At 36.5% G+C, this 121,896-nt stretch overlaps 2 protein-coding genes, 1 long non-coding RNA gene, 1 other non-coding gene and 1 pseudogene across 6 annotated transcripts; 2 read left to right on the forward strand and 3 right to left on the reverse strand.

The window, feature by feature from the left end:
- Window positions 1–21,897: 21,897 nt before the first annotated feature.
- IL2 (interleukin 2) lies at window positions 21,898–27,001 on the forward strand. The gene is made up of 4 exons (XM_061384262.1): window positions 21,898–22,494; window positions 22,587–22,649; window positions 25,352–25,498; window positions 26,705–27,001. Exons 1-4 carry the CDS (start codon window positions 22,348–22,350, stop codon window positions 26,813–26,815), a joined length of 468 nt encoding a protein of 155 aa, XP_061240246.1. The 5' UTR covers window positions 21,898–22,347; the 3' UTR covers window positions 26,816–27,001.
- On the reverse strand, window positions 26,288–112,121 carry ADAD1 (adenosine deaminase domain containing 1). Of its 3 annotated transcripts, XM_061384259.1 has the most exons (13): window positions 111,882–112,121; window positions 111,318–111,497; window positions 110,387–110,575; window positions 107,860–108,027; window positions 103,549–103,617; window positions 99,622–99,747; window positions 88,789–88,912; window positions 86,980–87,150; window positions 85,802–86,031; window positions 81,854–82,091; window positions 76,846–76,978; window positions 63,501–63,606; window positions 26,288–26,436 (listed from the first exon to the last, which is right to left on the reverse strand). In XM_061384259.1, the coding sequence occupies exons 2-13, from the start codon at window positions 111,487–111,489 to the stop codon at window positions 26,429–26,431; spliced, it is 1,734 nt and encodes a 577-aa protein (XP_061240243.1). In that variant the 5' UTR covers window positions 111,490–111,497; window positions 111,882–112,121; the 3' UTR covers window positions 26,288–26,428. The 3 variants fall into 3 exon arrangements, with proteins under 3 accessions (XP_061240243.1, XP_061240245.1, XP_061240244.1); XM_061384261.1 differs by lacking the exon at window positions 111,882–112,121 and having other exon boundaries at window positions 111,394–111,478; XM_061384260.1 differs by lacking the exon at window positions 26,288–26,436 and having other exon boundaries at window positions 63,493–63,606.
- On the reverse strand, window positions 70,398–70,511 carry LOC133229323 (U6 spliceosomal RNA; annotated as a pseudogene).
- TRNAW-CCA (transfer RNA tryptophan (anticodon CCA)) lies at window positions 72,262–72,333 on the reverse strand. The gene has a single exon. It is a non-coding gene; the product is annotated as a tRNA-Trp (tRNA).
- Window positions 79,733–101,319, forward strand: LOC133228653 (uncharacterized). Its single transcript, XR_009730322.1, has 3 exons — window positions 79,733–79,822; window positions 99,752–99,845; window positions 101,174–101,319. It is a non-coding gene; the product is annotated as an uncharacterized LOC133228653 (long non-coding RNA).
- Window positions 112,122–121,896: the final 9,775 nt, after the last annotated feature.

The following is a 121,896-nucleotide window of genomic DNA, read 5'->3' on the forward strand; positions in this document are numbered from 1 at the left end:
GACTGTGAAGAAGGCTGAGCGCTGAAGAATTGATGCTTTTGAACTGTGGTGTTGGAGAAGACTCTTGAGAGTCCCTTGGACTGCAAGGAGATCCAACCAGTCCATTCTGAAGATCAGCCCTGGGATTTCTTTGGAGGGAATGATGCTAAAGCTGAAACCCCAGTACTTTGGCCACCTCATGCGAAGAGTTGACTCATTGGAAAAGACTCTGATGCTGGGATGGATTGGGGGCAGGAGGAGTAGGGGACGACAGAGGATGAGATGGCTGGATGGCATCACTGACTTGATGGACGTGAGTCTGAGTGAACTCTGGGAGTTGGTGATGGACAGGGAGGCCTGGCGTGCTGCAATTCATGGGGTTGCAAGGAGTCGGACACGACTGAGTAACTGAACTGAACTGAACTGAAACACTCTACAAAATAACTGTTAGAACTAATGAATTCATGAAATTTGCAGGATACAAAATCAGCCTACAAAAATCAGTTCCATTTCTATACACTATTAGTGAGCTATTTGAAAGAGAAAGTAAGAAAACAATCCCATTAACAACAGCATTGAAAAGAACAAAATACTTGGAGATACACTACAGAGATGAAAGACTTGCAAACTGAAAACTGGCAAAATAAATAGAACACTGGTAAAATAAAGACAAATAAATGAAAAGGCATACTATTTTCATGGACTAGAAGACTTAATATTATTTAATGTTCATACTACTCAAAATGATACTATAGATTCAATGTTATCCCCATCAAAATCCCACTGGCATTTTTATGTAAACAGAAAAAAAAAATCTTAAAATTCATTTGAAACCATAAAAGTCCCTGAATAGTCAAAGCAATCTTGAGAAAGAAGAACAAAGCTGGAGCCATCACACTTCCTGACTTCAAAATATATTATATAGCTACAGTAATTAAAACAGTATGATATTGGTATAAAGATAGACATATAAACCAATGGAACAGAACAGAGAGCTCAGAAATAAACCCATGCAAACACAATCAATTATTTTTCAGCAAAGTTAAAAGGTGCCAATAATATACAATGGAGAAGAATAATCTCATCAACAAATTATGTACAGAAAACTGAACATTCACATACAAAAGAATGAAACTGGACCTTTATCTTAAACCATATGCAAAAATCAACTCAATATGGATTAAAGACTTAAATGTAAGACCTGAAACTGTAAAACTCCTAGAAGAAAACTTGGAGAGAAAGCTTCTTGACGTGACACCAATAAGCACAGGTAACAAAAGCAAAAATTGACAAGTGAGACTACGCCAAAACTAAAAAGCTTTTTCAGAGAAAAGAACAATCAGCAGAATGAAAGGCAACCTATAGCATTAGAGAAAATACCTTTAAACCATCTCTCTGATAAGAGGTTAGTATCCAAAACATGTAAGGAACTCCTATAATTCAATAGTAAAACAAAATATATAACCCAATTAAAACGCAAGCAAAAAAACTTGAATAGACATTTCTTCAGAGAAGACCATACAGATGGCCAACATATATGTAAAAAGAATCTCAAATCACTATTAGAGAACTGCAAATTAAAATCACAATTAGATATCGCCTCACACCTGTTAGGATTGTTGTTTAAAAAGAAATCAACAAAAGATAATAAATGTTGGTAAGAATGTGTATAAATTGAAACCCCTGTGCACTATTGATGGAAAAAAATGGCGTATTTGCTATAGAAAACAGTATGGTGGTTCCTCAAAAAATTGAAAATAAACTATCATATCATCCAGTAGTTCCATTTCTGGGTACATGCGAAAGAACTGAAATTAGGATCTTGGAAAAATATCTGCATTCTCATGTTCACTGCAGCATTATTTAGAATAACTGAGATACAAAAAGAAACCTAAATATCCATCAACAAATGAATAGATAAATAAAATGTGGTATATATACACAGGGGAGTATTATATAGCCTTAAAAAGAAGGAAAACCTGCCATATGCAATAGCATTGATGAATCTGGAGGATATTATACTAAGTGAAATAACCTAGTTACAGAGGGATAAATACTGTATTATTCCACTTATATGAGGCATCTGAAATAGTTAAACTCACAGGAACAGTAGAATGGTTGTTGCCAGGGGCTGGAGCGAGGGGGAAATGAGGAGCTACTCAGTGGGTATAAAGTTTAATTTGTGCAAGATAGTTAAGTTCTAGAGATTTGTTGTGCAACACAGTGCCTACTGTTAACAATAATAAATTGTGTGCTTAAAATTTTGTTAACAGGGTAGTCAAATGTTATTACCACCAAAAGAAGGGTATGTTTGTTACCTTGATTGTAATGATTGTTTCATAAGTATGCCTATATCTAAACTCATCAAATTGTATACACTAAATACATCCATTTTCTTTTGTACATCAATTATGCCTCAATAAAGCTATAAAAAATAAGTTAGTAATGCCTAGCACTTGTATTATTTGAAATTAGGTTCAGATATGGTTGAACTATTTCTTTAACATAGTCAACTATAAACTGTAAAACAAATTTTCCAGTTTAATTAAGGGTCTGGTCATAATACCCCTAGTTATGAAAGGTTTCTGCAGACGGAATTAAAAAATGATAGCTATTTCTATGATTGTTAACTCATGAAATATCTAAATATCTCTTATATGACATGGGTTTGTGGTTTTATTTTTGTTTTTCCATCTTAGATCTGACAAAATTGGGATAGTCGCTTTTTCTTAGAACATGAATCGTTCTGAGGATGAACACGTCAGTAAGGAGAATTGCATTTACTCCTAAGTCTACTAATGCCAAGTCCTCCCCAACCCCCACCCCACCTCCCCAGGCCTTCCTGTTTCTTATCTGGAGAAATAAAAGAAGTATAATTTAGATAATTTAAATTGAATAGTAAATTTTGATAAAGGAAGAGTTTAAACAGTTTCCACTGACTTAATGTAATACATTTAATGTTTTACCTACTCTGTGTAGTTACTGACTTGTTTACAACTTGGCTAGAAATTTTAAGCCCAATATACATGGCCAAACTACTGAAATCCAGTAGAATGGTTAGGGGATGGATATTTGAGGGAATGTAAAAGATTTTAGATTTTCTTGCTAAAATGCTATAAAGACTACAGATATTTATGAGTGAAAGCAGATTATAAAAGACGGGTTTGCCTCTGTTTTGATGAAATGGAGACAACATTTCAATATGGAAACACACTACTACAAAAAAGTGGGAAAGTAGTAAGTGAGATTTCTCTCTGAAGCTAATCACTCTTGTGTGTGACTAAATACTTTAGTTCATGTAACTTGAGCAATTTGAAAACAGGTATCTCTTGGCAATCTTACTTAATACAACCTTCAATTAATAAACATTATTTTCCTTTATCCATGAATTCAGTCTTATCTACTCTGGAATTAGTGTTTCAGGAAATTAAAAATATTTTCAATATTATTTAAATTGTAAACTTCATAAATTGAAAAAAGAACGCGTGTATGGGACTCCCCTGTTGGTCCAGTGGTTAAGATTTTGCACTTCCGCTGCAGGTGGTGTGGGTTCCCTCTCTGGTTGGGAAACTAAATCTCACAAGCTGCATGGTGTAATGGGAAAAATAAATAAAAAGAAAGAAAGAAAGAAAAAGCATGAAAAAATAAGCCCAAGAAGAAAGCTCACAACTGAGATGACTATTTGAGAAATTTTCTTTAGACTATTATCTGCTCAGCAGGGCAGAAACAAGTCTCTCACTCAATTATCTAAGACCACAGTTCTTTCAGTTCTTTTTGGCCAGAAAATTAGCAAGATGTAGATTAACATAAAGTACAAAGTTAGGGAATAAACTCCATATCATACTAATTGGTTATGGTAATTGTGAAACAAAAACTTTATCTACCTGAGTATAAACACATCACATTTTTCTCAAAACATGTGGCATAATTGCAATGAAAAAACCATAAAAGCATGCAATTTTAACCAGAAAGAGTAGAATCAGGATGGCGGAGTTCCATGGAAAGTCCAACTTTTCATCATTTCAGACAACACATAAACATCAAAAGAAAAACATGGGACATGCACTTGACTCCACATATTGTAAATCAAAAAAGGAGAATCTTTGCTTTTGTATTTAATACTCTCAAAACTCTCTTCAGAGGACACCTTCTTCCGCTCCCTTAGAATTCAGGCACTCATTTGAGATGTAGTAACTCTTTCCATCCAGAATATTACACAGTATCTACTGAGAGTTGCTGTTGTTGTGTTTTTTTGGCCTTCATGAGAAAAATAATAATTTCCTTGCTTATCCATGATAAAATATTTCTGTGTCAGCACTTTAGTAATCCACATTTTCTCTCTACTCCAACTTTTCCTAACAGACTTTAAACACCCAAGCTTATTCCATATTATAGCATAGCATTGCTTCATTTTAAATCTCTCAATAACAAATAGCACATGGTAAATTTACAAGCCTGATAGTGTACCTCATGCTCACAAATCAGCAAAACAATGCAGACTTTTATTTAAATAATCAAGGCATTTCCCAAGGAAATGATATTTTGTCTTCCTAAGCTATGTTCAGTCTCCCTATAGAGTGTTTCTGCAAAAGTGTTTGATATGCGATAGTCTTTTCTGTTTTATTTGTTTAGCTCTCCAAATTTTCCTCCATACTACTACTAGAGGAATCTTTATAAAATGCAAATATAAAATCTATCAATATCTTTCCAATATATGCAGAAAAATTCCTACTTTCTCAGAATGGCTTACTATACATATTTATTGAGTGACAACTATGTGTCGGACACTGTTATAGGCCTTAGCGGGTAGTAACAGGCAAAACAAACAAAAATCCCTGCCTTCACAGAGTGTATATTACAGTGGAAAAACACAGACACTTAATGATTAAGTAAGAAAATAATGTGATGTACTATAAAGTGATAATAAGCTATAGAAGGGGGGAAAGCAGGGAAGGGAGATAGTTTCTGGAGATCAATGTTAATAAGATGACCAGAGGTCTCTCGGAGAGGAAGACATATGAGAAAAGAATTGAAGAAGGTGAGGGAATTCAAGAGGATATTGGGGTAGAGAACATTTCAAGCAGAAGGAAGGGCAACTGCAGTGGCTCTAAAGTTGTCACAGGCCATTTTATTCAGGGAATAGTAAGGAGAACAATGTAACTGTAGGCAGGAGAGAAGAGTGGAAGATGATATTGCTGAGGTCAGATTAGGGGGGTCTTGTAAACCAATTAATAAATTTGGCATTTATAATACTTTCCCTAGAAGGTTCTGGTCACGATGATGTAATCTGATTCAGATTTTAGAAGGACCACTTTGTCTCTTGTGTAAAAAGAGGCTTGTGGTGGGGCAAAAATCAAAAGAAGGGACATCTGTTTGAATTACTGAAATACTTAAACAAAAGATGATAGTAAGTGGTTGAGAGAGCTGTGATTGTAAGTGGTGGACCAAGGATGAATTCTGAGGATAGAAGCAACAGGATTTTTGACAGACTGAATATGGAGTACAAGAGAAAGAGAACAAAGATGACTGCACAGTTTTTTGTTGTTATTTTGAGCAGTCATACTATGTGGAACCATTAGCATGTGGGAGGGAAAACCATGGAATCATCTTTCCTGCAACCATTGCCACATTTCTATAGTATTTGTTGGTACAGTAATTAATCTTAAAATACATTTTTCAAGCATTCAAATATAATACTGTGTTGGATGATGCCATTTTCAAATACCACTCAAATAGAAAGCATTACCACTTCTATGATGTTTGGGACTTGATTAGATTATAATTGAATGCCATGTGGCATTTTTATGTAACAATAAAGACAATTAAAAATTTAACCCAGTTCATTTTTCTTAATTGTAATAATAAAGGTTTTAAAAATATTGTTAAACATGCAATTCTTAGAGACAAATGTAGCTTCACTTGATACTATTTCAGTTTAGCCACAAACCAAAAGCATACCATGTATGTTTAACCACAATTGTAAAGCTGGCAAAACAAAACAGAAAAAAATTAACAGCTTTGAGACACTTTACATACCATAAATATACATTTCAGTGGCTTTTAGTATATTCACAAAGTAGTACAGACATCACCACTATCTAATTTTGGAACATTTTCACCACCTTAAAGAAGAAATATCATACCCCTTAGCAGTCACTCCCTATTCTACCTTTTTCCAGTCTCTAGAAATAACTAATCTACTTTCTGACATGATGGATTTGATTTTTCTGGACATTTCATTTAAATGGAATCATACAACATATGGCTTTTTGTGACCAGTTGCTTGAAATTAGGATTAACATTTTCAAGTTTCATCATGTTGTATAATGTATCAATACTTCAATATTTATCACCAAATGATGTTCCATTGTATGGGCATACCACTTCTTATTTATCCATTCACCAGATGATCGGCATTTAGGCTGTTTTCACCTTTTGGCTATTTTGATTAATGCTGCTATGAACGTTTGTATACAAGTTTTTATGTAGATATATTTTTCTTGAGTCTATACCTAGTAGAATTGTTGGGTCATAAGGTACTCTAGGAGAAAGCAGAAAAGGAAAGCTAGCTAAAGGCAAAGAAGAAAAGGAAAGATATACCCACCTGAATGCAGAGTTCCAAAGAACAGCAAGGAGAGATAAGAAAGCCTTCCTAAGTGAACTCTGCAAAGAAACAGAGGAAAACAATAGAATGGGAACGACTAGAGATCTCTTCAAGAAAATTAAGAGACACAAAGGGAAAATTTCATGCAAAGATAGGCACAATAAAGGATAGATATGGTACAGACCTAACATAAGAAGAAGATTTTAAGAAGAGGTGGCAAGAATACACAGAGGAACTATACAAAAAAGATCTTCATGACCCAGATAACCATGATGGTTTGATTATTCACCTAGAACCAAGCATCCTGGAATGTAAAGTCAAGTGGGTCTTAGGAAGCATCACTATGAACAAAGCTAGTGGAGGTAATGGAATACCAGTTGAGCTATTTCAATCCTAAAAGATGATGCTGTGAAAGTGTTGCACTCAATATGCCAGCAAATTCAAAAAACTCAGCAGTGGCCACAGGACTGGAAAAGGTCAGTTTTCATTCCAATGCCAAAGAAAGGCAATGCCAAAGAATGTTCAAACTACTGCACAATTGTACTCACCTCACATGCTAGCAAAGTAATGCTCAAAATTCTCCAAGCTAGGCTTCAACAGCTCATGAACTGTGAACTTCCAGATGTTCAAGCTGCATTCAGAAAAGGCAGAGGAACTAGAGATCAAATTGCCAACATCTGCTGGATCATTGAAAAAGCAAGAGAATTCCAGAAAATCATCTACTTCTACTTTTTGTGGTTGGTTGGTTGTGGTGGTTTAGTTGTTAAGTTGTGTCCGACCGTTGTGACCCCATGGTCTGTAGCCTGCCAGGCTCCTCTGTACATGAGATTCTCCAGGTAAGAATACTGGAGTGGGTTTCCATTTCCTTCTCCATCTGCTTTATTGACTATGCCAAAGCCTTTGACTGTGTGGATCACAATAAACTGTGGAAAATTTGGAAATAGATGGGAATACCAGATCACCTTACCTGCCTCTTGAGAAATCTGTATGCAGGTCAAGAAGTAACAGTTAGAACAGGACATGGAACAACAGACTGGTTCAAAATTGGAAAAAGAGTACATCAAGACTGTGTATCATCACCCTGCTTACTTAAATTACATGCAGAATACATCAGGCAAAATGCCTGGGCTGGATGAAGCACAAGCTGGAATCAAGATTGCCAGGAGAAATATCAATAACCTCAGATATGCAGATGACACCACCCTAATGGCAGAAAGTGAAGAAGAACTAAAGAGCCTCTTGATCAAAGTGAAAGAGGAGAGTGAAAAAGTTGGCTTAAAGCTCAACATTCAGAAACTAAGATCATGGCATCTGGTCCATCACTTCATGGCAAATAGATGGGGAAACAGTGGAAACAGTGACAGACTTTATTTTTCTGGGCTCCAAAATCACTGCAGACGGTGACTGCAGCCATGAAATCAAAAGACACTTGCTTCTTGGAAGAAAAGTTATGACAAACCTAGACAGCATATTAAAAAGCAGAGTCATTACTTTGCTGACAAAGGTCTGTCTAGTCAAAGCTATAGTTTTTCCAGTAGTTATGTATGGATGTGAGAGTTGGACCATAAAAAAGCTGAGTGCTAAAGAACTGATGCTTTTGAACTGTGGTGTTGGAGAAGACTCTTGAGAGTCCCTTGGACTGCAAGGAGATCCAACCAGTCCATCCTAAAGGAAATCAATCCTGAATATTCTTTGGAAGGACTAATGCTGAAGCTGAAATATCAATACTTTGGCCACCTGATGAGAAGAACTGACTCATTGGAAAAAACCTTGATGCTGGGAAAGATTGAAAGCAGGAGGAGAAGGGGGTGACAGAGGATGAGATGGTTGGATGGCATCATGGACTCGATGGACATGAGTCTGAGCAAGCTCTGGGAGTTGGTGATGGGCAGGCATGCTGCAGTCCATGAGGTCACAAAAAGTCAGACACAATTGAGTGACTGAACTTAACTGAAGGTACTCTAGGTTTAATCTTTTGAGGAACTGTCCAACTGTTTTTCAAATCACCTGGACCATTATTTCACATTTTCACTAGCAACGCATCATTGTTCCAATTTCTTCATATCCTTGCAAACACATTATAGAGTCTTTATTTCAGTTATACCAACTGGTATGCAGAGGAATCTCATTATGATTTTTGTTTGCTTTTCCCCAAGGATTAATGATATTGCGCATCTTTTTATGTGGCATGTATACATCTTGTTTTGGAGAAATATCAAATTATTTGGCCACTTTAAGTCTGGGTTATTTGCCCTTTGCAAGAGTTCTTTATACATTCTAGATATAAACAATTTATATGGATATATGATTTGCAAATATTTTCTCCCATTCTGTTGATCATCTTTTCACTTTCTTTATGGTGTCCTTTGAAGCACAAATGTTTTAAATTTTGGTGAGGTATATTTTATTATTTTTGTTAATTTTGCTTTTAGAGACATAGCTAAGAAATCATTATCTAATTCAAAGAATATTTTATTCAATTAGTTTCATAATTTTAGGTCTAAAATTTAGTTTCATGTCTATTTTGAGTTAATGTTTGTATATGGTATGAAGTAAAAGTGCAACTTCATTTTTTCAAATATAGATATTCAGTTGTCCCAGCACCAGCTGTTGAAAAGATTATTCTTTCTCCATTGAATTATCTTAGCATCCCTGTCAAAAATCAATTGACTAAAATTAAAAGTACATTTCTGAATTCTCAATTCTAGTCCATTGATCTCATCTATTTTTATACCAGTTCAGTTCAGTCACTCAGTCGTGTCCAACTCTTTGCGACCCCATGAATCGCAGCACACCAGGCCTCCCTGTCCATCACCAACTCCTGGAATTCACTCAAACTCATGTCCATTGAGTTGGTGATGCCATCCAGCCATCCCATCCTCTTTTGTCCCCTTCTCCTCCTGCCCCCAATCCCTCCCAGCATCAGGGTCTTTTCCAATGAGTCAACTCTTCACATGAGGTGGACAAAGTATTGGAGTTTCAGCTTCAGCATCAGTCCTTCCAAAGAACACCCAGGACTGGTCTCCTTTAGGATGGACTGGTTGGATCTCCTTGCAGTCCAAGGGCCTCTCAAGAGTCTTCTCCAACACCACAGTTCAAAAGCATCAATTCTTCAGTGCTCAGCTTTCTTCACAGTCCAACTCTCACATCCATACATGACCAGTAGAAGCCAGCAAATTTGACAGTTAGCAATTCACCAGTTACCCATCTCCAAGCATTTACTGTCTCCATGCATTTACCTACTAAAATATAAAATTCTGTAGCCTAGGGATGGCAACTTATTTTTGTACCTCATAACCCATAATGATGTTTAATCACGTACCTTGAATATTTTGCAGTCAAAATAACCAAATAGGATTGTTTAAGAAAGAACAAAGCCTAATGAACTCATATAGTACTGGGACATATAATCAGATATAATAATCAGATATATAATCATATATAACTCATATAGTTAGGGACATATAATCAGAAACCCAAAATAAAAGTATCCTAAGCATTTATGTTTACTTTGCTCTCACAAAAAGCAATTCAGGAACTTGGCAGAGTTGATTTGGTAGTTTCATAAAAGTATTGGTATCTTAGCTCTCAGCTCTTACATTCCTACAGTGTGGTACCCTGTCTTTATGTCTGAGAATCACTAGAACTCAGTTATCATATCTGCAAGGCCACACCTCATTGCAAAGAAAAACCAGGGAATGTGATTTTTACCAGGGAGCAGTACTGTATCCAGTTAAAGCTCAGAACCTCACTCTCAAAGCAAGAGGGAAGAACAGGTATTAGTAGGAAATTAGCATTCTCTACAACAGAAATAACAGGGTAACCTTTAAAAACGCTTTTGTATCTGAAGAAAATAAGGTATTCAGGAGGTTCCAAAGTAATCCAGTGTCTCATAGCTGCTCCTGAGACAGTAAAAGTGCAACTTCATTTTTTCAAATATAGATAGGGCTGGATTGAGATGAGCCTGCAATAGATTGTTTGTTCTTTCTCCTTTCAGGCCTTGAGACCCTCATGTGTTCCTACCCTCACTACTGTCATGTGGCACTTGAATTTATATTCCCTAGGAAACAGTACCATATAATTCAAACTTAAATCATCCCTAATGCTTAATCAAATTCTTATTGTTCCATTTCCCCCCAACCTACGTTAATGTAGAGAACAATGAATTAATATCTTGAAATCTAAGGGATACTAGGATTTCATTTTATTTATTCTTCTAAGTGGTAAATGAGCATGTCAATAGAACTTTCAGTGATATTATAACCACACAAAAATATTCCTAATAGCTGAAATTTTAACCACCACAGCCAACATAGAATGCTGGAGCAAAGAGTGTAATTATCTTGGATTATATAGTCTACCTACAATGTGATGTATAATAAAATTACTGTCTTTTGGATATTCAACACAGAAAACATGTTAACTTTTGCCTCACCCAAAGAATACTTTTTTGTACTTTTATGCTGCCTTTTATCATTTTATAGGTAGTTCTACATCAAATGATTTCTCACTTATAGAAGTCAAATTCTTAAGCATTATTATGTTACCAGCTGCTATTTTGAAAACATTTCACCATCAATCTGGTCTATGAAGCAGCCAATCTTCAGCTATTCTTTTAGAAACTGTACCTGCATCTTACCTGAGCGAGGATTCACCTTTGAGTATTCTTCTCGGTGTCGCTTCCCCTCAAACATACCAAAACTCGGAATAAAACAACTTTAAAGATGCCCACTATACCCACATCTAGGGTGCCTTCCAGATGGCCCATGGGTTGCACCAAGGACTCCCTCTGCTTAGGAATGAAAGGGGTGCTAGAAATAACTAGGTTTTTGGTACACTCCACATTTTAATATTAGCCCAATGGTTTTATAAGAACTGTTCTATATTGCTGACTTACAGTGTGAGAAACATGTAAAAGGTGAGACGAGGGAGGAATCTCAATTTTCCATGTTAGTTCTGCATAAGAAAAGTGTTATTAATATAAATATTTTCAATGACTGTGTACCTTCAGTATGGTTAGAAGCTTAATGACTGTCAACAAACTTACAAGATTTTCCTCCTAGGTTAAAATAACCTCATCTATTGATGGTAAGAGCCGACTCACTGGAAAAGACCCTGATGCTGGGAAAGACCAAAGGCAAAAGAAGAAGAGGGCGGCAGAGGAGATGGTTAGACAGCATCACCAACTCAATGAATTTGAGTAAACTTTGGGAGATAGTGAAGGACAGGGAAGCCTGGCGTGCTGCAGTCCGTGGGGCTGCAAAGAGTTGGACACAACTTAGCAACTGGACAACAGCAACAAATTGGTGATAATTCTGGCTCACAATTTATAAATCAAATTAAAATGAAATCAAATGAAAAACAGATTTGGCAGTGTAAGTTCCTTAATACATTCTATGGATAATTCTATGGATAATATTTGTCCAAATTCACAAAAAATAGGAATTAATTGCAGATATACCTATATGTATACACACATACAAGTACACACACAGAAATATATGTGGATTAATCTATAGACAAGTTTGGCCTAAGAGGTGAAATGAATTCTACAAGAATCCCAATATCATCCAGTGAGTGGTCCAGAATGATTTGCCTAATATTGTCAGAGGTAGATAATTAAGAATAAAGCATATAATCATACATTTAAAAAAATTATATGAGGCAAGTTTGACTAAAATCAGCCACCTATCTACTTCTAGAAGCTCTACCAAAAAAGCTGAGTAACTGTGAGGTAGTACGGAAGCTTTCCTGCTGTTCCCTGCAACAGAAGGTTACATCTTAAAGAGCCTGGATCCTCCTTCCATTCTCTATGATTTGCATGAGACAGGCCCAGTAGAGTGTTGATTTGTTTGACTCCCTCCTCTTCTCTAGCATTGCTGTCTTCAGGATTGGGAACACGTGTACACCCGTGGTGGATTCATGTTGATGTATGGCAAAACCAATACAATATTGTAAAGTAATTAGCCTCTAATTAAAATAAATAAATTTAAATTTAAAAAAATAATTATTTTTGGCTTGGTCTGCTGACATGTGAAGACATGCTCTCATTTGCTTTAGCTAAAATATCAGATTTTTTATCGTGAACATTTGTAATAGAATCTTCCCTAAAAATATTACATATAAATTGACTTCCTAAACAAAGCAGATTTTAATAAGGCAAAGCATAATTTCAATGTTTTTTGAAGAGGTAGGTCATCACTGTGAATATTAGTCATTATATTCTGCTATTATAAATGGTTACTAGGGTGCATGGGGTTACTGGAGCACATACTAAGGTTTCAGAAGAATGTGCTTTCCTTTGGTCCCCATATCTCCTTCACTTTTAAAATACTTTTAACCACTGGCAATCATTTATTCTGCAGGCAGCCCAATTCCTACAATTGCTTCTAATCTATCCTGCTCTTGAAAACAAATAACAAAGTTTGCTGGAACTTGGCCTACAGAAAGCATGAGCATAGAGCAGAACTGTTAAAAACTTGGCATGCAGGCTGTTACTCCACATCCCAGAGCCCACTGCAGACGGAATATACTTCAGTGCACTTCATATACTCATGTGCACTTCACTGAGGACAGAATTATTCTCAAAACAGCACTCCAAGCAGACACTGTTAATAATTCAGCACATCGGAGGTTATTAGTCAATGTTCAGAGTTTCGGTTGTTTCAGAGGAATGAGATTGTTCTTCAACTCAGATCAGGATAGGTCAATTTTGATGGTGAAGCGCAGCAGAATATGCCACCCCAAAATATGCTTCTTTGGCTGTAAGAATTATTTCTAGTTGATTATTTTGAGAAACTGTAGATACAGGAACATTTCTGAAAACAGTGTAAAAGTTACCCTTTTATAAAAGAAATCTGTATTTACAGGGAACATTTACTTTCCAGAGGAGTCTGTACCAGGAAGAAAGCAATTACATAACAAAGATAATTTTTTAACTCGAGAGATGTATCTGCATGGCAGAGCAACCTTTGCTTACCAAACATTTCCTCTTCTCACTTTCCCAAGAAACACCTTTCCCCTCTTTGAAGCCCCAGATCTCGAAGCCCCAGACTCCTATCCTATTTCTTAGCTTAGGATGGTATCTAAGCCTCAACCACCTGGCTGCCTTTTGAGGCTCAAATCTTTACACGGCTCCTGTAGGTACATATGTATGTACCTAAAATTGTTTATTTTTTCTCCTAGTAATCTGTCTTTTATTCTGGAGGTGGGGGGGGGGGTATGGTCTGTGTATGTGCGGGGAAGAGTCTCAGCAGAGCACATAGAAGTATAAAGGGAAAATGACTGTTCCTCCTCTACAATGGAGAGAGATCTCCTTAGATGGGACTGACATATATTACGGGATAATATCTCCATTATATTTTACCTCTAGTAACCTTATAGAATGATTAAGAATTATTTGGTTTAGTTAGACTTTACCTAAGTTTAATCTGAGCAATGCTGACATGGTAAAAATCTCCACCTATTTCTTTTTCAACCTTCATATTAGGCAAATAGGTAAACCTGGATGATATCAAAACAGCTTGCAAAGCAAATGCCATCATTAAACAAAAATATCTTAGAAAACGGAGAGGGAGCAGCGTATCAGAAACAGGTCATGGGATTACTCAGCCATCCAAAGTTATTAGATTAGTGTTTTGTGCTTTCATGTGCTATTTTATTGGTCATTCACACAAAACTCCACTTAGGTCCATACTGTCATTTTAGAAATGAAACAATAGGCTTAGGGAGAATAAGAAATTTGTTCAAGGTCACACACCCAGTGAGTGATAAAGAGGACTGGCACTCAGGTCTACTTGATTCCTAATTCCAAATATGGAACTGAATATATTAGTATAACCAGCGATCAGCATACATTTTACTATCTCTGCTTTCTCCCTCTTGCTCCACCCCTATTTGATCATATGAAAACTATGTAATTGGTACAGAAATATAGGCTTATATCACTGATACGGAGTGCTAAGTTGTTAAGAACTTTTTGAATAAGTATCAAAAGCCTTAAAACTCTTTGATCCAGTAATTCCAATTCTAGGGTTTTATCCTAAAAGGAAAACCAGAAATTTGCACAAATATTTATGTGCAAAATAGTTTAGTGAATTACAACACTATTCATAATTGTGAACATAATTAATGTAAATTCCAATAATTCCAGTCACACAACAGAATTCTATGCAACTATTAAAGAATACTTAATATGTGAGATGTTTATAACACATGACTAAGAGAAAAGCATGTAAAACCATACCAAGAAAACAGACTGGATGGACATAAATACTGCATGTGATAACAACAGTTATGTCCACCCAGTAAGATTATAGTTGATTTTAAATTTTTTCACTTTTTTCTTCCAAATTTTCTATAATATGAATTATTTTATAATTAATGTTATAATTTTTAAACAAAAAAGCAGGCTACGATCTTTAAAAAATATACTAGTGTTAAAAACAACAGGCCAAAATGGAATCACTTATGCTAAGCCCCACATCAGTAAACCAAGACTTAATTACAGTTTTGGTTCTCTCAGAAACTCCAACTGGGAACTGCCTAATCAGCATTAGTTAGGTAATCTGCTTGATACACTCCTGAAATTTTCTAAAGGAAAGTAACCTTGCAAAAACCAATCCACTTTTTTGTCTAGTATAACTTCCTTGTTCCCATTCCCTTCTTAGCTGTAAAAATCTTTCATTTTGTACAGCTCCCCAGAGTTCCCTTCTGTCCGCTAGATTGGATGATGCCTGATTCAAATTGACTTTTGCTCAAATAAAGTCTAAAAAGTTTTGGCATGCCTCAGTTTATCTTTCATTAGGAATCATGGAACAATGGACTGTTAATGATGCATCCGAAGCTTCCGTAGAAGAGGAAAGAACCAATGGTTAGTAGAGAACTTAAACATAAATAATAACTTTATTTTTACAATGATTTTAATGAAGGCATTTATTTCCACAGAGGAGAAAGCTAGTATTTATTTATAAGCTGCAAGGCTTAATTCTTAATGTATGAAGAGAATAAAGGTCTTCACGAAATACATACAGCCAGAAAATTTATTTCCTTCACTTTTTTTTTTTTTTGCTGTGAAGTGAGATAAATGGATATGAAAGTACTTTTATGAATTTGAAGTGCTTTACAGATCTATTACCATTACCATCAGAAGACTGTCATGTTCTAACTCTAGTAATTGTTCTGTGATCTGTCATCAGTTCAGTTCAGTCGCTCAGTCGTGTCTGACTCTTTGCGACCCCATGAATCGCAGCACGCCAGGTCTCCTTGTCCATCACCAACTCCCGGAGTTCACTCAGACTCATGTCCATCCAGTCAATGATGCCATCCAGCCATCTCATCCTCTGTCGTCCCCTTCTCCTCCTGCCCCCAATCCCTCCCAGCATCAGAGTCTTTTCCAATCAGTCAACTCTTCACATGAGGTGGCCAAAGTACTGGAGTTTCAGCTTTAGCATCATTCCTTCCAAAGAAATCCCAGGGCTGATCTCCTTCAGAATGGACTGGTTGGATCTCCTTGCAGTCCAAGGGACTCTCAAGAGTCTTCTCCAATACCACAGTTCAAAAGCATCAATTCTTCGGCGCTCAGCCTTCTTCACAGTCCAACTCTCACATCCATACATGACCACTGGAAAAACCATAGCCTTGACTAGACGGACCTTTGTTGGCAAAGTAATGTCTCTGCTTTTCACTATGCTATCTAGGTTGGACATAACTTTCCTTCCAAGGAGTAAGCGTCTTTTAATTTCATGGCTGCAGTCACCATCTGCAGTGATTTTGGAGCCCCAAAAATAAAGTCTGACACTGTTTCCACTGTTTCCCCATCTATTTCCCATGAAGTGATGGGACTGGATGCCATGATTTTCACTTTCTGAACGTTGAGCTTTAAGCCAACTTTTTTACTCTCCACTTTCACTTTCATCAAGAGGCTTTTTAGTTCCTCTTCACTTTCTGCCATAAGGGTGGTGTCATCTGCGTATCTGAGGCTATTGATATTTCTCCCGGCAATCTTGATTCCAGCTTGTGTTTCTTCCAGTCCAGTGTTTCTTATGATGTACTCTGCATATAAGTTAAATAAGCAGGGTGACAATATACAGCCTTGACATACTCCCTTTCCTAATTGGAACCAGTCTGTTGTTCCATGTCCAGTTCTAACTGTTGCTTCCTGACCTGCATACAGATTTCTCAAGAGGCAGGTCAGGTGGTCTGTGATTTGTCATAGGGGTTGGATAGTTACACAAAAAGGAAATTTCCAGAAAAGATTTTGAAGATACTCCTATTCTCATCGCATTTAAGTGTGAGCTGTCTCTTAGTTGACAAATGCAATTGCCTTGTGTGTCATATCTTCATATCAACCTTGGATACTGCACTCCTAAAAGGACAATGCAGCTTAAATCCACATTGGACACAATCGTTTTCTTACTTTAAACATGGGAGAAGTGTTAGGAAATAGCAAATGCTCTAGTGCTTTTAAAAGACCCCAGAAAGAGATTAAAAGATATGAGCAAAACCCAGCTTTTATAGCCACTATATGAATTCAGCTGCTCTAAATTCTTAGAAATCGTAAAGCTGCTTAGACAAGGTGTTGCTTAAATGAAGGTGGATATTGGATGATGCCTCACTTGATTCATCAGCTATTACTGAGAGAATAAGTGAGATGGAAAATGGGCAAAATTCAGCTTTTTCTATGCAGCATAATGGACCCAGAATTTGGCATCACTGTTTAACACGGGAAATGCATGACATTGGAGACAAGGAAGCCTTGACTTTTGCTCTAACTTCACCACTAATTTAAGAATGTGGTCTTGGGCAAATCAACCTCTGCTGCTACTGCTAAGTCACTTCAGTCATGTCTGACTCTGTGCGACCCCATAGACGGCAGCCCACCAGGCTGCCCCATCCCTGGGATTCTCCAGGCAAGAACACTGGAGCGGGTTGCCATTTCCTTCTCCAATGCATGAAAGTGAAAAGTGAAAGTGAAGTCGCTCAGTCATGTCCGACTCTTAGCAACCCCATGGACTGCAGCCCATCAGGCTCCTCCGTCCATGGGATTTGCCAGGCAAGAGTACTGGAGTGGGGTGCCATTGCCTTCTCCTAAGTCAACCTCTACAAATGTTAAATTTCTTTCAGCAGAATGTGACTCAATAAAATAATCAATTTGAAAATACTTTGCAAAAATAAAAGTATCAAAGAAATAATTCATCCAAAAGGTTGTGAACACCATTAAAATTTACCACTCGGAAGACCCCATGCAAATAAGACTTAATTGTGATTCACAGACATATTTACAGAAGTGGTATCACATTATGGAGGACCATAGGTCTAGTAAAGACAAAGAATGGTCACCATCCTATGCCTGAGGAAATCTGGATTTTCATAGGAAACAGAGCTCCTAGTAAAAAAATCTCTCTAGATGGTATGGAGCTTAGCCAACAATATAGTCTAACTTTAAAGGGAGAGAACTATATCTTGAAAAGTCAAGAGACCTTTAGAGAAACCAACAAGACATACATTAATACAGGCATCAAGCTCCAGACAAAATTAAAGTTTTACAAAGCTGTGAAAAAGGCTCAAAAAGAAGAAATTCTTGCACGAGACAGAGTTCTTGAAAGTCATGGCTGGACAATTATGCAACTGACTGACCAACCTCTTTGGAAGACAGCTTTAGGGACCTGGGTTACTCTGGACTCTTGAGACAGACTCACAAACAACATTAAGCAACTAAAATAGCTGCTTATTGATAGGGGAAATAGGCAACGTGACACGTGGCAGTTAGCAGCCTACTACTGATTCTATTACTGCTATAGCCAGAGAAACCAGCTGATGTGTCAGACATGTTAAAAAGTGAAAGTTTGCCACAGTGTACGTTTGCTGTAGCTTTCTCCCCAAGCTTCTATAATGATGCTTGTTACACAATAATAAGGACAAGGCAGGGGCTTAGGAATTCAATTTTCTACAGGGTCCTGTCAATTCAGCCATACACTGACCTATTCTCTAATGGAAATAGCCGGAGAAATACAAATATCAAGACTCTGAGAACATCAAAGGCCTTGCTGGAAAAGCCCCCACACAGAAAAAAAGTGTGGGTGTGAATCCTTCCACTCTGGAAGGGTAAAAGCCTGAGCTGATGATGCTGGAAGACACACTCAAAGTCTTTAAAGAAGTGAAACAAGTATAACAGAGTTGACACACAGATTACCAAATAGCCTTTCCCTTAGAACTAATGCTAAATTTGTGGTTTTGATATGAAAGGTACAGAGAGACATTACGCAGTTTTTAGTAAAAAAGAATAAAATAAAATAAGGAAAAGAGCATGATCATTTGTCTCTAATCTTTTCTAAAAGAAAAAGTTATTTGCCTATAATCTGGTTTTTTCTTTACTTTTTTTCCTCCTTAGGAACTGTAATGCTTGTTTTTACATTTTAGGAAGATGTTTCATATTCTTCAGAATATTGTCTAATGCATATCTAAAAAGTACTGAACCATTTTTCTCTGTTCTTTTTAAGTACAACTGTGTTCCTTAGAATGTATAACCTGGACTTCCCTGGTTGTCCAGTGGTTAAGACTCTGTACTTCCAGTAAGGGAGGCACTGGTTTATTCCATTATCAGGGAACTAAGATGCCACATGCCCTGTGGTGTGACCAACAAAAAAAAGTAAAAATTATGCTCACAGAATGTATAACCTTTCCTGCCTACCTACCCTCAATTTAATCTTAAATTTAAATATCTACATTTTAACCATTTTGTCAAAACTCAGTTTAAAGTCATGTTTCTTCTTCAAAATTGTTTATATCCACCCTTCTCAAGGCAGTAATCATCTTTTACCTGGCATTATACTTGTCTACCTATGAATTTTCTACTGCACATGTTTCCTTTGAGAAAGAATATAAATGATAAGAGTGTGGAGTTTGGAGTAAGAATATTCTGATTTCAAATCCTTGTTCTGTCTCAAACTGGAAGTAAGGGCTAAATAACTTGGAACAAATTATTTAACTTCTCTGACGTTCAATTTTCTACCTACAAAATGGTACCATCACTTCACAGGTAAGGCTTAAACGAAATCATGTGTCTGTGCATACTTTTTTTCTTTCTATATACCTGACAGTATCATAGGAGTTAGAGAAGTATCTGTCTACAGAATAGACAAAAATAAATAAGGTAGTAAAAATGGGGAAGTTGTAAGACATGGCTTGGAAAAGTATTTCCTCAAATTTTCCCAGTTTAAATTAGAAGTATATATCTATACCATCATTCAGGCAGTTAGTGCACTGTACTGAGTGCAAATGAACATAATCCCAAGTATCCTACCTGATCTAATGACTAAAAAATACTGATCTGGTATTATTTTATAACTATTATTGTTACACTCAGTGTCACAGGTGCTTTAGAGACTAAATCTAAATTTATTAAAGAGTGAAAACATAAAAACTAGAAACTTATGGATTGGTTTATACATGGCACTCTTTGAACGCTTTCGTGTTCAGTCACGTCTGACTCTTTTTGACCCCCATGGTATGTACCCCGCCAGGCTCCTCTGTCCATGGAATTTTTCAGGCAAGAATACTGGAGTGGGTTGACATATCCTGCTCCTGGGAGTCTTCCTGACCCATGGATTGAACCTGCATCTCCTGCACTGAAGGTGGATTCTTCACCGCTGAGCCATCAGAGAAGCCGTATACATGGCACATATAAAGTCTACTATAAAACTAGCATCGATACCCTTGAATGTAAACTCATTTCTGAGTATTTGTTAGTCACAAGTTTTTTTGTAGTATTTTATTTTTTCATAAAGGTGCTCCAAGAATTGTAATGAATATCCCTCTTAGTAACTTTTATTGCTAGAGTTCTGGTGTCTGTATTGTAAGAGTTATGCTGGAGTCAGTTCAGTTCAGTTCAGTCGCTCAGTCGTGTCCGACTCTTTGTGACCCCATGAATCACAGCATGTCAGGCCTCCCTGTCCATCACCAATTCCCGGAGTTCACTCAAACTCACGTCCATCGAGTCAGTGATGCCATCCAGCCATCTCATCCTCTGTCGTCCCCTTCTCCTCCTGCCCCCAATCCCTCTCAGCATCAGAGTCTTTTCCAATGAGTCAACTCTTCGCATGAGGTGGCCAAAGTACTGGAATTTCAGCTTTAGCATCATTCCTTCCAAAGAAATCCCAGGGCTGATCTCCTTCAGAATGGACTGGTTGGATCTCCTTGTAGTCCAAGGGACTCTCAAGAGTCTTCTCCAACACCACAGTTCAAAAGCATCAATTCTTCAGTGTTCAGCCTTCTTCACAGTCCAACTCTCACATCCATACATGACCACAGGAAAAACCATAGCCTTGACTAGATGGACCTTTGTTGGCAAAGTAATGTCTCTGCTTTTCAACATGCTATCTAGGTTGGTCATAATTTTTCTTCCCAGGAGTAAGCGTCTTTTAATTTCATGGCTGCAGTCACCATCTGTTGCAGTCACCATATGTTGGAGTAACTGAGCCCAAATACCCCTATTCTGACAATTGCTCTCAATCCACAAGACACACACACATACACGCATACACATTCCATGGCTCATCATGGCCTTCTGGACTGCTTATTACCCTGTCTTTCTCACTCCCAGCCACAATAATTAGGCCAGTACTGGTACACCTCAAGCTAGCCATATCATCTTTCTCCTAAAAAATATGCAAATGGTATCCATAAATTCCAGTTAGTAAGCTTCCTATAAACAAGCCTGGGGATTACTATTGTTATGCTAATTTTCCCCCTTAAAGAAATACAAGTAATCGTTCAACAGATAGAAAGAAATGAAATGGGCATGAAGAGGGAGAAAGACTAATATAGCTCAAATGGCCCCTGAGAGACTGAGAGGAAGAAAAAAACATCCTTGATTCTGGCAACATTCCAACTCTCATTATATTCCCTTAATGCCCATAAAAAATAATAAAGGAGCAAAAATAAATTTGTAAAAAAAATGACTAATACCCTACCCCCACACACACAGCTAGCAGTAGTAGTACTCTTGTATGCAAATCCTTTTCTGAGTATTTGTTAAACACCACACTATTAAAAAAAAGTACAACAGACATTAAGAGATGTAAACAGACACAAGAAACATTAAAATTAAAACAGCATAAAACAGTGCCCCAAACTCAGTATTTTATGTATTCTAATTTTAATACCTCTCTAGCTGATTGTGTAAGAAGTAATCTATCACATTGTATGCATTAGCTCAGTCATCGTGGAGATAAAAAGGTAAAGCCATCCTGGAACAGGAAACCAATATTCTTCCTGTTTAATCAACAAATCTAAAAATTTATTCTTTTCAACTATTTACTCTTGTTCTTGTCCACCACAACATGGTGCTCCACATGTTCCGCACAGTTTTATGACAAAGAGAAATTTTTCATGAGCCATTTTTGTATCCCCACCCCCTTAAAGAAAGAGGGAGGAAAAACTGTTTCATACAGAAGGCGTTAGTTGTATGAATTAGAACTGCCACCTAAGTGTGGGCTAATGTAACCAAGAGGGATTTCACCTAAATCCATTCAGTCAGTTTATGGGGGTTTAAAGAAATTCCAAAGAGTCATCAGAAGAGGAAAAATAAAGGTAATGCTTTTTGCCACACAGGTAGAATCTTTGAAAGTATGTGTAATATGTAAAACATTTTGACACCCCCATCATATTTTTCCAGAATTAAAAGTATAAATTGCTTCTCTTGTTCTAGAACTTCCTATCTGCCTCTCTAATCACTACTCACAGTAACCTCAACTCCTGCCACAATGTACAAGATACAACTCTTGTCTTGCATTGCACTAACTCTTGCACTCGTTGCAAACGGTGCACCTACTTCAAGCTCTACGGGGAACACAATGAAAGAAGTGAAGTCATTGCTGCTGGATTTACAGTTGCTTTTGGAGAAAGTTAAAGTAAGTTTATTTTCTTTCTTACTCAAATTATTACAGTTAATTTTTCTAACTAGAGTCTGCTTTTTAAATAACAACCTGTTATGCTTTCTCAGAATCCTGAGAACCTCAAGCTCTCCAGGATGCATACATTTGACTTTTACGTGCCCAAGGTTAACGTAAGTACAACTTTCTATGTTCAATTTTAAGAAAACTGAAAGTAATGTGAAAATTTACACACTAACTGGATTAATAGCACTTCATCTGAGGAGAAGAAATAGTAACTTCAGTATCTTTTTAAAAAGAATCTCAAGTTTGATAATGGGTTTCTGAAAAATGGCTTTGCAGTTTTTTAAAAATATATACTTATGTATATTTTGGGGTAGAGGAAATGGGAAAAAAGGAATAATATTCTCACTTTATTGCTGCATATTTAATTTAAATATTTAATTTAATATTTAAAAAGATTGTGTTGACTTACTTTTTTATTTAAAAATATAAAACTCTGGAGATACTTGAGCATATCACTTTACCATTCAAATTAGCAAAACTGATTTCAGAGGGCCCATCTGAAAAAATCCTTTATTGTTTTAGGAAGGATTCTTAAGGATCTTCCTTCAAGAGGCAGTATAGCATTAATCCATAGCACAGATCCTAGGACAGATTATTTAACCTGAAATCTCAGCTCTGCCATGTCCAAGCTTTTGTAACCTTGAGCAAGTTACCTATTCTCTTTGTGACACAGTATCTTATGTAAATGATAATTGTATATACTTCATACACTTTTGTGAGAATTAATGAATAAATGTAAAGTACTCAGAATAGTGCCTGGCATACGAGAAATGCCATATAAGGAGTAACAATTAGAAGTAATAATAAGGACAAAATTCTTCCTGGAGAGTATAGAGTAAAAACTGGGACTTACACATCTTTTATGCAAATAAACCTAGACACTTCTGGTGCTATATGACTTATATTCCAAGACTAAAAGTTCCATTTGGTTGTCTGGGGATTCAGACAGATAAGCATCATCCAAGCTCCTAGAGATACACTAGGTGTGTCAAGTTTCCTAGTTGTTATGCCAGTCAAAAGTAATGGCCAAGACTCTGATCCTAAAAAGCGCTTGTCCTTGGGTGAATAGCCCATAATAAAACTGTGTTTTAAGGGTCAACTTTGAGGACATTAGATATCAAACTACCCTTTGAGACTTCCCTGATGGCTCAGAAGGTAAAGAATCTGCCTGTAATGCAGGAGATCTAGGTTCAATCCCTGGGTCAGGAAGATCCCTTGGATAAGGGCATGGCAACCCACTCCAGTTATTCTTGCCTGGAGAATCCCATGGACACTGGGGCCTGAGGGGCTACGGTCCATGGGGTTGCAAAGAGACATGACTGAGCAACTAACACTTTCACTTTCTTCACCCTTTTTTTTCAAACTACCCTTTTAAAAGATGAAAAGGAAATACAGATGCTCCTCCAACTTAATCAGAGTCACATAACTCTTACTTCCAGTAGCATAAAGACACTAGACTATTCTGAGGGAAAGAGCTCCAAGTTCATGTCAAAAACTTAAGCCTTAAACTTGTTAATTTTTAGTAGCAAGTTGAAAGAGCATTAGATGAAAATGTCATAAGATGTACGTGGTGTATTCCTACCTCTCTCTCTAAAAGTGAGGTAACAGATTATGTGCAGGGTGGTAGAATTCTTTGAAATTTAACAGTTTCTAAATGACAACACAAAATCTATCTGAAACTAAAAGTAATGTGATAAACTCCATTCATTTCTCCATTTTACAACTATTCCATGTTTGCAAAAGAATTTAAAAGAGGTGCAAAAACATTTAATTCAAAAGTTGTTATGATAATGTTATAAAGAAAAAGAACTGACATCTAATTCGGGCTCCTGGATAATCCCACGGGCAGAGGAGCCTGGTGGGTTATGGTCCATAGGATCGCAAAGAGTCAGACGTAACTGAGCACACACACATACACACCACCTGGTCATGTGGCCTTGGGGAAGACACTTAAACTCTGAGATTTAGTTTCCTTATTTGTAACATGGTGATAACACAGTGTATTACGTATGTCAAAAGGTGGCTGCGAGACTTAAATGGACTTATTTAGGACAAAACACTTTGAAATTATAATATACCATAGAAATATGAAATATTATCATTATATATATGAGTATGTGTATGTGTGTACTTGTGTGTGTACATGTCTGAATCAGGGAGCCTATCCAAAAATCCTTCAAATACTGTAAGCTTTTATTTGATTGAGATGTTATGTTTAACAATGCATCTTACTATAATTTTTATAGAAAAATAAAAAATTAAGATGCAGTTTTATGGGCCTTGCTATATCAAGCCATTACTAAGTAGTTACAATTAACTAATCTATAAAATGTTGCGATTGTGACAGATTGCATCCAAGAGCTCCCTCTGTCCCTAACATTCTATATGATTCATAACTCTTACATTATTAAAATATTAGAATCATAGAATGTGAACCTACACTTCCAAATTATGACTACTCTTGGCTCTAATAATTTCTACACAGACTGGAAAAGAATTCAACCTATATTGGTAATTTGCATTTGGGTGCAGAAATGCTGCCTTTTTTGCAAAGCCAAATTAAGCTGAAATTAATGACTTATTATTTGTTAACTAACAGTTAATGCTAACTATGGGCAGCTAAACTCTAATTTTTCCAGTTTTATAATGTAAACTATATTGATCCATCTTTATAGTAATGCTGAGAAACAGAGAATTGGTACAAACTATATACTGTCTCTATTAATAAAATAAATTTTGATATTAATTTCTGATTCTGACCTTTAGTCAGGGAAAATTGATCTGATAATTATTTTTACTACTATTCAAGGCTACAGAATTGAAACATCTTAAGTGTTTACTAGAAGAACTCAAACTTCTAGAGGAAGTGCTAAATTTAGCTCCAAGCAAAAACCTGAACCCCAGAGAGATCAAGGATTCAATGGACAATATCAAGAGAATCGTTTTGGAACTACAGGTAAAATATTACTATATTTGTTCTCCTGGAAATAAAATAAATGGAAGGGCATTTTAACATTGTGTAACATTTGGTATTTGTGAAGTACTCATGCATTTAAATTCCATTATGAATATAAGTCATTTTTATGTTAGGTGACAAATTGTAGATCTGGGAAGTGTAAGCTAGAGGGCCTCTATCTACCATCCACTCAGGGACAAGCCCCTACCAATGCACTTTGTCACCCCTCACATTAACACAAAACTGGGATTGGGAGAAGATACTGAATTGAATTTCAAAGAAAGGAGACAGGTGTCATTATATACAGTAAGTCCTCTACATATGAATCTTTAAGTTGTGGACTTTCAAAGATGTGAATGTGCATTCACATGTCCAATCATAAAAGTTAGTGCACGTGTCTGGCATACATTGTCACTTTCCTGCATCCTCTACAAGTGATGTGCTTTGTGTACTTTATTGTGTAGTACTGTATAGAGTACAGTAGTAGTGGGTATTTTTGTTTCAAGCCCAGGATGTCTAGAAGCAAGTATAAAAGCAGCAGTATATAGCTGACTGTGTTAAGTTGGGTACCTAGGCTAACTCTGTAGGACTTACAAACAAAATTCAACTTACAAAATCCGCTTTGGGAACAGAACTCATTTGGATGTAGGGGACCTACTATATTTTTAAATTTTTTTCAGATCATCTTCCAGAATAGCTAATTCTGATTACCCAAAATACTTTTTAAATGGGGTTTTCCTATCATTTGGTAGAAGAACTAAGTGATTTGTTTAAAAAAATGGCAACCAGTAAAATGGCCAATGGACCAGATAATTAACTTTTTATTTAGAGGTAATACTCACTTTCAGGACCTTAAGAATTTTAAACACATAGGAAGCATGAAATATACAAGGAACTTGGGTGATGTGAGAGATTCATGGCTCTCTTTCCTCATCCATCTGTCAAAGTACAAAATTCATTAATTAATAGACATCCTAAAGGATAAAAAGCACAAGTTAAATTACAGCTTATATGTCACTATCTGGATATCATAACATACACTAATTTAGGCACATAATTTTGGTCATTTGAAGAAAATGTGAATGTTAATATGTTTAATATACTTGAAAATAAAGGCCATAACTCTATAAGACTTGAACTGAAAATAATTGTATATAAGGTAAACTACTTTGAACTAAAACAAAATTAAAATGTTTTCTTTTATAGGGATCTGAAACAAGATTCACATGTGAATATGATGATGCAACAGTAAACGCTGTAGAATTTCTGAACAAATGGATTACCTTTTGTCAAAGCATCTACTCAACAATGACTTGATAACTAAGTGCCTCTCATTTTAAACTATCAGGCTTTCTATTTATTTAAATATTTAAAATTTATATTTATTTTTTGATATATGTTTTCCTACCTTTTGTAACTGTTAGTCTTAAGATGATAAATATGGATCTTTTAAGATTCTTTTTGTAAGCCCTACGGGCTCTAAAAAATTCAGTTAAATTATTTATCCTGAAGTATTTATTTGTATATTGAATTTTTAAATATAATGTCTATGCAGGTCATTGACTAAAATTATTTAATAAAGTTGATGAATAAAAACAAACTCAGATATTTGTCATTCTGGGAATAGCACAGAATAAGGAAGGTCCTGTAATATGGCCACAGGTATATACTGTAAAAATTTCCCCAAGCAATTTTGGAAGAGATATTCATGTGGGAGCCCATTCACTAAAGAATGGGAATTATTGAGATATTCTGGCAAGTTATTAGATAATGACCCTAAAGGATCCTGTAATTCTGAAACTCCAATGTGAGTCATCAATCAGAATGGGGACTTAGCCTGGTGAAATATTAGCTTGAGTCCTTCTCCGAAGGGCTCAAAGGGATCACAAAGCCTCCTAGCACATCTCCATAGCACTATTCCAGGGAGCACAGTTGACTGACAGTCTCTAGCTACCGCCATTTGCATTTAAATTACATTGGCAACAGAACATCTTAACTGTCTCATCCCAGGGATCTATCAATTTTACTGCTCTCTGTCCTCATTAGTCTGGAGAGTACTTGATCATCTTACTATTTCAAAGAATACCATGCTGGTCAATGACTTTGGTGCTGTTAACTGGATTTGTTGGCAAGAAACAGGTAGGAGTAGTACACGAATAAGGCAAATGTGGGGTAGAAGAAGGGCAACAAGTTCAGGGATGTGTCACAAAAATGAAGTTTCTAAGGGTCCAGTAGTGTTTTGAACGTTAGGAGTTTCCTTTAAAGTGGAGGACAAGATTCTGTGTCTTGAAAGGCCAACTGCAAAGAAGTACAAAGCTTGGTGGGCCTCTGGAATTTGAAAGTGTGCTATATACACTATACTGACCCATTTTGAAGGGTAACTCTATAAGGCTGTCAGTTTTCAGTAAAGCCCCCAGCAACAAAGGGTTATATTGCAGGTCCAGGCCTCAATTCAAGTTCCTCAGCCACATGAGATATATGACCCAGAAGACCCAGTGGTATTCAAAGTGTTTGTGATAGAGCTGTTGTTAAAAGACTCTAGAAATTCCCTGAAAGATAATGACCACACAGTTCTATAGTTTTTAGAAAGACCACACCCTACTCTGGAGATAATTCCCCATTTAAAAGCAAAATCTTGGTAAAGACCAATGTCTGACCACAGGACACCAAAGGATTCTGCAACCTGAACTGCCCATCATGAACTACTTATTAACTGATGAACTGAAACATTTAACATTGGGCAACACAGCAGCATTTCACTATAAAATGCAAGTGAGTAGGCCTAAAGAGATCCAAGAGGGACAAGTCAACTTCATAAAGAGGCAGTTTAGATTCTCACAGTATCTGGTTTAACCCCTCTCCCTTAGCCCACTCCTGTGGCTTCTTGGGGGAGTTCTACAAGAGAGAAAAGAGGGGGAGGAGCTAAGATGGCAGAGGAGTAGGACGGGGAGAACACTTTCTCCCCCACAAATTCATCAAAAGAACATTTAAACGCCGAGTAAATTCCACAAAACAACTTCTGAATGCCGGCAGAGGACATCAAGCACCCAGAAAAGCAACCCAAGTCTTCGAAAGGAGGTAGGAAAAAATATAAAAGACAAAAAAAAGAGACAAAAGAGGGACGCAAATGCTAATAACCCAATAATAGTGGGAGACTTTAATACCCCACTCACAACTATGGATAGATCAACTAAACAGAAAATTAACAAGGAAACACAAACTTTAAACAATACAATAGATCAGTTAGACCTAATTGATATCTATAGGATATTTCATCCCAAAACAATGAATTTAACCTTTTTCTCAAGCACACACGGAATCTTCTCCAGGATAGATCACGTCCTGGGCCATAAATCTAGCCTTGGTAAATTCAAAAAAATTGAAATCTTTCCAAGCATCTTCTCTGACCACAATGTAGTAAGATTAGATCTCAATTACAGAAGAAAAACTATTAAAAATTCCAACATATGGAGGCTGAACAACACGCTGCTGAATAACCAACAAATCACAGAAGAAATCAAAAAAGAAATCAAAATTTGCATAGAAATGAATGAAAATGAAAACACAACAACCCAAAACCTGTGGGACACTGTAAAAGCAGTCCTAAGGGGAAAGTTCATAGCAATACAGGCATACCTCAAGAAACAAGAAAAAAGTCAAATAAACAACCTAACTCTACACCTAAAGCAACTAGAAAAGGAAGAAATGAAGAACCCCAGGGTTAGTAGAAGGAAAGAAATCTTAAAAATTTGGGCAGAAAAAAATGCAAAAGAAACAAAAGAGACCATAGCAAAAATCAACAAAGCCAAAAGCTGGTTCTTTGAAAGGATAAATAAAATTGACAAACCATTAGCCAGACTCATCAAGAAACAAAGGGAGAAAAATCAAATCAATAAAATTAGAAATGAAAATGGAGAGATCACAACAGACAACACAGAAATACAAAGGATCATAAGAGACTACTATCAACAATTATATGCCAATAAAATGGATAACGTGGAAGAAATGAACAAATTCTTAGAAAAGTACAACTTTCCAAAACTGGACCAGGAAGAAATAGAAGATCTTAACAGACCCATTACAAGCACGGAAATTGAAACTGTAATCAAAAATCTTCCAGCAAACAAAAGCCCAGGTCCAGACGGCTTCACAGCTGAATTCTACCAAAAATTTAGAGAAGAGCTAACACCTATCCTACTCAAACTCTTCCAGAAAATTGCAGAGGAAGGTAAACTTCCAAACTCATTCTATGAGGCCACCATCACCCTAATACCAAAACCTGACAAAGATCCCACAAAAAAAGAAAACTACAGGCCAATACCACTGATGAACATAGATGCAAAAATCCTTAACAAAATTCTAGCAATCAGAATCCAACAACACATTAAAAAGATCATACACCATGACCAAGTGGGCTTTATCCCAGGGATGCAAGGATCCTTCAATATCCACAAATCAATCAATGTAATACACCACATTAACAAACTGAAAAATAAAAACCATATGATTATCTCAATAGATGCAGAGAAAGCCTTTGACAAAATTCAACATCCATTTATGATAAAAACTCTCCAGAAAGCAGGAATAGAAGGAACATACCTCAACATAATAAAAGCTATATATGACAAACCCTCAGCAAACATTATCCTCAATGGTGAAAAATTGAAAGCGTTTCCTCTAAAGTCAGGAACAAGACAAGGGTGCCCACTTTCACCATTACTATTCAACATAGTTTTGGAAGTTTTGGCCACAGCAATCAGAGCAGAAAAAGAAATAAAAGGAATCCAGGTTGGAAAAGAAGTAAAACTCTCACTGTTTGCAGATGACATGATCCTAAAGACTCCACTAGAAAATTACTAGAACTAATCAATGATTATAGTAAAGTTGCAGGATATAAAATCAACACACAGAAATCCCTTGCATTCCTATACACTAATAATGAGAAAACAGAAAGAGAAATTAAGGAAACAATTCCATTCACCATTGCAATGGAAAGAATAAAATACTTAGGAATATATCTACCTAAAGAAACTAAAGACCTATATATAGAAAACTATAAAACACTGGTGAAAGAAATCAAAGAGGACACTAATAGATGGAGAAATATACCATGTTCATGGATTGGAAGAATCAATATAGTGAAAATGAGTATACTACCCAAAGAAATTTATAGATTCAATGCAATCCCTATCAAGCTACCAATGGTATCCTGCACAGAGCTGGAACAAATAATTTCACAATTTGTATGGAAATACAAAAACCCTCGAATAGCCAAAGCTATCTTGAGAAAGAAGAATGGAACTGGAGGAATCAACCTACCTGACTTCAGGCTCTACTACAAAGCTGCAGTCATCAAGACAGTATGGTACTGGCACAAAGACAGAAATATAGATCAATGGAACAAAACAGAAAGCCCAGAGATAAATCCACGCACCTATGGACACCTTATCTTTGACAAAGGAGGCAAGAATATACAATGGATTAAAGACAATCTCTTTAACAAGTGGTGCTGGGAAAACTAGTCAACCACTTGTAAAAGAATGAAACTAGAACACTTTCTAACACCATACACAAAAATAAACTCAAAATGGATTAAAGATCTAAACATAAGACCAGAAACTATAAAACTCCTAGAGGAGAACATAGGCAAAACACTCTCTGACATACATCACAGCAGGATCCTCTATGACCCACCTCCCAGAATATTGGAAATAAAAGAAAAAATAAACAAATGGGACCTAATTAACCTTAAAAGCTTCTGCACATCAAAGGAAACTATAAGCAAGGTGAAAAGACAGCCTTCAGAATGGGAGAAAATAATAGCAAATGAAGCAACTGACAAACAACTAATCTCAAAAATACACAAGCAACTCCTACAGCTCAATTCCAGAAAAATAAATGACCCAGTCAAAACATGGGCCAAAGAACTAAATAGACATTTCTCCAAAGAAGACATACAGATGGCTAACAAACACATGAAAAGATGCTCAACATCACTCATTATCAGAGAAATGCAAATCAAAACCACTATGAGGTACCATTTCACACCAGTCAGAATGGCTGCAATCCAAAAGTCTACAAGCAATAAATGCTGGAGAGGGTGTGGAGAAAAGGGAACCCTCTTACACTGTTGGTGGGAATGCAAACTAGTACAGCCACTATGGAGAACAGTGTGGATATTCCTTAAAAAACTGGAAATAGAACTGCCTTATGACCCAGCAATCCCACTGCTGGGCATACACACTGAGGAAACCAGAAGGGAAAGGGACACATGTACCCCAATGTTCATCGCAGCACTGTTTATAATAGCCAGGACATGGAAGCAACCTAGATGTCCATCAGCAGATGAATGGATAAGAAAGCTGTGGTACATATACACAATGGAGTATTACTCAGCCATTAAAAAGAATATATTTGAATCAGTTCTAATGAGGTAGATGAAACTGGAGCCTATTATACAGAGTGAAGTAAGCCAGAAAGAAAAACACCAATACAGTATACTAATGCATATATATGGAATTTAGAAGGATGGTAACAATAACCCTGTATATGAGATAGCAAAAGAGACACTGATGTATAGAACAGTCTTATGGACTCTGTGGGAGAGGGAGAGGGTGGGATGATTTGGGAGAATGGCATTGAAACATGTAGAATATCATGTATGAAACAAGTCGCCAGTCCAGGTTCGATGCATGATACTGGATGCTTGGGGCTGGTGCACTGGGATGACCCAGAGGGATGGTATGGGGAGGGAGGAGGGAGGAGGGTTCACAATGGGGAATACACGTATACCTGTGGTGGATTCATTACGATATTTGGCAAAACCAGTACAATATTGTAAAGTTTAAAAATAAAATAAAATTTAAAAAAAAAGAAAATTAAAAAAAGAGAGAAAGAGAAAAGAGCATGGTTCACAAACAGATCTGTACTGGATGCTGGTGTCAGCCAGAATGGATGATCCCAGAAGAATAACCCTATTCAAACTTGGTTGCCCGTTTCATGTTTAAGGAGAAATGGACAGAGGTTTGGATCTAGAATAGACTGACTTGTGGAAAGTGATGAATGAGACTGCCAGATGACTGGGGATATGAAGAAAAAATGTAAAATTAGTGACAAGAAGTTATGGAGAAGAGGTATGTAATGGCTCTCTTTGAATGGGCAGAGGATCTGAAGATATTAATGAAGGCTTTCATTATTCAGGTGGACAAGATGACCCTTTCTGAGGATGTCAGCCAGTTTCTTTCCTTGGCCAATCCAGTGCTTATTCAATGGGTCCACAAACAAAATTCTATGGTAACAAGTATGGATATAAAAAAAGAGCTCAATAACATGGTTGTTCACTTAAAAATGCTAACCTGGCTACTGTCACTGTGAATACTTAAGCTCCCCAATGCAAAGTCAATGCTGAGTTTTCAGTATAGCACCATTCCCTAAAAGAATCAGTTGGGATTGATTATACTGGACCTCTCCTACCATGGCATGAACAGTATTTTGTCATCAAAAGGACAGATTGATGTTTCAAACACAGATTTTCTTTCTTTTTTGCCTCAAGTGTTCTACAGCACCAGTGTTAGATTTACAAAATGTCTTATCCATCACAACACTACCTCCAACCAAATCATATAGTATGGCAAAAGAAGTGTGGCAATAGGATCAAGCCCATGGATTTCACTGCTCTCTCTACAGGCTCTATTATTCAGAAGCAGCTGGCTTGGTTAGACAGAGAAATGCCTTGTTGAAGATTCAGTTAGGGCATCTACTTGGAAACAATATTGTGAGGATCAAATGAAGAATGCTCTATTAGTGTTAAATCAGCAGCCAATATATTGTACAGTCTCCCCCAGAGCCAGAGAACATAGGTCTAGGAATAAAAAAGTACAAGTAAAAGCAGTCCATCTCATCATTATACTAAATGACTCACGTGAAAAAAATTTTCTTTACCTCCCATTAATGAAATCTTAGCTTAGTTGATTTTATGGTCCTACTGCTTAAAAGGGCAGGAATATTAACTTTTATCAGAAAACTGATTAAATGGGAGCTGAGGCTACCTTTTGGACATTTAGGGGCTTTTCACGCAGTTGAACCAACAGGTACATATTGTATTAGTAGAGTAACTGATTTGATGACAAGAGGAAATCAATTTCCCACTATACAACAAAGGCAGCTGCTACATAATAGGTAACACTATTTGGAACCCTGGAAGCTCAGTGGGGCAGCACTTAACTTCCTCTTCCCAATTGTACTGGTCAGTGGAAAATGGTACCGATCCCCAAAATGCAAGAATACCAAAGACTTGGATTTCACAGAATAGAGAATTTGGAGTTTACCACTAGGTAAAGAATTCTAGGACACTGACAGTGGAGAAGGACATGCACTCATCTTCTGTGAGAACTCCAAAACTGCAACTCACTGCTGAACAACCATCAACAGGAGAATGTTGGACCCCACCAAAAAAAGGTACCCCATGTCCAAGGGCAAAGGAGAAGCCCCAATAGGATTCTAAGAGGTGGAAAATCATGTTTAGAATGAAAACCCCATACCCGCCAGAGATGCTCGGAGGGCTCAAACAAAACCTTGTGCGCACCAGGACTCAGAGATCCCACAAAGGCTGAGCCAGACCTGCCTTTGAGTGTTTGAGTATCTCCTGCGGTGGCATGGATCAGCCACCAGTGGCCTGCTGCAGGGACAGGGGCTCTCTGGCTGCAGCAGACCTGGAAGGAACGCCATGTGGTCTAAAAGTCCCCTTGGAGGAGGTGGCCATTAACCCCACCATAGAGCCACTGAACAGATGACCTACAGACTGGAGAACAATTATACCAAAGAAGTTCTCACACTGTTAAGAAAGTTCTAGGAGCCACAATAGATTTCCCAACCTGGGTATCCAGCAAAGGGACTGAAAAACCCCAGGGAATTTGACTTTGGAGGCCAGTGGGATTTGATTACAGAACTTCCACGCAACTGGGGAAACAGATTTTGAAGGGTGAAAATGAAACCTTGTGTACACTAGGACCCAGGAGAAAGGAGTGGTGACCTCATAAGAGACAGAGCCAGACTTGCCTGTGAGCTTCCAGGAATCTGCAGCAGAGGCATGGATCAGTAGTGGCCTGCCACGGGGTCAGAGGCACTGAATACAACAGTGCTAGCATAAATCTTTTTGAAGGCAATCCCATAGTTTGGCTTTACCCCATCAACAAAAAATTGGATTAAAGATTTACTGAGCATGGTCCTGCCCATTAGCACAAGACCCAGATTCCTCCCATCAGGGAGCTTCCACAAGGCTCTTACCCTTATGCATCAGAGGGCAGACAGAATGAAAACCACAATCAGAGAAAACTAACCAAACTGATCACATGGATCACAGCCTTGTCTAACTTAATGAAACTATGAGCCATGCTGTGTAGGGCCACCCAAGATGGACGGGTCATGATGGAGAGTTCTGACAAAAACGTGGTCCACTGGAGAAGGGAATGGCAAATAACTTCAGTATTGTTGCCTTGAGAACCCCATGAACAGTCTGGCAAGGCAAAAAGATATGACACTAAAAGATGAACTCCCCAGGTTGGTAGATGCTCAATATACTAGAGAAGAATGAAGAAATAGCTTCAAAAAGAATGAAGAGACAGAGCCAAAGCAAAAACAACACGTAGCTGTGGAAGTGACTGGTGATGGAGGTAAAGTCTGATGCTGTAAAGAACAATAGGGCATTGGAACCTGGACTGTTAGGTCCATAAATCACGGTAAATTGGAAGTGGTCAAACAGCAGATGGCAAGAGTGAACATCAACATTTTAGGAATCAGTGAACTAAAATGGACTGGAACGGGCAAATTTAATTCAGATGATCATTATATATACTACTGTGGGCAAGAATCCCTTAGAAGAAATGGAGTAGCTCTCATAGTCAATACAAGAGTCTGAAATGCAGTATTTGGGTGCAATCTCAAAAATGACAGAATGATTTCTGTTTGTTTGCAAGGCAAACCATTCAATATCACAGTAACCCAAGTCTATGCCCCAATCACTGATGCCAAACAAGCTGAAGTTGAATGCTTTTATGATGACCTACAAGACCTTCTTGGAAGAAAAGCTATGACCAACCTAGACATATTAAAAAGCAGAGACGTTACTTTGCCGACAAAGGTCCATCTAGTCAAAGCTGTGGCTTTTCCAGTAGTCACGTACGGCTGTGAGAGTTGGACTATAAAAGCTGAGTACTGAAGAATTGATGCTTTTGAACTGTGGTGTTGGAGAAGACTCTTGAGAGTCTCTTGGACTGCAAGGAGATCCAACCAATCCATCCTAAAGGAAATCAGTCCTGAATATTCATTGGAAGGACTGATGCTGAAGCTGAAACTCCAATACTTTGGCCACCTGATGTGAAGAACTGACTCATTGGAAAAGACCCTGATGCTGGGAAAGATTGAAGGTGGGAGAAGGGGATGACAGCAGATGAGATGGTTGGATGGCATCACCGACTCGATGGATATGAGTTTGAGTAAGCTCCAGGAGTTGGTGATGGACAGGGAGGCCTGGTGTGCTGCAGTCCACGGGTCACAAAGAGTCAGACATGACTGAGCAACTGAAGTGAACAAGACCTTCTAGAACTAACACCAAAAAAAGATGTCATTTCATCATAGGCGACTGGAATGCAAAAGTAGGAAGTCAAGGGATAAGTGAAGTAACAGGCAAGTTTGGCCTTGGAGTACAAAATGAAGCAAGGCAAAGGCTAACAGAGTTGCACCAAGAGAACACACTGGTCATAGCAAACACTCTCTTCCAACAACACAAGAAATGACTCTACACATGGACATCACCAGATGGTCAATACCGAAATCAGATTGATTACATTCTTTGCAGCCAAAAATGGAGAAGCTCTACAAAGTCAGCAAAAACAAGACTGGGAGCTAACTGTGGCTCAGATCTTGACTCCTTATTGCAAAATTCAGACTTAAATTGAAGAAAGTAGGAAAAACCACTAAAACATTCAGGTATGACCTAAATCATCCCTTATGATTAAACAGTGGAAGTGACAAATAGATTCAAAGGATTAGATCTGATAGACAGAGTGCCTGAAGAACTATGGATGGAGGTTCGTGACACTGTAGAAGAGGTGGTACTCAAAACTATCCCCAAGACAAAGAAATGGAAAAAGGAAAAATGATTGTCCAAGGAGGTCTTACAAATAGCTCAGAAAAGAAAAAACGCAAAAGGCAAAGGAGAAAGGAAAGATATACCCATCAGAAAACAGAGTTTCAAAGAATAACAAGGAGAGATAAGAAAGCCTTCCTCAGTGATCAAAGGAAAGAAATAGAGGAAAACAATAGAATGGGAAAGACTAGAGATCTCTTCAAGAAAATCAGAGATACCAATGGAGTATTTCAGGCAAAGATGGGCACAATAAAGGACAGAAACAGTATGGACCTGCAGACGCAGAAGATACTAAGAAGAGGTGGCAAGAATACACAGAAGAATTATACAAAAATTGTCTTAATGACCCAGATAATCATGATGGTGAGATCACTCACCTGAAGCCAGACATTCTGGAGTATGAAGTCAAGTGGACCCTGGGAAGTATCACTACGAACAAAGTTAGTGGAGGTGAAGGAAATCCAGCTGAGTTATTTCAAATCCTAAAAGATGATGCTCTGAAAGTCTTGCACTGAATATGCAAGCAAATTTGGAAAAGTCAGCAGTGGCCACAGGACTGGAAAAGGTCAGTTTTCATTTCAATCCCAAAGAAAGGCAATGAATGCTAAAGAATGTTCAAACTACTGCACAATTGCACTCATCTCACACGCTAGCAAAGTAATGCTCAAAATTCTCCAAGCTAGGCTTCAACAGTTTGTGAACTGAAAACTTCCATATGTTCAAGCTGGATTTAGAAGAGGCAGAGGAACCAGATATCAAATTGCCAACATTTGTTGTATCATGTAAAAAGCAATAGAATTTCAGAAAAATATCTACTTTCGCTTTACTGACTATGCCAAAGTCCTGACTTGTGTGGATCACAACAAACTGTGGAAAATTCTTAAAGAGATGGGAATACCAGACTACCTTACCTGCCTCCTGAGAAATCTGTATGTAGGTCAAGAAACAACTGTTAGAACTGGACATGAAACAATGGACTAATTCCAAATTGGCAAAGGAGTACATCAAGGCTGTATACTGTTACCCTGCTTATTTAACTTATGCAGAGTACATCATGGGAAATGCTGGACTGGATGAAGCACAAGCTGCAATCAAGATTGTTGGGGAAAATATCAATAACCTGATATGCAGATGACACCACCCTTATGACAAAAAGCAAAAAGAAACTAAAGAGCCTTTTGATGAAATTAAAAGAGGAGTGTGAAAAATCTGGCTTAATACTCAACACTCAGAAAACTAAGATCATGGCATCTGGTCCCATCACTTAATGGCAAATAGATGGGGAAAAGAGTCATAGACTTTATATTCTTGGAATCCAAAATCACTGCAGATGGTGACTGCAGCCATGAATTTAAGACACCTGCTCCTTGGAAGAAAAGTTATGACAAACTTAGACAGCATATTAAAAAGCTTTGCCGACAAAGGTCCATCTAGTCAAAGCTGTGGTTTTCCAGTAGTCATGTATGGATGTGCAAGTTGGCCATAAAGAAAGCTGAGTGCTGAATAACTGATCCTTTTGAACTGTGGTGTTGGAGAAGACTCTTGAGAGTTCTTTGGACAGCAAGGAGATCAAACCAGTCAATCCTAAAGGAATATTCACTGGAAGGAGTGATGCTGAAGCTGAAGCTCCAGATGGATCTAATACCTTAGCCACCGGATATAAAGAACTCACTCATTACAAAAATTCTGATGCTGGGAAAGATTGATGGCAGGAGGAAAAGGGGATGACAGAGGATGAGATGGTTGTATGGTATCACGGACTTGATGGACATGAATTTGAGCAAGCTCTGGGAGTTGGTGATGGACAGGGAATCCTGTATGCTGCAGTCCATGAGGTTGCAAAGGGTTGGCATGACTGAGTGAGTGAACTGAACTGAAAGAATTCTATCTAGCCAGAAGAATGGTAGAGGGTAATAGTAGATGGTAGAGGATAATATTCATGCAAAGAATATTGGAAGAATGCAGCTATGATTACCAAATTCCATTACTACAAACTTTCAACTTTCTTGATTACCAACTTTGTTGGCTATTCAGCAGAGACCCAGGTAGTTATATTTATTTTACCCATTATCCTTTTTGTCTCCTGCTATGTGAAATGGGACTTCACATAGTCTGTATTTATGTGTAAAATACTGGTTGCATGCCTAGTATTTTAAGTTTCAGGAAAGTATCATTGAATGGACATCTGCCCACAATGATACCAAAACTGATGGTATTTCAAACGTCTTCTTTGTCTGGGATATAGATTTTTCTCCAAAATGAAAACAGAGAGTAAATGTTAAGGAACAAAGGGTGTCCTGTGTCAGATATTTCCATTTTCCCTCGGACAACTCAACATCCTTCTCTACTCTAAGTTGATTTATGTAAACCATGTCAATGTGCTTTCCTGTCTTGTTTTTTTCTAGTTTAATTTGTCCAAGTCTCTGGTAAGAGCTGGAAGAAGTATCACTTCAGGATGGCCTCAAGATGGCTGACCAAAGGTCATACTCCTTTCAAAACAGCCCGTTCTTTTTGACCCTGTCATTCAAATTTCTAGGACTCTCCTCCTCCCTACAAACCGAAGTGTGGCACCAGTTTCACTGCATGAAGAGAGCAACAAATGTAGGCAGGGTCTTACAAGTTATATTCCTCACAGGAAACAATGTAGATAACAGACACCCTAGCTTTTCTGTCTATGGTATTTTCCAAATTATGGTACAAGGAACTAGAACTCAAGTGGCACACCTATAAGGAAATAAAGTTAGGAGTTGAGGGTTGTCAAACTGTTTGGGATTTGAGAAGTAAAACAGAGGCAACTGTGAAGGATCCTATTCATATATTTATATACAAATTCCCTGCAAGGGCTGATCTACCACCTGCACATGCAAAAGTTAAGACACCTTCCAACCAAGAAAAGAAATGCCAGAAAAAAGCAGGTATGAGGCAAAAGAGGTTTGTGGTGGTGAAGAGACACAAATTGGAGTTTAAGTTCTGCCATGGGGGAGGGGTCTAGTAAATATATCAGGATTTAAGGTGAGAGAAAAGGGGCAAGCCTGTAGGCAAATGAGCCTTAGAATAAGAACATATGAAATATACCAGCTCTAAAAAATGCTGGAGAGGATGTGGAGAAAAGGGAACCCTCTTACACTGTTGGTGGGAATGCAAACTAGTACAACCACTATGGAGAACAGTGTGGAGATTCCTTAAAAAACTGGAAATAGAACTGCCTTATGACCCAGCAATCCCACTGCTGGGCATACACACTGAGGAAACCAGAAGGGAAAGAGACACGTGTACCCCAATGTTCATCGCAGCACTGTTTATAATAGCCAGGACATGGAAGCAACCTAGATGTCCATCAGCAGATGAATGGATAAAGAAAGCAGTGGTACATATACACAATGGAGTATTACTCAGCCATTAAAAAGAATACATTTGAATCAGTTCTAATGAGGTGGATGAAACTGGAGCCTATTATACAGAGTGAAGTAAGCCAGAAAGAAAAACACTAATACAGTATACCAATGCATATATATGGAATTTAGAAAGATGGTAATAATAACCCTGTATACGAGACAGCAAAAGAGACACTGATATATAGCACAGTCTTTTGGACTCTGTGGGAGAGGGAGAGGGTGGGATGATTTGGGAGAATGGCATTGAAACATGTACAATATCATATATGAAATGAAAAAAAAAAGCAATATGCAAACAAAAATAAAAACTTTAACTCACAAAAAAAAAATAAATAAAAAACAAAAAAAAGATAAAAAAGCCTAAAGCCAGGTTTCAACAGAATGAAGGGTAACTGCCATCCTACTTGCCTTTCAAGAAAACATAAACTACTTTAAAGATAACATCATCAAATTCACATCAGCCCCTCTATTATTTACATCCACATGTTGCACCAAAAAATTATGAAGCGTGCTAACAAACATACATACACATGTTCAAAATTATGAGGCAAATAAATATCTTAAACAAAGATCTCATATATAGTTATAAGTCACAGACTTTAAAATAACTAACATTAAAATATGTTCAAGAAAATAGAGCTCTGGTTCTAAAATACAGATGGAAATGTGAATTTCTACAGAAAATTGGAATCTATTTTTTAAAAATCTAATGAACATTCTAGAATTGATAAATATAGTATCTGAAATTAAGAAATCACTAGATTTGTTTAATGGCATACTAGACATAGCAGAAGACTAGAACAGTGATCCAAAGACAGGCTAATAAAAACTATCCAAACTGAAGACCAGATGAAAAAAGAAAGTAGGAACAAAAAGAATGTAAGAAACGAGTGGAATATATTAAAAAGATCTAACATATAGATGATTGGAATCATAGACATAAAGAGAAAGAAAGAGGAAGAAACTATATATGAAGATATAATGGCTAATAATTTTCATAAACAATTAAAAGACACTTACCTACAGATTAATGAAACTAAGGAAAGCCCAAGCAGGATGCTGCTACTGCTAAGTTGCTTCAGTCGTGTCCGACTCTGTGCAACCCCAGAGACGGCAGTCCACCAGGCTCCCCTGTCCCTGGGATTCTCCAGGCAAGAACACCAGAGTGGGTTGCCATTTCCTTCTCCAATGCATGAAAGTGAAAAGTGAAAGTGAAGTTGCTCAGTCGTGTCCGACTCCTAGTGACCCCAATGGACTGCAGCCTACCAGGCTCCTCCGTCCATGGGATTTGCCAGGCAAGAGTACTGGAGTGGGGTGCCAATGCTTTCTCCCAAGCAGGATATATACAAAATAACAAAAACCTACAGAAACCCCTCAAATCCCCACCAAAGGAAATCAGAGCAAAGCATTTGAAAGCAACGACAAAAATTCAGTGGGTAAAAAGGCAATGTCTTCAGCAGAATAATAAAATCATTGGCTAATTTTTCAACATTTATGGAAGTTGGAAGACAATGGAATGGCATATATATGATGAAACAAAACACAATTAATCTGGAATTCTTTTCAGAATTTGTTAAGAAATTTAGGCGAAATGGACGTTTCAGACAAAATGCTGAGAAAACTAGTCAAAAGCAGACCTAAACTACAAGTGCCTCTAAAGAATAACTTCAGATTCAAGAGAAAAATTCCAGATGGAAGCACAGACTACAAAAAAAGAAGTAAAGAATACCACATTGGGTAAATAGTTGCTAATTAAGGTGACAATATATTTTGTGGCATTTTGACACATGCACAAGTGAAATATTTGACAACAAAAGAACTAAGGGCAAAAGATAAATAATGGCATTAAAATGTTGTATTAAAAACTTGTATTATTTGGGAGGTGCTAAAAGAATGAAGTTTAGGTAGACTGTAGTAAATCAAGTTTGTATACTAAAATATATGGTAACCTCTAGAAGAATAGTATACTAAAAAGTAATAAAGGAGAAAGTATAATATTAAAAATATACTTTAAAAAGATAAGAAAAAAGGAATTAAGGGAAACTATAGGAACAAAGAATAAATGAGACAAATAGAAAACAAATAGCAAGAAAAAAGATTTAAATAAAATTCTATCAATTATCTCATTAAATATAAATAAACTTTGTTGATTTGATTTTTCTCCCTTTGTTTCTTGATGAGTCTGGCTAATGGTTTGTCAATTTTATTTATCCTTTCAAAGAACCAGCTTTTGGTTTTGTTGATTTTTGCTATGGTCTCTTTTGTTTCTTTTGCATTTATTTCTGCTCTAATTTTTAAGATTTCTTTCCTTCTACTAACCCTGGGGTTCTTTATTTCTTCCTTTTCTAGTTGCTTTAGGTGTAGAGTTAGGTTATTTATTTGACTTTTTTCTTGTTTCTTGAGGTGTGCCTGTATTGCTATGAATTTTCCCCTTAGGACTGCTTTTACAGTGTCCCACAGGTTTTGGGTTGTTGTGTTTTCATTTTCATTCGTTTCTATGCAAATTTTGATTTCTTTTTTGATTTCTTCTGTGATTTGTTGGTTATTCAGCAGCGTGTTGTTCAGCCTCCATATGTTGGAATTTTTAATCGTTTTTCTCCTGTAATTGAGATCTAATCTTACTGCATTGTGGCGGAAAGAATAAAATACTTAGGAATATATCTACCTAAAGAAACTAAAGACCTATATATAGAAAACTATAAAACACTGGTGAAAGAAATCAAAGAGGACACTAATAGATGGAGAAATATACCATGTTCATGGATTGGAAGAATCAATATAGTGAAAATGAGTATACTACCCAAAGCAATTTATAGATTCAACGCAATCCCTATCAAGCTACCAACAGTATTCTTCACAGAGCTAGAACAAATAATTTCACAATTTGTATGGAAATACAAAAACCCTCGAATAGCCAAAGCTATCTTGAGAAAGAAGAATGGAACTGGAGGAATCAACCTACCTGACTTCAGGCTCTACTACAAAGCCACAGTCATCAAGACAGTATGGTACTGGCACAAAGACAGAAATATAGATCAATGGAATAAAATAGAAAGCCCAGAGATAAATCCACGCACATATGGACACCTTATCTTTGACAAAGGAGGCAAGAATATACAATGGATTAAAGACAATCTCTTTAACAAGTGGTGCTGGGCAATCTGGTCAACCACTTGTAAAAGAATGAAACTAGACCACTTTCTAACACCATACACAAAAATAAACTCAAAATGGATTAAAGATCTAAACGTAAGACCAGAAACTATAAAACTCCTAGAGGAGAACATAGGCAAAACACTCTCTGACATACATCACAGCAGGATCCTCTATGACCCACCTCCCAGAATATTGGAAATAAAAGCAAAAATAAACAAATGGGACCTAATTAACCTTAAAAGCTTCTGCACATCAAAGGAAACTATTAGCAAGGTGAAAAGACAGCCTTCAGAATGGGAGAAAATAATAGCAAATGAACCAACTGACAAACAACTAATCTCAAAAATATACAAGCAACTCCTACAGCTCAATTCCAGAAAAATAAACGACCCAATCAAAAATGGGCCAAAGAACTAAATAGACATTTCTCCAAAGAAGACATACAGATGGCTAACAAACACCTGAAAAGATGCTCAACATCACTCATCATCAGAGAAATGCAAATCAAAACCACTATTAGGTACCATTTCACACCAGTCAGAATGGCTGCAATCCAAAAGTCTACAAGCAATAAATGCTGGAGAGGGTGTGGAGAAAAGGGAACCCTCTTACACTGTTGGTGGGAATGCAAACTAGTACAGCCACTATGGAGAACAGTGTGGAGATTCCTTAAAAAACTGGAAATAGAACTGCCTTATGATCCAGCAATCCCACTGCTGGGCATACACACTGAGGAAACCAGAAGGGAAAGAGACACGTGTACCCCAATGTTCATCGCAGCACTGTTTATAATAGCCAGGACATGGAAGCAACCTAGATGTCCATCAGCAGATGAATGGATAAGAAAGCAGTGGTACATATACACAATGGAGTATTACTCAGCCATTAAAAAGAATACATTTGAATCAGTTCTAATGAGGTGGATGAAACTGGAGCCTATTATACAGAGTGAAGTAAGCCAGAAGGAAAAACATAAATACAGTATACTAACGCATATATATGGAATTTAGAAAGATGGTAACAATAACCCGGTGTACGAGACAGCAAAAGAGACACTGATGTATAGAACAGTCTTATGGACTCTGTGGGAGAGGGAGAGGGTGGGATGATTTGGGAGAATGACATTGAAACATGTAAAATATCATGTAAGAAACGAGTTGCCAGTCCAGGTTCGATACACGATACTGGATGCTTGGGGCTAGTGCACTGGGATGACCCAGAGGGATGGTATGGGGAGGGAGGAGGGAGGAGGGTTCAGGATGGGGAGCATGTGTATATCTGAAATAAAAAAAAAAAAATAGAAGAAAAAAAAAATAATAAAATAAAATTAAAAAAATATATAAATAAACTAAAATCTCCAAATTTAAAAAAAAAAGATTACAATTTAAAATAAAAACCAATCCTAACAAATGTATTGGGAGTTTGGAGTTAGAAATGCAAGCTATTTTATACATAGAATCGATAACAAAGTCCTACTGTGTAGCACAGGGAACTATATTCAATATCCTATGATAAATCATAATGGAAAAGAGTATCAAAAAAAATGTAAAAAAAGTTGATCCTATTACATTTTTTAAAAAGATATAAAAGTAATCATTTTAACAAACATCTACTGACTACTTGTTTAAAACAAACCAATCCTAAATATACAGATTGGTTTAAAACAAACCAATCCCAAATATACAGTTTATTAAAAAAATACTTCAAATAAAAAGACAAAAAAAGGTTAAATGTATAAGGATGATAAGGATATATAATGCAAACACTACTCAAAAACAAATTTAAAAATCCCCTGCAATATAGAGCTAGCTTTATTAATTTTAAGAAGGGGACATTAAACAAGATTTACAATCAGAGATAAAGAGAAGAATTTCATAATGATACAAGACTTCATTCCACAAGAAGATGTAGTAATTCTAAATCTGATTCATCAGGTAATTCCACGATTTCAAAATGTATAGAAGACTTCTGCTTCCAGTCTTGACAGAGCAATTAGTACCAGACTAATCTTTCTCTTATAAATAACTATTAAAGTAGAGCATCAAAGAACAAGCAGCAGAAAATGTGATGCCTAAGAAACCAAAGTTGAGCCTTACACAGATCATAGCAGCCTCATGGAGCTAAAGAATCAGAGAATTTCAAGGTTACTGAAGCAAGTGAAATTTGTGGCACAACATACTGGAAATATAAGATAGTGGTACAGAGAAGGCGCTACAGAAGTATGTCTAGAAAATTCATTCACTCATTTGTTCATTATTTTGTTGAATACTAAGCTGTGTCTATTTTATAGTGAGAGTCCACAAGACTAGACAAAGAGAAGCTAACAAGCAAAGAATGTATACTGAAAAACTGACCTAAACAAGCACTGAAACTTCCACAGAATTAGAAGAAGCTCCATTTCCAACAAGCCAGACTAGAGAAACTTGTTGAACAACTTGGGAATTTCATAGAAGCCCTATAAAGTACCTTAGAAGTTGGACTAATTTCTAGAAGGCTTAAAAGCAAGCCTTGAAAGGTTATTCACAAATAAATTCCATTCCAAAACAAAATTAAACATTGTCTAAAATAAGCCAACAAAACACAGAAAGTCAACAATGCAGCTTCAATAATATCCAGCATAATGCAATACTGAAGGAAAACGTGACCTATAACCAAGAGAAAAATAGCTCAATAGAAGCAGGAAAAAAAAAAAATGACAGAGGTGATGGAATTAGCTATTATAAATATGTTCAAGATTTAAAAGTCAAGTTGAACACAATGAGGGGACAAATAGGGAATCCAACAAAAGCGGAAACTATAAAAATTAAAACTATTTTTTAAAAAACTGCAAAAATGAACCAAAGTCCTAAAACAGAAATGTTAGAACTGAAAAAAAACATGAAATCTAAAAATTCACCAGGTAGACTTAACAAGAAATTAGACACTGAAGAAGTTCAATGAACTTAAACACATTATCCTAGAGAAACTATCAGAAGAACAAAGAGAAAAAAGTAAACTCAATGATTCGTTGGATAGTATCAAGTGATTTAACGTATATGTAAATAGAAGTACCAGAAAAAGAGGACAGAAACATATTTTGAAGAAATAATGGTCCAAAGCAATGGAAATTGAATCTATATTGTAAACATTCCTGTAAAGATGGTACGAAATAATGGAAATTGAGTCTGTAATTTAAAACATTCTCATAAAGAAACTCCAGGCCTAAACAGCCTGTTACATTCTTTCATATATTAAAAAAAAAAATACTAACAATATTATATAAGCAATGTGAAAGTATAGAAAAAGAAGGGATGCTTAAAAAATCACTCTATTTTTGTTGTTGTTGTTGTTCAGTTGGTCAGTTCTGTCTGACTCTTCGCAACACCATGGACTGCAGCACACCAGTGCTCCCTGTCCTTTACCATCTCCCAGAGTCTGCTCAAACTCCTGTCCATCGAGTTGGTGATTCCATCCAACCGTCTCATCCTCTGTTGTCCCCTTCTTTTCCTGCCTTCAATCTTTCCCAGCATTGGGGTCTTTTCTAAAATTACTTCAAAAATCACTCTATTAAGCCAGCAAATCTTGACATCAAGCTAACATCTTAGTTCAGTTCAGTTTCAGTCTCTCAGTCATGTCCAACTCTTTGTGACCCCCATCAACTGCAGCACACCAGGCTTCCTTGTCCATCACCAACTCCTGGAGTTTACTCAAATTCATGTTCATTGAGTCGGTGAGGCCATCCAACCATCTCATCCTCTGTCATCTCCTTCTCCTCCCACCTTCAACCTTTCCCAGCATCAGGGTCTTTTCAAATGAGTTGGTTCTTCGCATCAAGTGGCCAAAGTATTGGTTTCAGCTTCAGCATCAGTCCTTCCAATGAATATTCAGGACTGATCTCCTTTAGGATGGACTGGTTGGATCTCCTTGCAGTCCAAGGGAATCTTAAGAGTCTTCTCCAACACCACAGCTCAAAAGCATCAATTCTTTGGTGCTCAGCTTTCTTTATAGTCCAACTCTCACATCCATACATGACTACTGGAACATTTTAAGAAACAGCAAACAGAAGCCAATAACTCTGCTAAACACAAATGCAAAAACTTTTAACAAAACATTAACAAAAATCAATGTTATATATAAAAGGTAATATATGTGACTACATTGGATTTATGCCAGGAATATAAAACTGATTTGATATTAAAAAATATATATATAATTCATCACATACAGAAAAAAAAGAGAAATACATATAGATTACATGAATCAATGCAATTGATGCATAAAAATCAGTTAAGGAAATCAAAATAAAAATAACAGTGCTCAGAAAACTAAGAAGATAATTTCCTTAACTGAATACCTTTGTCACAAAACTAGAGACAATATGTTAATGATGAAAAATGGACCACTTTCCTCCTAAGTTTAGGACTAAGACAAGGGTGCCCATTACTATTTCTATTCAATGGTATAGTGGCTGCTGCTGCTGCTGCTAAGTCACTTCAGTTGTGTCTGACTCTGTGCGACCCCATGGACTGCAGCCTACTAGGCTCCTTCGTCCATGGGATTTTCCAGGCAAGAGTACTGGAGTGGGTTGCCACTGCCTTCTCCAAATGGTATAGTGGAGGTTCTAATACATGTAGTAGGACAAGGAAGAGAAGTAAAAGAGAAGAAGAAGTAAAACTATCATTTTTCATAGATGTGATTGTAAAAATAGAATGTCCAAAAGGATCTGAAACTACAAATATTAGAATTAATGGGTGAACATAGTAAGATTACTAGTAACAAGCTTAGTATACAAAAATGTCAACTGTAGTGTTATATGCCAGAATCAGAGAATATTTTAAAACAGTGCCATCTGCAATAGCACCAAACAATATCAAATGACTGAGAATAAATGTTATAATATATATATATCTTGAAAAGAAATATGAGAAATTAAGACTTAGATAAATGAAAGGATCTACCGTGTTCATGAATTTAAGACTATTAATTCTTCCTAATTTGATCTTCAGAGTTAATGCAATATGTTTGTAGTGGAGGGGATGGTATGAAACCAAAAATGTAAAGCTTAAATTTACATGGAAATACAAAGAGCGTAAAATAGCCAAGACATTCTTGAAGAAAACCAAAGCTGGAGGGCTCATATTACCAAATAACAAGACATTAAAAAGCTCATAATAATTAAGTATAGTTGACATAAGGACAGAGCAGCAGAAAAGAATAATACCAACATATATAAGGTTATATCAAATGTACAACTTAATTCAGTGGGGAAAGAATAGTCTTCAACAAATGCTACTAGACTAACTGGATACATATATATTTTTAAAATCCTTAAGTATTATGTCTGAAAAAAGGGAAAATAATAAGTATTGACATAATGTGGAGAAACTGATACCCACAATTTGTGCACTGACAGGAAGAATTTGAAAAAAGATGGAGAAATGCATCTTCAAGATGGCGATGCAGGAAATTCCTGAACTTACGAATGGACAGTAAGTTCCATGGACAGTCCTAATCTACAGCTATAACGGAAAAATTTCCTCTGGAAACAAAACTAAAAATCAGCAAAACGATTTTGCCCTTCACATTAGGTAAATGAGAGGGATGTCACATCAAAGTGGGTAGGAAAAATGAAGACATAATTTTACCACAGCTCCCATCCATTGTGAGGTGATCAACAACCAGGAGGGAACTAAAAAACCTGGAGCTTCTCACTGAGCAGCAGAGGGTTCATACCTCATACTGGATGCTGCAACTTTTAAGACCAGCACCAGGGTTTTGAGTTCTTCGAATATCTGAAACAGACCTTCAAACATTTGAAAACAATGGTGCTTGTACCCATGAGACTAGAGTTGTGGCAAAATGTGGGCTTCTGTACAGATTCACCTGCTCCAAGGCCCAGTGCAGAAACAGTCCTTTGAAAAGTGCCTAGACTCTACATAAATGAGATTCATGTCCTAATTTTAAAGCATTGGTCTGAGGGGGAGGGGCCTGTTAAGATACTTTCCAGGAACAGAGCCTGGTAGGAACCATTTTCCTGCTTCCATTCTGATTTGCTAAAGCCAGAGGACACCACTCACCCTCCCTCTGCTGTGCTTCAGAATGCCAGTATCTCCTGGAGGGGAGATTCCACACACACCTGCTGCCCTGGGATTTTTTATATCTGGTGACCCAATTTTCATGGCTCCCACACAGGAGATACCCTTTGACCACCTATCTCTAGAGACTAGGCGTCTGCTTTCCTGGGTCTTATGGAACTGTACCAATCAGAGAGAGAGTTCTTTGAAGTCTATCACACAGGGCACTGGACATGTTTCAGACTGAAATAAATTCTCAGTCTTTCTGACAAAGAGGCCCATTTCCTTGTCCATGAGCTTTGGTCTCAGGGGAAGGCTTCTGGTTTGACACACTTATAAGGATCTACAGAGGTGTTCTCAGGGAACGCCAATGGATGCAATCTTCATGCTCTCCCTCTGCCTCAATTCAACTCACTCATATCTTAGAAAAGGGAGCTCATACCCTTCTCTAATGCTCTGGTTTTTGCAGCTGCCACCCTCGATTGTCTGAATGTGGGAGTGGGGTGAGATTGGAGGCAGGCTTGCATTCTTGGGTACCACAGGACTGTAACATTGGAGAGACAATTCATGGCAGCCCACTCCCAAGGCACTACACAGACAGAAGACTGAAAAATAGCCCCAGACTTCCTGTGAAAGATGCCTACTTGCTAGTCCTGGACTTTTGGCCTTAGGGGTAGGCTTTGGGTTTGGCACACATCTAGCAGGGGTCCCCAACACCCGCTTCTGCCACACCTGCTGCAGCCTGTTAGGAACTGGGTTGCATAGCAGGAGGTGAGTGGTGGGAGACTGAAGCTTCATCTTTTGCTCCCCATCACTCACATTACTGGAAGGACTGATGTTGAAGCTGAAACTCCAATACTTTGGTCACCTGATGCAAAGAGCTGCCTCATTTGAAAAGACCCTGTCGCTGGGAAAGATTGAAGGCAGGAGGAAAAGGGGACGGCAGAGGATGAGATGGTTGGATGGCATCACCAACTCAATGGACATGAGTCTGGGTAAGCTCTGGGAATTAATGATGGACAGGGAGGCCTGGCGTGCTGCGGTCCATAGGGTCGCAAAGAGTAGGACATGACTGAGTGACTGAATTGAACTGAACTGAACTCACATTATTGCCTGAACCATCTGCTTACTGCCTGAACCATCCCTCACCCCACCACCACCATCCATGGAAAAAGTGTCTTCCATGAAACCAGTTCCTAGTGCCAAAAAGGATGGGGACCACTGATCAACAGGATATGAAGGTGCTCTTAGGAAACGAAGGTCAGAGAAATTCACCTTTGTACTCTCCCACAGCCCTGTTACAGTTCAACGGTATCTCCCCAGAAAGGAGCTTATATACTCGTCTGGAGCCCTGATTTTTATTAATGCTGCCCAGGGGACATCTCCAGATTGTCTGGCCCTTGGGGGGTCAGTAGGGCTTAGGGTCCCACAGAACTATATATATTTGTATACTTTAACTGTTGCTGTTTGAGGGTTTGGATTACAATCAGCCTAGATTCTATGCCCTGAGATGTCCCACTTTGGGACACCCAATCTTGGTATACCCCCATTTACTGGGATGTATTAAAAAAGGCTTATTGGATGATCAAAACTAACATTACATAATAATATATGCAGTGCAATTTAAATTACAATTCAAAGTAATTCAAAGATCTTAAATGGCAATATCAACTTTCTAGAAGTAGTACACCTTTTTAAGCTCTACCATCATGTAACAATATAAATTATAGCTTAGAAAATAATCCAGACTTAAAATATCATAAAGGGATTCCAGGCTCAGGAGAATTTTTATCAACAGAAACATGCATGTTATTTGTAGAAACAAATACTGTTCTGGTAGTCAGGATGTTCTTTTGGTACTACTAAAACTATTAAACTAAACAAAAATATTTTTGACATCCATTATAACACAAGAAGTGACAGAGTAGAAACGTGTACTTTAAATCAACTTAATTTATAGTATGGTATCAGGGTCAAAAGATTTCTAAAGAGGAAATTCTCATGCTTCCTGTTTACTTAACAATATTCTTTCTCCTTTCTCACATCAAAGAATAGTCATCTTATCTAGGAACCATCAATTTCAGCTCATTCTCAAAGAAAATAAACTTGCGTTTGAAAGTCACAGTGATCCTTCATTAACTGTTTTTATGAAGTGAAGCTGGACAACATTCATATCCAGTGCCCATCAATATTTTTAAAGTATTTATTACCTATTACATGTACATATTATCCTAAAATTATTTTTCACAAATTTCATCTAAGGTTTTCTTAAAATAATGCTCACTTTACCTCATGTGCAAAATGAAATATAATTATCTAAAAATACTTCCCAACTAAAAAATTGTAAGTTTCTGTAACATATAATTAAATGTCTGTTCTACCTTAATAGGCAATTACTTAATATATGATCAATACTTTTTAAATTAAAATGTTCAGAATACTGCTTTTTAACTTTTTCATACCATGGCACAGATAAAAAACTGGTGTTACCGAACATGAGAGTAAGTAATGGGCTGACTAAGGACAGAGTCGACTGTCCAGGTTTCAGCTGTCTCTGGACCTGAGCTCAACTCCTCTCATGAGCACACCAAAATCATAACTATTTACACAGCAATCACTGATGAAAAAGACTGGAACCTACCAGAAAAGATCTTCTACAACTTAAGACATACAGAAGGAACAAGATGAGTAGGAGGGGAGGATTTTGAATAGAGTCAAGTCCAATGCCCCAGGTGGGGAATCCACAGATTGTTGCACAGGTTCTCCCACAGGAGTGGGAGGTCCAAGACTCACATCAAACACCCTGACCCAGGAATCCTGCACAGGAAGACGAGCCCCCAGAGGATTTGGCTTTAGTTTCAAGAGTACAAGAGGACTGGGGAAAACAGATTTCACTCTTACAGCACACAGGAAATCTCACACACTCTGGGGCCCAGGACAAAAGCAGCAATTTGACAGAAGCCTGGGTCAGACCTACCTGCTGCTCTTGGAGAGTCTGCAGAGATGCAGGAGACAAGTATGGCTCACGCTGGGGACACAGATGCTGGCAGCAGGCAAGCATAAGAGTGCCTTCTACCAAGTGGGATACTGGTGCTGACAGGTGCCATTGTGGAATCATCTCTCTAGCATATTAGCCCCAGAACCCAGCCCTGCCCTGGCCCAATATCTTGTAGGTACCAGTGCTGGCACGCTTCAGGGCTAGTCGCTAAGCGGGGAGGGATACAGCTCTACCTATCACCAAATAGGCTGCCTTAAGACCCAAAGAGCCCACAGCAGCCTCTGGTCATGGACCAGCACACAAGCCCCAAACACAGCTCCTCCTACTAGTGGGTTGGCACCAGCCCCCAAATCTCCTGGGCCCCAGTTCTGCTCCCAGGAAGCCTGCTCTAGCTTCTAGGCCAGCCTCATCTACTCAGGGGTAGACACTAGACACAATAAAACCACAATCCCACAGCCTGTGGACTCAAGTCTTCTGGACTCAGCAGGCCAGACTCTGCCCAAAAACATCATCTAGGCAACAGCCCTGCCCACTAATGGGCCAGCACAAGTTTTGGAACACCCCGGACCCCTTACCAAACTGAGTCAGGAACCAGTCACCCCAACAACAATCTAATACCTAGGTCCTGGGTCTCCTGGATCCAGGGACTCCTAGGTCCTGCAACAAGACTCCAGGGCCTAGCTTTGCATGTCAGTAGTCCTTCACTAACTTCAGAATGTGGTTTCACCCACTAGTTGGCAGGCAACAGCTTTGGAGTTTTCTGGACCCTGTCTCTGCCCACCAGGGAGCCAGCACCAGCCCCAAGGCCCCCTGGGCTTCTGGAGTCAGCCACCATGTGACCCAGCCCCACCAACCAGAAGCCAGCAGCCTGTGTACAAGGCCTGACCTGGCAATCAACTGGGATAGTGACCAATTAAGCCTACAAGACTACCCACATAGTCAGCCCACCACAACAGAAGGGCCCTGCAGCCCTCAGAGGGAAGACATAGTTCAGTTGATGAGAGGTGGTATGCTGCTGGGATGCATAGGAGGCAACTTCTCCAAAGTCAGGAAACATAACTAACCTAACAGATACATAAGTTTTTATTTGTATAAAATAAAAATGTAGGCAAAATGTGGTGACAGAGGAAGATGTTCCAGATGAAGAAACAAGCCCTAGAGGAAGAACTAAGTGAAGTGGAGTTAGGCAACCTAACTCAGGGTAGTGATCATAAAGATGATCAAAGAACTTGGGAGAAGAATGGATATGTAGAACAAGAAGTTACAAGTTTTTAAAGAGTTAGAAAATACAAAGAACCATCAAAAAGAGAATAACATAACAACTGAAATGAAAAATACACTAGAAAGAATCAATAGTAGATTAATGATACAGAGGAACAGATCAGCAAGCTAGAAGACAGCAGTAAGAAATCACTGATCATTTGATATTGAACAGAAAAAAAGAAAATAGAAGGAAAAAAATAAGGACATCTTAAGAGACCTCTGGGACAACATCAAGCACACTAATATTCACATTACAGGGGTCACAAAGGAAGAAAAAAGAGAGAACAAAGCTGAGAACATATATATAAAGACATAATAGTTGAAAACTCCCTAATCTGGGAAAGGAAACAGACATTCAAGTCCAGAAAGCATGGTGTCCCACCCCACACAGGAATAACCCAAAGATGAACACACCAAGACATATTCTGTCAATAAAATGACAAAAAATAAAGATTAAAAGCATCAAGGGAAAAGCAACAAATAACATATAAGGGAACTTCTATAAGGCTATCAGCTGACTTTTTAGCAGAAACCCTGTAGGTTGGAAGGGACTGGCACAGTATACTTAGTGATAAAAGGACAGAACCTACAACCAAGAAAACTTTACCTGGCAAAGCTCTTAGGAGATATCAAAAGTTTAACAGATAAGAAAGAGGTAAAAGGATTCACTACCACCAAACCAGCTTTACAAGAATTGTTAAAGGTATTTCTCTAAGTGAAAAGGAAAAGGAGAGCTAGAAGCATGAACGTTAAGAAACAATAAAACTCATCAGTAAAGGCAAACATATAGTAAATCTAGGAAATCACACACACAAAGCTAGCAGACAGGTTAAAAGACAAAAACAGTAAATTTATATACATCCACAATAAGCAGCTAAAGGATACACACATATTTTAGAAGTAAAATATGATATAAATATAGTAATCATAACAGGAGGTGAGTAGCAATGCAGGGCTACAAAAGTGCATTTAAAATTAAGAGACCAGCAACTTAAAACCATCATATACATGTACATAAAACTTCTATATAAAAACTTCATGGTAAGCATAAACCAAAAATCTATAATAGATACACACACAAAAAGGAAAAGGAATTCAAAAATAACACTAAAGATAGCCATCAAATCAGGAGAAAGAAAAAAAAAAAAGGAGAAAAAAAAAAAGGCCACAAACAACTAAAATAATGGCATAAAGTGAAGTGCTAGTTTCTCAGTCTTGTCTGACTCTGTGACTCCACGGACTATAGCCAGCCATAACTGGCTGGCTGGCTCCTATGTCCATGATATTCTCCAGGTAAGAATTCTAGAGTGGGTAGTTACTCCCTTCTCCAGGGGATCTTCCTGACCCAGGGACTGAACCTGGGTCTCCTGCATTGCAGGCAGATTCTTTACCACCTGAGCCACCAGGGAAATAATTACCTTAAATGTAAATAGACTAAATGCTCGATCAAGACACAGAGTGGCTGGGACTTCCCTTGTCCTGTGGTTGAGATTCTGTACTTCCAATGCAGGCGGCATAGGTTCAATCATTGATCAGGGAATTAAGATCCCACATGCTGCTAAGTATCCCACACACACCCCAAAAAAGAGTGGCTGAACAGATAAAAAAAAACAAGACCCATTTATATATTGCTTATAAAAGACTTACTTCTGATCTAAAGACACAGACGGACTGAGAGTGAGGCAATGTAAAAAGGTATTATCCTATGCAAATAATAATTAAAAAATACTTAGGGAATAATACAGGGTGGCAATACTTATATCAGACAAAACTGACTTTACAATAAAGACTACTACAAGAGACAAATAAGGACATTACATAATGATCAAAGGATCAATCCAAGAAGATGATAAAATTGTATATACATGCACTCAACATAGGAGCACCTAAATACATAAATCAAATATGAACAAGTACAAGGGAAAAAAATCAACAGGAACATAGTAATAGTAGGAGACTTCAACACCCCACTTACATCAATGGACAGATCATCCAGATAGAAAATCAGTAAGTAAACTCTGTCCTTAAATGACACATCAGACCACATGAACATTAGATATAAATAGAACTTTCCATCCAAAAGCAACAGAATACAAATTTAAAGTGCATATGGAACATTCTCCAGGAGAGATCACATACTAAGCTGCAAAAGCAGCATAGGTAAATTTAAGAAAATTGACATCATATCAAGCATCTTTTCTGACTATAATGCTATGAAACTAGAAATCAACTACAAGCAAAAAAAAAAAAAAAAAAAACTGAAAAAAACACAAAAGATATGGAGGATAAACAATATGCTACTAAATGACCAATGGATCATTGAAGAGATCAAAGAGGAAATTAAAAAATACCTAGAAGCAAATGAAAACAAAAATATGATGATCCAAAACTCATGGGACACAGCTTAAACAGTTGTAAGAGGGAAGTTTAGTGATACAAGCTTACCTCAGAGAACAACAAAAATCTCAAATAAACAACATAACCTTAAACTTAAAGGAAAAGAAGAAAAAACAAATAAAACCCAAAATCAGTAGAAGGGAAGAAGTCACAGAGTTCAGAGCAGAAATAAAAACAGAGACTAGAAAATAAAAGATCAATGAAACTAAAAGCCGGTGCTTTGAAAAGATAAATAAAATTGATAAACCTTTAGCCAGACTTACCAAGAAAAAAGGGGGAGAGAACCCAAATCAATAAAATTATAAATGAAAAGGGAAGGTTACAACCAATACCTCAGAAATACAAAAGATCATAAAAGACTACCAGGAATAACCAAGTGCTAACAAAATGGACAATCTGTAAGAAATGGGAAATTTCTTAGAAAGTTACAATCTTCCAGAACTGAACCAGGAAGAAATAGAAAATATGAATAGAATAATTACCATACTGAAACTGAATCAGCAATTTAAAAACTCCAATAAGTAAAAGTCCAGGCCCAGACGGCTTCAATTAACTTCTACCAAATATTCAGAGAGGGGTTAACACCTATCCTTCTCAAACTATTTCAAAAAACAGGAGAGGAAGGAACACTTGCTAACTCTTTCTATGAGATCATTATCACCCTGATACCAAAATCAAAGATATTACAATAGAAGAAAATTATAGGCCAATATCATTGATAAACATAGATTCTCAGCAAAATATTAGCAAACCGAATCCTTAAGCACTTTAGAAAGATCATACCACCTTGATCAAACAGAATTTTACCAGGGATGCAAAGATGGTTCAATAACGACAAATCAAACAATGTGATGCACTATATTAGTAAAATGAAGAATAAAAATCATATGATCATCTATCTCAATACTGCAAAAATCTCTTATGACAAAGCTCAGCATACATTTATAATAAGTTTTTTCAACAAAATGGTTATAAAATGCACATACTTCAACATAATAAACCCCATATAAAACAAACTGATAGCCAACATCACTATCAAGGGTGTAAAGCTGAAAGTGTTTCCTCTAAGATTAGGAACAAGACATGCATGCCCATTCCTGCCACATTTATTCAATATAGTATCAGAAATCCTAGCCACAATAATCAGAGAAGAAATAAAAATTACCCAAATTAGAAATGCAGAAGTAAAACTGTCACTGTCTTCAGATAACATGATACTATAACATGATACTTTGATAGTACATCAAAAATCCTAAAAACGCCATTAGAAAACAACTAGAGCTCATCAATGAATTTGATCAAGTTGCAGGATACAAAATTAATATATAGAAATTGGTTATATTTCTACACACAAACAAGAAACAGAAACTAAGGAAAAAATACCACTTATCAAAAAGAGTAAAATACCAAGGAATAAACCTACCTAAGGAGGAAAAAGACCTGTATGTGGCAAGCTATAAGACACTGATGAATGGGGGAAAATATTTGCAAATAGTATCATCCATAGAGGTTAATATGCAAAATAAATAAACTCTTTACAACTCAACATCAAAACAACAACCTGATCAAAAAATGGGCAGAAGACCTGAATAGGTATTTCTCCAAAGAAGATATACAGATGGCCAACAGGTATATGAAAAGTTGCTCAACATTGCTAGCCATTTGAGAAATGCAAATCAAAATCACAATGTGCTATCACTCCACACCTGTCAAAATGGCTATCACCAAAATCCACACAAATAGGGACTTTCCCTGGTGGTCCAGTGGTTAAGAATCCACCTGCCAGTGCAAGGGACACAGGTTCCATCTGGGACTATCCCACATGCTGTGGGGCAGCTAAGTCCATGCTTCACAACTACTGAAGCCCATGCACCCTAGTGCTCATGTTCCACAATAAAAGAAGCCATCACAAGGAGAAGCCCGCGCACTGCAGCGAAGAGTAGGCCTTGCTTGTCACAACTGGAGAAAGCCCTCACAGAGCAATGGAGACCCAGTGCAGCCAAATAAATATTTTTTAAAAAGCACACAAATAATAAACAGTGGTTAGGATGTGGAGAAAAGGGAACTCCCATACACCATTGGTAGGAATGCAAACTGGTGCAGCCACTGGGAAAAGAGTATGGAGGCATGTGCCCCAGTATTCATAGCAGCATTATATATAATTGTCAAGATATGGAACCAACCTAAATGTCAATCGACAGATGAATGGATAAAAAAGATGTGATGTGTATACACACGCACAAATAGAATACTCTTTGTAACCCCCATCACTAGGCTTCTCCATCCATGAAATTCTCCAGGCGACAATACTGGAGTGGGTAGCCATTCCTATTTCCAGGATATCTTCCTGACCCAGGCATCAAACCCAGTCTCCTGCAATGCAGGCAGATTCGTTACCATCTGAGCCACCGGAGAAGCCCCAAAAGAATCAGTTCAGTTCAGTCACACAATCGTGTCTGATTCTTTGTGACCCTATGGACTGCAGCACGCCAGGCTTCCCTGTCCATCAACAACTCCTGGAGTTTGCTCAAACTCATGTTCATTGAATTGGTGATGCTCTCCAACCATCTCATCCTCTGTCGTCCCCTTCTCCTTCTTTCAGTCCTTCCCAGCATCAGGGTCTTTTCTAAGGAGTCAGTTCTTCGCATCAGGTGGCCAAAGTATTGGAGTTTCAGCTTCAGCACCAGTCTTTCCAATGAATATTCATGACTGATTTCCTTTAGGATTGACTAGTTTGATCTCCTTGCAGTCTAAGGGACTGTGGAAGTTTTCTTCAGCACCACAGTTCAAAAGGATCGACTCTTCGGTGCTGTTTTCTTTATGGTCCAACTCTCACATCCATGCATGACTACTGGAAAAACCACAGCTTTGACTAGATGGACCTTTGTCAGCAACAATGTCTCTGCTTTTTAATATGCTGTTTATTATAGCTCTTCTTCCAAGGAGCAAGTGTCCTTTAATATCATGGCTGTAGTCACCATCTGCAGTGATTTTGGAGTCCAAGAACATCAAGTCTGTCACTGTTTCCATTGTTTCCTGATCTATTTGCCATGAAGTGATGGACTGGATGCCATGATCTTCATTTTTTGAATGTTGAGTTTTAAGCCAGCTTTTTCATTCTCTTTCACTTTCATCAAGAAGCTCTTCAGTTCCTCTTTGCTTTCTGCCATAAAGGTAGTATCATCTGCATATCTGAGGTTATTGATATTTCTCCCAGCAATCTTGATTCTCCCCACAATCTTGAGTCCAACTTGTTTCATCCAGGCCAGCATTTCTCATGATGTATTCTGCATATAAGTTAATTAAGAAGGGTGACAATATACAGCCTTATTGTACTCCTTTCCCATTTAGGAACCAGTCCATTATTCCATGTCCAGTTCTAACTGTTGCTTCTTGACCTGCATACAGGTTTCCCAGGAGGCAGATAAGGTAGTCTGGTATTCCCATCTGTTTAAGAATTTTCCACAGTCTGTTGTGATCCACACAGTCAAAGGCTTTAGCATAGTCAATAAAACAGGAGTGGGTGTTTTTCTGGAACTCTCTTGCTTTTTTCTAAGATCCAACAGATGTTGGCAATTTGCTGCTGCTAAGTCACTTCAGTCGTGTCCGACTCTGTGTGACCCCATGGATGGCAGCCCACCAGGCTCCCCCATCCCTGGGATTCTCCAGGCAAGAACATTGGAGTGGGTTGCCATTTCCTTCTCCAATGCATGAAAGTGAAAAGTCAAAGTGAAGTCGCTCAGTCGTATCCGACTCTTAGCGACCCCATGGACTGCAGCCTACCAGGCCCCTCCGTCCATGGGATTTTCCAGGCAAGAGTACTGGAGTGGGGTGCCAGGCAATTTGAGTACTACTCGAGAAGGCAATGGCACCCCATTCCAGTACTCTTGCCTGGAAAATCCCATGGACGGAGGAGCCTGGAAGGCTGCAGTCCGTGGGGTAGCTGAGAGTTGGACACGAATGAGCGACTTCACTTTCACTTTTCACTTTCATGCATTGGAGAAGAAAATGGCAACCCACTCCAGTGTTCTTGCCTGGAGACTCCCAGGGACCGGGGGAGCCTGGTGGGCTGCCGTTCATGGGGTTGCATAGAGTCGGACACGACTGAAGCGACTTAGCAGTAGCAGCAGCAGTAAAAAATCAAATGCTACTCAGCAATAAAAAAAGATTGAAAATGCCATTTACAACAATGTGGATAGACTAGGAGACATGTTTAAATTCATAATGATACTAAAAAGCACTGTTTGGTCAACTTTAAAGGATGACAGAGAATTAACTATTCAAAAAACATCAAGAAAGAGAAATAATCCATTCTTTTCTGTACCAACTATACCTCAGTAATCAAATAACTGAGAAGTGGACATTTTTAAAGTCAAAGCATTCCAGGTAATGAGATAATTTGAGTATAATCCGCAATCCCTAATAATGGATTTAGACAAGACTCATCAATGATGGCTACATCACAAAAGATAGACAACCCAGAAAGCTTTCTAACAGAAAGCACACAATACTGCCTGTGAAGTATTTTTGCTAAAAAATTAAACCTGAATTTACTGTTTTCTGGAAATACAGAGGACAGACAAATGTTAAATGATACCATGGAGATAAAAGCAGCAAAAATAAGATTGTGAGAAACTCTGCAAAGGACCCAGTTTTTTTCAAGAACTAAGTTAAAAGAAAAAAATAATGAGAAGAAATCTGTAGATTAATAGATATTTAACAAAAATTCAAATTCCAATACATGGATATAATTTTGATTCTGATTCTAACAATATATACAACATTTATGAGATGGAGAATTACTATTAATTTTTAAGGTATACTAATTGAATTTTGTATTAAAAAGTGTTCATATTTTACAGATACATATCAAAGTATTTACAGATGAATGTCTGATATCTATTCTAATATAATCTATCTTTGGGAGGTATATATGGAATGAGATTGCCATGCTTTAATAAGCTGGTGTGATGGGTGCTACTTTCTATTTTTATATCTCTGAAAATTTCCATAATAAGAAAACAAAGAAGACATTGTGAAATTGTGTTTCAGTGTAGGTCACTTCCCTATAAGAAATCTCTCACGAACTCCCTCTGCCTACCAAACTGAGAACATCTTCTAGATTCATCTCTCAATATCTTCCATCCTGTGTTCTAAATTCTAGACTCAAACACTGTTAACATTATCCTTCTAATCTTTGCTTTATCATTTCCAAGTGGAATGCATTCTCTCTTTAATTTCAGCCTTCTAAATTTTACCCATCCTTCAATGTTTGCCTCAGATAACAGAACCTTAGAGCTAAAAAGAGGACTTTAACTTAGATGCAACTAGTTTAATGGGTTTTGAGCAACTTTAGAAGTAGAGGTTTAGAAGTCTAGCTTTACTTTTCCCAACAGAACATTTAAAATGAATGAATTTTACAGAAAATTTTCTTTCTGTATTGAAAAATAGCTTAACCCTGATCCTGCTGCATAAATGTATAATTATCAACTTTTTAATATAAATCTTTGACAAATATCTGCCACAAATATTTTATTGTGCTTATAAATTAAATACTGTGCTCAGAATGCTTATAAACTAAACGTTACTTATGATTTATGTTAGAAAAGAAGCTTGTTTTTTTCAAGCAAAACATTTTGTACAACCCAATACATATTACAGAGAAAAAACAATAAGCATTTCCACTTTTGATGAACCCTGAAGCCCTATCAAGCTTCCATCCCTGAACAAAGAATAATAACCACTAGAACCAATTTCCTCCTTGCAAAGAAAAAAACCTGAGCTACAAAAGATTAAATAATTTACAACTGTCAGAGTCATAATAGCCAATGTTGGGTTTCACATCTGTATTCTACCCTTTCTGCTAAATGACTGCCTTCTACTAAATGTCATCTCCTTTATTCTTTATCTAGCTTATCCCTCTTGAGATACAATCTTTCTCCACTTCAAAATACCATATATAAATTAAGTAGACATAATGTACAGAGACACTCAGTGACTACTTGTTAAAGAAATCAGTAGTCCTTACTGGATCCTATCTGTAAAATAGCTGGGTATATGTTTTACCTAACCCTTAAAATTAAACATTTTTCTTGAGGAAATAAATTGTCTAACATGATCTTTCACTATTTAGGCAAATGTTAACCATTTTGTGCTTTTCCTAATTTAGACAGAAGCAAAATATCCACAGATGTGAAGAGCCAAGAAAAGATGAAACATGCTGTATATTCACAGGAAATTTACTATCAAAGAGAGGTTAAAGTAATAGAAATTAAGGCTGTAAATTAGCTGTGGAAGGAATCAACCCAGACAAGAAACTGAGAAGACTTAACAAGGAAATATCAATTCAGAAAAAAAACACTAAATATCATCTATTTGATGGAAATTAAACTTATTATTAATAATAGTATATGTATGCTGACATGAAATTGCTCATATTTGATCGTTTTTTACCTACCCTCTACCCTGAAATGGCAATTTCACATGATTCAATCTATTAATAAATATAGAATCTAGTCTACTGAAAGACATGTATGTCTTTCTATCCAGGATGATTTCAATGTTCATCAACTAAGCTCTATTATACTTTTAGAATAGACAAAAAACAAACCCCAAAACTAAAACAACAACAACAAAAACAAAGCCCTACATTAATCTTATCAGAAATTATAATAGTTCATCTTGGCTAGAGTTGGAGTGAGACCTAGTAGTTTAATAAAGATCCAAGCTAAGAGGAACAAAGTCTTGAGAGTCAATGTTTAATCCATCTGTGATTTAATCTAAGGAAGAGATTTTAAGAGAACAAACTCAATTTCACCAAAGATATATGTCCTAACCAAGAGTAACTAAACTTTCTCTTTTCATCTAGCTATATAAACAAATACAAATATAAAGCTAAACAATATTTTATTGACCTATTATTAGAAATTCTTACTAATCTAAATTATAAAGAATAACATTTGAATGGATCTTACAGAAGACCTGAAAATAGGTAATCTTAAAACATTTATAATAATCCTTTACTAATCAGAATAATTTATCAAAGTACTCCCTAACATGGTTAATATTTCTCTGAATTTTTATGTTCAATTTGATTTCATAAATTTCTCTGACATGAGAAATGATATTTTAATTACTATTTTTTACTATGATTATTGGCAAATATTAGACATTCAAGTGTCTGTTGCTTTAATCAACAAATGAATAAGAATTATTATTTGTATTCTTGGATTCCAATTTTTAATTAAAAAAAAATTTTGAGTGAGACACCAGGACACAGTGAATATCTTTGCTGAACAAGTAACTTTAAAGTACAAAAATTAAAAGAAATTTTCTTTTAAATTACAAAATGGTAATGGCTTTGTAATGTCTATAAAAAATACAAAATAGCTACATAATGAAGCAGGTAATTACTAAAAAAAAAAGTTCAAATGTTTCAACGTAAATTGACATAAATATTTACGAAGTTTTAGCAATCTCTGAACACTGCTATAGCAAGACTGATTTTGAAATCTAAAAACCACCAATATTTAGTAGTCAAAGTACACACAAAAAAAGATTTTTAATATGACAATGGATTGCTTAATTCACATACTAAATTGCTCTATACAGGGAGATTTCACAATCCAGGAGCCATAGCCATGTTGCTGTAAGTAGGATTTCAACAAAGTTTTAGCTTCTTGATAGGATCCAGACATACGCTACAGAAAGAAAAAACAGTAAATTACAGAATATAGGCAGAATTTGGCTTATGAAAAGAAATTAATTAGCCTTAATCATCTTTCTTTAGTTTAACACTATAAACATTATGAAAAATCTTTCTGAATTTCCATTTCCTTCAGTATTGTTTCTGAAACTAAAAATTATTCTCAACACTCCTAAGAGATAATTTTCCTTCTTTTTTAATATTTGCAATTAAAAGAGTAATGATACTCATTACAGAAAACTTGAAAAAGAATATTCAAAGAAGTAAAAAAAACTCGCTTATAATTCCCAAACTATAGATAACTAGAATATTTTGGCTTATTTCCTTTTACTTTTTAAATAAATAAACATACTGATAAACTTTAAAAAAGAAAAACCAGCTTTATTTAGGTAAAATTTGTATACCATAAATTCACCCAATGGTAAATTCATCCATTGGTAAGTGTTCAGTTTGATGTGGGTATTTTTATGAAATTGATATAGGTGTGCAACCATCACAGCCCAGTTTTAAAATAATTTCATTACATGTAAAAAGTTCCACTGTGCTCATATACAGTAAATCTGTACTTCTAAGCCCCAGTCTCAGGCAATCATGAATCTACTTTCTGTCCCCAGAATTTTGCTTTTCGTAGAAATTTCATAGAAAGTGATCAACACAGCATGTACTCTTCTGTGTCAGGTTTCTTTAAATTAGCATACCATTTTCAGATTCATTCCTGTTGTCTGATGTATCAGTTTGTTCTTTATTGTTGATTGGTATTCCATCAAATAGATATATCACATTGCTTATGCAGTCACCAGCTGATGAACATCTGTGTTGTTTCCAGGGCTTGGCTACTATAAATAATGATGCTGTAAACATTTATGTACCAGTCTTTGGTGGATATAAGTTTTTGCTTCTCCTATAAATATCAGTGGGAGTGCTGGATCACATGCTAAGTATACAAAACAAACTGCCAAACTGTTTTCCAAAGTATTTTAAAACCTTTTACATTCCCATCAGCAGTGAAAGAGGTTTCTAGTTTCTCCGCAACAACATGCAGTACAACCAGACTTTTGGATTTTAGTAGGTGTGAAGTGGTATCTCACTGTGGTTTGGTTTTGCATTTCTCTAATGACTAATCAGGATGAACACCTTTATATGTGTATTAGCCATCCACATATATTCTTTACCACTTGGAAAAGTTGAGTGGTTTGTCCACTTAATGATTTGTAAGAGTTCTTTATTCTAGATCCAAGACCTTTGTCAAATTTATGATTTTAAGTATTTCCTTCCATTCTGTGGCTTACGTTTTCATTTTCTTAATGATGACTTTTGAAATGCAAGTTTTAAATTCTGGACTCCACCAATTTTTTCTTTTATGGATTACATGTTTGATGCCATATCTAAGAAAAATTTGCCTAACGCAGGAAGACAAATTTTGTTGTTGTTGTTGTTCAGTTGCTAAGTTGTGTCCGACTCTTTGCAACCCCATGGACAGCAGCACGCCAGGCTCCTCTGTCCTTCACTACCTTCCGAAGTTTGCCCAAACTTATGTCCATTGAGTCAGTGATGCCATCTAACCATTTCATCCTCTGCTGCTCCCTTCTCCTTTTGCTGTGAATCTTTCCCAGCATCAGAGTCTTTTCCAATGAGTTGGTTCTTCACATCAGGTAGCCAAAGTATTGGAGCTTCAGCATCAGCCCATCTAATGATTATTCAGGGTTGATTTCCTTTAGGATTGACTGTTTAGATCTTGCTCTCCAAGGGACTTTCAAAAGTCTTCTCCAGCACCACAATTCAAAAGCATTAATTCTTCGATGCCTACCCTTCTTTATGGTCCAACTCTCCTAGCTGTACATGACTACTACATGTACATGTAGTTTGTACATCGTTTATACATGTATAAACCATACCTTTGACTATATGGACCTCTGTTGGCAAAGTGACATCTCTGCTTTTTAACACACTGTCTAGGTTTGTCATAGCTTGCCTTCCATGGAGCAAGTGACTTTTAAGTTCATGGTTGCAGTCATTTTGGAGTAATTTTAGAGCCCAAGAAAATAAAATATTTTCCCACATTTTCTTTGCAAGTGGTATAGTTTTTAGCGCTCTTAGTTCTATGATCCACTTTGAGATTTTTGTATAACTGATATAAGTCTAGGTTAATTTGTTCTCAAATACTCAACCGTTCTATTACCATTTGTTGAAAAGACTGTCCTCTCTCCCACTTAATTCCCTTGACACCTTTGCACAAAATCAATTGATTGTAAGTGTGTGGGTTTATCTCTGGTCTCTTACTGTGTTTATTGATCTTTATGTCTATTGCTAAATCGATACATTTTCTTGATTACTGTGGCTTTATGTTAAATTGTGGAAACTAGGTAGGGTAACTCTATCATTTTGCTTCCTTTTTAAAAATTGTTTTGGTTCTATGTCCGTTGGGTTTATATATAAATTCTATAATCAGCTTGTCAATTTCTATACAAAAGCTTACTGAGATTTTGATAAGAGCTTGCCTTGAATCAACAGATTTAGGAGAGAACTGACATTCTAAAAATAGAGTTTTCCAATCTATGAAATGGTACATTTCTCCATTTATTTAGGTCTTTACAAGTTTCTCTCAGCAATGTTTCATTATTTTTCATGTACAGGTCTTATAGTTCTTTTGTTAAATTTATTCCTAATTTTTTTACACACTGTTATGGATAAAACTTTTTTCCAGTTTAATTTTAGAGTGTTCATTCTTAACATATAGATATACAATTTATTCTTCTATGTTGTTCTTATACTGTATGCTAAATTCACACATGATATAGCTGTTTGTTTTTGGTCGATTCCATAGGATATTGTACATACAAGATTATTTAGGAATAAGGACAGTTTTTCTACTTCCTTCCCAGTTTGGATGCCTTTTCTTTCCTTCTCTTGCGTTACTGCATTGGCTAGAACCTACAGATCAATGTTGACTAGAAGTGGTGAGAGCAAAGGGAAAGAGTATTCAGCCTTCAGCACTGTCATGTAAACTGCAGATTTTCACTGATGCCCTTTATCTAGTAGAGGAAGTTCTATTTCTTATTTATTCAGTGTTTCTACTGTGAATAGATGTTAAATTTTGTCAAATGTATTATGTACGTCTATTGAGATAAACAGGTTTTGAACTTAAAAATATTCACATAATATATCAAATGATTTTCTGGTGTTAAATCACCCTTGCATTCCTGGAATAAACCTCCTTTGTATATAATCCTTTCTGTATGTTGCTGGGTTTGGTTTGTCAATATCTTATAAAGAATTTTTTTTTGTGGGATCTTTGTCAGGTTTTAGATTTAGGGTGATGGTGGCCTCATAGAATGAGTTTGGAAGTTTACCTTCCTCTGCAATTTTTTGGAAGAGTTTGAACAGGATAGGTGTCAGCTCTTCTCTAAATTTTTGGTAGAATTCAGCTTTGAAGCCGTCTGGACCAGGGCTTTTGTTTGCTGGAACATTTTTGATTACAGTTTCAATTTCCATGCTTGTGATGGGTCTGTTAAAATTTTCTATTTCTTCCTGGTCGAATTTTGGAAAGTTGTACTTTTCTAAGAATTTGTCCATTTCTTCCACGTTGTCCATTTTATTGGCATATAATTGTTGATAGTAGGCCAATATCACTGATGAACATAGATGCAAAAATCCTTAACAAAATTCTAGCAATCAGAATCCAACAACACATTAAAAAGATCATACACCATGATCAAGTCGGCTTTATCCCAGGGATGCAAGGATTCTTCAATATCCACAAAATCAATGTAATACACCACATTAACAAATTGAAAAATAAAAACCATATGATTATCTCAATAGATGCAGAGAAAGCCTTTGACAAAATTCAACATCCATTTATGATAAAAACTCTCCAGAAAGCAGGAATAGAAGGAACATACCTCAACATAATAAAAGCTATATATGACAAACCCTCAGCAAACATTATCCTCAATGGTGAAAAATTGAAAGCATTTCCTCTAAAGTCAGGAACAAAGACAAGGGTGCCCACTTTCACCATTACTATTCAACATAGTTTTGGAAGTTTTGGCCACAGCAATCAGAGCAGAAAAAGAAATAAAAGGAATCCAAATTGGAAAAGAAGAAGTAAAACTCTCACTATTTGCAGATGACATGATCCTCTACATAGAAAACCCTAAAGATTCCACCAGAGAATTACTAGAAATAATCAATGACTATAGTAAAGTTGCAGGATATAAAATCAACACACAGAAATCCCTTGCATTCCTATACACTAATAATGAGAAAACAGAAAGAGAAATTAAGGAAACAATTCCATTCACCATTGCAACGGAAAGAATAAAATACTTAGGAAATATCTACCTAAAGAAACTAAAGACCTATATATAGAAAACTATAAAACACTGGTGAAAGAAATCAAAGAGGACACTAATAGATGGAGAAATATACCATGTTCATGGATTGGAAGAATCAATATAGTGAAAATGAGTATACTACCCAAAGCAATTTGTAGATTCAACGCAATCCCTATCAAGCTACCAACAGTATTCTTCACAGAGCTGGAACAAATAATTTCACAATTTGTATGGAAATACAAAAAACCTCAAATAGCCAAAGCTATATTGAGAAAGAAGAATGGACCTGGAGGAATCAACCTACCTGACTTCAGGCTCTACTACAAAGCCACAGTCATCAAGACAGTATGGTACTGGCACAAAGACAGAAATATAGATCAATGGAATAAAATAGAAAGCCCAGAGATAAATCCACGCACATATGGACACCTTATCTTTGACAAAGGAGGCAAGAATATACAATGGATTAAAGACAATCTCTTTAACAAGTGGTGCTGGGAAATCTGGTCAACCACTTGTAAAAGAATGAAACTAGAACACTTTCTAATACCATTCACCAAAATAAACTCAAAATGGATTAAAGATCTAAACGTAAGACCAGAAACTATAAAACTCCTAGAGGAGAACATAGGCAAAACACTCTCTGACATACATCACAGCAGGATCCTCTATGACCCACCTCCCAGAATATTGGAAATAAAAGCAAAAATAAACAAATGGGACCTAATTAACCTTAAAAGCTTCTGCACATCAAAGGAAACTATTAGCAAGGTGAAAAGACAGCCTTCAGAATGGGAGAAAATAATAGCAAATGAACCAACTGACAAACAACTAATCTCAAAAATATACAAGCAACTCCTACAGCTCAATTCCAGAAAAATAAACGACCCAATCAAAAAATGGGCCAAAGAACTAAATAGACATTTCTCCAAAGAAGACATACAGATGGCTAACAAACACATGAAAAGATGCTCAACATCACTCATTATCAGAGAAATGCAAATCAAAACCACTATGAGGTACCATTTCACACCAGTCAGAATGGCTGCGATCCAAAAGTCTACAAGCAATAAATGCTGGAGAGGGTGTGGAGAAAAGGGAACCCTCTTACACTGTTGGTGGGAATGCAAACTAGTACAGCCACTATGGAGAACAGTGTGGAGATTCCTTAAAAAACTGGAAATAGAACTGCCTTATGATCCAGCAATCACACTGCTGGGCATACACACTGAGGAAACCAGAAGGGAAAGAGACACGTGTAGCCCAATGTTCATCGCAGCACTGTTTATAATAGCCAGGACATGGAAGCAACCTAGATGTCCATCAGCAGATGAATGGATAAGAAAGCAGTGGTACATATACACAATGGAGTATTACTCAGCCTTAAACTTAAAAAGAATACATTTGAATCAGTTCTAATGAGGTGGATGAAACTGGAGCCTATTATACAGAGTGAAGTAAGCCAGAAGGAAAAACATAAATACAGTATACTAACGCATATATATGGAATTTAGAAAGATGGTAACAATAACCCGGTGTACGAGACAGCAAAAGAGACACTGATGTATAGAACAGTCTTATGGAGTCTGTGGGAGAGGGAGAGGGTGGGAAGATTTGGGGGAATGACATTGAAACATGTAAAATATCATGTAAGAAACGAGTTGCCAGTCCAGGTTCGATACACGATACTGGATGCTTGGGGCTAGTGCACTGGGACGACCCAGAGGGATGGTATGGGGAGGGAGGAGGGAGGAAGGTTCAGGATGGGGAACACATGTATACCTGTGGCGGATTCATTTTGATATTTGGCAAAACTAATACAATTATGTAAAGTTTAAAAATAAAATAAAATTTAAAAAAAAAAGAATTTTTACATTTATGTTCCTAAGAGATTCTGATTTATAGTTTTCACTTCTTATGATGTTTCTGCCCACTTCTGGTATCAGGGTTTTTAATACTGCCTTATAAAATGAGTTGGGAAGCACTCGCTGCTCCTTTACTTTAATATTTTTTGTATGATTTATGTTAATCTTTGTTTTTACATTTGATAAAATTCACAAGTGAATTCATAACTGCACTTTCACTTTTCTTTAAAGAATTTTAATTAATAATTTAATCTCTTTATATTAGTTCAATTTATATGTTCTCTTAGTTAAGTTTTATAATTTGTCTTTCTAGGAATGTGCTCATTTCATCTAACTTGTTTAATTTGTTGACAAAAGTTGTTTGTAGTATTTCCTTATAATTTTTTTTTAGCTCTTTGGGCTCTTCAGTGATGACCCTTCTTTCCTTCAAGATTTTGATCATTTGTGCTCTTATTTCGCAGTCTAAAGGATTATCAACTGTGCTGATTTTCTCAATGAACCAACTTTTGAGTTCACTGATTTTTCTGTTTGTTTTCCTTTTCTGTTTTTACCTAGTTTCCAACCTATATTATTTCATCTCTTTTTAAAATACTTTACACTTCATGAATTTGCATGTCATCCTTGCACAAGGGCCATGTATGTTGTTAGTCTTCTCTGTATCGTTTCAATTTTAGTATATGTGCTGCCAAAGCAAGCACTCTTATTTTTTTAAAAATACACTCTTCTTCTAACTTCTTTAGGTGGAAGCTTAAATAACTGATTTTTATGGTTCTCTTCCTAATATAAGCACTTAAGGCTATGTATTTCTAAACACTTCTTATATTCTTTAAATTTTAATTTTTATCCTTGATTTCTAATTTAACTGTACAGTAGTTACAGCATAAGTTTTATAATTTCAACACTTTTGAACTTATTGGGACTTGCTTTACGGCCTACATGGTCTGTAGTGGAGAATGCTCCATGTATATTTGAAAAGAAGGTATATTCTGCTGTTGTGCAGAAAATAGTGTTTGGTTTGGTTGGACTGCAGTATTCCAAGCCTTCTATATTCTTACTGATTTTCTCTCTAGTTGTACTATCAATTACTAAGACAAGAATATTAATTAAAACCTCCAACTATAACTGTAGAACTTTCCATTTAACCTTTAAATGCTACAGGTTTTGCTTATACATTTTGAGGTTCCACTGTTATACCAACATAGCAATACTTACCTGTTGTATACTAACAACATTTGGAACAACAGTAGTGTATTACCACTAATATGTTACTCTTTGTTTCTCGTATTATTTCTCATCTTGATGTGTGTTTGACATTAATATACAGACTCCAGCTAAATTATTGCTATTGTTTGCATGGTATGTCTTTTTTTTTTCATCCTCTGTTTTCAATCTACTCATGATGTATTCTGCATATCAGTTAAATAAGCAGGGTGGCAATACACAGCCTTGACCTACCCCTTTCCCAATTGTGAACCAACCCATTGTTCCATGTCCAGTTCTAACTGTTGTTTCTTGACCTGCATACAGGTTTCTCAGGAGGCAGGTAAGATGGTCTGGTATTGCCATCTCTTTAAGAATTTTCCACAGTTTGTTGTGATCCACACGGTCAAAGGCTTTAGTGTAATCAATGTAATCAATGAGGCAGAAGTGGATGTTTTTCTGGAATTCTTTTACTTTTTCTTTAACATCATCATATTTTACGATTGAAATAGTTTAGCTGGAATTCCATCACCTCCACTAGCTTTGTTCATCATATTGCTTCCTAAGACCCCCCTGAATTTACACTCTAGAATGTCTGGCCCTCGGAGAGTGACCACACTATCATGGTTTTCTGGGTCATTAAGATCTTTTTCGTATAGTTCTTCTGCGTATTTTTTCCACCTCTTCTTAATCTCTTCTGCTTCTGTTAGGTCTTTCCCGTTTCTGTCCTTTATTGTGTCCATCCTTGTACGAAATGTTCCCTTAGTATCTCAAAAATTTTCTTGAAGAGATCTCTAGTCTTTCAAATTCTATTGTTTTCCTCTATTTTTTTTTTCTTTTTGCATTGTTCACTGAAGAAGCCTTTCTTATCTCTCCTTGCTATTCTCTGGAACTCCGCACTCAGCTGGGTATATCATTCCCTTTCTCCCTTGCCTTTCGTTTGTCTTCTTTCCTCAGCTGTTTGTTAAGCCTCCTCAGATAACTTTGCTTTCTTGCAGTTCTTTTCCTTTGGGATGGTTTTCGTCACTGCCTCCTGTACAATGTTACAAACATCCATCCATAGTTCTTTAGGCACTCTATCAGATTTAATCATCACTTCCACTGTATAATCATAAGAGAAAGTGAAGTCACTCACTCATGTCTGACTCTTTGCGACCCCGTGGACTGTTGCCTACCAGGCTCCTCTGACCTTGGGATTCTCCAGGCAAGAATACTGGAGTGGGGTGCCATTTCCTTCTACAGGGGATCTTCCCAACCCAGGGATCGAACCTGGGTCTCCTGCATTGGAGGCAGATGCTTTAACCTCTGAGCCACCTGGGAAGCCTGGTGTATAATCAAAAGGTATTTGATTTAGGTCATACCTAATAACTGAGTGGTTTTCCCTACTTTTTTCAATTTGAGTCTGAATTTTGCAATAAGGAGCTCACAATCTGAGCCACAGTCAGTTCTAGGTCCTGTTTTTGCTGACTGTATGGAGCTTCTCCATCTTTGGCTCCAAAGAATATAATCAATCTGATTTCAGTATTGACCACATGTGTAGTCATCTCTGTGTTATTGGAATAGGGTGTTTTCTATAACCAGTGCGTTCTCTTGGCAAAACTCTGTTAGCGTTTGCCCTGCTTCATTTTGTACTCCAAGGCCAAACATGTCTGTCACTCCAGGTATCTCCTGAGTTCCTATTTTTGCATTCTCATCCCCTATGATGAAAAGGACACCTTTTCTTGGTGTTAGTTCTAGAAGGTCTTGTAGGCGTTCATAGAAACATTCAGCTTCTTCGGCATTAGAGGTTGGGGCATAGACTTGGATTACTGTGATATCGAGTGGTTTGCCTTAGAAACAAACTGAGATTATTCTGTCATTTTTGAGATTTTAGAATATTCAAATTTAATGTTTTAATAATTATTGGTAAGTGGATTTATGTCTGCCATTTCACTACTTATTTTCCAAGTCCTGGGTCTTTTATTTCTTTGCTGCTTTACTGCCTTCTAGTCTTTTTAAAAATGCATTTTTTAGGACAATATTTTAATTCCTCTGCTGATATTTTAGCAATAGCTTTCAAGTTATTGTTTTCGTGACTACTTCAGGAATTACAATATGCTTCTTTTTCTTACCATAGTTTACTTCAGATTGATACTGACATAATCCTGGTAATACACAAAAACTCAAGATTTTCTCTTTGTCTTGATCTTAATCAGCTTGTCTGTGATGTATGTAGATATGAATCTTTTTTTTTCTTTTTTTCTTTCTTGGGATTTTTTTGAGCATCTTGGGCCTGCTAATGTTTTTCATCAAATATGGGAATTTTTTCCAGTAATTTTTCAAATATTTTATTGATCCTTTCTCTTTTTCTGTAGAATTTCTAGTAAACATAAGTTGGTAGACTTAATATTGTTCCACAAGTCTCTGAAGTTCTGTAAAATTTTCTTTTATTTGCTTCATCTGTCCTTTAAAATTATTTTGATCTATCTTCAAAGCCCATTGATATTTTTCTGCAATCTCACATGTACTGTTGAGTCCATCTAGAGAATTACTCATTTCACTTGTTATTTATTGTTTCAGTACTGGAATATTCATCTGGGTTTTTTTAGGAGTTTTGAGTTTTTTGACTTTTGCCTTTTCTGTTTTTTGAGTTTCTATTTCTCTGCTGAGATTACCTGTTTACTGAAACATTGTTACACTTTTCTTTAATAACTTGAATATATTTATAACAGTTGCTTTGAAGACTTTACTGTGTTCAAAATTGGAATCCTCTCAGAACCAGTTTCTTTTGAATGTTACTCTTCCTAAGTATAAATTTTATTTTACTTTCCTGTTTTTACATCTCTCAAACTTTTGGGGTGAAAGAGACTTTTGGATAATATAGAAACTCTGGATTCTATTTTTCTACAAGGTTTTGGTTTTCTGCATGTTGAAATCGTAAGCTCTGTTTTCATCTATGGTGTGTACTGTCTCTTTCCAGTTTCTGTTTTAGCCTGGTTTCCTAGTAGTTACCAGGTATCTGCAAAGCTTCAGTTCAGTTCAGTCACTCAGTCGTGTCCGACTCTTTGCGACCCCATGAATCACAGCACGCCAGGCCTCCCTGTCCATCACCAACTCCCGGAGTGCACCCAAACCCATGTCCATCGAGTCAGTGATGCCATCCAACCATCTCATCCTCTGTCGTTCCCCCTTCTCCTCCTGCCCTCAATCTTTCCCAGCATCAGGGTCTTTTCCAATGAGTCAGCTCTTTGCATGAGGTGGCCAAAGTATTGGAGTTTCAGCTTCAGCATCAGTCCTTCCAATGAACACCCAGGACTGATCTCCTTTAGGATGGACTGGTTGGCTCTCCTTGCAGTCCAAGGGACTCTCAAGTTTTCTCCAACAATGCAGTTCAAAAGCATCAATTCTTCAGCACTCAGCTTTCTTTATAATCCAACTCTCACATCCATACATAACCACTGGAAAAACCATAGCCTTGACTAGATGGACCTTTGTTGGCAAAGTAATGTCTCTGCTTTTTAATATGCTGTCTAGGTTGGTCATAATTTTTCTTCCAAGGAGTAAGCATCTTTTAATTCCATGGCTGCAATCACCATCTGCAGTGATTTGGAGCCCAGAAAAAAAAGTCAGACATTCTTTCCACTGTTTCCCCATCTATTTGCCATGAAGTGATGGGACCAGATGCCATGATCTTAGTTTTCTGAAGGCTGAGCTTTAAGCCAACTTTTTCACTCTCCTCTTTCACTTTCATCAAGAGGCTCTTTAGTTCTTCTTCACTTTCTGCCGTAAGGGTGGTGTCATCTGCATACCTAAGGTTATTGATATTTCTCCCAGCAATCTTGATTCCAGCTTGTGCTTCCTCCGGCCCAGCATTTCTCCTGATGTACTCCGCATATAAGTTAAATAAACATGGTGACAATATACAGCCTTGACGTACTCCTTTTCCTATTTGGAACCAGTCTGTTGTTCCATGTCCAGTTCTATTGTGATAAACTGCAAAGCTTAGTGATAAGCAAATGATTTCAGCAGGCATTACACTCAACACCTTAAACTTATAAGACTTCTACCTTCTTCTGATCAGTTAATTTGGGGAGGGATGGGTGGTACAGTGTATTTAATGTTGCAGGCAGTTCTATTTCACACTTTTAACTCTTTTCTGGGTTCTCTTTAGTCTCACTTGCACCTGAGTGTAATTTCTTGGTCAACCAAGGATATATAGAGAATTTCTTTCAACTCTTCCATGGCTCTTTCATTTCCAATATCTACCTGTTAAGTTACTCTTTTGTATACCACTTGCTCTAACCAGGACTGCAACCTTGCATCAGTTATTGATTTTTGCCATTTTTCTCCCTACCAGGTTTGGCACATTTAGTTGAAAAAGTGACGAATGCTCACCCTCTTGCCCAAAATCAAGTCCAGAAAATCTACTACTTTTGGTGGCATTCTCAATCTCATAAAACTATAGTTCTTGCTATTCAAACTATCAGAGAGAGAGGAGAGAGAACAGGAACACCTTTGGGCAAAGGTTTCACAAATTCCTGCTGTTCGTTCCCAGAGATCTAAGTTTTACAAGAATATACAATTTCCAATGTGTTTTCTGCCTTTAGTCAATTTCCAGAGTTGTGAAAAGGGTTTTTATCTTGACTAATTTGTCCAATTTTATCACAGAGAGAATCTCTGTTTTTTTTACAGAGATGACTTGAAACCTCTTTATGCAGCCAAAGTCAGAAACTGTCTAGGGTAAGCTTTTATACTTAAAAATGTGTGTATATACAAACTAACTACCATTAATATTCATTGCTTTACAGGTTTGAGCATTATACAGTTTGAGCATTAAGATATTGATGAAATTAAGACTTTTATACAATACTATATTGTTATTGAAAAGGAAATTAGATTATCAAAAACAATATGTCTTTCATAACTTGAAAACATGGATATTTCATATTATGACATGGCTCAGTTCATAGTATACTGAATAAAAAGAGTTAACTAAAAAGCATATCAAGTATGAGCATAGCTTCCCAGGTGGCTCAGAGGTAAAGAATCTGCCTGCCAAGCAGAAGATGTGACTTCAATCCCTGGGTTGGGAAGATTGCCTGGAGAAGGAAATGGCAACCCACTCCAGTATTCTTGCCTGGGAAATCCCATGAACAGCAGAGCCTGTTGGGTTATAGTCTATGAGGTCACAAAAAGTCAGACACAACCGAAGTGACTTAGTGCACACATGCACATATACACAAAAAATATAAATACATGACAAGAAAATGAAATAACATACTTTTAAGATTAGGAGTATCATACTGGAATAGTAGGTAGGATTATAAGCTATATTTCCCATCTGCATTTAAGAAAAGATTTCCAAGTTCTCTACTCAAATATGCATTATGTTTGTAATACTAAAAAAGTGTATTTTTAAATATATCAAAGGGTCTATATATCACTTAACCCCAAATCACAAACTCAAAGGTGTTTCACAACTTAGGAATATAAGCAAAGTAATTTATATGAATATAGTAATGCATTATTTTAGAATACTGAAATACTATAGTTAACATAGTTAATATCATACACAAAAGAGATTTTATTACCTTTTTGTTTTTCTGGGTATGACCAGCAGGTTTTTAGCAATATTGCAAGGTTAGTACATACCATACTGAGGCAGCTACTAAAAGTGGCAAAACTTATTCACATATCCAATTTCCAACATATCCATTTAAAATCTAATTTTACCACTACATGGCAATATCAGATTTAACCATTATTTTGCTATGTATCATCATCAAATTACCACAGTACTATTTTCTTAAAATTTTTATTTCAATGTTCAATTTCATTCTTTTAAAGACTTACCTTAGCTGCATGATATGTACTAGCTTCAAGTATATCTTCTTTTTTAGCTTCTTTGGCAAGCAGGTTAAATCGACTTAACATTGCAGCCTTACAAAGCCGACTTGCCATTGACACACCACTTTTAAATGGGGAACTAAAGTAGAAAAGAATGAAACAATCACTAATCATTATTTAATGATTTATGTTAGCACTTACAGGGATTAAAATCAATACAAAATGTATATTTATCTCAATTATGCACAGATAGTGAAATTTTCTATATAAAATTATTCTGAGTATTAACTGTTTTCTGAAGCTAATTTCTTTTATAAAATTAGTGTATGTTATCAGAGTATTACATTAAGAATTAAAGAAAAATATGGATATTTGGAAAATTTCTACTGTTTGAGGCAAAATTAATCTATAATGATCCAAATTAAGATAGTGATTCTACCAGGGATTGACTAGATGAGGGAATAGAAATCTTTTTTGAGATGAAGAAAGCATCCTGAATTTTGACTGGGGTAATGGTTACACAGGTGTGTATATATACATACACAAATATATATATGTGTATGTAAACTCATGAAATTATACATTTTAATGTACAATTTGACTCCCTAAAAAAGTAAAATATATGTACTCCATCACCCTTCATATATATATACGTGCATATGTGTACACACGTAAATATATATATTTTTCTGTGTTTCTAATAAAAATAGGTTCACATATTATAGCGTTCTTGCTTCTGTAACTCTTTCCCTTCATTATATATTCTCATTAGTTGTTTTTGTGATAGACTGCAAAAACTGCCAAAATCCTTTATTCTTGTTTGTATGCTCTTTACAATGTAATTTTTCAGATTCTTCCATCAACAACTACAGCTTATTCTTCCTCCCCTTGAATTTGGACTGGTCTTGTAACTTGTTTTGGTCAATAAAATACTCTGTGCCTGTTGCAAGCCTGGGCTTCAAGCAGTTTGTGTTTCTATGCCTTGGCACTCCTTCCTCTACCATATGAACCTGCTGAGATTGATCCACTAGAAGATGAGAGCCCAGCTGTCCCTCTAAGATCAGCCAAGCTGCCTTACAGTTGACCTACAGCTGACCCCACACACATGGGAGAGCTTGACCAAATCCAGCTCAGCTGACCTAAGGACTTGGGAGCAGTAAAAAGTGGTTGGTGTTTTAAACCTCTAAAACAATAGTATATGCAGCAATAGTTAACGCACACTCTTGTTAACAAAATGTACTAATCTCTATATATTAATTTTCCACCATGATATCTTTTTTTGCGGTGTTTTTTTTTTTTTTTTTTATTCTTCCAATTTTATTTTATTTTTAAACTTTACATAATTGTATTAGTTTTGCCAAATATCAAAATGAATCCGCCACAGGTATACATGTGTTCTTCAGATGATTCTCTTGGATTTTTCAGGTATAAAATGATACCATATGGAAACAGTCATTTTACCTCCTCCTTTCCAATATTTTGTGTCTCTCCTTTCTTTTGTTAAATGCATTAAACAACACCTTAAATAGCAACAACAACAGTAAACAATAATGTCCTATTTTGGATGCTAGTAGAAATGACTCTGAGATTTCATCATGAATCATGATGACACTTTTGGACAAATAAGAGATACATTTTATTCTTAACAAAAATCTCTATTACTTTCTTATTGGGTATCTTTTATCAAGAATAGTTGTAGAGCTATACTGTATGTCTTCTTGGAATTTATAAAGATGAAATATGGTGTTTTCCCCTACATCAATTAATATAACAAATTTATTAATAAGAGTTTCTAATTTGGTATTTTTATTACGTTATTTTCTTCACAGTTCTAGAAAAATTTACACTTAGTACTGCATAAAATATATTATTTTAAGGTTCTGCTTCCTAATATTTAGCAATTTTGCTTGGATATAAAAGTGAGTTTGGTCTATAACTTTTGGGGGTGGGTGTGAAATCTTCCATCAAGCTTAAGCACCAATGATATAGGGCTTCCCAGGTGGCTCAGCAGTAAAGAATCTGCCTGACAATGCAAGAGATGCAGGAGATGTGGGTTCAATCCCTGGGTCAATAAGATCCTCTAGAGAAGGAAATGGCAACCCAGTCCAGTATTCTTGCCTGAAAAACACTATGGATAGGAGCCTGGTGGGTTACATTTCATGGGGTCACAAAGAGTCAGATATGACTGAGCATGCATACACGATCAATGATGCCTCAGAAAAGCATTTGAATCTTTTCCATCTTTTCAGATAGCATTGGAAGTTTCTGCTATTTAAAGGTTTATAACATTCCTCTGAACCACCTTAGAATGTTGCTTTCTTTGAAAAAGAGGTAGGGCATCTTCTTGGTAGCTTTCTCAAGAAAATAATGTAAGATTTTCTCCTCTTGTGTACCAATTTTAGAAATAACTTTTCCTTGAAATGTATACATTTCACCCATATTTTCAAATATATTTGCATGGTGATCAGTGAAGTTTCCTACGATTTCTTTAAATTTTCTCTGTGATAACTCCTTTATCATTATTTTATATGAGATTAGACAGTGCTTTTTTCCCCCCCACAGAATCAGTTTTTATGATCATTTTTAACTTCATCTGTTCTCTATTTTACATTTCTAGTATTAAAATAAAATTTTTCACTCTATTTTATTGGTTGATATAAACATCCAAAGAACTGGCTTTTCCATTCAGCTTTGCTTTAGCTATATAACTTAAAGTTCTGAAATGCAATGTATTAAACATCCTGTTTTCTAAATATTCTATGGTTTCATTTTATATTCCCTCTCTGAGTCAAAAGTTAGAGAACATCTTTTGCCCAATGAAAGGAGTTTCTAAGTATTCTGACTTTATGTGATTTACACTTTTATTGCATCACAATCAGAGAATACTGTCTACATCACTTATACTTTTCAGAATTTGAGATGTTCTTTGTGGCCTAACGTATGGTCAATTTTTGTTAATGTTCTGCAGGTTCCTGAAAAGCAGGTATATTTTATATTTTTATGGTGCAGAATTTTAAAGATTAATAGATTAATTATAATCAAATCTATAATATTAAGACTGATATATTCTTATTATTCTGTCTTATTCAATCTACCACTAACTGAAAGAGGTGAATTATTGCCTCCACTAACTAATAGTATATTTCTACTTATCATCTTATTGTAATTTCTACTTTATGAATGTTGACACGTCATGTTATTTGTTGCACAATTACTCAGAACTGTTCTTCCTTGTGGATTATATTGCTAAAGTGTTTTTTGCCTTATGTAATACTTTGGGGTTGAATAATTAGATCATATCTGTTTTCTCTGTGTTTGCAATCACCTAGCAAGCATTTGGCTATAAAAAATGAGTTAAGCTCATTTTACATTAATTTCAATTTTGTTTTGTAAGTATGTTTTCAGTAAACTGTTTTCAGTGTCTTTCATAGAAGATCTGCTTTGTTTGTATGTTATTAACAGAGATACACTTCTTTATGCTGATTCAAAGCATAAACAGTATAATTTATACTAGTTAAAATAGTCAATAGTTCATACTTGACTGAAGAAACATTTGTATGGGATCTTAATTTAAATCCATCTCTCACAAAGAAAGCAAATTTAGGCACTTAAACTTTTAACATTATTCATTAGTCCATTATAAATGTATGTTCACATAAAAGAAGGATTTTAGTTTTACTTGATAATCAATGTTAGGGATATTACAAAGGTATATGTAAAAGGCATAATGTATTATGGAGAAGAACAAAGGCTTTAGAAATAAAATACCCAGATCAGAATCCTAGCTGTTTAACTTAATAGTTGGGTGATTTTAAGAAAGATATTTAACCTAGCTTGAATCTCAGTCTCTTTATCTGTAAAAAGAAAAACCAAAAACCAACAATTAACAGGGTTTTTCCAAGAAATCAGTATAGGACTGTACAATAGTTCTCACACTCAAGTGTACATAAATAATATTTGGGAAAGTTGTCAAAAATACAGATTTCTAAGCCCTAAATTCAGATATTCAGATTCAGTGGGAAAAGCAAATTTTTAAAACAAATACATTACATAATTCTAATGATAATGATCACTAGAGAAATAAAAGTTCTGGAAACTGACTTCAAATACTGGTTCCACCACTTACTAAGTAACTTCAATAAGTTATATAACCTCTCTAGGCCTGTCTTATTAGGAAAAAAGTTTTTAAATTAGTATAATGTCTGCAACATGGAGAAGGCAATGGCACCCCACTCCAGTACTCTTGCATGGAAAATCCCATGGATGGAGGAGCCTGGTGGGCTACAGTCCATGGGGTCGCACAGAGTCAGACACAACTGAGCGGCTTCACTTTCACTTTTCACTTTCATGCACTGGAGAAGGAAATGGCAACCCACTCCAGTGTTCTAGCCTGGAGAATCCCTGGGACGGGGGAGACTGGTGGGCTGTCGTCTATGGGGTCGCGCAGAGTCGGACATGACTGAAGTGACTTAGCAGCAGCAGCTGCAACATCAGATCAGATCAGATCAGTCGCTCAGTCGTGTCCGACTCTTTGTGACCCCATGAATTGCAGTATGCCAGGCCTCCCTGTCCATTACCAACTCCCTGGGTTCACTGAGACTCACGTCCATCAAGTCAGTGATGCCATCTAGCCATCTCATCCTCTGTCGTCCCCTTCTCCTCTTGCCCCCAATCCCTCCCAGCATCAGAGTCTTTTCCAATGAGTCAACTCTTCGCATGAGGTGGCCAAAGTACTGGAGTTTCAGCTTTAGCATCATTCCTTCCAAAGAAATCCCAGGGCTGATCTCCTTTAGAATGGACTGGTTGGATCTCCTTGCAGTCCAAGGGACTCTCAAGAGTCTTCTCCAACACCACAGTTCAAAAGCATCAATTGTCACACCCAATAACTATTTTAATCACTATTCAGAATTCAAAAAACTGTATTCAAAAATGTTAAAAGTTTTTATAAATTGTACTAAAATATATTCTTTCACTTAAGTAATATGTAATATTTGAAGAAATTAGTAATGCTAACCTTTCCGTGATCTTTCCACTTAGGCCATCCACAATCTCCAAAGAAATGTCCCCTTGTGCCCAATTCAGACTCAGGAATTTATATTCCAAGTTTGTTTGAAATGGATATGCAGAAGGTACTAAACTAATATGAGGTCTGTTGACCAAGTAAAACATTGGAAGTTTGGAAGTGAGCGCATCATCAACACGTTGCTTTATAGCAATTTCTAAGCCTCTAGTATCACTGCAATTCCCATCACCTAGAAAGCAAAAAAAAAACACAAAACAATACATACTCAAACAAAACAAATGTAAGTCAACAGAAACAGTTGCTGAAGTATGTAATGCAGGCATACCTCACTTTATTGCACTTTGCTTTACTGCACTTCAGAGATACATATTGAAAGTCTGGCAACCCATGTTGTCAGATGACGTTTAGCCTTTTTTTTTTTTTTTTTTTTTTTTTTAGCAATAAAGCAGTTTTTAATTAAGGTATATACCTTACTTTTTTTAAAGACATGATACTAATGCACACTTAACAGACTATAGTATAAACACAACTTTTATATGAACTGGGAAACCAAAATATTCGTGTGACTCACTTTATTGTGATATTCATTTTATTGTGGTGGTCTGGAACTGAACCCACACTACCTTTGAGGTATGCCCATAGAAACTGAAGCTGCATTAATAAAAACAGTGTCTAAATCACAGAATACAGCATTATTACAGAACTATACAGTGCTCATACCATATCTGAAACACTGTATTTAGTCTAAGGCATTACATTTTGACACTATCACCTACATATTACAGAACATCTGGAGAAAACAAATCATATGTAACACAAGTGATGGCTAGGTAGGAAAATACATAAAGGAAAAAGCATCTTGTCTTTTTTTTTTTTTTTTTGACTTTACAATATTGTATTGGTTTTGCCATACATCAACATGAATCTGCCACGGGCGTACACGTGCTCCCCGTCCTGAACTCCCCTCCCACCCCCTCCCTGTACCATCCCTCTGGGTCATCCCAGAGTGCACCAGCCCCAAGCATCCTGTATCCTGCATAGAACCTGGACTGGCGATTTGTTTCTTATATGATATTATACATGTTTCAATGCCATTCTCCCAAATCATCCCCCCCCCAACCCACAGAGTCCAAAAGACTGTTCTATATATCTGTGTCTCTTTTGCGTCTCTCATACAGGGTTACAGTAAACTAACTAACACATACATATGGTCTTTTTATTTTCTATTAAAATAATAGTGCCTTTTAAAAAAGCAAGTTTAAGATTTTTTTCTTAAAAAAGGAAAGAATATTACCACAGACAAAATGAGTATCTGAAAACATCTAAAGTATGAAATTAGTCTCTGAAAACTTTTTGAAAGTAAAATGAAGTCTTCAAATATAATTCTCTTTCCACCTGTAACTGATCTATTATTGATAAAATAACTTACGTTTTTAAGAATCAAAATAGAGAACTGCAAAAGATTTCATAAGACAAGAGAAAAAGGGACAAGGTCATTTATCATCAAATAATTGAGATTTAATCTGTACTGTCATTTAGTTCAAAGTGAAAGGGAAGCGAATTTCAATCCTAAAGAGTAATTTTTAAAATCAATTGGAGCACCCAATTAATGGAACAGATTGTCATTAAATCCCACATTACTGGATCCTTTTAAACTAGAGTTAGATGATCAGAAATGGCATAAAAATAATTTATATAATAATGAGAAGCTTAAGTTCAATAACTCTTAAGATTCATTTAACTGTACATATCACACTTTTAAATGTACAGTGAGTATTTCTCAATGAGCCATTCATATCATCTGTATCAGAATCACTGGTGGTGCCCTTTTAAAATGTATATTCCTGGGGCTATCCCCCAGAGAGAGAGTAGAGATCTTAAGAGGCTGAGAAATCTGCATTTTAAACAAACATTAAAATCTGTTTTGGCTTTCTCAGACAGAACACCAATTAATTAACTCTAGATATGTCCCATAAAGACGCAAAGAAAAGAGATCAGGAGTAATTTTACAAAGTCTTATAGTATTTTTATTACTTCCTGGTGTTCCCATTCCCATGTACAAGATGGTAGTCAAATTATGAAATCTAATTGTTAAGCCCCAGTCCAAACCACTGAATACTACATAATTTCAAAATAATCTATTTGAGTCCATCCTTTTAAGAGACTAAAATATTTTGAAGTTATGTTATACAAATGACAGACTGTAAAATATCTTTCTTTACAAGAACCAAAGCCTTGCATTTCAAAGTTGTGACTCTAGAGAATGTATAGACATTTATTAGACATTCTGTAGACATTTATAAAGAAAATAGCCTTTCTTAAAGAAGATTGAGAAAAATTTGAAGTGTCTGAGAGAATTTTTTGACTAAAGAAAACAGAATAATTCTGGTATCCAATTTAAATTTAAGAAATAAATCATCTATAAAAATATATATTTGGAAAAAAAGAAGTAACTTCAAAGAGGTACTCTCATATATTGCTAGTGAGAATATAATTTGGAGAGTAACTTGGCAATAATTTTCAAAACTGGAAATTCATGTATTTCTGACCTGCAATTCTACTTCTAGGAATTCATTTTACATTTACATATATTTTACTTTTGTGTCAATGACAAACATAAAAAGGTCAAGGTTCACTGTAGCATTTGGTAGCTGCAAAAGATTAGAAACAATCTAAAGTTCCATCAACCCACAACTGGTTAAATAAATTATAGTATGTTTATACAAAGAAATACCATAAGAGAGTTATGAATAATAATGAAAAAAGTCTTCATAGGGAAAAATTTCCAAGATACATTATTAAATGAAAAGAGTAGGATGCAGAAAAGTGTGAACTGTATTATCTCATTGGTGTAAAATTTTAAAAAAGTATAAACATAAACCATCTTTGGAAAGGAAACAAGAAACTAGTAACAATGGATGCCACAGAGGTAAAAGGGTGGCTGAGGCGCTAGGACAGAAGTTAAGACTTATCACTGAAAACCCTTTTGAATTGTGAAACAAGTTTCCAAAGCAATGAAAATAAGCTTGATATTAGAAAAATAAATAATCATTATTTCCTTTTTATAATTTAATAAAGTCAAGATAAACAAAAGTGGCAAGAAAATATAATATTTTGTGTATATACAGAACTACCAAAAAATAGTCCATAGGAGAACTTATTCAAGAAATGGATTTAAATACACAGAACAATAAAAAAACTCACAAGAATAAAACAAACAGTACCTTCTAAAAACAAAACATTACTCATATGATGAGCTAAAGTTTTTATGTGAGCAATCATTACCAAAAATTAACAGTAAACAAAGAAGAGTCAAGTAATGGAATTTAAATTGTTTCCTAAGGGTAACTAAAGCTTTGTAACTCTCAAGGCTTTGCGAAAACTACAAAACTGAGTGTCCAAAATATCTGTTGAGGAGATAATACCTGAAAACCCATTCAAATATAAATACCAAAGGAAGAAGTTAATTATCAGTTCATGTCATTTATTTTGTATTCTATTTACTTCCTACTTACTTCACAAGCCAGAAGAATCCAATTCATAACCAAATACATTTTTAAAAGTATAAAAGTAGCAAAGAACCAAAATGGGCATTTAATATTTTTTATTTCAGGAATAACTAAATATAAGCTTACCTGAGAAGTTCAAAAAAGCACCTTCTTCCAAAAGAAAGGGAAACATTGAATATTGTGCAAACAAAAGCATATGTTCAAGCCAGAATACATATAATTGCCTTACTTAAAATATTCTTAGACTTCTCACAAGATCATAAAAGTCATATTATACTAAGTGTGATTACAAGTTATCATGAAATGAAAACCTCAACAATAATGGATCTGAATTTTACCTTAAGTAAAGCTTCATGCATGCAAAATTTGATTTTACACTGATAAAGTGTAATTAGTGAAAGAGGCCAAGAGGTACTGAAATCTCACTCACCAACAAGAATACTATTGATATAAACTGGCTGTATAAAGTGACTGAGCAATGCTCCCTGTACACCAAGCACTTCCCATCTTGTCAACTTGTCACTTGAGGACATACTGCTTATTCTATTAACAACATCTGCAGGACAGTAGACAGTCAGATAAATTTTGCCTTCAACAGCCACATGGAGACTTAGTTCTTCATTGGCTTCAAATGCAGATATAGAATGTGGATTAAGACGCCTAGAGGAAGAAAAGAAAGTTTCTTCCTTTAAAAATCAAAACCAACGAAGTAAAATCTGCATATACCTAAGAATTGTAACTTGCCAGTTACACTTAATTTCAGTAACAGAAATAGAGGCAAACCCAAAGCAAGCCAGGATGGAATGACTTTGTTCCATAAGATTAAAACCAAGTGGAAATTAACCCTATTTAGAACTCCCACAAGGATAAATTACATATTATTGCCATTTTTATGTCCCTTAAAATCAAATAAAAATCTGATTTTTGCCCCATCATAATTTTTGAGTTATTTCCTTTCTCCAAATGAAAAATTTTTAATGACAAAACTAAAGAATGAAAAAAGAAAACCAACAATTTATATTTAAGATTGACTTCCAATAAAATATAAAAAACAGTAAAAATCTAAAATTATTTTTCTTGAGGTTTCTCTACAGGAAAACTCACCCTTGTTTTCAAAGGTGTTACTGGAAGGCTTTTAAACAAACTATAAACCATAATTATTTCTAGATGGTCAGACTTAAAGTAAATTTTACTTTCTTTTTGTGTCTGTGTTGTTCAAATATCATGCTACTGATGCTACCCATTCATCAAGACAATGAAGTTCTGACTATAGAATAGACTACATTCCTTAACTCCTGTGTTAGTTTGTGAAGAGTGCATAATCCATACTTCCTAAAGTTTATAAAAAGTCTTACAACCAGAAAGGAGTAGATTTTCAACAGCATGTAAAAGAAAGTAGTGAAGTATGTGGACTATTTAAGTAATAGTAATAGGTAAGACAGTGCAGGGGAGGGAGAATGAATTTGTGGTCTCTTGCAGCCTACAAATAACCTCTGAAGGCTGGAAGGAAAATATGGATGGATTTGAATTTACTTGTTCTTTTGATATATGGATTCAGAATGTATAAATGGTCATCCTAGTTGCTTTTAACAGCTTCTATATACTTACAATTGTGACTTAATCTGGGCTGATCCTTTAGGCAACTGGTTCATATAGAGGTAAATGTTGATATTCTGCTTGAGGGTGAGTAGATCAGAAGCTGGTTCTGTACAAAATATTGATTTTTCCATCATAGCAGGATTTTTGCTATAGTAGAGTAGAAGTTGTCTATAAAAGTATCTAAAATAAAAGAGCTTTATTGAGTAAGAATGTTTAAAAATGAAGTATCTTAAACATTATATTCATGTCATGAGCAATGTTCCTATAAATCAAGTTTTATTATAAAATAATCTTAGTCTTACTTAATGAAGATGTAAGTCCCTTGAGAAGTCTTCAGCTACAGCCCAGTTTACCCTGTGACCTGCCTTAAAGCATCAATCCTCGACTACCACTCCACTCCAAAGTACTCAACTATCATTTCTTGCAAAAGACCCATTTCTCTATTGATTCCCCCTTTTTCTCAAGACATCTCTGCTCCCAGCCTCCTAGGAGTATTAATTTTCTGCATTATTTCTATTTTATCTTCCCCAAACACATAGACAAACAATTATGGTTCCTGTTACGTAGTGGTTCTGAAGACAAAAATTTAAGAGTATAGGAATAACATAATGAAGCCCATAAACTGAATTTAGAAGTGAAACAGATTTCCTGAAAGACAACTCAAGGGGACAAATACTATTTTGCTTACTCAAAAAAACATAATTTTAATCCTAACATCAGAAATATGTAATAAAAATTAATCATCAGTATATCTGACAGTACCAAGGATGGGAAGAAATAAACACAAAAGAGGTAGTTTTCAGTGAGCTGTATTACTTTCATGGACTTCCCAGTAGCTTTCCTTTTAAGACTGTAGGATTCTTTTTCTTATTATTAGAGATACATACTTAAGATTTTCAGAAACGACAGTATGCCTAAATGTTTTTTACATTTTAAAGAAATCACCACCAACAAAAAGTGAGAATGCATAATTAAATAAGAACAAAATCCTAATATAGCAGGATACACTAATAATTGGATATGAATATTGGATACTGGTATCAGAATGCTGATAACTGAATGAAGGTATTAATTATCTGAGTCTCACCTGTGTTTGAAAAATTCCATTAAGAAAAGTTTTCCGAAAAGTAAATTCAGTGACGTGAGAGAACAAAAGCTGAATACCTCAGGAAATAATGCTTATTTCCCACTTTTTGTGTTTTCACAGAAAAAAAACTCCAAAGAGTAAAATTCCTGGTTTATTTCTCCATTATCAGATACTCCTTCCTTTTATAAGGAGCAGTGACTGATAAATTTGAAAAAAGAAACTAGGCATGCTTACCTCAGCCCCCCTTCTCTCTGAGATCTGCCAGTCTAAAAAAATACTTTACTGATATTCTACCATATGGTAGACTTTGTACAGACTTCATGAGTGGAAACTCATTGATTTCTGCCTTTGGATAAGTATGGCTAATTCAGGGGTGAAGTATTACTAAGCCTACTTGGTCCAGATCTAATGCTATCCTCTCAGATTACATTAATCAGTAATGAAGACATATTTTATCTTTAAAAACAGATTGCATGGCTTTTAAAATTTAGTTCATAAGGTCGTGATAATAGAAGACACTAAAATTCACAGACTAAACAGTGCAGTTAATATTTCTAAAAGTGACATGAAAATATAAGACGGCTTAGGTAAGTAAGACAATACCGTATCCTTGGCTCAGTGATGAGTAAAACTCCACTTGTAAATCATAACATACATATGTGATTACTTTAGGCTAATATTAATATAAGAGCATTAATATTTGATGGCATTAAATGTATTTGTTACCTTACCTGAGGAGAGATCTCCTTGCTGTAACAACAGCGTGAGTATCATGCAACACTCTTCCATTTGGCTTAATGCACTGACTGTAATTGTATTCACCTGTGCCTATAGCTACAACTTCGTGCTGTCCAGCTGAAAAGAAAAGGTTAACAGAAGCAGATTATTTTGACCTCCTCCTTCTCTATGTTCAACCTCCACCTCTACTTTACCGTCTTTTTATATTTATATTCAACAAACTGTTATTTAAGCATCTATTTACTGGATTGGCCAAAAAGTTTGTTCGTTGTGTTTTTTTTTCCCCCCCCGTAAGGTGGCACTAACAGTACTTAGTTTCCTTTAATTTCATTTGAGACAACTGTTAAGATTGTATTGTGACACCTATCCTATCAGCATGCATTTAAAAAAATTTATCCAAATTGGTAAATCTTTGTGTAGCCACTTTAATACTGAAGATGGAAGAAAAACACCAACATTTTTGGCATATTATGTTTTATTGTTTCAAGAAAGATAAAAACACAACTGAAATGTAAAAAATGTTTTCTCCCATGTATGGAGAAGGTGCTGTGGCTGATCGAAGAAGTCAAAAGTGGTTTGCAAAGTTTCATGCTGAAGATTTTTTGCTGGACAATTCTCCATGGTCAAGTAGACCAGTGGAAGATGACAGTGATCAAATCAGTCATTAACTGAGAAAAATCAACATTACGTCACATGGGAAATAGCCAACATATTCAAAATATCGAGATCTAGTGTTGAAAATCATTTGCACCAGCTTGGTTATGGTCATCATTCTGATGTTTGGGTCAGCATAAATTAAGAGAAGAAAATCTTCCTGACAGTATTTCCACATGTGATTCTCTACTTAAACATAATGAAAACATTCCATTTTAAAAACAAATTGTGATGGGCAATGAAAAGTGGACACCATACAATAATGTAGAACAGAAGAAATCATGCGGCAAGTGAAGTGAACCATGACCAACCCCACCAAAAGCCAGTCTTCACTGAAAGGTGATTTTGTGAACATGGTGGGACTCCTCTATTCTGAGTTCCTTCCAGAAAACCAAACAATTCCAACAGTACTGCTCCCAACTAGACCAACTGAAAGTATCACTTGATGAAAAGCATCCAGAATTAGTAAACAGAAAAATGCATTATCTTCCATCAGGATGATGCTAGATCACAGGTTTATTTGACGACCAGGAAAAAACTGTTACAGCTTGGCTGGGAAGTTTTGATTCACTCACTGTATTTGCGAGATACTGAAACTTCAATTCTCTTAACGGAAAAAATTTCAATTCCTTGGAAGACTGTATACAGCACCTGGAATAGTTCTTTGCTCAAAAAGAAAAAAAAGCTTTGGGAAGATGGAATTATAAAATTTCCTGAAAAATGGCTGAAGGTAGTATAGCAAAATGATGAATAGGTTCCTCAATAAAGTTCTCAGTGCCCTTCATGGATTACAGCCTTATTGTGGCAAAGGGGCTTGTGTAACTCTGAAGCTATGAGCCATGCCATGCAGGGCCACCAAAAACGGATGGATCATAGTGAAGAGTTCTGAAAAAACAGGATCCATTGGAAAAAGAAATGGCAATTCACTCTTGTATTCTTGTTAGGAGAACCCCATTGATAGTATGGAAAGGTAAAAACATAGGACACTGGAAAATGAGCCCCCCACCACAGGTTGGAAGGTGTCAAATATGCTACTGGGGAAGACTGAAGGGCAATCCTGAGAAACCTGTATGCAGGTCAAGAAGCAACAGGTAGAACAGTACATGGAACAACAGAGTAGTTCCAAATTGGGAAAGGAGTATGTCTAGGTTGTATGCTGTCACCCTGCTTACTTAACTCCTATGCAGAGTACATCATGTGAAATTCCAGGCTAGATGAAGCACAAGCTGGAATCAAGACTGCGGGGGAAAACATTAATAACCTCAGATACGCAGATGACACCGTCTTTATGGCAGAAAGTGAAGAGGAGCTAAAGAGCTCCTTGATGAAGGTGAAAGAGAAGAGAAAAAAAGCTGGGTGAAAACTCAACATTCAAAAAATTAAGATCATGGCATCAAGTTTCATCACCTATGGCAAACAGATGGAGAAACAATGAAAACAGTGACAAACTTTTATATTCTTCGGCTCCAAAATCACTGCGGTGACTGAAGCCATGAAATTAAAAGATGCTCACTCCTTGGATCAAAGCTATCAAAAGCCTGGACAGTGTATTAAAAAGCATAGACATTACTTTGCTGACAAAGGAATGTATAGTCAAAGCTATGGTTTTTCCAGTAGTCATGTATGGATGTGAGAGTTGGACCATAAAGAAGGCTGAGAGTCAAAGAATTGATGCTTTTAAACTGTGATGTTTGAGAAGTCTTGAGAGTCCCTTGGACTGCAAGGAGATCAAACCAGTCAACCCTAAAGGAAATCAACCCTGAATTCGAAGGACTGATGCTGAAGCTCCAATACTTTGGCCACCTGATGTGAAGAGCTGACTCATTGGAAAATACCCTGATGCTGGGAAAGACTGAAGCCAGGAGAAGGGGATGACAGAGGATGAGATGGTTGGATGGCATCACTGACTCAATGAACATGAGTTTGAACAAGGTCTGGGAGATGGTGAAGGGACATGGAAGCCTGGCATGCTGCAGTTCTTTGGGTCTCAAAATGTTGAACATGACTGAGGGACTGAACAACAACTAGTAAGAATGAAGCAGGTGGGCCAAAACAGATCAGCTGTGTGTCTGGTGGTCAAAGCAAAGTCTGAAGCTGTCAATAACAACACTGTATAGGAATCTGGAATGTTATGTCCATGAATCAAGGAAAATTGGACATGGTCAAGTAGGAGACGGCAAGACTGAACACTGACATCTTAAGAATCAGTGAACTAAAATGGATGGGAATGGGAGAACTTAATTCATATGACCATTATATCTACTACTATGGGAGAGAATCCCTTAGAAGACACAGAGCAGTCGTCATAGTCAACAAAAGAGTCTGAAATGCATTACTTGGGTGTGAGCTCAAAAACAACAGAATGATCTCGGTTTGTTTCCAAGGCAAACCATTCAACATCCAGTAATCCAAGTCTATGCCCTGACCACTGATGCCGAAGACGCTGAAGCTGACCAGTTCTATGAAGACCTACAACACCTTCTAGAACCAATACCCATAAAAGATGTCATGATAGGGGACCGGAGTGCAAATTAGGAAGTCTAAGAAATACCTGGAGTAACAGGCAAGTTTGGCCTTGGAGAACAAAATGAAGCAGGGCAAAGGCTGATGAATTATGTCAAGAGAATGTACTGCTACTGATGCTACTGCTAAGTCACTTCAGTCGTGTCTGACTATGTGCGACCCCATAGACGGCAGCCCACCAGGCTTCCCCATCCCTGGGATTCTCCAGGCATGAACACTGGAGTGGGTTGCCATTTCCTTCTCCAATGCATGAAAGTGAAAAGTGAAAGTGAAGTTGCTTAGTTGTGTCCAACTCTAGCAACCCCATGGACTGCAGCCTACCAGGCTCCTCTGTCCATGGGATTTTCTAGGCAAAAGTACTGGAGTGGGGTGCCATTGCCTTCTCTGAGAGAGAGAATGTACTGGTCATAGCAAACACCCTCTAACAACAACACAAGAGATGACTCTACACATGGACATCACCAGATGGTCAATACCAAAATCAGATTGATTATATTCTTTGTAGCCAAAGATGGAGAAGCTCTATACAGTCAGTAAAAAGAAGAGCTAACTGAGGCTTAGATCATAAGCATCTTAATGTAAAATTTAAGCTTACACTGAAGAAACTAGGGAAAACCTCTAGGCCATTTAGGTACAACCTAAATAAAATCCCTTATGATTATACAGTAGAGGTAATGAATAGATTCAAGAGATCAGATCTGGTAGATAGAATGCCTGAAGAGCTACAGAATGAAGGTTCACAACACTGTACAGGAGACAGTTGCCAAAACCATCCTCAATAAAAAGAAATGCAAGAAAGCAAAGTGGTTGTCTGAGGAGACTTTATAAACAGCTGAGGAAAGAGGACAAATGAAAGTCAAGGGAGAAAGGGAAAGACAAACTCAACTGAATTGTAGAGCTTCAGAGAATAGTAAGGAAAGAGAAGGCCTTCTTACATAAACAATGCAAAGAAACAGGAAAACAATAGAATGGGAAAGACTATAGAGATCTCTTCAAGAAAACTGCAGATAACAAGGGAACATTTCATGTAAGAATGGGCATAATAAATGACAGAAATGGTAAGGACCTAAAATAGATTAAGAGGTGGCAAGAATATATAGAACTACTATACAAAAAAGGTCTTAATGATCCAGATAACCATGATGATGTGGTCACTTACCTAGATTCAGATATCCTGGATTGTGAAGTCAAGTGGGCCATAGGAAGCATTATTACAAAACTATGGAGGTGACAGAATTCCAACTGAGCTATTTCAAATCCTAAAAGATGATGCTGTTAAAGTGCTGCACTCAATAAGTCAGCAAATTTGGAAAACTCAGCAGTGGCCACAGGACTGGAAAAGGTCAGTTTTCATTCTAATACTAAAGAAGGGCAATGCCAAAGAATGTTCAAACTACCATACTACTGTGTTTACTTCACATGCTAGCAAGGTTATTGCTCAAAATCCTTCAAGCTAGGCTTTAGCAGTGTGTAAACGGAGAACTTCCAGATGCATGAGCTAGGTTTCAAAGAGGCAGCAGAGCCAGAGATCAAACTGCCAAAATTCATTGGATCATGGAGAAAGCAAGCAAGTTCCAGAAAATCATCTACTTCTGCTTCATTGACTATGCTAAAGCCTTTGACTGTTGATCACAACAAACTGAAAAATTCTTAAATAGCTGTGAATACCAGACCACCTTGTGTGTTAGTCTCTCAGTTACGTCTGACTTTTTGCTATCTCATGGACTGTAGCCCAGGCAGGGTCTGATATCCATGGAATACCAAATCACCTTACACCCGTCTCCTAAAAAAACCTGTATGTGGGTCAAGAAGCAACAGTTATAACTGGACATGGAAAACAGACTGGATTGTTCCATGGAACCAATGGAGTGGTTCAAAGTTGGGAAAGGAGTACGACAAGGCTGTATATTGTCACCCTGTTTATTTAACTTATATTCAGAGTATGTTATGTGGATTGCCAGGCTAGATGATTTGCAAGCTGGAATCAAGACTGCTGGGACAAATATCAATAACCTCAGATATGCAGATGTTACCAGTGTAATGGCAGAAAGTGAAGAGCAACTAAAGAGCCTCTTGATGAAAGTGAAAGAGGAGAGTGAAAAACCTGGCTTAAAACTTAACATTCAAAAAACTAAGATCATAGCATCCGGTCCCATCACTTCATGGCAAATAGATGGATAAAAAGTGGGAACAGTGACAGATTTTATTTTCTTGGGCTCCAAAATTACTGTTTATGGTGACTGCAGCCATAAAATTAAAAGACACCTGCTCCTTGGAAGGAAAGCTATGACAAACCTAGACAGTATATTACAAAGCAGAAACATCACGTTGCCGACAAAGGTACGCATAGCCAAAACTACGGGTTTCCCAGTAGTCATGTATGGATGTGAGAGCTGGACCATAAAGAAGGCTAAGCTCCAAAGAATTGATCCTTTTGAACTGTGATGCTAGAAAAGAGTCTTCAGAGTCCCTTAGACTGCAAGGAGATCAAACCAGTCAATCCTAAAGGAAATCAACCCTGGATATTCATTGGAAGGACTATTCCTGAAGCTCTAATACACTGGTCACCTGATACTAAGAGTTGACTCACTGCAAAAGACCCTGGATCTGGGAAAAACTGAGAACAGGTGGAGAAGGGGGTGGCAGAGTTTGATATGGTTAGATAGCATCACCAACTCAATTGACATGAATCTGGGCAAACTCCATGAAATAGTCGAGAACAGAGGAACTTGGTGTGCTACAGTCCATGGGGTCACAAAGAGTCAGACATTGCTTAGTGACTAAACAACATCATCAACATTCTTGGTGAAAATAAAAAATCTGTCTCTTACTCAAAAACGAAAGGAACTTTTTGGCCAACCCAATAAATGCCAGGTATTAATATAAAAAGAGATTAGGTTAAATGAGTGAATTAGGCCTATAATTCAATGAAAAATTGTTTTACTATTTTAAAGTTAGCAAAACCATTGACCAAAAATATGGAAAAATATCAATAATTCCACACCTTCAAATAAGAGTTTGAGAGTCTTCCACAAATGAACTTACTTACAAAAGAGAGAGGCTCACAGACTTAGAAAGCAAACTATGGTTGCTGAAGGGAAGGGACAGTTAGGGAGGTGGGGATGGTCAGGTACACATGTTATATTTAACATGGACAACCAACAAGGACCTATTGTATAGGACGTGAAACTCTGCTCAATGTTATATGGCAGCCTGGACGGGAGAGGGTTTCGGGGAGAATGGATACATGTACATGCAAGGCTGAGTCCCTTCACTGTTCACCTGAAACTATCACATTGTCAATTGGCTATACTACAGTGCAAAATAAAAAGTTTAAAAAAAAGTTTGAGAGTCTCCTAAGAAGCAAAGTTTTAAAAATACGTCAATAATATCTCAATTTAAAAGGCAGATGTTTTACATTATACTTTGTCTAAATTTTTGCCTTTTATGAATAAAGGCAACAGAATAACTTTTTGCTGTATCCCATTTGAGATTTGAAACCCTATATTCAGAAGATACCATTCATTTTTCTTTTTACCTCCTATTTATGTGGACTTTCTATAACCCAGTCCTTCTCAGTTTGAGATCATCAACTTAATCACTCATATATATAGTTATATTAATATATGAACCTCATGGTAGGCATAAACCAAAAATCTATAATAGAGATGTACACAAAAAAGAGAAAGGAATCCAAACTCGACTACTACAGATGGTCATCAAATCACAAGAGGAGAGAGCAAAAGAAAAAAGGAACAAAAGAGAACTATAAAAATACGCTGAAAACAAGTAACAAAATGTCAATAAGTATTAACCTATCAGTAATTACTTCAAATGTAAATGGACTAAAAGCTCCAATAAAAAAGACATAAAGTAGCTGAATGAATAGAAAACAAGATACACATTACTGCCTGCAAGAGACTCACTTAAGATCTACAAAAACACACAGGTTGAAAGTGAAAGGGACAAAGATTTTCCATGCAAATGAAGAAAAAGACAGTAAAAAGATAAAAAAGGGCACTATACAATGATAAAGGGATCAATCAGAAAAGAACACATAGCGAGTGTAAATGTAAAGCGTTCAACATAGGAGAATCCAGATACATAAAGAATGTATTAATAAACATAATGGGAGAAATTGACAATAATACAATAGTAGGGGGCTACACCCCATTTACATCAATAGCCAGACCATCCAGACATAAAATTAATTTGAAAACACTGGTCTTAGATGACACACCAGACCAGACAGAATTGAACATATATGGAACATTTCATCAAAATAGTAGAATATACATTCTTTTCAAGTGTATGTGAAACAATCTCCAGGACAGATCACATGCTATGACACAAAATAAGTCTCAATAAATTTAAGAAGATTGAAATCATATTAATATAAAGCATCTTTTCTGACCACAATGCTATGAACGTGGAAATCAATTACAAGAAAAGAAACATAAACACAAACACATGTATTTTAAACAACATGGTACTAAACAATCAATGGGTCACTGAAGAAATCAAAGAGGAAATTAAAAAAAATATCTAGACACAAATGAAAATGCAAATACAATGACCCAAAATCTATGGGATGTAGCAAAAGCAGATAAAAGACTGAAATTAAAACAAGTCTAGAGACTTCTTAGGTGGTCCGGTGGTTAAGAATCTGCCTGCCAATGCAGAGAACAAGGGTTTGACCCCTGGTCTGGCAAAGAGTTGGACACGACTGAGCGACTGAACTGACTGACTGACTGGGAAGGTCTCACATGCCAGGGAGCAATTAAGCTGGTGCACTGCAACTACTGAGACCACACGGTCAAACTAGAGAGTAGCCCCTTCTCACAGCAACTAGAGAAAAAGCCAGTGCAGCAATGAAGATGCAGCACAGCCAAAATAAAATAAATAAGTCTACTTCAGGAAAGAAGAAAATTTTCAAACAAGTCATCCAACCTTATACCTAAAGGAACTAGAATATAAGAAGAAACAAAAACTAAAGTTAGAATTTTGAGCAAACTCCAGGAGATTGTGAAGAACAGGGAAGCCTGGCATATTGCAGTCCATGGGGCTGCAGAGAGTCGGACATGACTGAGCAACGGAACAACAACAAAGGTTAGTAGAAATCATAAAGATAACAATGGAAATGAATAAAATAGAGACTGAAAAAAACAAAAAAGATCAATGGAAAAAACAGTTGGTTCTTTGAAAAGAAACAAAATTTATAACCTTTAGCCAGATACATAAAAAAAAGACAAGCCACATAAATAAAATCAGAAATGAAAAAGGTTAAATTACAACTGATGCCACAGAAATATAAAGAAATATGAGAGATTACTATGAACCATAATTTGCCAATAAAATGCACAAGCAATAATAAATACCTAGAAACATACAATCTCCAAAGACCCACCAGGCAGAAACAGAAAATATGAACAGATTAATCACCAGTAATGAAATTGAATCAGTAATATAAAAACTCCCAACAAACAAAAGTCCAGAACTAGATGGCTTCACAGGTGACTTCTACCAAACATTTAAAGAAGAGTTAATACCCATCCTTCTTAAACTATTCCAAAAAATTAAAGAGGAAAGGTCACTTTCAAACTCACTTTACAAGGCCAGCATTATGCTGATATCAAAACCATAGAAAGATACCACACAAAAAAAATTTACAGATCAATATGCTTGAAGAACACATATGCAAAAAAATCTTCAGCAAATTATTAGCAAACCAAATTCAACAATACATTAGCAGAAAGATCATATGCCATAATCAAGTGAGATTTATTTGAGGCATGCTAGGATGGTTTAATATCCACAAATCAATGTGACACACCATATAAACAATTGAAAACTAAAAAGTACATTATCTCAATAGGTGAAGAAAAAGCTTTCAGCAAAATTTAACATGCTTTTATGATTAAAAACAAAAAACTCTCAACAAAGTGGGTAGAGATAGAACATACCTCAACATAATAAATGCCATATATGACAAATCACAGCCAACATCATACTCAATGGTGAAAAGCTGAAAGCAATGTCCTCTTAAGAGGATTAAGACAAAGATATTCACCCTCACTACTTTTATTCCACATAGTATTGGAAGTCTAAGCCATGGTAATCAGATTAAAAAATAAATAAAAGGAATACAACTTGAATGGAAAGAAGTAAAACTGCCACCCATGATATACTATATACAGAAATTCTTAAAGACTCCACCAAAAAACTATTACAACTAATACATGAATTTAGTAAAGTTATATGATATGAAACTAATATACAGAAAATTTCTGCATTTCTATATACTAATAATGAACTATCAAAAAACACAAATTAAGAAAGCAATACCACTTAAAATTATATCAGAATGAATAAAATACATAGGAATAAGTCTAACCAAGGAGTTTTGGAAAAGACCTGTACTTAGAAAACTGTAACATACTGACAAGGAATTGAAGATGACAACAAACAAATGCAAAGATACACCATGCTCAAAGACTGGAAGAAATTAAGATGGTAATGACGACCCTATATGCAAGACAGCAAAAGAGACACAGATGTAAAGGACAAACTTTGGACTCTGTGTGAGAAGGTGAGGGTGGGATGACTTGAGAGAACAGCACTGAAACATGTATATTACCATATGTGAAATAGACGACCAAACCAAGTTTGATGCATGAAGCAGGGCACTCTAAGCCGGTGCACTGGTACAACCCAGAGGGATGGGATGAGGAGGGAAGTGGGAGGGGGGTTCAGGATGTGGTGACACATGTACACCCAAAGCTGATTCATGTCAGTGTATGGCAAAAAACACCACAATATTGTAAAGTAATTACTTTAGCCTCCAATTAAAATAAATAAATCATTTTTTTTAAATGACCATACTACTGTCCAAGGCAATCTGCAGGTTTAGTGCAATCCCTATTAAAATACCAAGAGCATTTTTCACAGAACAGGAACAAACTGTAAAATCTGTATGGAAACATAAAAACACCCAAATAACCAAAGCAATCTCTAGAGAGAAAAAATAAAGCATGGAGGTATCATGCTCCATGATTTCAAACTAAGCTGACCCTTGAATAATCATATATATCTTCTCTTCCTATCTAGATTAAAAAAAATCCTTAAGAATAGGAACCAAATATGAAATTGTTTTTTTTATCATCTACAGTGTCTTATTCAGAGATGAATATAAAATTAAAATGCTTTTAATATCAATATAGAACATTAAAGGATAAAAGATAAAATGTAATTGAAATCACATTATAATAATTACAGGAAAAACCAGAGATTCATGATTTTTCATTTTTTAATCTTTTATTACTTGATAGTGAAGAAAATGTTAATTTTTATAGAGTCCTCAATGTTTGTTATAATGAGGTTAGATTTCAAGTCGGTAGTGATTCCAACATAGTTACTGATTAAAATGTTAAGTATTTTACCATTCTGCAGTTCTCTACTGGTTCCTGTTCAGTATACTTTATCTCTTTGAGAATGTGTGTTTAACAACCCACACCTACTAGAAAAGGCTATTTCAAATTAATACAGCACCACTATCAATAGGGGCAAAGAAAGTTAATTAAATACTACCACAGTATCATTAAGTTACTTAATAGTTTTTCTATAAACACATAACAAATACTCACACTTACCTCTTTCAATTATAAAAGCAGCTAATGAGTTGCTACATTTCAGATAGTCTGATTGACTAGAAATTAGTTGACTAAATGTTTCTTTAACAATCTGTGAAATCTTTGCAAACTGAATATGTCTCCCTTCTAGAAAAAAAAATCAAATGCAACATGAATTTGAAGAACACTGTGCTTTATTCCAGAGGCCAGAATAACCTTTCAACTGAATGAGTTAATTTTCAGAGGTATGTAAGCAAATTTATAATTTATGTCATGACTTGAGATTTTAAAGCATTCCATTCTAAAAGCATACAAGTTATTGAGCTGTTGGATAGATTTTTGTTTAAAAAAAGAAGCGCAAGTATTACAAATTATAAGATTACTGATTTGTATTTGATAAAATATTGAAAAGTTATACAGGACACAAGACAATTCTCTGTTATAAGGGACTGTCCCACATTGTCTGACAAGCACGATCTCAGTGAAAACCAATAGTCTTCCCTAATCACTGTGATAATCAAAATATACTCCTTAGTATTTGCCCCACTGAGAACCACTAAATAGCACTAAACACTTAAACTCTTGATATTGTTCCATGTTGCTACAAAAAAAAAAAAAAAGAAAAAACCCAGACTTTGAAAGGAGATAAAGGTAGCTTAAAGTAATTAGGATTACTACAGAATTATAACCAAGAATATATATCAAAACTTACCCATGGACTTTTTAAAAAATATGAAAGTTTTGAGGTTCTGAGATAGGACCTTGGCCACCTATTGCTTTGTGTATATATATATATATATATATGCTTGTGTATCCCTAGGGAAGAATCATTATTCTAGAGAATGAGAGGTTGCAGAATCACTTTAGAGTATTTCTCAAAGTTTACTTGTTTACTAAGCCACTGAAAGTTCCTGATGTTCCATGATGGCTGCTAAGTAGTCTTATCAAATGGTTTGCAGTCCATGATATCTTCAGAGGAAAAAAGTAATGACACAATTTTGCTCTCATGCATTGCACATATATGAAACATATAAATATACTTTCATAGAAATTCTTTTCTTACCTGCTTAATATATTAAAAAGGCAAACAAATGATAAAAATTTTAACATTATTAGTCTTAGTTAATACAGCTAATCTCAGGCCATTTACAAGTTTTTATTTATATTTGTCAAACTTGAATTTTTCTTTGTTAATATTGTCAATGCTTTCTTAGCAAAAACAGGTAAAGTCACATCAAAAAGAGTTAAAGAACTTCATAAATAAAATCATAAAATGAAATTCTGAGGGAAAGAAGAATGAACTACTGGTTATATTCTTTTATCTAACCACAATGTGTGAAGGTACAAATTATTACAATTGCCTGCTAGCATATATTTCATTTAAATTTGCAAAAACCATTGTGTGGCATAAAAATTAGTTTTTGGTGTTAGTAAAAATGTATAGTGTATACTAAAAATATGAATGAGAAGTATTCAGCAACTTGGCTCTGCTTATCACCAAAATCTTATGATACAGGAGAAGCGTACTCATTTAATGATATTTTAAAATGAAACCTTTTTTTCACTCCAACAGCAATATAAAAGGTGTATATTCAGAAGTCTTCCTCTCCAAATGCAACCACTATTATCAAGATGGATATTTTGATGAACAAAAATATAAACAAATAAATAAAAACATATACTACTTTAAAAAATAAAAACTGGGCATGCTAAAATCCACTCTGCAACTGGTCTTGGGCATCATTCAGAGGTAGACATTAGTGCTACCCTCCTTCTTAATGGTTCCAAAGAATGAATATAATTTGCTTCATCACGTCCTATATGGTTGGGCTTCCCTTGTGGCTCAGCTGGTACAGAATCTGCCTGCAATGTGAGAGACCTAGGTTTGATCCCTGTGTGGGGATGAAACCCTGGAGAAGGGAAAGGCTACCCACTCCAGTATTCTGGCCTGCAGAATTCCACAGACTGTATAGTTCATGGGGTCGCAGAGTGTCGGACAAGACTCAATGACTTTCACTTTGACTATATAGTTAGCAATTATTTTGTGCAATGACACAGAACAGAAAAATACACTGCAATTAATACTGACAGAACAAGAATTGTGTGTGTGGCAGGACAATGTTTCGCTGCATATAAAAAGGTTGTACCTAAATATTATGAAGAACATTTAGAAGTTAACAACATACTGATAAAACTCTTGATCTTAACTGGCTGTTGAAGGAAATAATGAGTCCTGTGAATATAAACAAATCTTTGCTACTAAATGGATCTCTCATTAGCATGCATATGAATAAGGAGCAATACCATTTTTCCTATACATGTGTGCTGCTTGCTGAGGAAATAAAATGTTCTCACAAATCACTGGACGTGAAGGATGAGATAAAGCATTACATATATGATGTTAACACCATTTCCTTGATTTCCGGCTGCTAATTTCAAGTGATCCTTAGTATCATAAGGAACCTGAATCTATCTTCAGAACCAAAATATCGTTATATTTAGTGAAGATACAGTCCAGTAAAAATATGGCAAAGTAGACAGGCTGTGAAAAAATGATACCTTCCAAAACTGGCCCAAAAGGAGCTGTTCAGGAGATTTTTATGTATCTCAAATCTGTTCTTCAAAGTGATAATATTCAACTCCTGTGTTTACACATAAGCATGAAGAATGATATTTGTCCCTCCTTTCCTAACAGAGAACTGTTAATTTTTAACTTTTTAACTCCTTACCTGAGCCTACCAAACCTGACTCTACTCATGTATTTTTGTAAACACATTGTTAACCACATACTCAGGGTACCAGTAATCTGTATTATCTGCCCATGATCAACCTAAGATTCTTTATACTATTCATTAAAAATGTCCATTGAATGTGAAAAGACTAGAGCCCCTTTCAATATTAAGAGATCATTCCTGTTGAAATGATCACTCACTGTCCTTCTGTTCATCAATTCCTATGATCATTAGATCAAGTGACAATATTTGACTGAATATATTTAACTATTGGTTGATTTTGCCTTTTGAATGTGCCTATTTCCCCTGGTCTAGTACTTTTACTTGAAACAAGCACACAAATGTACACAGCCTTTTTCTGTCTCAGAAAGACCATGGAAAACCAAGCCTGAAAGTGTTTTCAAATCCTAATCCTCAGACCTGGAAAGGACAAAGAAAGAAATGCCCTTCTTCATTTTAGATCTGCAAATACTCTAAATTTTAAAGTCTGAAGTGTTACTACTATGTAGGCAATGTAGAAATTAAGGATAATTTCCTGCCTTTCAGGAGATTAACAATCTAATAGGAAAAGTATACAACAATCACCATATAGTGTTGAATAGAATAAATACTACAATAAAATAATAGCAGTTACTATTTAGTGAGCACCTACTGTGGGCCAGGCACTGATCAAGATTTTGTACATGCATAAATTAATTTAAACCTCACAATAACCCTATGAGGCAGTTATTATTGTAGCCATTTTACAGGTAGAGAAATTAAGGTGTACAGAGAGAAGTAAGTGGTTATAGGTCACACAACTAGTAACTTTAATTGCAGTTACAGTTTTCTTGAGCTTGAGTAACAACTAACATTAAAAGAAAGTGAACAGATTGAAATGACTATCCCAACCATCAAGCACCAGAAAGCCACTGGATTTCATTAATGACCAGGCCACCAAAGCACAGAATTTTCAAAAAAGCAGTTACATGATATTGATAAGTCATCTCTTCATAGGAAAAAAGCCACTTCTTCAATTGTTCCTCTCCAATTTTATTATTTGTCTAATTTTTAGCAGAGTATGGAAGGAAATACTCATCTTTGTAGAAGTGTGACAGGTTTGAATAATAAAATACTAATGCACATTTTCATACCTATGCATATTTTAATTGTATGCTGTTATAATTTTTAATTGGGTTAATCTTCTTTTAAAAATTATCATAAAGGACTTTCCTACCATAATGTACTTTTGAAACATATACTGGTTCAGGTGAAACAATAGGTTCTGCAGGGATAGGAGGAGGACCTGTAAATAAAACAAAATCATAAGGTAAAAATGAAACTTAAATGTTCAAAAGGGCAGGTATAATACTATTCTGTAATAAAACAACAATCCAAGAATGATTGTTTTTTCTATATACTTCTGCCAACTCTAGGCCATCAATTATCCATTAGCTCAGCCTTTCTAAATGTGTTTATTATACTGAAATCAATTATACAAACACCAAATTATACATTTCTGGTTCCCTATTCTTATGCTACTATATAGCTTGCTTTGTAACAGATTCAACATTCTGAAAATCGGTTAAAATTAAACCCTAGTTTAAATGCTTATGAACAATTTTACATTTACAGTAATACCAGGTAAAACATTTGTAAGATATTTGTATTTAATATTCTATCAAAAATTTAATTTAGTAAGTAAAAATTATCATTTTACCAGAGTATTTTGTAGGGGAATATTTCAAAGTTTTCTAAGTTATTTATTTAAATGAACTTGTTAAATGAGTAATTTAAAGACCTAAACATAATTCAGAAACAATTTCATTCTTTGTGCCAGTAGCACAATAAAAATAATTGACATGAAAAAAAGTTTTCTAAGTTTTTTACCCAATTCTTTGCAATAGCTTTCTATTTGGTTCCAAATTAGGGAATCCAGGAAAAACAAGAAAAAAGCAGGACACTAAATCAAAGGGACAAAAAAGATCAGTAAAGTTTAAATGAAAAAAGTCCAGGAGCAAAGGTTCAACTAAAGTAGTTAGCATCTCTCAAGAATCATTCATAAAGACAAAGGCAGTAAACAGAACTGCTACTCTGTACCTCACTTTGAGTAAAATGAAAAACTGGTTGAAAACACAGAAATTAACAAAGAAGGATTGACAATGTCATTTTGGGGTTCACATTAGTTAAGTAAATGTTGACTATAGTTAGATATATACACTCTGAACTTTAGATAAGCAGAACTCTAAAAACTCAGAGGAAGATGGATTTTTTTCCCATCTGTTCAGTGGGTGAAATGAAAACTAAAGATATTAATCTTGTTTATCAAGCACAAATGCTTTCAATAAATAAGAAAATGTGACTGTACAAGTTGGTCTACATTTTGAAACACCATAAACAAACAGGGAAAATAATCTTGAAAAAGAAGAAGAAAGTTGAAGGACTCACACTTCATGATTTCAAAACTTAATACTAAAGTGACAGTAATCAAAACTGTGGTAATGTCATATAGACCAATGAAATAGAATAGAGAGTGCAAAAATAAATTTTTTAAAAGGCCTTGGAGGGAGGAGGGAGGAGGGTTCAGGATGGGGAGCACATGTATACCTGTGATGGATTCATTTTGATATTTGGCAAAACTAATACAATTATGTAAAGTTTAAAAATAAAAAAAAAATAAATAAAAAATAAAAAAATAAAAGGGCTTCAAATAATCCTCAACAAGAGCACCACTACCATTCAATAGGGGAAATGACAGCTCAGTTCAGTTGCTCGGTTGTTTCTGACTCTGTGACCCCATGGACTGCAGCTGCCAGGCTTCCCTGTTCATCACCAACTCTCAGAGCTTGCTCAAACTCAGGTCCATCAAGTTGGTGATGCCATCCAACCATCTCATCCTCTGTCATCCCCTCCTCCTCCTGCCTTCAATCTTTCCCAGCATCAGGGTCTTTTCTAATAAGTCTAATGAGGGGAAAGAACAGTCTTTTCTAAAAATGATGCTGGAAAAACTAGATATTCACATGCAAATAAATGAAGTCAGATCCCTTAAATAACACTATTATACAAAAATTAACACAATATGGATCAAAGACTCAAACATCAGAGCTAAAACTATAAAATTCTTATAAGAAAACATGGGAATAGCTTCATGACACCGGATCTGGCAATGATTTCTTGGACATGATGTCAAAGGCACAGGAAACAAACAAAAAAAATTGACAAACTGGACTTTTTCAAAACTCAATGGACATGGGTTTGGGTAGACTCCGGGAGCTGGTGATGGACAGGGAGGCCTAGTGTGCTGTGGTTCATGGGGTCGTAAAGACTGGGACATGACTGAGTGACTGAACTGAACTGAAAGAAAGTTTAGTCATAATTAATGCATTTCTGTCATTCTTTGAGAAAACAATGTTCAATATTAAAATGCTATCATGGAGACGGGAAAATGCTACTTTAATGTTCACAAAAAAGGAAAATATAAATGTTTAGAAACTAAAAATTATAGCCAAAGGGCAAAAGATTTGCTAGCCCTAGATAAACGTTTTGAAAACTTTTAGGGAAATGCATTTTTCATGATTCAATTGTAAATATCCTTTTCTAGTAATTAAATTAGAAATTGGGAAATTCTGTAGATATGTTTTAACTTGATTTCAACAAAGTATTTTAATTCTTTGCGGGTATAAGATGGGTCTTATTTGAGTCTAGATTCCCAGTGTTTATCACAGCCCCTGGAACACGCACGCATGTGTGCATGCTCAGTCATGTCCTCTTTGCACCCCCATATGGGCTGTAGCCCACCAGGCTCCTTTGCCCATGGAATTTTCCAGGCAAGAATACTGGAGTGGGTCGCCATTTCCTCCTTCAGGGAATCCTCCTGATCCAGGGATCAAATCCACATTTCCTGCATCTTGTGTATTGGCAGGTGGCTCCTGGGAAAACTGTCTGAAACATAGCAGATCTTCAAACCACAGATTTAGTGATTTGAATGTATGCAATGGTTGGAAAGAAACAGGGAAAATATTTCTGGGCACATACCTAAGTGTGTTGATAGCTTATAAAAAATTATATAGAGAGATTTTTCCATTAATAAACTGCCAATATATGTAAGACAGCAAAATCGCATCTAGTCCTAAAAAATTAATAAATCTGAAATACAGGCAGCAGAAATATGAAAATTAACAAAATACTTCCTGAGTAGTTATTTAATCCAAACTATGACAAAATATTTTTAAAATAATGAAATATACACATCAAATTTGAGACGTGGCAAAATAGATCACTTTTAATTATTAAATAATGGTTTTACTTAAACATAAAAATTAAAATATATGAAATACAGATTGTACTTTAAGAACAAAATGACCTTAAGGGAAGTATTACAAAAGATATACTACAATTAACAAGTTATAAACAAAAAAAAAGTCCAGTCATAAAACAAAGTGATAATTTGAATTTAAAAATAGTCAACTGTCACTGTTTAAATCAAATTTAAGTGTTTGTCTTTATTGAAGTTGCCTCATTTATAGGGAAAACAAAATGTAATCTAAATGAACTCAAAACCAAAATGAATAAATTTAAAAAAATCAAAATGAATACTGAAAAAAACTGTTACTGTTTACTATGCTAACACATATATTCCTCAAATTGATTAATAACCTCTGTTAACTGATTATGTTACTCTTCACCAAGCACTGGTTAAAGGCTTTGCATGCGTTATTTATTGAATTCTAAAATGACAGATATAGGAGGTATCTATCTTTGTCTCCATTTTTGAAATGATGAAACTAAGGCTTAGAAGGCAAACAACTTATCTGTCCAGGGACAATACTCAAGACAGAGCAATCTATTTCTGGAGTTTACACTCTCAATCTACTTGCTGTGTTACCTTGCTGCTGCTGCTGCTAAGTCGCTTCAGACTGACTCTGTGCAACCCCATAGACGGCAGCCCACCAGGCTCCCCCGTCCCTGGGATTCTCCAGGCAAGAACACTGGAGTGGGTTGCCATTTCCTTCTCCAATGCATGAAAGTGAGAAGTGAAAGTGAAGTCGCTCAGTCCCGTCCGACTCTTAGTGACCCAATGGACTGGAGCCTACCAGGCTTCCCCGTCCATGGGATTTTCCAGGCAAGAATACTGGAGTGGGGTGCCACTGCCTTAGGCCCTTATTTTCTCAAGCAATCCTACCATTATCAAATTTAACACAAGCAAATGTCGCAAAAATTGCATAAAAACCTGTCCATGTTAAATGTATAGTTTAGAAGCATAACAAGAATCCAATAAATTAAAGAAAAAACTAAGTTTCAATACTCAAACCCATAACAAAGTTACTAGACAGTTCAGCAACACGTTTATATCTTTGGTGCTAAAATATATAAGAGTATTTTAACTACTATCAAATAACTCAGCAATCAGCAAAAGAAGGAAATAATTCAAATTCTGCTACCTCTATTGTGCAGTTGGCAAGTAACTTCATTATTGTAAATCTTTCAGATGACTCTTTCTGGAAAATGAAGCATTTTACAACACTACTTTATACTAAAAAATATTTACCTGATGTTTCTGAAATTCTTGGTTCAGGTTCATTCAGCTGTAGAAGCTCATCAAGAGCTAATTTTGCTGCATTGGATCTAGACTCCTTTTTGTTTTGTCCCAGTCCAGTCTTGTATTGAATACCATCCACCACAGCACAGAAAGCAAAATATGGTCCCATAACATTACCTTGAAAAGTAACTCAGAATAAGTTGTAATACTTCACAGAATGATCTTACAAAAGATGTCTGTTACATAGGAAAACATTTCAGTACAACTTCATAAAACAATCTCAGCTTGACAGTTTTTCTGTAGGGCCAATACAGGTTTTAAGTATAGCTGAGTGGACCCCTCAACTTGTTCTGAGGAAAACTTCAAGCAGCTGGTGTGGCTTCAGATTCAGCATCAACAATAGGGCCAACTTTAGAGTACATGTCACACACAGAGTGACAGTGTCTTGTATAATGCCTGGCAGTGATAGGCATTCAAATGTCTATATAATGATCAATGAAAGGGAAAATGTGGAGCATCTGGCAACACGTCTCCTTTCAAACCTCAGTACCGATGAAGTTGAATTTTTCCTGTCCTCTGAGTGCCCTGATACTCTTAAAAGCTCCAGAACAGAAGGAATTCCTTTGAAGAAATCCTATGTTTCTATCAGAGTCACAGAAACAATCCAAATCCATCACAGCTTTAGGGTGCATAGTGGGGATTTACATGGGAAAACAAAACAAACAATAATAAAAAAGATATTCTAAAGAACGAAACTGTTCAATCATCCAAAATTCCCAGAAAAAGTATCTTTACACAATTACATTTACCTAGTTTTCATATTCTCCTGATGAAAAATAAAATGGAATCCTCTAATTTTACTTTTTGGTATTCAGACTATAGCCTTCCTAATAGTGTTAGTTGCTCAGTCATATCTGACTCTTTGTGACCCCATGGTCTGCACCAAGCAAGGCTCCTCTGTCCATGAAATTCTGTAGACAAGGATACTGGAGTGGGTTGCCATGCCCTTCTCCAGGCAATCTTCCCAACCCAGGGATCAAACCGGGTCTCCTGCCTTGCAGGCAGATTCTTTACAGTCTGAGCCACCAGGGAAGTATAGGAGGCCTTTAAGAAACTTAAGTCTTTACTTTGGTTACAAATGGCTAGGTACACTGTCACTCCACATAAGCCTCTTTATTATTATTTTCTCACATACTCCAATAACTGCTAGGTTTTTAAAATGTACAACAAGATTTTATAAGCAACTCCAGACTGGATCAGGGTAAACTGCTTTCCTCCCAATATCTATGATCTCAGTTTCCCAAATTTCTTCCTTCATGATCACCTGAGTTCCAATCCAAATTGAGTAAACCTGGGACTCATATTTTTAACAAGTGGCCCAGATGATTCTTATGTTTGAGATACTATGCATCAAATTTGTTAATAAGTATCCTGTATCAGAGAGATGAGACTTTAAGCTTCATCTTGTTTCTGCCCCAGGTTCTTAAACTTTACCGTCATCTAAATCCACACTACCTAGCTGGTTTAAAAATACTGATACTGTGTTTTTTCTATCAAATCTACAGAATTAGGTAATTCGACACTACTATGCACATGAAATGAACACTATGAACAATCACTTGGGTTGTGTTTTTGAGTTTTGCTTAGTTCAATTAAGAGTTGACCAACAGAATGGTAGAAAGCTAACTAATTACAGAAAAATTCAGTCTATAGTATTGAACACATCCAGTTATCCAACCTACAGTGACAGGACTAGGAAAACTCTACCTTTTTTTTTGTCAGCTGTTAATGTACTGCTGTTTCACCCAAATTAATGACTAGAAATTTGGCTTCACTATGACAATCTACTACATATAGTAGCTCTAAGATCCCTATTGTTAACAGTATCAGTAACAGAAAATTAAAGAAAGGAAACTACTTGATAATGTGTGTGTGTGTACACACACATATGTACACATATGAAGATTTTTAAAGATTGTGCTCCTTTGCTTCACATGCTTTTAGCCTATCAATGCCTCTTAAGAGCAGGGGGCAGTTTAAGAGAGAATAGAGAAATTAAGTCACGGGCAAGTCTTCACAGAGAGAATGAGTCACCTAAGTGCTATTTTCCCTTCTAACTTTTATATTTCAGAAGCCAAATTTGACTGTAATTCTTGTCAGGCATCATCATCACAGAATACTCATAAAAATAATCAGTCCAAATATTTAACATCCCTACAAAAGCATGTTTATGCTATAAGGAGTACCTAGTTACACCTGAAAATAATCTACACGGCTGATGAGATTTCCGTTTAGCCATACACAAAAAATTAAAATTCAGTGATTGTAAAATTTTTGTATGAGTAAATTTAGAGTTTCAAAATGCTAAAATATGAATATAAACATTTATAAAGTATCCTTGTCAAAACATACTAGTAATTATCCAACTCCGCCCTTAGGTGAATAAAGAAAATTAATTTAGTGCCACATATATACTCTCCTTTTAATAGGAAAATATTTTCTATATTGTAACAACCAGATACAACTTTTTACTTGCCTGTTGTCACTGTTTCCTTCAGGTCAAGCTGAACCCGCTGCATTTGTGCAAACTGGTGCAAGGCTGATACAGGATTTATCTCTCCACGTTTGTATTTCATTATAAATTCTTTAGGTATTTTTTTCGGTGGAAGGACAGGATTTGAAATAGATGAAAGACCTTTGGAAAGCAATGGTTCTGGAAAATTACCTAAAAATAAATGTTTATGCTTGTCAATTTGGTTAAATTAAATAGAGTAATAAGACAAGCAAAAGCACTAAACCCTTCCCTAAAATGGAAGACAATTCTACACACACAGTCACATGTGTTTTTCATCAAAAATGTTTCTACTACTAAAGAAGTTTAACCTGTTATGTATATACCTTCTTAAGTACTAAGGCTATTGTGCAAAGTGCTGTTATTGTCAAAGTATAAAGTGATATCAAAGAATCATAGGATTTCAGTGATGTCAAGGTCTTCAAAGGCTAAGTCATTTTTACACATGAGGTCACTGAGGCCTAGAATGTAGTTAGATTTGGTACCAGAACCTAGAGTCTGCTTTCGATTCACTATTTTTACCTTTTAAGTTGAATTCAACTGAATTTTTACTGTGTGTGTCCTGGCTTTACACTTAACACTACAGTGATATGTGGAATATAACCCCTTATAAATCCAGTTCTTTCCTGAAAGGCATAAACACAGACTCACTTCAAAAAGGCAAGACACATTGGAAGTGGTCTTGTGCTCAAGTGGTAAAGAACAATTAAGTGAACAGCCAGGGGAAGCATTTCTACTGGGCTGGGAGTAAAATCCAAGTTTCAGTTGGGACATGGCCACAGGTAAATGGATATATATTCTGGAAACAGTGAAACCAGAAGCTCATCAAAACTGACTGGACATCCCAGAATCTTATAGAACTTAGGCATTATTACAAATGTAAAAGAGTTTGTACCCGTCACTTGAGTAACCTTGGATGCCATGTTTGACAGGCTGTAACTTTCCGAGGAATATCCTGTGGGTGTAGTTACCGTCTGGGCTGATGGCTGAACTGGCAAGTTCTTTTTCAGCATCTGGGCAAAGCTAGGGACCCGAGAACTCTGAAACCAGTCATTGTTTCCAGACATTTTCTCACCTACAAATTGTTAAGAAAATTAGCAGAAAATTTAAAAAGTACTATGTAAACTAAAAATACTTACTCTGAAATAAAAACAACCACATTCCAATACATTCCCATACATGGCCTGTATACACACACACACACACACACTCCCATGACAAGCGCTCCCATGATGTCATGACTGCTTTGTGACCAGTTTTATGGTGACAGAACTGTCTCCCAAACCCCTCCCCAAAGCACTTCTACAAGGAGGAAAGGAGGGACGACGTGGTTTTTGGTGAAAAGCCTTTCTCAGGGGTCAGGGGAAAAAAAAAAAAGGAAAAGAAAACAAAAATTTGAGACCCCTCCAGTGGCCACCCGGTTGGCGGCCTCCTGAGCCCCAGCCTAACTCCCACCCACCAGTATTGTCCTTCTTGCCCGGCTGGCCGGACTCCGCTGGCGGGCTACTCTGACCGAGCCGCAGGCCAGGTCGCAGGCCGGGGGCTCGCCGGCCGGCCGCCGACGACGCCGTTGCTTCTTTCTCCCGGCCTCAACCTCTCACTTCAGACGGCTTGGCCCGAGAGCCACGCGGCCAGAAGGGCGTCTTTCAAAAGCCTCCTCGTGGAGTCACCACAGGACCGGGCGGACGCCCCACGCAGGTCTCATCCAATCACCAACCGTCCTTTCGGCCCGCGCTTCCGCCCCCGCGCCTGAGCCAGCGCGTGCCTGCCGAGCTCCAAGGCTTGCGATGCCAAGTGACGCAATGATGTTGGGCGTCGCGCATTGCGCATGTTCAAGGCCTCGAGGTACTACAGGTTTTCCGTATGTAGGTAGCTGGGCCCATTGGCCTCCTTGTCTGCTGGGAAAGGCAGATAAGATCACACAGTTCAGCCCCTTCACTCTCCTGCCTGATGCCCTCCACGCACACCTGCCTGGTACTCCTTCCATCCCGACATAGCACTGGAATAGTGCCTCCTTATCTATTATAGGGATCTTCCCTGGTGGCTCAGCCGTAAAGAACCCACCTGCAATGCTGGAGACGCAGGTTTGATCCCTGGGTTGGGAAGATGCCCTGGAGAAGGAAATGGCGGCGCACACCAGTATTCTTGCAGAGAAAATCCCGAGGAGAGAGGAGCCTGGTGGGCTACAGTCGATAGGGCTGCAAAGAATCGGACATGACTGAGCACTCCTATCTATTATAGGATCCCTGAAGGCAGTTCTAGGGTACCTATGTGTGGGTAGTTTCAGGAGACCCTATGCTTTGTCCACAGTTATACTCTCAGAAGGTACCTGTGGACAAGGTTTGGCCTTATCGTGTGTGTGTTGTTTACAGAAAAAAGCCTCCCTGGACTCTTGGGGAAGCCTCACGTGGAGCCAAATAAGCAACAGTTTCGAAAACTGGTTGGGGCTTGAGAAGCTAATGACTGATACATGCATGACACACACAAAGTGAGTGTCCCCAGTTCTTTGCTCTTGGGAAAGATGAAGAAGGTGCTAATGGAGGTGTTGCTGATAGATCATTGAAAATATTTTAAATAGTATTTTACAAGTATTTCAACAGATCTTGGCAAGTAACCCACAAGGACTTCAAGGGATTGAGGGAGATTGCTATAACAAAATTTAAATGCTCCTCTACTTTTTTATCTGGGAAAGGTTTCTCAAGGGTTAAATCACTTAAAAAGAAAAATAACAGAATTGATGGTATTCTGTATCATTATAGCAAGAAGTAATTTCCATCCACAAATACATGGGCTAATTGGGAGAAAAAATAGCCTCATATCTCTCATTAAGTAATTCATTTTCAATAGAAGCAGCATATTTTTCTTTAGAGATTATCAGATGTGTTGACTCTGATGCTTTGATCAAGTGCTCATTAATAATTTTAATGATAACTCAGTTTAGATTTTTTTCTTAACATTGACAAACTTTTGCCTACAGGAGTTAAAAAATTAAAATGTTGCCAAGAAGTGTGGTCAGGATGGTGATCAAAGCTTAAAAGTACAAAAATAGATTTTAATTAGGACCAAATTTGATTAGGGACATGGAATGGAAATAGAAGCTGAAAAAGTAAAAGGAATGTTGAAAAATTACTCTTAAAGATACAGCATATATAAATGTTTTATTTTGAAATAATTTTAGATTTACAGAATTGTAAAGATAGAGTGCCTCTATATTCTTGCATCCATTTCCCCTAGTGTTATCATCTTACATAGTGTAGTATATTTATCAAAACTTAAGAAGTTAACATTGGTACAGTACTACTATTAACTGTACTGTATACTTTATTTGGATTTCACCAGGATTTTAACTAAAGTCCAGATTCAATCCAGGATACCATGCCATCACATCTCCTTAGTCTTCTGCGGTCTGAAATAGTTTTTCAGTCTTCACTTGTTTTTCATGATTTGATGCTTTGATCCTTTTTCATGATTTTGATATTTTGTGGAATGGGCCTTAGTTTACATTTGCTGATGTTTTCTCTTGGTTAGACTAGAATTAAGGATATTTGGTAAGATGGAGGTGAAGTGCACATCTTGTGGCATATCAAACAGTACATGATATCAGCAACTATTAGTGGTGATGTTATCTTGATGACTTGGCTAAGGTTGTGTCTGTCTGGTGTCTCCACTATGAAGTTACTATTTTCCCTTTTCTATACTCTGTTAGAAGGCAGCAAAGACAGGAGGGGAGAGAAATAGAGATCCACCTTCTGGAGAGAGGAGTACCACAGAGTTTGTGGTGTGCTCTGCTAAGTTGCTTTAGTCATTTCTGACTCTTTGCGACCCCATGGACCATATCCAGCCAGGTTCCTCTATCCATGGGATTCTCCAGGCAAGAATACTGGAACGGGCTGCCATGACCTTCTCCAGGAGATCTTCCTGACCCAGGGATCGAACTTGCATCTCTTATATTTCCTACATTGACAGGCAGGTTCTTTACTACTAGTGCCACCTGGGAAGCCCCAGAGTTTGTGGACATATGTTAAAACCAACATATTAATAAATAATTTGAGGAAGATAATTTGAGGATATGAAAATATCCTGTTTTGCCCTAGAGTGTGATTCACTAATTTTTACTTTGCCTGAGGCAGTTTTTACTGTGGTATTCTTTTTTAAAATGTTTTGAGAGTTAAATTTCTTCTTTTTTATTAAAATATAATTAACACATTGGAGAAGGAAATGGCAACCCACACCAGTATTCTTGCCTGAAGAATCCCATGGACAGAGAAGCCTGGAGGGCTACAGTCCATGGAGTCATAAAAAGTCAGACACGACTGAGTGACTAACACACACAGTTAACACATAACATTAGTTTCATGTGTAAAACATATGTTTTGGTATATGTACATACTGCAGAATGGTCACCACAAGTCTAGTTAACATCACCACATACAGTTATAAATATTTTTTCTTGTGATAAGAACTTTTAAGATCTACTGGGCTTCCTGGTGGCTCAGACGGTAAAGAATCTGCCTGCCATGCAGGAGACCTGGGTTTGATCCCTGAGTTAGGAAGCTCCCCTGGAGAAGGGCATGACAACCCACTCTAGTGTTCTTGCCTAGAGAATTCCATGAACAGAGAAGTCTGGCGAACTACAGTCTATGGGGTTTCAAAGAGTCAGACATGACTGAGTGACTAACACACACACATCGTAGCAAATACTGTGTGTGACATGCCCAGAACTTATTTATTTTATAACGAGAAGTTTGTACCTTTTGACATGCCCACCCCTTGCCTCTGGCAACCACCAGTTTGTTCTTTGTATTTATGACCTCATTTTTTAAAAATTCCATATGTAGGTGAGATTATACAGTGTTTGTATTTCTCTGTCTTATTTCACTTAGCATAAAACCCTCAAGGTCAATCCATGTTGTCACAAATGATAGCATTTTCTTCTTTCTATGGGTGAATAATATTCACTTGTATGTATATATATCACACCTTTATTCAATCTTCCATTAAGGGACATTTAGGTTGTTCCATGCCTTGGCTATGGTAAATAATGCTGCAGTAAACATGAGGGTGCAGATATCTTTTCCAGTTATTGGTTTTATTTCCTTGAGATAAATAACCAGTGGTGGAAATGCTGGATCATATCATAGTTCTATATTTAATTTTTTGTGAACTTCCATACTGTTATCCATCGCCACTGAATGGATTTATATTCCCACCAACGGTGTATGAGAGTTCCCTTTTTCTTCACATCCTCACTGACACTTGTTATTGTCTTTTAGATAATAACTGTCCTATCAGATGTTAATTAGTATCTTACTGTGTTTTGATTTGCATTGATTTCCTTGATAATTAGTGATGTTGAGCACCTTTTCATGTACCTTTTGGCCATATGTATACCTTCTTTGGAAAAAAATATGTATTCAGATCTCTCCGTTTTTAAAATCAGATTAGGTTTTTGTTATTGACTTTTATGAGCTTTTTATATATTTTGGATATTAACCCTTATCAGATATACGATTTAAAATTTTTTCTTCATTCCAGAGGTTGCTTTTTCATTTTGTTAATGGCTTCCTTTCCTATGTAGAAACTTTTTAATATGACTTGTTTATTGTAGTCTGACTTGTTTATTTTCACCTTTTACATATGTTTCTATTAGGAGTTTTATGCTTTCGTCTTATGTTCAAGTCTTTAATCCATTTTGAGTTTATTTTTGTGTATGGTGTGAGATAGTCATGTTGTTTCATTTTTTTGGATGGGCCATCCAGTTTTATTGGAAAGACTAATCACACAATTGCACTCATCTCACACGCTAGTAAAGTAATGCTTAAAATTCTCCAGGCCAGGCTTTAGCAATACGTGAACCATGGACTTCCACATGTTCAAGCTGGTTTTAGAAAAGGCAGAGGAACCAGAGATCAAATTGCCAACATCCACTGGATCATGGAAAAAGCAAGAGAGTTCCAGAAAAACATCTATTTCTACTTTGTTGACTATGCGAAAGCCTTTGACTGTGTGGATCACAATAAACTGTGGAAAATTCTGAAAGAGATAGGAATACCAGACCACCTGACCTGCCTCTTGAGAAACCTATATGCAGGTCAGGAAGCAACAGTTAGAACTGGACATGGAACAACAGACTGGTTCCAAACAGGAAAAGGAGTACATCAAGGCTATATATTGTCACCCTGCTTATTTAACTTCTATGCAGAGTACATCATGAGAAATGCTGGGCTGGAAGAAGTACAAGCTGGAATCAAGATTGCCGGGAGAAATATCAATAACCTCAGATATGCAGATGACACCACCCTTATGGCAGAAAGTGAAGAGGAACTAAAAAGCCTCTTGATGTAAGTGAAAGAGAAGAGTGAAAAAGTTGGCTTCAGATCAGATCAGATCAGTCGCTCAGTCGTGTCCGACTCTTTGCGACCCCATGAATTGCAGCATGCCAGGCCTCCCTGTCTATCACCAACTCCCGGAGTTCACTGAGACTCATGTCCAATGAGTCGGTGATGCCATCCAGCCATCTCATCCTCTGTTGTCCCCTTCTCCTCTTGCCCCCAATCCCTCCCAGCATCAGAGTCTTTTCCAATCAGTCAACTCTTCGCATGAGGTGGCCAAAGTACTGGAGTTTCAGCTTTAGCATCATTCCTTCCAAAGAAATCCCAGGGCTGATCTCCTTCAGAATGGACGGAATGGTTGGATCTCCTTGCAGTCCAAGGGCCTCTCAAGAGTCTTCTCCAACACCACAGTTCAAAAGCATCAATTCTTCAGCACTCAGCCTTCTTCACAGTCCAACTCTCACATCCATACATGACCACAGGAAAAACCATAGCCTTGACTAGATGAACCTTTGTTGGCAAAGTAATGTCTCTGCTTTTGAATATGCTATCTAGGTTGGTCATAACTTTCCTTCCAAGGAGTAAGCGTCTTTTAATTTCATGGCTGCAGTCACCATCTGTAGTGATTTTGGAGCCCAGAAAAATAAAGTCTGCCACTGTTTCCACTGTTTCCCCATCTATTTCCCATGAAGTGATGGGACCGGATGCCATGATCTTCGTTTTCTGAATGTTGAGCTTCAAGCCAACCTTCTCACTCTCCACTTTCATCCTTGTCAAGAGGCTTTTGAGTTCCTCTTCACTTTCTGCCATAAGGGTGGTGTCATCTGCATATCTGAGATTATTGATATTTCTCTGGGCAGTCTTGATTCCAGCTTGTGTTTCTTCCAGTCCAGTGTTTCTCATGATGTACTCTGCATAGAAGTTAAATAAACAGGGTGACAATATACAGCCTAAAGCTCAACGTTCAGAAAACGAAGATCATGGCATCCGGTCCCATCATTTCATGGGAAATAGATGGGGAAACAGTGGAAACAGTATCAGACTTTATTTTTCTGGGCTCCAAAATCACTGCAGATGGTGACTGCAGCCGTGAAATTAAAATACACTTACTCCTTGAAAGGAAAGTTATGACCAACCTAGATAGCATATTGAAAAGCAGAGACATTACTTTGCCAACAAAGGTTCATCTAGTCAAGGCTATGGTTTTTCCAGTGGTCATGTATGGATGTGAGAGTTGGACTGTGAAGAAAGCTGAGTGCCGAAGAATTGATGCTTTTGAACTGTGGTGTTGGAGAAGACTTTTGAGAGTCCTTGGACTGCAAGGATGTCCAGCCAGTCCATCCTAAAGATCAGTCCTGGGTGTTCATTGGAAGGACTGATGCTAAAGCTGAAACTCCAGTACTTTGGCCACCTCATGCAAAGAGTTGACTCATTGGAAAAGACCCTGATGCTGGGAGGGATTGGGGGCAGAAGGAGAAGGGGATGACAGAGGATGAGATGGCTGGATGGTATCACTGACTCAATGGAGGTGAGTCTGAGTGAAGTCTGGAAGTTGGTGATGGACAGGAAGGCCTGGCGTGCTGTGATTCATGGGGTCACAAAGAGTTGCATAGGACTGAGCAACTGAACTGAACTGAGTCATTGTATAATCTTGGCTCATTTGTCATAAATTAATTGACCACAAATTCATGGGTTTATTTCTGTGCTCTCTGGTCTACTCCGTTGATCCATGCATCTGTTTTGTGCCAGTGCCATACTGTTTTGACTACCATAGTTTATAGTATAAAGTTAGGAAGTGTGATGCCTCTGGCTTTGTTCTTTCTCAGGATTGCCTTGGCTATTTAGGTGGTTTTGTTGTTGCACACAAATTTTAGTATTGCTTGCCTTCTTTTAAAAATGTCATTGGAAATTTGAGAGGGATTGCATTGAATCTTGTCGATTGCTTGAGTAATATGGACATATTACCAACATTAATTTTTTCAATCCATGAGACTGGACTATTTCCACACAAATATTTATTTGTGTCATCTTCAGTTTCTTTTATTAGTGTCTACAGTTTTTAGTGTATATATTTTTCAACTTCTTAGATCGTTTCTTCCTAGGTAATTTATTCTTTTTTGATCCAATTTTAAATGGGATTGTTTCTTAATTTCTCTTCCTGATAATTCTTTATTAGTGTATATGAATGCACCAGATTTTTGTATACTGATTTTATATCCAGCAACTTGTACGTTTTGTGAATGCAAGCCCTATTGGCTTTCATTACTAGATGTTTTGGGAGTTCGTATCTCAGGTGCAGGTCTTGAAATTGCCAGATGGGGCATTCAGACCCTTTGCTCCTCAGGGGGAAGCTCGGAATCATGAGTTTCCTATGGATTGTGGGTCACCACACTAAGGGTGGAGTTTTCAGCAAGATTGTGTCTCATCTGCTCCTACCTGTGTTGATTCGGGGTTTTTTAGATTGCCCATTGCGTAGGAGTCTCTTAGCTATAGTTTTGTGGTTTCTTTCAGAGGAAATTTTTCTATATGTAGCTGTACATTCGGTGTGTCTGTGGGAGGAGGTAAGCTCAGGCTCTTCCTACTTCACTATCTTGAACCAGAATTTCTACTGTGGGGTTCTAATGGTAATTTTCTGTTTCTCTCATTCCTTTCATATTTGTTATTTGAAATTCATTTTAAGAAAAAATTCTTCCCCTTACATGCTAGTGTGGGGCCACTGATATTTATTATTTGAGTATACTCCAATACTGTTATTTTGTTGCTCACATTATTCCAGCACTGGGATCTCTTTCATTGTAGTCTCCTGTACCCTTTTGACATCTTCCTATTTTTAAAAAGTATTTATTTATTTTCTGGAACTATAATATGCTTCTATTTTCCATCCCTTAGACTTAAAATTGGCCATTTTTCCAGGAACCCCTGGTTATTTTTATTGGATAATGATAGTGATAAACTAACATCTTAGAGCTAGTTGTACTTGTTGCTTTATGTTTCATTGTTTCCAAAGTGTCATTGCTTCTATGCTTGCACAGAGAACAGTATGTTAAGTTTAGCATATGAATACTGTAGAGATGCAGTATGATGTTTTGGGCCCCATTTTTTTAAGTGATTAAAATTTTGACACAGCTGAAGATTGATAAATTTTAGGTGAGATTTACCTGATTGAGGCTCTGGGACAGATAATTCACATAATTTGCATTATTTTCAGTGAATTACACAGTAAAAAGTTTAATTTAGTGTTTAAGGCATTTCAGTATAATTTACATGATCTTTTATTTCAAAACTATATGAGTATTGCTATATGATTTTCATAAACTGCCTTAGATTTAATATTATGGAAATATTACTATTTATATTAAAAAACAAATGATTCAGTGCCACTGTGTAAGTGAAAATACACCATGTTTTAAATCCTTGCTTTCACATTTCTGACATACTGATATAAAGTTAACTAAACATCAAATGGCCAGAATATACTGTGTGATTTAAAGGACATTTTGGGAACTGTTAAACTATAGTACTTTGATCCTTCATACTTGACATGATTGTCTTTTTATTTGACAAGGAAAACCATGGGAATTGGGTGGGATAGTGAATTCCCCATCTCATACTCGACACCATCGTTAACCAAGTTGTACAAGCTGAAAACCCAGGAGCAAGGCCATAGCGTAAGGTTGTGAATGAGGACACCAAGCCAAGGGGGCAAGTGGGGCTCAAGTCCACCTTCACTTTGCTAACCAAGCTGTATGGCCTTGGTTTGGGTCTTCTTTGGCCTAAAGAACAAATGTTATTTCTAACTTATCTAATTAACATAATTTTCTTGGCTATCTCCAGGAACTATCACTGACTCCTTTCCTTGAGACTCCCTCTGAGTCTCGATTTATTTGCAAAATAAGCAGGTTATCATCTACTTCACACAGTTGTTGGGAGGAATCCATTAATTCGTAGATAGAAACAGTTTAGCACTATACCTGTTACCCAGTAAATGCTTGGTATTATTTTGTCTCATATATGAATAAGCACTGAAATTTTAAAGGTTAACTTTTAAATGTTTGTCACAATTTAACATATAAACTTCTAAGACAGAAGTTAAATAGGTGGTAGAACCCTCATTTTAAATGGTCATATGGTGGTTGGATATTTCTTGTACCACCCATTCCATGTCAGTTGCCTTCAGTTAGTGTTTCAGATGATTGGGGCTCCTTATTCAGTGGAATAATCTGTCAGGAACTATGGAGGATTTCTGGTTTTACTGTACAGTACTTGAAAACTTTAAAGTTAGCCTGCCTCAACTTCATGGATGTTGGCAGAACACATGAGATTCATGAGTCAGTGATAAAGGACTTTTTTATTCACAGTGTGGGTATCAGCATGTCTGAATGTTTCTCCTTGTCCCCAAGTCCCATGGAAGCAGCATGTATAGGTCCAGATGAATGCTGCACACACAGTGAGGTGGTGTTACAAGAGAAGAACTTAAAAGTTAAAATAGAATTATGAATAGTTAATTCATATTGAAAGTGAAAGTCTCTCAGTCATGTCCAACTCTTTGAGACCCCATGACTATATAATCCATGGACTTCTCCAGGCCAGAATACTGGAGTTGGTAGCCTTTCCCTTCTCCAGGAGATCTTCCCAACCCAGGGATTGAACCCAGGTCTCCTGCATTGCAAATGGATTCTTTACCAGCTGAGCCACAAGGGAAGCCCAAGAATGCTGGAGTGGGTAGCCTATCCCTTCTCCAGAGGATCTTCCCAACCCAGGAATTGAACCGGAGTCTCCTTCATTGCAGGCGGATTCTTTACCAACTGAGAAAAAGTCTTAATTTTTTATGACAAAGGAGACCTTGAATCTTCCAGGGCTGTAGGTAAATCTGCCCTTTGCTCTGGGGCTGAGTAGCATCTCTATTTTCCAGAGTTGTTTGCTGTACAAATATCATTGAAAATACAGTTCTGAACAGAGAACGTAAGAGTCTTGCTTGCAAAATGTGGAAATGTGGGCGACACACTGAGAATATCTTCCAAGATAATCTTTCTTTCTGAGAGATGTGAGTGCTAACAGAGATGCCTGTGGTTGCTATACTCTGCCACTCATTTAGAGGCACTAATAGGGTTTGCCTTGGAGTGATCTATGTTGCCCCCATTT

The sequence above is a fragment of the Bos javanicus genome, chromosome 17 (genome assembly GCF_032452875.1).
Source record: "Bos javanicus breed banteng chromosome 17, ARS-OSU_banteng_1.0, whole genome shotgun sequence".
Lineage (NCBI taxonomy): Eukaryota > Metazoa > Chordata > Mammalia > Artiodactyla > Bovidae > Bos > Bos javanicus.

What these genes read in the sequence shown, in the direction of transcription:
- IL2 (XM_061384262.1), top strand. Translation starts at nt 22,348, where the DNA reads ATGTACAAGATACAACTCTTGTCTTGCATTGCACTAACTCTTGCACTC. An exon ending in TTTACGTGCCCAAGGTTAAC is followed by an intron (nt 22,650 to 25,351) that starts GTAAGTACAACT and finishes CTACTATTCAAG; the next exon opens with GCTACAGAATTGAAACATCT. An exon ending in GAATCGTTTTGGAACTACAG is followed by an intron (nt 25,499 to 26,704) that starts GTAAAATATTAC and finishes TTTCTTTTATAG; the next exon opens with GGATCTGAAACAAGATTCAC.
- ADAD1 (XM_061384259.1), bottom strand. Translation starts at nt 111,489, where the DNA reads ATGTCTGGAAACAATGACTGGTTTCAGAGTTCTCGGGTCCCTAGCTTT. An exon ending in GAAGGAAACAGTGACAACAG is followed by an intron (nt 108,028 to 110,386) that starts GCAAGTAAAAAG and finishes TTACTTTTCAAG; the next exon opens with GTAATGTTATGGGACCATAT. An exon ending in TGCTTTTATAATTGAAAGAG is followed by an intron (nt 88,913 to 99,621) that starts GTAAGTGTGAGT and finishes TTTTCTTTTCAG; the next exon opens with CTGGACAGCACGAAGTTGTA.